At 41.1% G+C, this 121,001-nt stretch overlaps 31 protein-coding genes across 46 annotated transcripts in view; 22 read left to right on the plus strand and 9 right to left on the minus strand.

Moving 5' to 3' along the window:
* The window catches only part of RB195_005843 (uncharacterized protein), a gene marked incomplete at both ends in the record, with an annotated part of 13,821 nt that extends 12,830 nt beyond the window's left edge, over positions 1 to 991 (plus strand). For 2 of the 3 annotated variants that reach the window (XM_064178618.1, XM_064178619.1), the window contains 5 exons: positions 41 to 163; positions 682 to 736; positions 803 to 806; positions 869 to 885; positions 957 to 991. In XM_064178618.1, the coding sequence (XP_064035646.1) occupies positions 41 to 163; positions 682 to 736; positions 803 to 806; positions 869 to 885; positions 957 to 991 (234 nt within the window). Of the gene's footprint in view, positions 1 to 40; positions 164 to 681; positions 737 to 797; positions 842 to 868; positions 886 to 956 lie in introns of those variants that run through there. The other variant, XM_064178617.1, reaches the window with a different exon arrangement.
* A 182-nt stretch (positions 992 to 1,173) lies between these two features.
* Positions 1,174 to 4,759, minus strand: RB195_005844 (uncharacterized protein; the record flags this gene model as incomplete). Of its 2 annotated transcripts, XM_064178622.1 has the most annotated exons (5): positions 1,174 to 1,250; positions 2,672 to 2,846; positions 2,908 to 2,948; positions 4,077 to 4,236; positions 4,700 to 4,759. In XM_064178622.1, the coding sequence occupies 5 exons, from the start codon at positions 4,757 to 4,759 to the stop codon at positions 1,174 to 1,176; spliced, it is 513 nt and encodes a 170-aa protein (XP_064035649.1). The 2 variants fall into 2 exon arrangements, with proteins under 2 accessions (XP_064035649.1, XP_064035650.1); XM_064178621.1 differs by lacking the exons at positions 4,077 to 4,236; positions 4,700 to 4,759 and having other exon boundaries at positions 2,908 to 2,961.
* A 1,040-nt stretch (positions 4,760 to 5,799) lies between these two features.
* RB195_005845 (uncharacterized protein) lies at positions 5,800 to 7,024 on the plus strand (the record flags this gene model as incomplete). Of its 2 annotated transcripts, XM_064178624.1 has the most annotated exons (2): positions 5,800 to 6,449; positions 6,556 to 7,024. In XM_064178624.1, 2 exons carry the CDS (start codon positions 5,800 to 5,802, stop codon positions 7,022 to 7,024), a joined length of 1,119 nt encoding a protein of 372 aa, XP_064035651.1. The 2 variants fall into 2 exon arrangements, with proteins under 2 accessions (XP_064035651.1, XP_064035652.1); XM_064178623.1 differs by having other exon boundaries at positions 5,800 to 6,654.
* Positions 7,025 to 9,424: 2,400 nt separating this feature from the next.
* On the plus strand, positions 9,425 to 9,739 carry RB195_005846 (uncharacterized protein; the record flags this gene model as incomplete). The annotated part of the gene is made up of 1 exon (XM_064178625.1): positions 9,425 to 9,739. One exon carries the CDS (start codon positions 9,425 to 9,427, stop codon positions 9,737 to 9,739), a length of 315 nt encoding a protein of 104 aa, XP_064035653.1.
* A 3,779-nt stretch (positions 9,740 to 13,518) lies between these two features.
* RB195_005847 (uncharacterized protein) lies at positions 13,519 to 17,109 on the plus strand (the record flags this gene model as incomplete). 2 transcript variants are annotated; one of them, XM_064178626.1, is made up of 7 exons in its annotated part: positions 13,519 to 13,605; positions 14,927 to 15,062; positions 15,397 to 15,504; positions 16,051 to 16,133; positions 16,407 to 16,493; positions 16,561 to 16,692; positions 16,960 to 17,109. In XM_064178626.1, the coding sequence occupies 7 exons, from the start codon at positions 13,519 to 13,521 to the stop codon at positions 17,107 to 17,109; spliced, it is 783 nt and encodes a 260-aa protein (XP_064035654.1). The 2 variants fall into 2 exon arrangements, with proteins under 2 accessions (XP_064035654.1, XP_013295953.1); XM_013440499.2 differs by lacking the exons at positions 13,519 to 13,605; positions 14,927 to 15,062 and having other exon boundaries at positions 15,411 to 15,504.
* A 297-nt stretch (positions 17,110 to 17,406) lies between these two features.
* On the minus strand, positions 17,407 to 18,033 carry RB195_005848 (uncharacterized protein; the record flags this gene model as incomplete). Its single annotated transcript, XM_013440498.1, has 4 exons — positions 17,407 to 17,505; positions 17,559 to 17,687; positions 17,748 to 17,813; positions 17,866 to 18,033. 4 exons carry the CDS (start codon positions 18,031 to 18,033, stop codon positions 17,407 to 17,409), a joined length of 462 nt encoding a protein of 153 aa, XP_013295952.1.
* A 468-nt stretch (positions 18,034 to 18,501) lies between these two features.
* RB195_005849 (uncharacterized protein) lies at positions 18,502 to 22,254 on the minus strand (the record flags this gene model as incomplete). Its single annotated transcript, XM_013440497.2, has 13 exons — positions 18,502 to 18,594; positions 18,645 to 18,734; positions 19,070 to 19,192; positions 19,263 to 19,372; positions 19,438 to 19,578; positions 19,649 to 19,772; positions 20,500 to 20,577; positions 21,120 to 21,251; positions 21,307 to 21,455; positions 21,532 to 21,592; positions 21,668 to 21,799; positions 21,853 to 21,965; positions 22,206 to 22,254. 13 exons carry the CDS (start codon positions 22,252 to 22,254, stop codon positions 18,502 to 18,504), a joined length of 1,395 nt encoding a protein of 464 aa, XP_013295951.2.
* A 1,627-nt stretch (positions 22,255 to 23,881) lies between these two features.
* Positions 23,882 to 26,672, minus strand: RB195_005850 (uncharacterized protein; the record flags this gene model as incomplete). 2 transcript variants are annotated; one of them, XM_013440496.2, is made up of 5 exons in its annotated part: positions 23,882 to 24,106; positions 24,580 to 24,657; positions 25,030 to 25,138; positions 25,197 to 25,319; positions 26,596 to 26,672. In XM_013440496.2, the coding sequence occupies 5 exons, from the start codon at positions 26,670 to 26,672 to the stop codon at positions 23,882 to 23,884; spliced, it is 612 nt and encodes a 203-aa protein (XP_013295950.2). The 2 variants fall into 2 exon arrangements, with proteins under 2 accessions (XP_013295950.2, XP_064035655.1); XM_064178627.1 differs by lacking the exon at positions 26,596 to 26,672 and adding an exon at positions 26,081 to 26,148.
* Positions 26,673 to 29,198: 2,526 nt separating this feature from the next.
* Positions 29,199 to 35,152, plus strand: RB195_005851 (uncharacterized protein; the record flags this gene model as incomplete). Of its 2 annotated transcripts, XM_064178628.1 has the most annotated exons (4): positions 29,199 to 29,370; positions 29,663 to 29,772; positions 29,839 to 30,006; positions 34,598 to 35,152. In XM_064178628.1, the coding sequence occupies 4 exons, from the start codon at positions 29,199 to 29,201 to the stop codon at positions 35,150 to 35,152; spliced, it is 1,005 nt and encodes a 334-aa protein (XP_064035656.1). The 2 variants fall into 2 exon arrangements, with proteins under 2 accessions (XP_064035656.1, XP_064035657.1); XM_064178629.1 differs by lacking the exons at positions 29,199 to 29,370; positions 29,663 to 29,772; positions 29,839 to 30,006 and having other exon boundaries at positions 34,739 to 35,152.
* Positions 35,153 to 35,575: 423 nt separating this feature from the next.
* RB195_005852 (uncharacterized protein) lies at positions 35,576 to 37,168 on the plus strand (the record flags this gene model as incomplete). 2 transcript variants are annotated; one of them, XM_064178631.1, is made up of 2 exons in its annotated part: positions 35,576 to 35,844; positions 36,280 to 37,168. In XM_064178631.1, the coding sequence occupies 2 exons, from the start codon at positions 35,576 to 35,578 to the stop codon at positions 37,166 to 37,168; spliced, it is 1,158 nt and encodes a 385-aa protein (XP_064035658.1). The 2 variants fall into 2 exon arrangements, with proteins under 2 accessions (XP_064035658.1, XP_064035659.1); XM_064178630.1 differs by lacking the exon at positions 36,280 to 37,168 and having other exon boundaries at positions 35,576 to 35,977.
* On the plus strand, positions 36,515 to 37,168 carry RB195_005853 (uncharacterized protein; the record flags this gene model as incomplete). Its single annotated transcript, XM_064178632.1, has 1 exon — positions 36,515 to 37,168. The coding sequence occupies one exon, from the start codon at positions 36,515 to 36,517 to the stop codon at positions 37,166 to 37,168; it is 654 nt and encodes a 217-aa protein (XP_064035660.1).
* Positions 37,169 to 39,680: 2,512 nt separating this feature from the next.
* Positions 39,681 to 39,947, minus strand: RB195_005854 (uncharacterized protein; the record flags this gene model as incomplete). The annotated part of the gene is made up of 1 exon (XM_064178635.1): positions 39,681 to 39,947. The coding sequence occupies one exon, from the start codon at positions 39,945 to 39,947 to the stop codon at positions 39,681 to 39,683; it is 267 nt and encodes an 88-aa protein (XP_064035661.1).
* A 2,545-nt stretch (positions 39,948 to 42,492) lies between these two features.
* On the plus strand, positions 42,493 to 46,795 carry RB195_005855 (uncharacterized protein; the record flags this gene model as incomplete). The annotated part of the gene is made up of 2 exons (XM_064178636.1): positions 42,493 to 42,614; positions 46,255 to 46,795. 2 exons carry the CDS (start codon positions 42,493 to 42,495, stop codon positions 46,793 to 46,795), a joined length of 663 nt encoding a protein of 220 aa, XP_064035662.1.
* RB195_005856 (uncharacterized protein) lies at positions 46,373 to 46,795 on the plus strand (the record flags this gene model as incomplete). Its single annotated transcript, XM_064178637.1, has 1 exon — positions 46,373 to 46,795. One exon carries the CDS (start codon positions 46,373 to 46,375, stop codon positions 46,793 to 46,795), a length of 423 nt encoding a protein of 140 aa, XP_064035663.1.
* Positions 46,796 to 49,846: 3,051 nt separating this feature from the next.
* Positions 49,847 to 55,875, plus strand: RB195_005857 (uncharacterized protein; the record flags this gene model as incomplete). 2 transcript variants are annotated; one of them, XM_064178639.1, is made up of 11 exons in its annotated part: positions 51,872 to 51,881; positions 52,201 to 52,248; positions 52,310 to 52,400; positions 53,095 to 53,284; positions 53,342 to 53,407; positions 54,047 to 54,115; positions 54,406 to 54,474; positions 54,576 to 54,710; positions 54,798 to 54,850; positions 54,883 to 54,886; positions 55,825 to 55,875. In XM_064178639.1, 11 exons carry the CDS (start codon positions 51,872 to 51,874, stop codon positions 55,873 to 55,875), a joined length of 786 nt encoding a protein of 261 aa, XP_064035665.1. The 2 variants fall into 2 exon arrangements, with proteins under 2 accessions (XP_064035664.1, XP_064035665.1); XM_064178638.1 differs by lacking the exons at positions 51,872 to 51,881; positions 54,883 to 54,886; positions 55,825 to 55,875 and adding an exon at positions 49,847 to 49,970 and having other exon boundaries at positions 54,798 to 54,878.
* Positions 55,876 to 56,627: 752 nt separating this feature from the next.
* Positions 56,628 to 57,050, plus strand: RB195_005858 (uncharacterized protein; the record flags this gene model as incomplete). The annotated part of the gene is made up of 1 exon (XM_064178640.1): positions 56,628 to 57,050. The coding sequence occupies one exon, from the start codon at positions 56,628 to 56,630 to the stop codon at positions 57,048 to 57,050; it is 423 nt and encodes a 140-aa protein (XP_064035666.1).
* Positions 57,051 to 59,776: 2,726 nt separating this feature from the next.
* Positions 59,777 to 62,190, plus strand: RB195_005859 (uncharacterized protein; the record flags this gene model as incomplete). Its single annotated transcript, XM_013440493.2, has 12 exons — positions 59,777 to 59,926; positions 60,003 to 60,147; positions 60,380 to 60,486; positions 60,677 to 60,795; positions 60,860 to 60,935; positions 61,017 to 61,130; positions 61,191 to 61,319; positions 61,406 to 61,513; positions 61,571 to 61,636; positions 61,705 to 61,788; positions 61,838 to 61,950; positions 62,016 to 62,190. The coding sequence occupies 12 exons, from the start codon at positions 59,777 to 59,779 to the stop codon at positions 62,188 to 62,190; spliced, it is 1,386 nt and encodes a 461-aa protein (XP_013295947.2).
* A 772-nt stretch (positions 62,191 to 62,962) lies between these two features.
* On the minus strand, positions 62,963 to 68,764 carry RB195_005860 (uncharacterized protein; the record flags this gene model as incomplete). The annotated part of the gene is made up of 15 exons (XM_064178641.1): positions 62,963 to 63,025; positions 63,356 to 63,499; positions 63,557 to 63,788; positions 63,856 to 63,981; positions 65,516 to 65,618; positions 65,749 to 65,850; positions 66,001 to 66,082; positions 66,223 to 66,336; positions 66,399 to 66,476; positions 66,707 to 66,766; positions 66,867 to 67,040; positions 67,163 to 67,292; positions 67,357 to 67,508; positions 67,910 to 67,993; positions 68,723 to 68,764. The coding sequence occupies 15 exons, from the start codon at positions 68,762 to 68,764 to the stop codon at positions 62,963 to 62,965; spliced, it is 1,686 nt and encodes a 561-aa protein (XP_064035667.1).
* A 290-nt stretch (positions 68,765 to 69,054) lies between these two features.
* RB195_005861 (uncharacterized protein) lies at positions 69,055 to 72,052 on the plus strand (the record flags this gene model as incomplete). Its single annotated transcript, XM_013440491.2, has 10 exons — positions 69,055 to 69,210; positions 69,574 to 69,718; positions 69,807 to 69,940; positions 70,024 to 70,179; positions 70,271 to 70,351; positions 70,601 to 70,795; positions 71,348 to 71,478; positions 71,573 to 71,633; positions 71,701 to 71,820; positions 71,981 to 72,052. The coding sequence occupies 10 exons, from the start codon at positions 69,055 to 69,057 to the stop codon at positions 72,050 to 72,052; spliced, it is 1,251 nt and encodes a 416-aa protein (XP_013295945.1).
* A 245-nt stretch (positions 72,053 to 72,297) lies between these two features.
* On the plus strand, positions 72,298 to 73,399 carry RB195_005862 (uncharacterized protein; the record flags this gene model as incomplete). Its single annotated transcript, XM_064178642.1, has 2 exons — positions 72,298 to 72,312; positions 73,169 to 73,399. 2 exons carry the CDS (start codon positions 72,298 to 72,300, stop codon positions 73,397 to 73,399), a joined length of 246 nt encoding a protein of 81 aa, XP_064035668.1.
* A 1,096-nt stretch (positions 73,400 to 74,495) lies between these two features.
* On the plus strand, positions 74,496 to 75,002 carry RB195_005863 (uncharacterized protein; the record flags this gene model as incomplete). The annotated part of the gene is made up of 1 exon (XM_064178643.1): positions 74,496 to 75,002. One exon carries the CDS (start codon positions 74,496 to 74,498, stop codon positions 75,000 to 75,002), a length of 507 nt encoding a protein of 168 aa, XP_064035669.1.
* Positions 75,003 to 77,697: 2,695 nt separating this feature from the next.
* RB195_005864 (uncharacterized protein) lies at positions 77,698 to 78,513 on the plus strand (the record flags this gene model as incomplete). The annotated part of the gene is made up of 2 exons (XM_064178646.1): positions 77,698 to 77,745; positions 77,827 to 78,513. The coding sequence occupies 2 exons, from the start codon at positions 77,698 to 77,700 to the stop codon at positions 78,511 to 78,513; spliced, it is 735 nt and encodes a 244-aa protein (XP_064035670.1).
* Positions 78,514 to 80,758: 2,245 nt separating this feature from the next.
* On the plus strand, positions 80,759 to 81,968 carry RB195_005865 (uncharacterized protein; the record flags this gene model as incomplete). The annotated part of the gene is made up of 5 exons (XM_013440489.2): positions 80,759 to 80,898; positions 81,001 to 81,151; positions 81,215 to 81,441; positions 81,500 to 81,590; positions 81,909 to 81,968. 5 exons carry the CDS (start codon positions 80,759 to 80,761, stop codon positions 81,966 to 81,968), a joined length of 669 nt encoding a protein of 222 aa, XP_013295943.2.
* A 251-nt stretch (positions 81,969 to 82,219) lies between these two features.
* Positions 82,220 to 87,992, plus strand: RB195_005866 (uncharacterized protein; the record flags this gene model as incomplete). 2 transcript variants are annotated; one of them, XM_064178648.1, is made up of 9 exons in its annotated part: positions 82,220 to 82,387; positions 83,666 to 83,806; positions 83,915 to 84,066; positions 84,134 to 84,272; positions 85,547 to 85,711; positions 87,295 to 87,426; positions 87,504 to 87,595; positions 87,645 to 87,684; positions 87,852 to 87,992. In XM_064178648.1, the coding sequence occupies 9 exons, from the start codon at positions 82,220 to 82,222 to the stop codon at positions 87,990 to 87,992; spliced, it is 1,170 nt and encodes a 389-aa protein (XP_064035671.1). The 2 variants fall into 2 exon arrangements, with proteins under 2 accessions (XP_064035671.1, XP_064035672.1); XM_064178647.1 differs by lacking the exon at positions 87,852 to 87,992 and having other exon boundaries at positions 87,504 to 87,680.
* Positions 87,993 to 89,328: 1,336 nt separating this feature from the next.
* RB195_005867 (uncharacterized protein) lies at positions 89,329 to 93,546 on the plus strand (the record flags this gene model as incomplete). 5 transcript variants are annotated; one of them, XM_064178653.1, is made up of 15 exons in its annotated part: positions 89,329 to 89,470; positions 89,574 to 89,637; positions 89,693 to 89,738; positions 90,125 to 90,204; positions 90,315 to 90,377; positions 90,452 to 90,578; positions 90,642 to 90,824; positions 90,882 to 90,953; positions 91,930 to 92,013; positions 92,080 to 92,162; positions 92,232 to 92,305; positions 92,363 to 92,402; positions 92,455 to 92,602; positions 92,704 to 92,829; positions 93,379 to 93,546. In XM_064178653.1, 15 exons carry the CDS (start codon positions 89,329 to 89,331, stop codon positions 93,544 to 93,546), a joined length of 1,500 nt encoding a protein of 499 aa, XP_064035673.1. The 5 variants fall into 5 exon arrangements, with proteins under 5 accessions (XP_064035673.1, XP_064035674.1, XP_064035676.1 ...); XM_064178652.1 differs by lacking the exons at positions 89,693 to 89,738; positions 90,125 to 90,204; XM_064178651.1 differs by lacking the exons at positions 89,574 to 89,637; positions 89,693 to 89,738 and having other exon boundaries at positions 90,141 to 90,204.
* A 1,256-nt stretch (positions 93,547 to 94,802) lies between these two features.
* On the minus strand, positions 94,803 to 99,945 carry RB195_005868 (uncharacterized protein; the record flags this gene model as incomplete). The annotated part of the gene is made up of 14 exons (XM_013440488.2): positions 94,803 to 94,833; positions 94,925 to 95,031; positions 96,106 to 96,213; positions 96,266 to 96,414; positions 96,484 to 96,559; positions 97,247 to 97,370; positions 97,445 to 97,592; positions 97,667 to 97,734; positions 97,787 to 97,913; positions 98,058 to 98,180; positions 98,620 to 98,684; positions 98,769 to 98,830; positions 99,434 to 99,547; positions 99,805 to 99,945. The coding sequence occupies 14 exons, from the start codon at positions 99,943 to 99,945 to the stop codon at positions 94,803 to 94,805; spliced, it is 1,443 nt and encodes a 480-aa protein (XP_013295942.2).
* Positions 99,946 to 104,666: 4,721 nt separating this feature from the next.
* On the plus strand, positions 104,667 to 105,203 carry RB195_005869 (uncharacterized protein; the record flags this gene model as incomplete). Its single annotated transcript, XM_013440487.2, has 1 exon — positions 104,667 to 105,203. The coding sequence occupies one exon, from the start codon at positions 104,667 to 104,669 to the stop codon at positions 105,201 to 105,203; it is 537 nt and encodes a 178-aa protein (XP_013295941.2).
* Positions 105,204 to 105,463: 260 nt separating this feature from the next.
* RB195_005870 (uncharacterized protein) lies at positions 105,464 to 107,728 on the minus strand (the record flags this gene model as incomplete). Its single annotated transcript, XM_064178654.1, has 10 exons — positions 105,464 to 105,559; positions 105,620 to 105,730; positions 105,781 to 105,918; positions 106,289 to 106,433; positions 106,502 to 106,578; positions 106,682 to 106,736; positions 106,990 to 107,057; positions 107,178 to 107,258; positions 107,390 to 107,524; positions 107,585 to 107,728. 10 exons carry the CDS (start codon positions 107,726 to 107,728, stop codon positions 105,464 to 105,466), a joined length of 1,050 nt encoding a protein of 349 aa, XP_064035678.1.
* Positions 107,729 to 109,172: 1,444 nt separating this feature from the next.
* On the minus strand, positions 109,173 to 111,927 carry RB195_005871 (uncharacterized protein; the record flags this gene model as incomplete). The annotated part of the gene is made up of 10 exons (XM_064178655.1): positions 109,173 to 109,322; positions 109,496 to 109,582; positions 109,743 to 109,832; positions 109,984 to 110,145; positions 110,234 to 110,344; positions 110,503 to 110,617; positions 110,730 to 110,866; positions 110,948 to 111,029; positions 111,151 to 111,304; positions 111,657 to 111,927. The coding sequence occupies 10 exons, from the start codon at positions 111,925 to 111,927 to the stop codon at positions 109,173 to 109,175; spliced, it is 1,359 nt and encodes a 452-aa protein (XP_064035679.1).
* Positions 111,928 to 114,961: 3,034 nt separating this feature from the next.
* On the plus strand, positions 114,962 to 115,742 carry RB195_005872 (uncharacterized protein; the record flags this gene model as incomplete). 2 transcript variants are annotated; one of them, XM_064178656.1, is made up of 3 exons in its annotated part: positions 114,962 to 115,010; positions 115,462 to 115,540; positions 115,592 to 115,742. In XM_064178656.1, 3 exons carry the CDS (start codon positions 114,962 to 114,964, stop codon positions 115,740 to 115,742), a joined length of 279 nt encoding a protein of 92 aa, XP_064035680.1. The 2 variants fall into 2 exon arrangements, with proteins under 2 accessions (XP_064035680.1, XP_013295938.1); XM_013440484.2 differs by lacking the exon at positions 114,962 to 115,010 and adding an exon at positions 115,239 to 115,284.
* A 3,008-nt stretch (positions 115,743 to 118,750) lies between these two features.
* RB195_005873 (uncharacterized protein) lies at positions 118,751 to 119,546 on the plus strand (the record flags this gene model as incomplete). Its single annotated transcript, XM_064178657.1, has 3 exons — positions 118,751 to 118,799; positions 119,248 to 119,326; positions 119,396 to 119,546. The coding sequence occupies 3 exons, from the start codon at positions 118,751 to 118,753 to the stop codon at positions 119,544 to 119,546; spliced, it is 279 nt and encodes a 92-aa protein (XP_064035681.1).
* Positions 119,547 to 121,001: the final 1,455 nt, after the last annotated feature.

Consider the following 121,001-nt stretch of genomic DNA (forward strand, 5'->3'; position numbering starts at 1 on the left):
TATAGCGCCTATTCACGATAAACTGATTTCATTTTGGTAGTTCCCCACTGGCACTGTACAGCATACGTGCCAGCGCCACCTCACTGACGGAGGAGTTGCGGCTTCTCGATCGGATAGCTCGGCTACTATCCCAGCGTACTCTAACACCAATCACGATAATGCAGTAAGTTGGAATGACCCTTGTTAGACTTTCAATCAGTTAATATGTGATTGAGACATCCGAGACTTACTTCTGAGACCCAACCCTTCTCGATAATGGATAACTATTGTCATCACAAGTTGATAAGGTGCAGGTGCAGGTGCATAATCTCTCAGAAATTCCACTGAAACTATTGCCAACTACCTAGTCACACGGAAGGGTGCGGCACATCAAGGAATATACTATAATAGGCACACCTATTGAGAGTTTGTCTATGATGCGTAAGATTTACCACATTTTGTCGAAGCTTTAATTTGAGGGAAGTTTGAGGGGACTACTATGGTTAGACAGGGATTTGCCAACTGTTGAGGTCGTAATTTCAAATCAGTGATGTCGTTTAGCAGCAAACATTTTGACCCTTGAATTCCTGTAAGGCTACAGATAGATTTCACATTTCCTTTCTTAGGAAGTTCACTAAAAAGTACTCACAAGCCTTCTTTTCTTTTCTTTTTTTTTCTTTTGTTGACACAGAGTACATTCAGAATACAACTGCAGTGCCGAATAATATTCCGAAGCCTAAGGCTCAGCCAGCTTTCAGTGAGTTTTTAGAGACTGGCTGGAACAGTTTTTTTCCTCGTATATGCGATTAATTTTTAAGTTAAGGACCGTACATTTAATGCGACCTCACAGCACTTCTCCTGAGTTTGAGTGCCAGTTGTTCCTTTGCAGGACTTATCTTGTTTTTGGTACATTACCATATTTTCCAAACTTTTTCTTGGTTTGCAATGCCATTATTTAATTCACTTGTTATGTTTAGCTAAGCACCACATAGATTATATCAGAGAATACTGAAGGATCAAGAAATGAAGATATTATACTCTCGTTCCGTTTTTAAGTCCTTATTTTTTTGCCTTCAGTATATTATTAGATGCTGTTTAATGAATTATGTAGATTTCCCGCCTCTTTTATGTTTACAACACTTCAAATAAAATTGAGCATAAAGATTTATCGGGGATGGATGAATCTAATTGAAATTAAGCCAAACCGATGGCTGCGATGAGTTTCTCGACGAGTTCAACGTAGGCTTTTTTGGCGGCATCTTGACTCATCCCTGTAATCAAAGCTGCGAATTGTTGGTATCTACAATATAGCAAATATTGTATTTGTAATGATAGAGTATTGATGGAAGTACAAAAAACCAAAGATCATTCAAAAAACTTTGTTCAAGAGATATTATTTCATAAATTAAGAGTTAATGGAGCTCTATTGTTTCGGAAATTCAATTCTCTTTACTCTTGTTAAAATATAGTTAAAACTATTCGCAAAAGGATGCAAAATCAATATAACTCATACCGAGATGCGACGGGCGAAGAAAAATGACAAAATAGGTGACGTTTCGCTACCCTTTTTATCAAAACCACAGCCGTTCGTTCTATCACATTTTTCATGAATAAAAATTTAGAATTAATTGATGGAAAATGAAGAAGAATGAAGAGAAACACTAGGTAACACTAGGAATTCCCAGTAAAGATTCAAAAATGCACGTCAGACGTGAAGGAGATAGCAAAACGCAAAGTTCACTGTAAAGATTTTCCGCTTAATCATACAGTGCTCCCGAGATTCACACTATGCCAGACTTTTCGTTTGCTCTTATTCTAGCTTCACATTAAATCAGAGCCACATTGGTACACAGATAAGCCATTAAATATTTCATGCAGGGATAGAAATCAAGCAAAATATTCTCTGCAAAAGATCAATTACTGGTAAATAAATAAGAAAAGAAAAACTCCGTGTACTAAGTGATATACAAGTCTTCTGGAGGAAAACGATTAAGAGATGAAAGTGCATTTTTATGCGGAAGTGAAAAACTTCAGTTTATCCCTTCAGTTATTATACTTGGACGTCGGAAAACACATGGATGAATATTTTCAATGCATTTTTTTTTTAGCGAAGTAACTATTAGAATTTTGTACACTGCAATATTTCATGTGAAATTATGGTTGACCAACTCAATAAAGATAAATCAAATAATAACACAAACTAGTGGAACACTACTTTAATCAAAATTTGACTATTGTGATATTTGTAAATAGTACCCCGAAAATTCGCTGGGATTAGGACAAAAAATACCGTTACCAGAGTACGGAAAGATGCGGAGTTTGAAGATAAAAATTGTATATTGGGAAAAATGTTTATTATTAACTTGCTGCTTCAGCGATTTTTTCACGATAACATCTGCAGTTTTTGCACCAACGTCCATTTTAATCTATCGTTACCATGGAACGATAGGTTCGTAGATAGATCTGACGGGACAACAGAATTGAATTCTATTGAATACTGACTATTTCGCTACCGCTTACACTTCGCTTACAGTTTCGGTCCACAAGTGAGAACAATCCTACATGGGAGGATGAAAAAGGTGAAATTCTCGAAAGAACTTCAGATTCGCAACAGAAATTTCAATGAGTTATGTCATCCCCAACTCTCAGCAATCATGTTCGCACTACCAAGCGATTAGAAACACCAGCTCACCTTTTTTGCTGTCCCATGCGCTCCACTTCGCCTTTCCCTTCATGTCAAGCATTCCTGGCTTGTCAGTTGTGTTATCACCAACAGTTCCTTGTTTGAACAATGCATACAGTTCCAGTAACTGATCGTTGCTTGGCGATGATTTCAGCGTTTTCACCTTGGTGGCAGCATCATCGAACTAAAATTACTTCGGTAATGGATATCAGGTCTGAAAGAAGCCCAGAAAAAAAAAGGCCCACTGTAAGAGTCATTTTCTTTCGATTCCTATATAGAACAGATCCTGTAAAGGGCATAGAAATCGGATGAGTTATATATGGATACAAATTATACGGAGAAAAACAACGAACACTCCAGAAATAAGTTGCAATTAGGTATCTCTTGAGAGGTATAAAAATTAGAATGATCTCGTAAAGTGTTCTGAGTGGATCTTATTCTGATAGAATTCTGATCAGAGACATCAACAATTGAAGCAGCACCCGTTTAATACTTTGTGTTGAAAATGCTCTGCGTCTCACAAGATATTAAATACCCTGATGTAAGGTTATGCAGTTGATATTTTGTTAATTATTAATATCAATTCTAATACGAAGAAACGCCAAGAATCAATCAAGGTCCAGTAATTTGTTCAATGAGTGAAAATCTTGCTACGCTACCTTACTAGTATAATCGCAAGCCGCGAATGTTTTTGTAGTCTTCAGCGCGAAGTTCACAGAAGGAACCCAACAGATTAGACTTTTGCAGATAAATTACCCAAGCAAAACAACTTTAATTTTTTAATGCACCTCATCCTAATGAAGCTCCTTCAGTATTATTTACAACCACTTTGCTTGACCATTCTCTAAAAATTCTGTTTTTAATAGAAGCAGAGGAGATAGGCACTTGAAAACCAATGTTTTGATGATAACTATAAAAGAGCTTGTAACAGCGGAGGAAGAGGAAGACGACGGACGCAAAACAACGACAACTATATTAACTGCTATCAGTTCTCGATAAGACTAAGACTGATTTATCAGCAATTCCATAGCTCAGTAAAAGCAAATGGATTAAAAAATGCGCTTCAAAAAAAGAAGTGGTTATAATAAATAGTTCCATAGTACATCGAACAAAGCCAAGGCATTTTTGCAAACGAGATATCACAACAAAAAAGGTCTTTGACATATAAGTAATGTTCTGAATGCACAAAGAACAAAGTTTCCTCAATTTTTAACTGAAGTGTTAATTATTTGCGTTAGCCCTAATGGTGAACTAGGTCCGCTAAGTTGACATGGACAAAATCGTTCAACATTAGAAACAACTGAATTACAGCGAAAGAAAGTGAAGTCTCAATGCATCACATAATATTTCCTCTCTAGAGACACAAAATCAACGCCATTAATGGTCCTCATTTGCTGTATGAAAGAACACGCACCAAAACACTCGTTGACGATGTCCAATTGGTTTGACGCAACGCGCCAAGCGCGACGAGTGTGCCGCAAATCCTTGCTCTGCTTGACACATACAATTTTTCCTCTGCCTTGCACAAAAGGAGCACTGCGCTCATCCACAGGAGAGAACACATTCGAGACTGACTACAGACGCATCAGAGTGTCGAGAGGTAAAACGTGACGAAAATTTTTGGATGGAAAGTGAAATCGACGACCAAATCTAATGAGAATATGGAAGATATGTGAGACAGCAAGAAGAAAATATTTCAAAAAATGTGTTCTTTAAAGAAAGGAAGTTCGAATATTTGGTAACCAAAACTTTAGGGTCAGTGTGCGTGTGTTACAGATAATGCTGCAAAAAAAAACCCAGAAAGGAATCCTACAGATCTGCTTACTAAACCTATCGTTCTCAAGGCCACTAAGGCACCTAATTGAATTTCTTCTATCACGATTCCGCGATGGGGGTGGTGAGACGGAGAGGATCTCAAAAACTACCAAAAGTGATGGCTTACCCGAGCACGAACACGAGATTGTAGGAGCCCTTAGACAAACCACTCAACGCCATGTCCACCCCACTTATTGATATGATCCGGATTGCGACACTGACCTGATTTTTTCTTGACTGCGTTTTAGCAAATGTTTGTTTCGCTATATTTTTTCGCAGCATGAACAATTCGCAAAATTACAAAGGAATAGAATAGGGATGAGGTATGAAGTGAATTGTAAAGCTTATATCTTGTGTTGAAGAGTTAATAATTTATCATTGATGCAGAAAGGATTCCTTAGGGTCTACACAATTCGAGGCACAAGCAACAAATCATAAAACAGTTTCATTGCGCATTCTCATGTTAGGCTCCTTGTCCATGAATTCAATTTTTTCTTATTAACTGACCTTCAGTGAATACGGTTTTTTATCGATGAAAACTGAATATTTCGTCTGCATGATAACCAAAGCCTCTTATCGATAACTGAATGTGAAAGGTTTATGGGAAAAACTAGGACGATGCTTCTTATCACCGCAACTGATTCCATATGCCTCGAAACTCATCGCCCTAATTTCTACACAGAGAAGTAAAGTATTTCAAAAGCCTGAGAAATGACCTGTAACGAAAGGTTAATACAAGCTATTAATATATATATATATATATATATATATATATATATATATATATTTTAATAGCTAGGGAGATCCGTGGCTATTAGCTATATTAATAGCTAATAGCCACGGATCTCCCTCACTAGAGGGATTACAGCCGGTTAGTCGCGAGGCTACGTGGCGCATCCCCGGGTGGCGGATAGGGGGTTAATCGCGGACCAAAAGCGACCTTGCGCTTGTCCAGAGACGCAGGTGGATTCAGGGTATGGACTACCTGTTTCTGCTGAGCCAGGACTGACTCATGACATCCTTGTATCCCGCGCGTCGGTCCGGCCAAAAGCCTGCAATCAAGTGACTGGGAGGTGCAAGGGAGGCGGTTTGGAGTCGCCTCCAACAAATAAGCTCCACATGTCCACTCCGGGAGAACGAAAGTTCTCCCAGAAACTCATGGGACTAGAGGCTTGCAACCTGCTCATGGGTTTTAAAATTTTTACGCAAAACAGAGTAATAGAAAAGAGTCTCCTGATTCCGGAGGAAAGCCTGGTACGGTAGCGCCAGGTAGGACGGGGTTGCAGGAGCCATGTAGGCTATCAAAACGGAAAAGGACTAGGATGGCGATCTGTACTTATAACGCATGTACGCTTGCATCGGAAGCGGCCATCGAAGATCTGCTGATGCAAGCCAAGAAGATCAAGTACGACGTCATCGGACTGACCGAGACGAGACGACGTCACCCTCTCAACGCCGTATATGAAACTGGAGAAGAACTATTCTTAGGAACATGCGACAGTAGAGGTGTTGGTGGAGTTGAGGTCCTCGTCAACACGAGTATGGCAAAGAGCATCGACTCTTTTGAACAACTTAAGACCCGAATCGGACGTCTGCGGATGAGAAGATGTGGCCCAACACCAGCTTTGACTATTTTCGTCGCTTGCGCTCCAACATCAAGCTACGAAGAAGAAGTGGAAGCTTTCTATATGGACCTGGAGAAGATCTACCGAGAAGACCATGCTTTTTACAAGGTCATAATTGGCGATTTCAACGCCAAGTTTGGCCCAAGAAGAACGCCGGAGGAACTTCACATCGGGACCCACAGCCTACAATGGAATGACCAGGGGGAGAGGCTCTCCGAGTTCATCATGATGATTAAGACCATCCATGGGAACTCGCAATTCCAGAAGCCCTCCTCTCTACGCTGGACGTGGGAGTCACCCGGTGGAGGGTACCGTAATGAAATAGACCACATCATCGTCAATAAAAGGTTCTGCCTGACGGACGTCGGTGTTGTAGCAAAGTTCTATACGGGATCGGACCATCCGAGGAAGATTTTCCTTCACAAGGAGAGCAGAAAAAGCCGCCAAGTTCAGAGAGAGAAATCCCAGGACTACCATCAACTGGGATCTCTTCGCTACGCTAGCCGGCTTTTGGGAAGATTCCGCATTGGACAACATCGACGAGGAATATGACCGGCTTGTTGAACACCTTCACGACTGCGCGAAGAAGGCTGAGAGTTTTAAAACCACCAAGAGGCGCCTGTCTCTTCAAACTCTTGAGCTGATACGCCAGCGTGGAGCAGCACGAGCCGCAGGGAACCAAGAACTCACGTTCGAGCTCGCAAGGCTTTGCAGAGAGGCGATAAAGGAAGACCTTAAAGAGAGAAGAGCAGAAGTGCTGGCTGAAGCTGCAGAGGCGGGGAAAAGCATCCGCTATGCCCGTCGAGACTTCGCCAGTCGCAAGACGAGGATGACTGCTCTCTGGAACCCAAAGGGAACAGCCATTGCATCGAGAAGGGGGATGGAGAAAATCATCTACGACTTCTACGTACGGTGGTGTTGAAGATTCTATCCGGTTTAAGGCTAACTCTGCTCTACAGAAAAAGTCCGAAAGTTTGCTTAGTAGGTCGCGTAGTGATGGTGCACAAAAGTGCCTGAAAGCAGACTGCTCCTGCTTTAGCAATTGCGGGAATACAGCTGACGAGCAATTTCTGTCTGCCATCTCCCGAGTTACCGTACTTGGAGGCACTTCTATTTCAAAGAATATGCAATAAGCGCAAGAATTAGGATCCAGTTTTTAACCAGATCAACCTATTTCTACCGCGGTTCTCCGCAAAATCACAAGCAACTTACAAGAACTTCAAGATCGTCTCCATCAGAAAGCGAAATCAAATACCGCTGAGACTGTAGCAGCAGTCTGAAGCGCTTCCGCTTATTCCCTTCCCACCTACTTTTTTTAGACAACAGGAACCTAACCATTTAGATATTAGTTCCCGTCTTTTTGTAGATAAACTATTGGACGTTTTAGATCGCTAATAACGGAGAAAGTGTCACCCCAACATCACACTACAACAGAGCTTAGGCATTAGGAACGTTCGTGAGCTTGTTAAGTCTAAAACTATCAGATTATCTACTAGTGACAAGGGTGGGGAATTTGTAGTCATTCCTCGTTACCTAGACAAAGCCCTCACATCGTGCCAGGTTCAAGACAGCTTCCTCTACCGCACTTTCACTATCGAAGAATTTCTGGCGCAACAACGAAGACCCAACAGGGTGTGGGCGAGTTCTAGTAAATCAGCACCGATCTTGACTACTGCTCGGCTTAAAACCGAGCTACCTGCGTGTTCTGTCTTGTACCTTCTAATAAAAACTCACAAGCTAACCTCTTACAGTGAGCTTGTCTCTGAAGATCCTTCAACGTTCAAGGTAAAACCTATCATAAGCGATCGGACCCGGCCCACAGGCAGGATCGCTTGATTCTTAAACATAGTGTGGTCCAGCTGCTGAAATTCGTACCAACCCACCTTACTTATGTTTTTGGACCACTTAAACAACACATATTTTGATAACTCATATGTAATGGAGTCTTTCGACGTTACTGCATTGTACACGAACGCCTCTAACGACTTCGCTATGCAGGGTTTCTGAACTTTTAACTGAACACCAAATTTCAATCAACCTGTATGGCTTTTTCGTGGAACACTTGATGGTTTTTCTGAGAGGATGTCTCAAATGCACTGTCTTCAGATGGTCGAGCAACTATTTTGCACAAATTAGGAGTCTGCCCTGGGACAATACTTACCATTGCTTTTATGGCTAAAACTGAGGTACAACAATAAAACGATTTGGGAACACGACCTTTGTTTTATTGCCGATGTATCGACGACTGTTTCCTTACGGGCAATTGTTTCAAGATACTGAATAAACAGTCGGAGTGTACAAAGCTCACTCGGGAAAAACCCAAAGGAGAATTGTTACCCTTCCTCAACGTCCAAGTGCGTATTTCAAACAGGGCGCATAGGACAAAATAGTACCGCAAACCCAGTAACAAGAATATCCTAGTTCACTATCTTTCTGCTCATTCCACACAAGTTAAAAGGTAGGTAGTATGAAACATGTTTCGCACAGCCATTTTCGTTTGCTCTGGAAGAGAGGAAAGACAAGACTCTATAACTTGCTACGAAAAGTCACTCTATAACTTGCTAGAAAAAGTTCCAGTCAATAACGGCTACATACCAATACGTTCTATGAGTAAAAGAACACAAACCCGAAACAAATCTGGCATGGAGAAAGTGCCCTTTCTCCATGCCAGATTTGTTTCCATGCCTTTCGTGTAGCGTTTATTTCCGATAAGGTTAGTCATCCCCTACTAATCTTAAGCAAAGACTCACACGAAATCGCCTATATGATCGCAACAGATTGCAAAATATGTACGGATAACAGCTAACGTTATTGTATGAGATTATGATATTACAGCGCGCAAAGCTCTGTAGGCTTTTTAGATCTACTTCAAGGGTCCAAAGATGAATAGCAAAGAGGAATGCCTCTGCATTACGCAGGAACGCCCTATTTAAAGCTGATATTTGATTGTGCTAGTCACCTAACAACAGGTATCTAGCATTGAGACGATACTCATCTGATCCTAAGGTGATTTTCTAATTCTATTTGTAGCTGTGAGACCCAACAGTAAACTTAGCAGTTCCTTTGTTGGGCGAATAGAGCGCTTGTTCGAGTAAATCACGTACGATTTCACCCTTCCAGTTCTGAAGAAGGCGATATTGGCGAAACATTATCCACGAAAATAGGAAGATAAAAACCTCGTGTCCGGCTCAATTTAAAAAAGTAAGTACTGAAATATCACCTAAATATTTACCTCACTCTTGAGAATGCAGTGCAAAAGTTGGAACGGGATAACAAGGGAAGAAAGTTGACAGCCGTCGATCACGGCATCTCTATTTCACCAATGACGTCGAAATATAATACAAAACCTCAGTTAGGCCTAGCGAATCCTGACTCCGACGAAGGTGGAGAAAGATGGGAAGAGTACATTAAAAAACCGATGGCTAATGTACCTTATTCGCTCAAAGAAATGAATATATGCGAAGACATCATCTATTGTACTTGGTCGGGAGATGAATATGATGAACAACTTGACAACACCTTTTTCCCTCCTTCTCTGTTTCAGAAACCTGGATGTTCGCAGCGCATCAACCAAGCAATCTACGATCGAAGACCAGAGAAATCTTTGCCAAGGAAGTTAAATTGGAAGGGAACGTGATGGGTTTAACGACAGCCGTTGTACCAGAGTTGTTCGTTCCACGAGAGAAAAGATGAACAACAAAGAAACTCTGAGCTTGATTTCCTCTTACAGTCCTTTAAAAAAGAAAATAATGCTCTTCGAGTTTCTTTGACGGAGAACAGGCCGCGGGCAATCATCGTCAATATTCTGCACGTATTATTATCTATTCAGCGGAATTTCAAAAAAAAAAAACTGGCGGAAAACTGTACATGAAATTCTAAATTGGGCAAAATTGAGTACAAAGATGTGGCAGCAAAAAATCCTTGAACTCACCCAATGTAATCATGTTTATATCAAAAAAAAGATGAAAAACACAATCACAGACTTCTATGAAATCAGAATTGTTCATGTTCTCAGCTGTCAACTGGTTTCAGTGGGTACGCATCAGGAAGTACCCAAAGCGGCTGTCAGAATATCTCCTTATGAGTTGTGTGCGTCGATAATTGGGCTGCACTGCGGTCGGCAGCGACAGCAGACCTTTCGCTACGCATGCAGGATGCCCCGCCCATCTACTTTCTGCAAATGAGCCTAGGCAAATTGATCAAATGTATATGAACTCCAGAATGCGATAATGACCATTGCAATCCGCGTAGATGGAGAAAGTGTGCATGGGGTGATGTGAGATAGCTTATTTCTTGTCGGATTCGGAATTTGAAGAGTTTAAAGCTTGGTTTTATTTGTTTTCGAAATCCCATTCGTACTCGCTTTATTTTTCAAGTGCTATGTAATATTTGTAATATATAATAAGTAATATTAGTTCATGTTAGATTGTTTTATTGGTGTTCGAGTTATATTGATGCTATCAATCGTCCTGGCAAGTGCAGAAACTGTCTTGCAGGCACACAATATTCCTGAAAGCATATCTTGCGAACAGGACGCCGTATGATCGCGGGTCGAAGAGTGTTTCCAGAAAAAAAAAACTTTTTCTTCCAAACATGAGAAAATATGGAGTGAAATAACGGGAAAACTTACTTTCAAAAATATATTCTAATAGTTACGATTTCTAGCTTCTTGTGCGAGTAAAGATTTGTATTCAAGTTCTGCTCTAGTTATTCGCTGATATATATATATATATATATATATATATATATATATATATATATATATATATATCACATCTTTACCGAACAATCTTCATTTACAAACGGATTTCTCATTGTGGAGCCCATTTCTTATTTCATTTGCTTATAAGCTCGTTTTGTCAGGATATCCAGGTAGGAATATCATGCGCGGCTTAGGTGGAAGGGGCGGGCGGAGCCTAAGGATGGACAGTATGCCTGGACAGGCGTCAGCGGCGATCGCTGCTACTGGCACACACATCGGCTGCACCCAATTCGCTTGGGTACCTCCTGAGTGCCCCCGGTTTCAGTACAAAGATATAATCGATCTGCTAGCAAATAAAAGCATTTCCAAATAAAGATAGATGAAATAGAAAAAGTTTCCAAAATAGCGTTCTTAGAGTCTTGGAGGGAGCAGATTACTAAGAAATTGGAAAAAAAAACTACAACTTTTTAATTTAATTTTAAATAACAAAGGGTTTGCTTGTGATAAATAAACTAACCTGAACGTCCGGCTAAAGCCGGACTTCAGGCTTTTTTTATAGCTTTTCATGTTCGCTTCGCTCGCCTTCATCGATCAATGAGAAAAGAGTAGCGACTTTTTTTGAAAAATTAGAGTTGTTTTTTTCTATCAACTCTTCCTTCAGCTTTTTTAACTCGAAAATTTAAGCATAGATGAAAGATTTCCCCTAAACGCTCAGTCTTATATTTGGAGAATATGTTTCTCTCAAAACATCACAATTTGGAAACATCATTTGAAGTATTTCGAGTTTTCTCCGTTCTCAGCTATTAGCAAAGAATGATGTGCTAACATGAAGACGTGAATACCACTATCGTAGTGATATAAATAACGTTCTACGTCAGATCGCGTAAACTGTTGGCTACTATGTATTGCATTTAAGCAGTCGTTCGTACGTGGATTTCCTCTTTTTGAAGAAGGGATGTTAGCAGCAAGAGATATGCTGGGAAGTAGATATCGGAAGGAACCTTAGAAACGCATTCTACCGCGTTGGGACTCCCGCGCGCCAATCGGACGCAGTGGACCCCATTTTTTCCCACTCCATAGCTTCCTGGCACCATTCCGACCCTGTGGGACCCGTCCCACCCAATTCTACTGCGTTGGGACTCCAGCGCACCAAACTGACGCCATGGTATCCGTCTCCCTCTCTTTTTGGGATTTTTTCACTGAGAAACACACATACACAGACACACACACACGTGGCAGAATACGCCCGTTATTATACAGGATGATAGTTTGCAAATTTGGGAGTATACATTCATATAAAAGTTTATTTACCTTCACTATGAACATATGAGAAAAACTAATTTGCTTTATCAAAGACAACATACATATTTGCATAGACTTGGACAATGGTGAAGAGGTAGAGTGATCACATATCAGGTGCATGGCGATGGTTCCGCACCTCACTGGTGCAGAGTTTTGCATCATTATGGAGTATTTTCGTGACAAACAAACAAACAAAAAAACACACACACTCTCTAAGCGCGTTATTATATAACATGATGATTGCAATGTAGATGAAGTAGGGATAAAGCTCGAAATTTCAAAATGGAATTTGCCGTGGATGTCATGAGGGAAGGACAGACAAGAGGAGACTCGCTGAAACAGAACAACCATCTTCTTCCTGAGGGGAACGGTCAAGAGGTACCCGTATGATGTGCCGCCACATATACAGGAAGCTAATGAGCGTCGTTAATTGCACCGCGCGTCTCCTGACAGCGTCGTTATCGCTACAGTAGCCTGGCTGCTCCGTTTGTGCTACGTCTCGCTGACGCCCCTCCCACACCACCCTCCCTGCCCATTTCGCCTGCTGCTCTTAAGAGGAGTTTTCTCCGCCGCGCCCGCAACTCTTGCGATGCTCTTTTAGAATCGGAAGGAAAAAAAAGTACCTGGTATTAGATGTTGTTTGAAACTCTATATAAAGTATACTTGTAAGTTAATATAAATGAAAGAGGTTTGTATATATGTCATTTAAAAATGCGAGTGAAAATGAAAATATCCTGTTTTGACTTGTTACATAGAAATTAATCATCTATCTCTGGGCTGAGTAAAACTGCCATCGAACGCCTAACGAGGCGCGGATAATGCTCGCAGACAGACATTGTACCTGAAGGTAGGTCTCGAAGATACAAAGGTCCCTGTTCGCCAATAATACAACTAACCCGTCATATTGATTTTATGTAGAGAATAGATACAAATGAAGCGATAAAACGCTGTTGAAAGAAGTATGAAGAACCATATAAAGTTTTATTCTATAAAACGTACAAGGTAGTACTAAAATATTTAAGTTGCTTTCCATGTAAACATTATATATAAAATTTTCCCATATAAAATTTTGAAAAGGTATAATGTAGAAAGGAATTCAAAGAATGCATACAAAGTAATAAGCAAATAAAGTTGCTGGGCGTATAGTTGCTGCAGTCGAAAGTTGAACATGAATTCGTTGAGTGACATCGTGACAAACACAGACTTATGCATTGCGGGTTTATATAGAACAGTTTGGACGCGAAATATATGAAATTATGGGGCGTATGAAAATATATTCATTTCTTTTCCTTTATTCTTCTTATTCTTTTGCTTGCAGCATCTTTTCGAGATAATCTTTATTTGTGTGAAGTTGCTCAAGTGAAGTCAATGTAGAACACGCATATCACTCTTATGAAGGGGGCGGGGTCTAGATGATCTCAGGCGGTCGTGGAGGATGTCCAGCCGGTGGAGTGGCAGCTGTGGTTACACGGAGGCGCGCGGCGCTGAAGGGAGGCGCGGTGAGCCGGTTTTCACGGGTGCCTCTTGTCCGGCACCCTCTTCCTGAGGATAATTTTTTTCAAAATGTCGTCGAAAAGTAAAGGTGCAAATGTGTCTAGTTCAGAGTTCCAGTTCAAAGAAAGAATCCATTATCATAATTTTCCGAAAAAGCGAAGGTTGTGAGAAATGGATAATTCTATGAGGATATACTTTCCTGGAACGAGTTGTTGACTAGTCGCAAGACGTAGTTAAAGGCATCACCCAGGAATCTGGGATGGTACGAGTTTTAGGTGGATTATACCTCTATGGGGTCGTAGATTATAGAGAAGAAAGTGATTCCGTCCATTTCTTAGTAATCGCCGTAAAGAACGGACCGGAAGTCGTGACGCGTGCACAAGGCTGGCACACTCCAATAGAACTCGTTGTAGAAAATAACGCCCCGGAACGCTCGAAACCGCATCTTCCGGGCCGTTTTTTACGGCAATTAAGAGAAATGGACGGAATCGCCCTCCTCTCCGTAGTCTCCCATCCTTTATACGAATACTCCACCTGAAATCTGCACCACCTCAGATTCGTGGGGTGATGCCTTTAAACGCGTATCACCCAAATTCGTGAGGTGATACCTTTAGGGATAAAAAAAAATGTAGTGAACTTCTGACAGCGAATATGAGCAAAATGAGCAACTCAACAAGCTGTCTAGTAATTAATAGCACTAATTAATTTCGCGCGAAAACAACTCCCATCTCCATTAATACGACACCAAATGTCAGCAAGATCAAAGGGTATGTGAGAATACGTACGGCAAAATAGTTGTCGTAAGGAAGTTTGTTTTCAGCAGCAATATCTAAAAAAAGAATGGGAAATTTATGAAGAATGAATATTGAGTAGGATTCAACTGAAAAAAGAAGCACAAGAAAAAAAAACAGTAATTGCCGTGGCGGAGACTCTATATATACCCACATTACCAAGATAAATACTGAAATAGAACAGACAAGCTGGACAAGCTGTTAGCAATGATTTAACAACCAGATAAGTTGGAAAAAATGAAGACAAACACAATAACAAATAAAGCTGAAAATAGTCGTTCAAATACTTTGTGAAAAGCGAGGAGACACTGACATTACGTCAATATAACACCTCCCAAAACAGCACTTGAGAAAAAGTTGATACATTCTGACCGCCTAACCACTGTTTAAGTATATGAATATATGATATGAATAGTTCTTAAGTCCGAGCTCCTCAGAAATACAACAGAAAAATTGCATCAAACAAAACCTAAAACCTAAATAGTCTATTTCCCTAACAATTTGCCAAGACACAAAGCGAACGTCTGAATTGCAGTTTTCGTGTAATGGCGCAGCGGCTGCGTGGTCTGGCCCCGCCCCTCCACGGTGCCGGTTGCCGGTCGCCGGGGCGGGGAGGTGCCGTTGTAGCTGCTATTCCATCAAGATTTGGTTTCCACTATGTTTTTCTGGAAGTGGGACCTTTTTCCATGTCTTTTGGTTTCAACTATTAAAACCAGTCGGGGTTTCAGTGTATTTCGGTGGTTCTCTCATACACGGGGATTTATAAGATCTGATTAGAATTCAAAAAGAAAGGGAGGGATTTTTGGACGATTAGATTTCAATTCATAGTTTCGAAGGTGATGCCGTTGCGTTCTAATTGTCAGCTCTGAATTGCTGCTCATCACTTGTTGATCACCAAGTCATAGTAAGAAAATTCAGTCCATCATGGGATTTCCATTGATGCTAAGAAGAGAGGCGTATTATTGATAGAATACTAATGAGAATACGTGACGATAGCATTTTCAGAGAAATCGGTCGAAATGCTAAACCTTCAGAAGCGAATTAATGGGATCGACGACAATAAAAAGTACATGGAAACGAGAATTGCTATTCGAGAAAAGCTACTTTCCCAAGGTAACTGGTGCAGATTAACGAAGTATCTGATAATATCTGATGAGCTCAGGAGTGGTAGAAGTACACGCAACACCCTGAAACCAAGTTTCTAATCATGTGCTGGCTTTTTTTAATTAGCTGCTGTTCCTGTCCGATGATGTGTAGATGAAATGATGTGTAAATGAGTAGTTGTGGGGAAAAATGTATTTGAGGGAGAGGGAGGGGCACTCAGTGGCACCTTTATTTCCGATGCCCTAACTTACTTTTTTCTCCCAGTAACTTTAGTTTACATGTGATAGATCCTCTATGACTAATGCTTAGGCCTTAGGGCCGCGGCTTATTTGATTATTTAATTCGAGAAATAAAAGCAGCACTGAGTGCCCCCCTCCAACTACATTTTACCCCAGTCGTGTGTGTGTGTGTGTGTGGTCCTTTCACACAACTGTTTTGTGTCTTCACAAACGAAAAACAATTCAGTTTGCGTGTTTGCTTGATATTCTGCCATGTCCTTCTCTGTGAACTGCAAGCGACGGCAAAAATCGATGGTCTTTTCCTTTTTTCTTTCAGAAATCAAAGATTTGGAGATGAATTTGAAGAATCAGAACATGTGCAAACTGTCGTTCCCATCGACTTCTCAGCTTCATGAAATGGTCGGCGTATTTACTTGTTATAATTCTTGTCGAAGATTATGATTTTCATGGTTTTTGTGCAAAAAGCAATAGAGACCTTCTAATATCTTTCCATCTTTATGAATTGTTAATTTCCTGAACATCAACTCCTTTTTACAAGTGAGGTACTACTTATCGATTTGTTTCCGCACGTACAGACTGGTTGTGATTGTTCACGAGTTTGAAAGGAAGTGATATAAGTGTGAATGTCTCGTGAATCAGTTCCTCCTCAAATTCGCTGAATATTTACTACAGGTGCTTACCGTTTGCCCACAAGAAGGTATTTACAGAGGAGGAGTATTTAAGTTTTCGATATCTGTGCCGCCCGAGTACAACAATGTGGTAGGCAGGAGCAATTTTTTTTCCCTAATTGACAATCTGGTGATTGAAAAGACTCTCTGATTTTTAGCCTCCAACAGTGAAATGCTTGACACGGGTATTTCATCCAAATATTAATGAGGATGGCAGCATTTGCCTTTCGATACTTCGAGAAAACTCTCTTGATGCATTTGGATGGCGACCGACCAGGAACCTTACCGAGGTTTCACGGCATTTGTCGTATTGTTGTTTATTTGATGCATTTTCTCAGCGACTTCGTCTCAACTTCCTCATCTTAAATACACTTCTTTGTGTTGCTAAATCACCTCTGAATAAGTGCATTGTTGAGCAGGGTAATATCGCGTTAGTTTAATTTAACACGTAGCTCTCCTCCTCCTCTCTCTCTCTTTCTCATCATTTCCCCTCAGTCTTTATAGAAAAAGGAGCTTCTTCATGGTATTGCTTATCACATAGAAATGCTTAATTTCAGGTAATTCACGGTCTCTCCTCACTTTTCACCGATCTAATTGACTTCGATGATGCTCTAAACATGCAAGCCGCGCAGCTTTGGTCGACAAATCGCGAACAATTCACGCATCGTGCACGTGAATACATCGCTAAGTACTGCGAACGTCGCTGAACTCGACTGGAACGCTATCCCGCTACGTTCATCCTAAGAGATATTTGAAAAATCACCCAGTGTTGTAAAAACTGTCCCACCTTGTCTTTTCTTCACGGTAGAGTATATTTAATTTCACAAATAAATGTGTCATCTGGTGACTTCTTTACACAAAAACGTTTATTTGTTATTAAACACCTGTTCAGTTTAAAGTAAATCCACGATCAACACGAATAGTAAACAATATCAATTCAAGTCAAAATTTGTATGGGATTGATGGGGTAAATATTATCTGTAATAAGGAAGACAAATGGGCAATTAGATAGGTTTGATCTTGAAATGTAGACCAATAAGCGAAAAGACGAGACACTTCAAATCCTGGACAAGATAGTAGAACGACCGCAAACCATCGGGATCCTGTAAGAGCGAATGTTCTTTCAATAATCCAAAAACCGTGGAATTGGACTTACCTTGCTATTGTTCACATCAGCCAATGATCCAATTTTTCCTGTAGTGAATGAAATATGTTCGTTGTTCATGAGAATCTCTAACTCCTGTCGTCCGACTTTGTCTGGTTCTGGCCAGTTCGCGTCGTCTTCCTGGCACAAGCGTTCGTAACACAACGTAACAACAACAAACTCAGCACCGTAAGACTATACCTGCATAATTTCTGAATCTTCAACAATCCTCTTGAGTTCTTGTAAAACAGCAGGTGAGATGAAAGCCTAAACGTCTGCATCAGTTGCGATCCACCAAGTAAGACAAAAATCCATTCACCTCTTTTCGGATAATCGTGTCATTCTTGTAGTTCGAGTTGTTCGCATACCGCAGCTGTCCATTCGGCCGGAATTCGAACTCCAAAAATTCGTGTCCGAATTTTCCCTTGTGCCCTACGTAATACCTTACGTAGAAGTCATTGGCGCTAATAGCATCACCATCCGACATTTCCTAGAAAAAGTTGGAAAAGTGGACCTAAAATTGCATGTCAGACAGATATCTTGGGCACTTCGACCCATGGTTACAAAAACCAATAGACAGAACTCTCCATTGTAAGAATACTTGACTTCAAAAAAAGGAGAAAAGAAAAACTCAAAAGAAGAGAAGCCATTAGCAGTTTGTACTGAGTAAATATGAAGGAGCAAAATTCATACAATCGCACAAGAATTACAATTAAACCGTACACTTGAAGATCAGATCATATATAGTAAATAAGAAAAATAATATTCACATCCACTCGGCGGAAAGAAGACGAACAAAATTAACAACGTTTATAACTCAGAAATGCAGTAAACAAAAAATTGCAGCATCATCTTTAGAGATTCAGCTGGAGTCACAGAAATCAAACGCCGATCTAAGATTTTCTAATGAACGAGCTCCAATATGGGCATGGTTCTCCTGCTTCATCAGAATAACTTAGATAGGTGGTGCACCGGCATCATCTTCAGTCTTTGGCTTTTTGTCCTCGGCGGCATTTGCTAGTGGACTACCAGCTCTTCGTTTGAAACTCTGAAGTAGCTTTCAAGTATTAAAAAACATGGGAAATTAAACAGTCTTACCTGAGCGTCTTTGACTCCCTCCTTGCCACCATCGTAGAACTCACCATCGTGTTCAATTGCACGGTCGTAAATAGCAGAAGGGTTGCGAACCTATGAGAAAAGATTTTTTTTTTGAAAGTTTTTCATCATTGAGGAAGGCAGACAACAAGTTCCAAGCGTTCTTTTCGTGTTTTACACTGGAGAAATATACGGAAGAGTTGGTTGTGTAAGAACTGAGTTCCTCTGTAAACCTCGTAGAAGTTCAAAAGAAACTGATTCTTTCTATTTCAAATTTTCATTTATTTCAATATCCCATGGCATTTTTAAAGCTATTGAAATTATTACAGTTGCCCCAATTTTCTTAATTTCTGCGAAAAGAGCCCTGTATTCTTCTGAAGTCCTGAATTTTGCGAGATGTCGTTGAAAGAAAACAACCGTACACTTACGTCAGAGCTGGAGTGATCCTCAAGTAGCGCTTTGTCCGGTACGTAAATAGCATCCGATTGAATAGGTTGCATTTGTACAGAGGGCGCATAAGGCAGCTCTCGAAGATTCTCGAACAATCGCGTCTAAACAAACAGATATTAAGTAAAATGCTGTAGTTCAAAAACATAGCACCAATTAAAAAAAACAACTAACCATAGTCTTCTCGAGATAATCTTGCGTATTTTGATTTGTCATATTTGACTTCTCAATATGTAGCTTAAAGTCGGGGCCGAAGTACTCGAAGTAGTCGTTATAAGGCAGCTCTGTAAAACAATGAAAGGGAAGCTTGAAAGAGGTTTCAAACGAAGATTAATTGAATCATACATACCATTAGCGATTTCAGTATCTACAGCTACAGAAGTTTCGTACGTCCAACACCTCGATACATTTCGAATAGTATATCCACCACCACCAACAAGCATAAGGGGGACACCAAACTTCTTCAAGAAGGCAACACACTTACCATGTCCTACAGAAAACTTACAAATCTGATACAATCTATTACGAATAAGCATAACCTCATCAGCAGGTATTCTCACCTTTCAAAGTAAGGTTAAAACAGCCCAAACGATCTCCTGTGAGGGAATCCGCACCGCATTGAAGAACTATGGCGCACGGCTGGAAGCTCTCCATCACTTTTTGTATGACCGGTCGGAAAATCCGCTGAAAACAAATCATTTCTGAATAGTATCGAAAACCGCAAAAGTTCGACCTTCCTTGAAGCTTGGCATAATGACTGAGAGTATTCGATTGATATTGTCAAGCAATAGCCAAGATTGTTAACAGTCTTTTATTACGGCTAACGTTTCAGCGTTATCGCCTTCGTCATAGCCTGGAAAGTAATAAGATTTGCAATATATCCTCTCAAATGCCTCATCCAGAACAAATTATCATCCCCTAAGATATTACACCCGAAACAAAACAAAAAAAAAGCCCAAATCGTTGGGCCTACCTCAGCAGCTGCGTTGCCGTGATGTTAGCGGACATCCGCGGTGTGGAATCGCTCTGCTAATACTAATTAGGTTGCATCCCGCATATTACCCCGTAGATCAAAAAGTCCGCAAAGGTCTTGATACAGAGCCAACTAGTTGTTCACTGCTATGCACTCTTCCTTTCTATTCATTTTTGGACCTTTTCCATTTATCCAAAACGCTTCTAGAGTTCTGAGCAAAAGCAAAAGGCGCATTTTCTTGGCATTGTCTGGGGTGAGCTCCGAGGGGGTTGCTGCATTCCACTGTTTCATCTCTTTAGATGTTCTTTAATGCGAATACGGCTTTGTTTCGCCGATGTGTTCCATGTTTTGCATGAAACTAGATAGCCAACACCAACAATCTTGGCTATTGCTTGACATTATCAATAGAATATCGAAAGCGTTTCTAATTTTACATACCTCATAAGCTTCATCGTCGATTCCATCTCGAAGTGGGAAGTTAAGGGCATAGTATTTCCCCTTTTCTGCTCCAATATCCTAGAGAAAAGATAAGCATTTGATGATGTATTAGAGGTAAAACGGCGTGTAAGATGCAAATCTCATTCAATGATGGGATGTCAGAAACTTCCTCTAGTTTCGTAAAAGTATTTTATGACATTTGCTCTTAGCACTACAAAACCCACCAAACTGAAAAACCTCTAAAGAAGCTAGATTTCAAGGATGAAAAGAAAATTTTCAACTACGATATACAAGCCTGCACTGTATCAAAAACCTTCATCTGCCAAACACATAAAATTGGATGCAATCGAAAGCTTTGCTTACTGGAGTATTTATCATTTAACATAAATGTTAGTCCCTTGCTGTGACCAACTTAAGAGCGCATAAGAAGCACTCAAACCCTGAAAAGGTTCTAGGGCGCTTTCTCTTGCATTTTGTACTCATCAGTATCGAGTTTAACGTTAAGATCTCACCGTGCTGCCAAGCTGCAAACTGCTGATCATTCAGAGACATGATCAACTCGTGATGATTAAGTAGCCGTAAATAAAGATCTGAAGCGACGAATGTGAAGTTGCACTTACCTTCAAATCACCTGTACCAGGGAAATACTCTCCATATTTGTGGAAGGAAACAGTCATAACACGGTCGGTAGTATAAAATGCCTCTTCAACACCATCACCATGATGAATATCAATATCCACATAAAGAACACGCTGAAACGAACCACCACATGCATAAACTCATCAGCTGCGAATAGCAAGGGCATACTTGGTGGTGTTTGAGGAGCTCCAGAATCGCCAACACAATATCATTGCTGTAGCAAAATCCGCTTGCCTCACTCTTCTTTGCATGATGCAAACCACCCATCCAGTTTATTGCAATATCGGCATGTTTACGATTGAGTTTAGTAGCGGCAGCTGAACTAGGGAGAAATATAAATCCCGAGAAATCTAACAAACAGCTAAATGTATACAAAAAGAAGATAAAATTAACCGAGAGATCCTCCACAAGACAGTTGACAGAACTCGAAGACACCATCGAACACTGGACAATCCTATAAGATCCTTTGCTTCACAGAGTAGGTCTTAATTTTGATAAGAGGGTCTACATTTCATCGAAGTATGCTTACCTCACCAACATTAAAACGCTGCATTTGTTTCGTATAATCAGATATGTTATCAGGTCGAATATTCTTCAGAAACATCATATAATCATCTGAGTGATATTTGGTCATCTCTTCAAATGTTGCAGGTGTTGGTCGCTTCAAAATTTAAATACGAAGGGGAAATAGGCTCAAAACTTCTGAAAACTTACATAAACTTCCAGCTTTCTATAAAGACCATAATTTAGAAGTAAGTTATGAGTCATGCGAATTCGGTGAGGCTTCATAGGGTGTCCTTGGCCATAGTAATAATTCCCCACGTCTCCTAAAAGGAGAAGAGGAACATTCATTTAAAACACTTCAACTCGCACAATCGCATTTCGGATTTTGGGAAGTAGATTTTATGACTGAACTCAACAACCATTACCAAATTGGTTAATACGATCGAATAGATTTTACGAATAAAACAATACGAATCCATGAAAAATGTCCGTAAAAGATTAGTTTCAGAGACTGAATATTTTCTATTCGAGACAATTTTTGCACTGGAAAAAAGAGAACTCACCATCGTAATAATACGCAATCCTTGTCTTCCCATGCTGCTGAACTGCCATACTTGATCCTGCTTCAAATGTAAGAACATTTAACAAAATTATAGTTTATACAAGTGAAGTAATATTCTGATCACGATTCAAATGAACACGAAAAGTGCTTTTGTCTCGGAACGATGGGAAAAGAAAAGCGTGGGCGGGTCAGATTCCAAGGGATGCATCATTTCTTTAGCGAGATGAGTAAAAGTAGAGTAAATCCCTGAAGACACGAAGACTACCACATTCTCGAAAGCCACCAAAGAAAAACAACAATGGATTTTAAAAAAAACCACCACCCAAGCAAACAAACACAAACAATGCCCGCCACCCAGAAATCCGCATCAAAATGCGGGAACGACGCCAAAAATCGGAATCAAATTTAGAAAGACGTGCCGCGTCAGCACGCGTCCGTGGTCGCACCGCTACAGCGTACACCGTAAACCAAAAGCAACTGTCCGCCGATGAATATCCGGACGAATGACCTTCCCTTTCGTCTTCACCTACAGGCTATCGTCGGGCAACTACATTGCGAAGTTCATAAACAGCTCAGCGAAAGCCTTCAAGTGGGAAAGATGCGAAAACTAGCACTTGTTCGGACTACCAGAAATTGAGTACAGTACAGGAACATGAGAGAACAGGCTTTTGTTCTTCAAAGTACTGAGCAATAGAGATCCCAGGGCACAATATGTGAACATTTCGATTGTGTGAGATACGTGCTCTGGGTCAGATTGCATAGAAGAACGGATCCGGACACGATTTCAAGAGCTACGAGTTTAACGTTTCGATGACTTTGTGCTTCTCAATTCTAACCGGATAGGGACCACTGCGCCATTTTTGATCTCTCGTAATCTCACGACCACCTGTGTGCTTCATTCCTTCCAAAAAATACAGTATTTGTAACAACTCTTTTCTCTTGCTCTTGATAGTTTTCATTCTTTTTTGGTGTAATGATGGACATGATGTAATTAAGTATTGTACCATAGTCCTAAACGGATGTGAACTATCCAGGGGTCATATTATCGTCTGTAGGTTAGGTATGCCGTCTGCTTACCAATTCATAAAACACGGTCCATTATGTGCTCGCGAAGGGGTCCTTGAATTCAACGTGCTGCTTTTCTTTTTTTTTCGAATTAACAAGCATTCGAATCTCCGTAGCAGATTCTGCTATTTAATCCCATCGCTCTGCTTAATTTACATAACTCCGTATACAATCTTTTGTTTATTTACAACTAGTTCAGTAGTGGACATTGTTGCGCAATTGTCATGCTACATGGTTTACGAGTGCACGCTGTTATGTATACTTATAACCGGTGCCACCCGACCTCTATGGCTGTCCTTCGATCGCTTACAGCTCGATTAATCCTATTGTTTATCAGATGCACCAGTCGTTTCAACTTTCTTTGTTTACACTTGAGTTTCTTGGACAATGAATTACTGACGAATGCGTTGGAATACTGTCTTCCTTAAGATTTTTTCAAAGGTAATATTTTACAACATGGCAAGACTAAGGCACTCCTTGGCACAACACAATCAAGTGAAATTGAGATCAAACTAGTCTTCTCTTTCCACGCAAAGGCACTAATTGATGAGGCACTGTGAGGAAAGTTCTCGAATACAAATCGATGCAAAAGTCGACAATGTTTGTGGAGCGTTATGGATGGGAGAACCAATTGTAACTTTGATGTGGGTATGGCGAGTAAGAGGATGATTGAAGATACACGGATGGCAGAGGTCCCGTAGATTGTGTGAGGAACGGAGGTGACTCGGAAGTCGAAAGATCCTGGACCGGCGACGACGATGATGTCATACGGGCGCTTCCAAAGCTGTTGCTTGCAGCTTCTTCTTCTCGAGCTCGATCTGTGTAGCTGTTTCGGATCTGAATTAAGAAGTCATTAAAATGTTACAGAATAAAAATATAATATAAAACAAATAATTGCTTTACACTTTGAAGAAATACACACGGAACGAGCAAATTGCTGCGGAACACCTATACAAATGGAATATCAATGGGTCGTTTTGGCCTACTGACAGTCACTCACTGGAACCTTCCGACTGATCACTCGAACAGGTTGCCCCGAAAAAAGATGAGGTCAAGACACACTGGCAGCGAAATTGTTGCATACGAATCTTTCAGACATGTGGAGCTCGCTATCACACAGAACGTGTACAAATTATTGTTTCAAAAGTTTGCAAAAAGACAGATCTTACAACTACTTCAGTGATCTATGCAGATATCGCTCTAAAAAAAACATTTGAGAAATGCTTTGTTATTAGCGTTGTTCAATCGTCAGAAAGCCACTCGACAGCGCTTCCCCTGGTTTCATAAGAAATCTTTGTTGGAGAACTCACCTGGATCTCCTGCATAGCCACCGCGGCAAAATCTTCTATACATAGAGGTCGAGGAGCGGTCATGTAGTCTGACATGACCTGAAATCGCAAAAAATGACTGAATTTTAACTCTTTCCTTCTTCATGATCCGTTCTGGATACAAGCTAGTCTGCCCACTTTCTCAGCTTGGAAAAAATATCTTGTTGGTCCCGCTTAGCAACATTCAAAAACAAAACTCTTTAGACCAAAGGAATGGACTGTTGTCAGTGTTGTGAGATACTACCTGATTTTTCTTCCACTTGCTAACGCTCAGTCCCAATGATCAATGTGTAATACAGTAAAATTTGCGTTACGCACTGAGACAACTGTTGCTGGTGAAAAGGTTGCATTTCCCCATCTATCCCTCACTCTCTCCATCGAGCATAACACAACGCAAAAAATTACATAGATAGAGTGGAACCAAGCACTTACTTGTTTATCTCCGCTTAAAATCGTATTGAGATGTTCGATATATTTCAGAGCCAATCGTAGCGTTTTAATCTTTGGCAAACGAGTAGAGGCTGGGACATGTGGAAGCTGTCTGGAAGAATAACTACGAAGTAGAAGTTACCACATGTATAGAGAACAGTGTCACAGACCTCTGTAACTTCTCAAAAGCGTCATTAATTTCAATATTTCGCCTCTTCTCTTTGAGAGTAGACCGCAGCCGACGATTTTCGTCCGGAGACGACGAGGAGGAGGATTGACGCGGCATATCAGCGCTGGAAACAAAAGTATCCTAGAAAGAGCAAAGTGCCAGCAAACAGCCATTGATGGGAGTTTGAGTTTCTAGCTGCAAGTCAGAGACATCTAACTGGGACTCAAGAGTAAGAGTTCGAGTTGTGTAAAGAAAAGTTCAGTGGACAACTGTGCACAGGTTGTGCGCTGTTGCCACGCCCCGAACGCTTCGCCATACTGTGGGCCACGCCCACTGCGCGCAAGATTCGGCAATAGACTCGGTTGCCATCTAAACAACCCGTTTTTGAAGAATGATATAAGTTCAAAGAGTGCTCAGATGGGATAAAGGGAGTGAAGGTGAAGCGTAAAGAAATGGAAGTAGAGTTTTTTTTTTGTGAATTTGTCTTGTTTTGAGCAAAATTTCACATACGAAAGAAAAAGAACAAGAAAATCAAACTTCGAGATAGGAGCCTTGAGCACATATTTTCGGCAGACTACCCTAGCAGGCAGAGCCGCTGTCCATGTTGAAACATTGAACATTGTCATCAAACATTCCACGCAGAAATTGAATCCAAGTTTTATGATCCCACATTTAATGATGAAACTCAAAAGGTTGAACGACGTTAAAGGCTGAAAGAAGACAATTATTACGTTCATTGGTAATAGTTGTATGACAGTGAGGATCCGATGAAAGAACTCTACAAAACACAACACAGCAGTGCTCAGCTGCAGGCGAAATTGCAAGGGTCATAAATGGCGGCTCGGCTCAAAGAGAAAGGAAACAAGCCTGTTGTATTTTACTTACTCGAGGCAGAATTTGTGCCTGTGAGAGTCCGAAATGAGTGCCTTATCGAGTTGACGGTCAATTGACATGCCCTATGAAGCCCGCCGTAAAGAGAATACTTGCTGATGATCATATGTGTATTTTCGCTATATCCTAAGGGTAGCTACCTCGCTGAACGTGCGCACTCACTCACTTGACGGAATTGTGAGTAAACTGCTGACAAGAGGTTATTCTAGTTATCGCGCTCACACGATATTCATGCCTAATGCCAAAATCTTATTGTTATATCAACTACAGAAAAGGAACATAACTGCACCATTCAAAGGATCGCAAATCTTTCTTTAAAAAATCACATGTGATTTACTCTTAGATCTAACTTGACTGGGGGAAGATAGGTGTTGTAGAATATAACGTTGGACATTGACATTGTGCGTTCAGGTGAGGTTGACAATGGGCCCATCTTTGAAAGAAGTAGTTGTCAACCTGTGGTCTTCTTTGAATTAAATTTTGAATTTGAACTCTTACTGATAACTCACCCACGATAATTGTCGAACAAAGTCTGAACATACTTCAAAACCCATTTGAGTATGAGAAGCGCAGCTAGTAGTTGCATGGTTTAGAGAATGTATTGCTAGAAAATAATGCTCGGAAGAGAACGGGCACTCGAGACTAAAATTTGATCCACCTCTGAAACGCGAACGCTAAATCCTAACTTAAAGGCATCACCCCACGAATCTGAGGTGGTACGGATTTCAGGTGGAGTATTCGTATACGGCATAGTAGATTGTGGGGAATAGGATGATTCTGTTCATTTCTTTCTAATTGCCGTGAAGGGGAAAGATGCGGCTTCGAGCGTTCCGGGCGCTGTTGTCTACGAAGAGTTGCATTGGAGCGCGGCAACCTTGTGCTCGCGCCGCATCTTCCGCGCTGTTTTTACGGCGATTAGGAAGAGACGAACGGAATCATCCTCTTACCTACAATCTACGATCCCGTACAGGCATAACCCAGCTGAAACCCCTACCAGCCCAGAACAAAGTGTTGTTCAAGCGAAAAGATCCGATAGGAACTTTACATTCTATATCTTCAATTTTTACATTTCTTTAGGTTAGGTTAAGATCCTAGAAATTTCATTTAAGCCAACTTACTTTAACAGAGAATGTTCTGATAATTGTCCTATAACTCGAATTTCATCCTCGCGCTCAGGGTGATCTACATTTACGGCATAACGGTGTGAGAAACTGTTCCTTTCACATCCTTTCGTATCACAAAATTGACGAGGTTGAGGTGGACCACTACAGAGTTCAGAGTGTAGAATACGAATAATGGTGCAGCATCGCTCAGTTCCGCTAATCTTCCTGAAAAACGGCGTTTGTTGCCACGTGATACGTGAAAATGTACCACTCTTGGGAACGCGAATAGAGTGGACAACCCTCACATCCGTAATCCACGCTTCGAACGCTGTATTTGTTCAGAGAGACCATGACATAGTCAGTTTCGTGATACGCTGCCTTTAATTAACGATCTCACTTCGCAGGAGTGAAAGAGACGTTGCTATCAGTTAAAACTATAAAGAGTCGACCTTCATACTGTGTTATAAAGGCCTTGGAATAACTGCAGGAGAACGGGAAATTGTTTTGGAGGTCCATAAAATTCCAATTTCCGGACGTCAAAGAACCTAATAGTTTGCTTATAATTTTCGATGACGTAGATACGTACCTACTCTGATAGCGAAGCCGCATTGAGAACGTAAACGCACCGCAAACCATTCGCAGCTGTTCATCGCGTGACGGCTTGCTTCTCAGAAGCTGAGCTCAGCTTACTCTGAAGTTACATAACGTGCTGAGGACAGGCTATTCGGATCGCTGTGTGCGTTGCGCAACTGTCACTGGCCGAGCCGACACCTCGACAGCGTCACGGTGAAGACAAGCCGACATCGCCTAAGCAAATACAGATCAGAAACACATCGCGCACCACGCAACATAAACCTAAATTGGATTGACGAGATTATTGTGTTGGGAAAACACAGGCAATAATTGCGGTTGACGCGCATGTTGTGTAGCCAAACAACACAAGGAAAAGGGCTCGATCGAAACTCAGGTTACAACAAATCTAATGACACAGTCCCTTCACGACATTTGACTCAATCCTGCTGTTTCCTTTCGGAGGAAACCTAAAGTAGTTGGTTCTTCACATCTCAATCACTGATGATATCTCTATTACTAGTAAATTAATAAATCATTAAATGAGTAAATCAATTAATAAATTTCCATAGTCAACAGTGTCCGGGAAACAACGTGTCACTCCGAATAGTTTGGTAATGCGTCCCAGACCGAGGAAAACAGAAACAACTGCTAAATGTTAAGTTATTGTAACGATTAGAAGGTGTGATCATGGCCCACCTAACGTTCAGAATAAAGTCGTACTCTCATCTTTATTGCCTAATCGTATACCTCTCAAGTGCGGATTTAGGATGGGAAGTCTGTTGCGCGGATGGTGCGGGCGGCTTTCTGCGCTAAAGCTATACATTCTCTCAAGAACAAAAATAATGGGATATTAAAAGTACTAGGATGGCCCCTAGTGTTTCTTAAAATACTAATGGAACGCAACTACCTTAGTAGATTGTCCTAGTTCTTGATCCGAAAATCTTTCTCCATCAACTGTTAAATAATCGTTCAAGAACTTTGATTTTGTCTCAGCCCAGCTCTATATTGCAAACGTGGTTTTAATTTGCGATTTCTGGGGAAACGTAGTGTGTTAATTGAAACTCACTTCAGAACAGGTGGTTTATGCAATAACAAATAGTGATTCTTTGCTCTTACTACGCTGTTCTACGCAAATTCAAAGCAGTCGTTACTCGGGGAGTTCTAGCACATTCACTAAAACGAAGTGTAAGACTCCACAAACATGATCACTTGTGACGACTTCGATCTCAACCCTTCCCTCTACAGACATTTCATGACCTCCTTATCTTTTATCACTACACCAATAAATGCTTTTGCTTTGTACTGTATTATAAAAAAAGTCAACCAAGCACATGAAGAGCTACAAATGGTATCTTCTTGCTTATCAAATGTCGGCGACTACCTTTGATTTCGTTTTTACTGTTCTCATAGTCCCTGTGGTATTTTTTCCAATACCTATGGGATATCCTGACTCAACGGTTGCGAGATGGATCTCGCTTGATGCACACACCTCTCTTATTGTCTTCGTATCACTTGTTGCTTTGATAACGGTCGCCATCGTCAGCTTATTTGTGTATAGATGTCACGTGCTCATTCCTCAACATCATTTTTTGAAAATCAACGAAAAAGGTATGGACTAAGTGTGAGTTTAGCTTCTTTGTTCTCCTTAAAAAAAAGCATTTCTATAAGATAACCCAGATAGCACATGGATTACCTAGTGTTAATGCTAGGATCTGATGGTCTGATAACTTTTTACATAAGGTCTTGAAAACGTCTGAAAGTTTCAAATTAAAAAAGACCTCCCGTTATGAATTTAATCCGAAAATTTCACTGATGGAAATACCATGAAAGAGGAAACAATCGACATTCGTGCTAACACTTAAAAATCCCTAAACATTAAACCAAAGTAGAAAACATTCAGGTCATATCTACTTCAGCATTGCACTTCTCTTTATTTATTATTTCCCAGTTGGTGCGGGACTAGAGAATATTTCACCTGATCAGGCAGAAGCAAGACAGTGGGTTTTAGAAGTAAGTCGTGGTTTCATTCGTATTCAGAAAGCTACTTCATACATACGATGATAACATCTTATTAAGAAGTATTCATGTGCTAAGTCCGTCATTGATGCTCCAAATCTTCAAGTTTATACTCCATATACTATACGTCGACTTGTTGTAACAGCAGTAGTACTCGGTTCGCTCGCAGCAGCAGTTCTTTTGCAAGCAATTTCGCTATCGCATCATTTCCTGACCAAACCAAACAAGGTACAGCTGACGGTAGTTGTGGGTGACTGGATGATTGCGACACGCGTTCTACGAGAGCACGGGAGATGGCAGACTCAATTTAATCGAGAGAGATGAGCTGCGTCGGAAGCGTCGCGGTCACTCATGCAATGTTATCCATAATTACCAGGAACTATACATTATAATGGCACACAACAATGATGCACCATTTCGAAGTTATTGATACATGAACTTCTCCGAAACTACTTCAGGTTTCGATTCCACTCTTTACGTTACTAATACCTGTGTTGTTTCTCATGTATATGTTTCACACTTCACACTCGCTTTTCCAAGGTAAACACTTCACCTTCCCTGAAAAGTGGTTTAATTATGAATAACGATCTAGATATTAGGGTTTACTGTATTCTTCTCACTAAACAGTAGGGATTTGTCACAGCGGCTGGCCTTATGTTGCTCCAGGCAGCCGCAACGCATCTCCCTAGCCAAGAATTGCTGCACTTTATTGGGCAAAGTTGCCGTGTTGATTCAGTGAAATTCCCCTTGCGCACTGCGGTGGCGGGAAAGATCAGAAACAGAGGTCGCTTTTCATCAATCAATCAAATTCTCAAAGTATGTAGTATTTCTGACCTCTAGACGGTCCCATCTTACTTCAGTTTAGGTGAAGGAAACCTTGCGTTGTGTACTATGGGTCTTCACGGGTTTACCTCTCCTATAACACTAATATTGTGCAATGATGCGTATAGAGATTTTCTTCTTAAAAAATTGAGATGTCGTTAGTTCTTCTATTCTATTTCTGAATTAAGTTTTGAAGAATTAACTTCAGAAGATTATCATGTAAAATCTGTGTAAAATTTTAAATTTTTATTTCAGGGTGTGATCGAATAAGGCGGAAGATTAACGTTAGTGCGACAACAGAACGACATATTCCAGTCACTCTTCACTAAACAATTGTCCTCGATTTTGTCTGAGCTCGTTCGAGGCATGAATGCATGAATGATATGCTGCCTTCGCAATTGCAACCATGAGAAAGATTTGTCAATTTTGAACAGCCTATGCATTGTTTTGTACAGTCTTTGGGAGCTCAGGGTGTACGAGTCTAACTGCTACTCGCTCGCGGTGGCCCTACTTGGGCTAAACGCAACCAGGCACTCGAGTGAATGCTTTGGGAACGTATGAGCTATAAACTTCTAGATTCCAAATCCTAGCTCCAGCGTCGCCCACTTCGAGCGCAGATGCCTACGCAACTGCACCGAGGTTCAGGTGGTTTTGTCTCGACTACAGTCGTAGGTATTATAACGTTTATACACGAAATCCGCGCTACTCCTCCATTTTAAAGGCAGCATACCACGAATCTGAGGTGGTACGGATTTCAGGTGGAGTATCCGTATACGGGGTCGTAGATTATGGAGACCGAGGTGGTTCCGCCCATCTCTCCCTAAGTCACTGCAAGCAGCCGGCTCCCGAATACTGTTTTGTACGATCCCTTCTATTGCAGCGCGCCACCCTTGCACGCGTCGCGTCCCTTGCTGCCGGGGCAGTGCGGATTGATTTTCGACGAATCGCAGGGCGTAGGCGGTGCAAGGGGTGGAGCGTTGCAATAGATGGCGTCGTACAAAACAGCATTCTGGGAGCGACTGTTTGCAGTGATGCAGGGAGAGATGAGCGGAACTACCCCGCCTCCATAATCTACGACCCCGTATACAGACACTCCACCTGAAATCCGCATCACCTCAGATTCGTGGTATGCTGCCTTTAAGAAATCTTGAACACATGTTTCATCCTGTATGTAAGAGAAACTCGTCATCGAGTGTACTTTTCGTAAGATACTATGCAGTCCTGAAATAGTTCATGTCTTGCCAACGTCATAGTTTATTTTAAAAAATTACATTTAAAGGCATCACCCACGAATCTGAGGTGGTGCAGATTCCAGGTGGAGTATTCGTATACTGGATGGGAGACTACGGAGAGGAGGGTGATTCCGTCCATTTCTTGCTAATTGCCGTAAAAAAAACGGCCAGGAAGACAGGGCTTCATTCGTTTTGGCGCACCATTTTGTACAAGAGGTTCTATTGGAGCGCGTCAGTCTTGTGCGGCGCCGCATCTTCCGGGCCGTTTTTTTTTACGGCAATAAGCAAGAAATGGACGGAATCACCTTCCTCTCCGTAGTCTCCCATCCCGTATACGAGTACTCCACCTGAAATCTGCACCACCCCAGATTCGTGGGGTGATGCCTTCAAAGAGGAATCACTCTAGTTGGAATCACTGGATGAACTGACCGCTGTCAGAACCTACAATATTTGCTACATTAGCGATGCGTTAAAATTAGAATCCGAATTCCAATCTCAGCATCGTCCTTGGTGTTCGTTCGAATTTACATTTCGAGAAGTGCCTCTGGGCCAGAAATAGTAGTACTCTACCCCAAAGCTGGATGATCCTCCCTCTACAACCATTATGTTGCTCATTTTATTGTAGTGAAGTCGAGAAGTGTAATGTCAATGCTTGGTCACTGTGTTTGTGGCTATACTGCCAGGTTCACATTCATAGAATTGTTTCGCTGTTTTATTCAATATCTATTCATTCAATTGTGAATATTAAAAGATTTTCTGGTATGAGATTCACCTTTCTCTTTGCCTTTATTCTGCATTCAAATCTGTTAATAGGCCATAAGATTTATCTGTTCAAAATCAGGATCAGCAACATTATTGGTGGATAAATGAACGAGAAATAATTAAGTAAATGCTGTACTAGTCGTCTTTTCACTATAGCTGCCATTTGTTAAATCCGATGATCAAACTAAACAGTGATAAGATAGAAGACAATAAGGCGGAGCATTTGCGTCAGAATAAATCCATAATTCTTTCTTCCATAATTTTCTCTGTGAGACATTCGTCAAGAGATTCCTCGAAGAAGATTTCTTTCAATGGAGCGACTAACAGAAATCTGTTGTTTCTTGCGAGCCCATAATGGACGCAACAAATAATGCTAAATATCAACGTTTATACATACATGAAGTTCTAGAAAGGTACATTTCTATAATTGTAGCAAACAAGGAAGAAAATTACCTTTTTTTGAGAGGCCTAGTCCTAAAAAGTATAAACTGTTGCCCCTGGTTCTGTTTTCATAGATCCCACCCATTTGTCAAAGAATGCCTATCAGTCGATCTCGACTTTTTCAATCACCGTTGACGTTCTCTAGTGAAGCCACTGTGTACTTACGGATTTTGAAGAGCTCCAACGTGAATTTTCGATACGGATCGTTGAGGAATATTACAGACGTCGATAGTGCTATTCCATGTAAGCCAAATGCAGCCAGTGAGACATTTCCAATTCCTTAAATTTGTGATGCCTCATAGAGGTAGAAGCACACTGATCCTTCAAAGCTAGATATTTAATTTACAGAATGCGCTGAACATATTGGTTGGTTTGAATATGTTTATTATCACATGATGGCTGCTATGACTGCTCTTTGGAAAGCATTGTAGTAGAACAAATGTTTATCGATTACTGGCTTGGATAGGGCAAATTGCCTTGGACATGCATATTCATCGTCCCCAAAACATACACGAAACGGGGAAGTGGTGCAGTGAGGGAAAGATACAGAATGGAAACCTGTATAAAAAATATGATTTTCTTTTCTTTTGAGAATTCAGAGCATATTGCAGTAAAAGTACGACAACGTTAATGCAAAAATGAAAATAGAAGATAAATAAATACGCACACAGGCAAAAAAAACTAATGTAGTATGTAAGTTCTCAATATCGCATGGTATACACTCGCTCACATGCAAAGAGAAGCAAAATTTTGGAAAAAAAAACCTTGGGGTGGATTTACAGAAAATGATGACGAAGAGGAAAAGGAATACGAAGAAACGTTTCTGCATCTTTCTGGTCCTCTCAGATAGGTTGCTTGCTTTATTCAAGAAGTGGTGAGAAGCTCATACAGCGAGGAGAACAATAATTATAGCAATTACGAGTATTGATGCAACTATTACTAAGCGTGGAATACTATTAGGTGCATAAATATGAAGACGAGCTACCTTCATGATTGACTTTCCGCATGAGTAGTCCTGGAGAAACAGCGAATAAGTTCGCATCTACGATTCGCTGGCTGCCAAATATGGAGGCAAGGAAAAACGTGCCAAAAAGTAGCATTCCTACCACACTCGGAGATCTCGCCGTTCTGAACTGTATAATTATTTCCATCCATAACCGCTTCTTTATCTACGTATTATGTCTTTTTATTGGACAAATGTGAATGATATGTTCTACTTCACAAAACCGCTACTTCGCAAGAACAATGATCACTTACAGTCAGAATCTACGCTTTCGCAGCAATCTAATCTGGTGAAATATCGATTAAACCGAATATAGTTGGTATTGAATACACTCCCTCCACAACGGTTTACCGCCTCAAAGTGGCGTGGAGGTGACTCTGGGCCACGAACTGCGAAGCACAGCCAAGGTTCCTCCAGCAGTGTCTCCCAAGCTGAGAAGGAGTTCGACACATCCGACATTTCGACTTCTCGGAATCGGAAGCCTAGCTAAGTGTAAACTACTGCTACGATTCATCACCGTCTTGGCAAAATGTCGCAAGGTGGCTCCCTGATCACGTAGGTTGGACGACGACCTGTGGTGAAAGCTGAGCTCGCCGCGGCAGGGCTGCTTAGTTTGGGTAAAAGTCTTTTTGCCACTCCAGCATATTCACTGCCTCAGTACCCTGTACACTGGGCCCTACCGTCTCAGACGTTGGACGGTATGGCGAGCGGTGAGAGGCGATCAAATCTCAGGTTGCTCACGATGTCATTGATTCTGGACCAATACGACACACGCACGACTTGCCATGGAGACTGTATCAGACTCTGTACTTACAACGCGAGAACAGTGTCCACAGACGCTGACCTGCATGCCCTTCTCGGAGCTGCAGAGCGTATCAAATTTCACCTGATTGCTCTGCAAACCAAGTGCAGAAGGAACGACCTACGATTGATGAATGACGGTACACTCGTCATTCGTGAAGAGAAAGTTTCGTCGCGAAATGTAGGCGGTGTTGGTTTTTTTGTGCACCCATCTGTCGTCCATCTTGTCGATTCTCACGAGATCCTGCCACCTCGTCTGGCCATTCTTCGCCTCCGCTCTCTGCGCCAGAAATCCATCAGTATCATCAACTGATACTCACCAACATCAGCAGCTGATGATTCCGAATTGGACGCGTTTTATGAGGAGCTGGAGGGAGTAATTCGCAACGAGAAGTTCTTCTACAAATTCGTTGTCGGAGACTTCAACGCAAAGCTAGGAAAGGCCACAGAAGAGGAATACAGGATTGGAAGATTTGGACTAGGGGACCGGAGTGAAAATGGCAATCGTCTCGCTGGGCTGTTGTCAACCGCTCGCCTTTTTCATGGGAACTCTCTTTCCATGAAAAAAGGTCATCGTCGGTGGACATGAGAATCGCCCAACGGCGCGACTCGTGCGGAGATCTACCACATACTCACCAACCTGAGGTGGTGTCTACTTGAAGTCTCAGTAGTACCATTCTTTTGTAGTGGTTCTGATCACCGTCTCTTTCGTGCGAAAATACGACTTAGCCACACAATGGAAAAGAACATCTACTATCGGCAACGAAGGAGAAAAGAAGTCTACGACAATTGCGTACTCGAGAACTCCTTGCCCCAAGATAACTGGCACATCGAGGAGGACCCAAAAGTGGACTACGAGATACTGCTCAGAGAATTACGAGCCTGTGCTGAGCGTGCCTCGAAGCCGCACACGACAAACTTGAATCGAATTTCGAAGACCACCAAGGAATTGTTGGAAAGAAGAAAGGCTTTGAAGTTTGATCCGAATGCATCGCAAATTGAGCGGTTAGTAGCAAACACTAGCTGCAGAAAAGCATTGCAGGAGGATCTTTTGAAATACAGGCAGAAGAGGATTCTGGAAGCAGCACAAAGAAGAACGAGTCTAAAGAAGTGTCGCAGAGATCTCCGCAGAATATAATATTCCGCTAACAGCCTTGTTGAGCGAAGACGGGACTCGCACGTCTTCTCGTCGTGAGATGGTAATCATTACGGACAGTTTCTACTTGAACCTTTTCCGCTCATCAACTCCTGTGTCAAGCCCGATCATCCCCACTGGTGAAGCTCCACCACAGATTCTCCATTCGGAAGTACGAGTCGCTATCAAGAGCATGAAAAACCTGGCACAGCCCCCAGACCTGATCTTATATCAGCAGACTTTTTTCGGGCTAGTGACCATCCACTTCATGTAATCTTAGCAGCGCAATGACATCCTACCTTCAGAAAGAAAGGATCCCAGACCAGTGGAAGACCTCGCGAGCCGTTCTTATCCATAAGAAAGGTGACCGAAAGGACTTTCCGGAACTACCGTCCGATATGCTTGCTGAGCGTATTATACAAGGTATTTACCAAGATCATCCTCACGCGCACATCTAGGACGCTGGATGAAGCCCAGCCTCAAGAACAAGCTGGATTCCGTAAGGGGTTCAGCTGCCTGGACCACATCCAGACCGTGTCGATGGTCATAGAGGTTGCAATACTGTCAGCGCTGGTCGATCAAGGTGTGGACGCGTCGTATGTGAGGACATTAACCAATTGCTACGATCGATGCACGACTAGGATACAGCTTTTCCACTGCCCTCTCACAATACCCATTGCAAAGGGGGTACGAAAAGGCGATACTATATCGCCGAAGCTGTTCACTGCTGCATTGCAGTTGATAATGAAATCACTTTCCTGGGAAGAAAGGGGCATACGTGTTGATGGAAGATTTCCCTCGAACCTTCGGACGACATCGTTCTCTTTTCGAGCAGTATCAATGAAGCAGAAACGATTGAACGAAGCAGGGAAGAGAATAGGACTGCGAATAAACAGAAAGAGGACACAGTTCATGAAGAACGCCTACTGCGAGGACGGAGGAGTACAACTTGAAGGCTCCCAAATCGTGGAAACTTCGTCATATGTATACCTCGGACGTTCTACGAACATGGAAAACTACTTGAAGGAAGAACTGAATAGAAGAATGAGAGCAGCATGGACAGCATTCGCAGCCGTCAAGGAAGCTACGGATCAACTGACGGACCAAGATCTTCGTGCCCATCAGTTCGACTCGACAGTCCTGCCAGCTCTGTTACGCAGCGGAGACGAGGACAGACACCGCGGTCACGTCTAGGAAGCTGCTTACTACCCACAGAGCCCTTGAGAGATGCCTTCTGAAGTTTAACCGGCGCACACAACACCTAGCCGGGTGACGTGTTCGCTACACGGATGGACCAGCCGAGAGCTCAGCTGGATACGGCTCAAGGACCTCGTCAACGTCACTAACGAAACTTGAGAACATCTTTGATGACAATGGCGAGGGAACGGAACGAGTGGAAGAGATGCTGGGGCCTGCACGTCCAGTGAAGAAGGGCCATCTATTTACCTAAATATCTAAGAATACACTCCAAAAAGTGCAACACTTAGATATAGATGACCTAGGAGGAGGGTTTAGTTCCAGCAAGTAATGATCCCGGTTCTATCATTTTCTTGATGTGTATTTTTGTTCCGATTGATCTCTGACAGTGATCGTCTGCTATAAGCTTCCACAAAGCTATAGCCCAACAACGTCCGAAGCCTCCATCGACGGTGTAAAGGGGGCACCACTCCCATCATAGTTTGTCAATGGTCAACGCTTCCGCTCACGTGAAATACCGTTCGAAGATAAATTTCATTCTGAACGCCTCACTGCTTTGGACAGCGAGATTGCGCGATGCTTTGACGGCGAGTCTCAGTGCCAGTGGTTGCGAACTTTCGATGACACCTGGTTGCATCAGAGAACAATCATCAACCACCTTCACCATCTTGGCTAACGCAAAATTGTCTCGACACACCAAACGAACTAAGTGATGTCAAGGACCGTTAGTGAATTGTTGCTTCTCCACCCACACCGCGGTAACGTTCACAAGGATATAGTTACTGGGAACAGAATATAGTTCCGTATGTCAATTACACACGACACTACCAGTGGTTGCCCTACTGCCAACGACTACATAAAGAGCCCCAAAGTGACCTACACCAGAAATAGATTTTGCTTTTGTTGGAGTTGTATGAAGCATTTGAATGAAGTACAAAGATTGCTTTGTTTACATATGGTACGCAGCTATTTGTTGTTGTGTTATGCGACTGTAAGTCGCGTCACCAATCGACAACTAGTGACTCACATATAGCCAAGTATTATATGTCATTCCTCAGCAGTCTCAAGCGTGTATTCGAACTTCTTGCTTTTTTCACCTTAGGATTTATCAGAACTTTCTCAAAGGTAATCTCACAAGTTATCCTGATCTTGTTGCAATTGGTCATTAAGATAAAGGAATATTAATGGGCTACGTTGGCCTTGAGGAACAACGGTTTAAGTCTTCACTACCACTACTGCACCATTACTTCGTATCACAACAGATGCACAACAGCGGACCGACAATCTACTTTGAGCCTGCAAGTAGGTGAGGCCACGTCGTGAAGAGCGACGTAGTGTTGACTTGGGAGCTATTGGTCTGGAAATCCAAGGAATTGCTACTGGGTCCTGAGAGGGAAAGTCTCTCCGATCAGTTCGTTCTTCATACTGAACTGGTAACTGTCATACTCCAGTTTACCATTTGGACTTATCAATCTTGGAGTTCCCTTTGTACATTTATTCCCCAATTTAGACTTACACCTTGCTGTTGGCGTTATTCTCAAAAGACACTCTTTTTTGAACTATTTGTTTTTCCCTTTATCCTAGTTAAAATGAGCGCTACTTATTACAGAAATTGTTCAACTTTATTCGAGCCCAAATGATGCGACAGTGTCTGTCTATTTCGGTATAACTTCCGTCAACGTGTTGCGAAGCAGACCCACTAGAAGATTTCCTCAGACAGGTAGTGCTACCCTATGCTACTCATTCCTCCGACCTATCCCATATATTTCGTGCCGTGAAGCATCACTTCTGCTAAAAGAAATTCAAAGATTAGTCGGAACTCGGAACTGAGGTTGTTCATTTCTTCAATTTGCACCTCACGAAGTTCCGGACCATGGGGGTAGGGAAAGTTACCGGGTCATTAGGCAAATGTTGTAGACGATGATGGAAACTGCGACATTGATCGAGATTTCATTGTAGTAAAAATATGAGTGCTTGAATTTAAGGAACATTTTTCATTGAGGAATTGTCTTCATCCCAATGTGTATTCTGATAAAAGGATAAAGTTTTTGGCGTTAATCAATCCGCTTGGGATGCGCTCCCACGTTCACATCAATTCAGAATCGTTTGAGGTTTGCGAACGTGTATCTGGCCTATACAATGACTTGCGGTTGCTAGCGATGTGTCAAGTCAGTGTTTTTATCTTTCCAGACAAGTCTGGTACCAATCTATCGACCCCGGAGGGATGAAGGATTCCAACCTCCGGTTGATCGTGCAGGAAGTGGAACCTCTAACCGCTACACTACACCCGCACTTATGTATTCTGATATGGAAGAGAGAAATCAAAATCTGGTCACTAAGTAACGCTTCGAAATTACCAACTCACCACTATCGCTTGTTCTAAGGAAACGACTACGAGGAATAATCAGAGGAGAATTCTGTATGCAAATAAACTAAATATACAACATGCAACACATGGAATAGAAGGAACGACCAAGAGGAGAAATGTTATGTGAGCTCCTATGGAAAGTCATGCAGCGATCCAGGATCCAGTGTAGCCCATTGGAATTGGGAAAAATATCACAGGAAGTGTTACGGTCAAATATATGAAGTCAATTGTGGTGTTGGCAGTTTGATAGAGCAGTAGGTACCATTTGAATGCGCCCATTTGTTTTGTGGACTTGCGGATAATACAGAAAATAGCGGAAAGGTTCACTGGTGGAGCAAGCACAGACAACGCATGCATGAATGTGATGTGTAGTTCAGAGTGAGGGTCGAAATCATCACATCCAATCATTTAATTTGTATCTGAGGAGCTTGGATTAGAAAAATAACGAACGGGAGAATTTGAGTTTGAAGAGGACTGCAGTGCAAGTAAGAAGTTTTTTCATTGTATGTCGCTAGAACCACTGTTAATTTCACTTGCTTCACAGCACCTATCGAGTTCATGTGAGCAAATCAATTAGTGCAACCACCTGACATAAATATTCGATGCCTGATGGCTGAAGGAGTTGCACACAAGAAAAACTGGTTTGAAGAGTAAACAATTCATTTATATAAGACTATAAGGCTATACTTGGTTGTTATTGCACTAGTAGACTGTTCTTGTGAATGCTTAACGGTTACCTTTTACTGAATTCTTGACTAGGAGGTAACCGTTAAGCATGTGTCATCTGCGGAAGATAAGTTGAGGCAGCTTTCAGCAAGGGAGGTGACCGAGTACAATATCCCATATTCATTTCTGATTGTTGAAGTGTCATTGCTGGGAAAAGGATTCTGAATTAGAGCCGTAGCAACAACTTTGCCATGTGAGCTCACAGATCATCTCACATGGTGGTCTCAAGCAACGATGTAGATGGATGAATTGATTCTGGATGAGGAACTGGTTGTTTGCTTATTTACTGTCGATTGGTGGAAGTCAGTAGATCAGTTGTTCGTAAACATCAAATTGAATCATGCAACAAGTGAGTTCTCACATCATGGACATCATGATTACTAAGCAAGCACTGATGTTCCGTTCTTCACCGTGAGCCTCTACGAAGAAGAAAATCTTAGACTTCAGTGCAATTACAAAAATTAATGCAATTATGTAGGCGGGTCTTCCAAAATCTAATTTTCCATATCTGAGCGTTTTTTGAGCGTTTCTAGTCTCTTCGAATTCCAAATATGGAAGATTTCGTATGGAAAAGACTACAACGACTAATCGCTGTCTTCTGACTAACGATTCCAGTGTTCTCAATGTTTGACTGAAGTCTTAGCGGCTGCTCTAATAACAGCTGGTACAACTACTTGTGGCGCATTTTCTTTGCGATTTCATTCTGCTTCACGTTCGAGTCCCGCCCGTACTCAACAATGAACGACAGGTTAAAGCTAAAGGAAAGCGCTGCCGAACTGGGACTAGAAATCTAGGCTAAAATGAAAATGACATTTCCCAGTTCCCAGTCAGATTAGCAGCAGCGTTCAAGGAAATCTTCGACACTAAGTCCTCTACAATAGTTGTAGACCGGCATATAGTTCCCTGACTTCGAGCTTTGCATGAGATGTCCTGAGTTAGTTCCGGTATAAAACTTGTAAACTACGTCTCAAACTCCATCTACTCCTGGAGGCCGAACTCTGCAACTCGTCCAATTGAAAAGCGTACGAAAATAGTAGGCTAGTAGTGGAGTTAAAGGCATCACCCCACGAATCTGGAGTGGTACGGATTTCCAGTAGAGTATTCGTTTCGTATATTATTCGTGTATTGATCGTAGATTATTGAGAGAAGGGTGATTCTGTCCATTTCTTCCTAATTGCCGTAGAAAAAGGCCCGGAAGATACGGTTCGAGCGTTGCGGCGCACTATTTTCCACAAGGAGTTCGATTGGAGCGCGCCAACCTTGTGCACGCGCGCATCTTCCGGGCCGTTTTTTTACGGCAATTAGGAAGAAATGGACGGAATCACTACCTCTCCATAATCTGTTATGCCGTATACGAATACTCCACCTGAAATCGGTACCACCTCAGATTCGTCTTATGGTGCTTTTAAAATGACATGAAGCACGGTGTAGTTGCGCAAGCGGTTGGGCTCGCAGTGGTGGGGCGAAGCGTAGCAGTCGTGATCGAGGGAGGACCCCTGCTAGCACCACTCTTCGAGTAGTTCGCGATGGTCCAACATCGGTTACAAATGCCGTCATTTATTTCAGCAATTCAGCAACAGTTCAATCCATTCATTTTTCCGCTTCGTCACAGTGTTTATATATGTAGTATATCATTCCAGAGTAAGGCCTGCGTACTTTATAGAATACTGTTGTGAAACGTTATCGCTATTCCAGCAAGATTATTTTAGATTGCATTATTATTCATGTTTATGTGAAGGTGTACAATTAGTTCTAAACGATGCTAACACTTTTATTTCAAAGTGTGGAAGGAGGAAATGTAATTTCATAAGAAAAGCATCATAACACGACTTTTGCTAAATCTACGAATGATCTTAAATCTCAAATATTGCAAATTCTGTCTTATCGTTGCCTCCGACCGTTGCTGATGCATTAAAGCCGAGCTAGAGTACGAATAATATCAAGGTTTGGGCGGAGTCTGTAAAGTAAGAGTTACACTATTTTAAGTGTTCTTGTCTCCCAACTGCTGAAGTCGAACTTGCTGCAGGATATGGCTCCGTAGAACTGCTACTGACACTCAGCAATACTTGCTGCTCCTTGCACTTGCATCCTGTAAACAGCGAAGCATCAACATTCACTGATAAGAAGTGACTAATCATTTTACTGGTGAGGAAAGAACAGGTTGGAAGAGCATCCACCTATTCTTTCGTTGAGTGTAAATGTATAACTATTCTCAAAGAAGCTTAGTATGAATCGTCCATGTGGTTACGTGACCGATATTGATGAGACTGAACCATGCAGTCCTATTCCAGCAAGTGTGACATTGGCAGCTGCAGAGATGAACGAGGCTGTCATCTCCCCAGTTGTTCGGTATTCTTGAACATTACATCAATTTAATAAATAGAAGTGGATTAAAGGCGTGACCCCACGAATCTGAGGTGGTACGGATTTCAGGTGGAGTATTCGTATACGGGATAGCAGATTATGGAAAGGGTGGTGATTTCGTCTATTTCTTTCTAATTGCCTTAAAAAACGGCCCGGAAGATGCGGCGCGTGCACAAGGCTGCAATCGAACTTCTTGTAGAAAATGCTGCGCCGGAACGCTCGAAGACGTATCTTCCGGCCGGTTTTTTTACGGCAATTAGCAAGAAATGGACGGAATCACCCTCCTCTCCGTAGTCTCCCATCCTGTATACGAATGCTCCACCTGGAATCTGCACCACCTCAGATTCGTGGGTGATGCCTTTAAATGTAATTTTTTAAAATAAACTATGACGTTGGCAAGACATGAACTATTTCAGGACTGCATAGTATCTTACGAAAAGTACACTCGATGACGAGTTTCTCTTACATACAGGATGAAACATGTGTTCAAGATTTCTTAAAGGCAGCATACCACGAATCTGAGGTGATGCGGATTTCAGGTGGAGTATCTGTATACGGGGTCGTAGATTATGGAGGCGGGGGTAGTTCCGCTCATCTCTCCCTGCATCACTGCAAACAGTCGCTCCCAGAATGCTGTTTTGTACGACGCCATCTATTGCAACGCTCCACCCCTTGCACCGCCTACGCCCTGCGATTCGTCGAAAATCAATCCGCACTGCCCCGGCAGCAAGGGACGCGACGCGTGCAAGGGTGGCGCGCTGCAATAGAAGGGATCGTACAAAACAGCATTCGGGAGCCAGCTGCTTGCAGTGACTTAGGGAGAGATGGGCGGGACCACCTCGGTCTCCATAATCTACGACCCCGTATACGGATACTCCACCTGAAATCCGTATCACCCCAGTTTCGTGGTATGCTGCCTGTGGATCCTAAGACTGGTAAGGTAGGTCGGAGCAGGAGGTGGTGGTAAGGATTGTCAGAAGAGGGGAAAAATGAAAGGGCAAGAGGAGAAAAAGACGAGGGGTAGTCGATTTTATATGAACACATAATAAATAGTGCAAATGTTAAAAAAATAGATGGCGTAAAGTACTTTGCTAATATTTTGCTAATATAATAATATTTTGCTGATATGGTTCTACACCTTTTGGTCTGGAACTAGTTTGGTAAAATAGTAAGCCAAAGAAGAACACCGATGTTAGGAAAAGCGAAGGGTCATGAGTACGAACGTAAGAGTAAAGGTTTAAATTATACAAAGCCTTCTGAACTGAGTTTTACACCTTGCTCTAAAGCGAGCTGTTTTAAAGAAAGAAATCACCATGAAAATTTCAAATATTGAGATGTAAAGGATAAAGGAAAGTTTTTGGCCTCAATCAATCCGCTTGGGATGCGCCCCCACGTTCACTTCAATTCAGAATCGTTCGAGGTTTACGAGCGTGTAACTGGCCTATACTTGCGGTGGCTAGCCAATGTGTCAAATCACTGTTTTTATCCTCTCAGAGAAGTCTGGTATCAATTTGTCGACCCCGGAGGGATGAAAGACTTGGTGAGCACTAGGGCGGATTCGAACCTCCGATCGATCGTGCAGGAAGCGGAACCTCTTACCGCTACACTACACCCGCCCAAATATTGAGATATGAGAGAAGAAATCAAGACGAGTAAATATGTGGTATCCACAGTCAGCTCTTTATTTGAGGACAAATCATCAAATAACGAAGTAAATATAGCACGTTATAAATAATACCAGCATGAACGTCCGGCTAAACCCGGACTACAGGCTTTTTTTGGTGTTCGCTTCGCCCGCCTTCAGCGATCAATGAAAAATAACAGTAGCGACTTTTTTGTGAAATTAGAATTGTCTTTCTCTAATAACGCCTTCTTCAATTTCTAACCCGAAAATTTGACATAGATGAGAGATTTAATAAATTTCTTCTCAAATGCGCCAGTACTACATTTGGAGAGCAATCAAACTTAATTTTACGTCTATGTTTCTCTGAAACCTTCACAATTTGGTAACATTATTCGAAGTATGAGTTTCCTCCACTCTCAACTATTAGCAACACACTCATGGGTTTTAAAATTTTACGCCTGTGACAGTAATAGAAAAGAGTCTCCTGATTTCGGAGGAAAGCCTGTATGGTAGCCCCAGGAAAGACGGGGTTGCAGGAGTCATATAGGCTACCGAAACGGAAAAGGACTAGGATGACGATCTGTACTTATAACACACGTACGCTTGCATCGGAAGCGGCCATCGAAAATCTGAGGGTGCAAGCCAAGAAGATTAAGTACGACGTCACCCTCTCAACGCCGTATATGAAACTGGTGAAGAACTGTTCTTAGGAAGGTCATAATAGGCGATTTCAACGCCAAAGTTGCCCCAAGAAGAACGCCCGAGGAACTTCACATCGGGAACCACGGCCTACAACGAAATGAACAGGGGGAGAAGCTCTCCGCGTTCATCATGACGACTAAGACTATCCATGGGAACTCGCAATTCCAGAAGCCCTCCCCCCTACGCTGGACGAGGGTGTCACCCGATGGAGAGTTTCGTAATGAAATCGACCACATCATCGTCAGTAAAAGGTTTTGACTGACGAATGTCGCTGTTGTGCCAAAGTTTTATACGGTATCGGACCATCGCCTCCTCCGGGAAAGATTTTCGTTTACCAGCAGAGAAAAGAAAGCAGCGAAGTTCAGAGAGCGAAGTCCCAGAACTATCATTAACTGATCTCTTCGGCCGGCTTTTGGAAAGATTTCGCAATGGGCAACATCGACGAGAAATACGACCGGCTCGTTGAACACCTTAACGACTGCACGAAGGAGGCTGGGAGTTTTAAAACCACCAAGAGACCCCTGTGGTCTTGAAACTCTTGAGCTAATACGCCAGCGTGGAGAAGCACGAGCTGCAGACAACCAAACACTCACGTCCGAGCTCGCAAGGCTTTGCAGAGAGGCGATAAAGGAAGACCTTAAAGAGAGAAGAGCATAAGTATAAGCATAAGCATAAACATAAGCTGGCTGAAGCTGCAGAGGCGGGGAAAAGCATCCGCTATGCCCGTCGAGACTTCGCCAGTCACAAGATGAGGATGAACCTCATTTTCGGAACCCGAAGGGAACAACCATTGCATCTAGAAGGAGAATGGAGAAAATCATCTACGACTTCTACTCTGATCTCTTCGATAGCCATGTTCACTTGCCTCTCACCATCTGAGGGAAGATGGACATGTCATTACAGAGGTTTTCCCGTCCGAAACACGGCATGCTATCATGTCGGTAAGAAAAGCACCCGGTCCCGACAGAATAAGACCAGAACACCTGAAGAACCCTCCGCCAGTACTCATCAACACCCTGGCGAGGTTCTTTACACGTTACCTGTTGGAATGCAAGGTTCCTAACCAGTGGAAGACCAGCAAGTCCATGTTGCTGTATAAAAAGATCCACATGACATCGGCAACTATAGTACAGTCTGCTTACTGTCCGCCATCTACAAGCTTCTTACAAGAGTGATCCTTAATAGGATAAAAAAAAGTCTTGGATGAAGGCCAGCCATGGAAGCACCTAGGGTTTCGAAAAGGATTCAGCACGATTGACCACATTCACACTGTTTCGAAACTCATCGAGATATCACGAGAGTACAAGATCCGGTGCCGGTCTGTCCCACTTTCGTCGATTTCAAGAAAGCCTTTGATACAGTTGAGACCGAAGCGGTCACGGAGGCCTTGGACAACCAGGGCGTCCCTACTCCATACATGAAAGTACTTCGTGAGTTGTATAGTAACTTCACGACTGGAATTTTGCCATTCTACAAGAACATCATCATTGACGTGAAGAGGGGGGTCCGACAGGATGATACAACCTCACCCAAAATATTCGCAGCTACCCTCGAGAACGCAATACGAAACTTGGAATGGGGCGACATGGAAGTGAAGGTTGGTGGTCGACAGCTACACCATTTGCGCTTTGCTGATGACATCGTACTGATAACACCTAGCATCGGTCAAGCGGAACGAATGCTGACCGAATTCAACGAAACATGTGGATGCATCGGTCTTCAGCTGAATCTCCAAAGACGATGTTTATGCGGAACGGATGGGTCTCGGATGCCCCATTCACGCTCAGCGGAACGAACATATCCGAATGCACCAGCTACGTTTATCCGGGTCGGGAATTGAACATGATAAACTGGGCAGGGGGAGACGAGCGGCTTGGGGAGCATATAAGAGAATCGAGGATGTAGTGAAGAAGACCAGGAACACCCGGCTCCGTGCTCACCTCTTCAACACCACAGTACTTTCTGCTTTAAACTATGCTTCGAAGACCTAGACATTTCGCAAGCAGGAAGAAAACGCGGTGAGCGCCATTGAACGCGCAATTGAGGGAGTGTCCCGTTTCACGTAAGTGAGGGATTCGAAGTTCTCTCCTACGTCAGCGATCGAAGGTTAGAGACGCCGCCGCGTTTGTCAAGGAAAGTAAAATAAGGTAGGCTGGACACGTGATGCGCTTTAACGACAACCGTTGGACCAGAGCCATGAGTGACTGGGTTCCCCGCGATATTAAGGGCACTGCAGGAAGACCGCCCACCCGATGGTTACATTTCTTCACGAAGTCCTTCGAAGAAAATTCCTTCAAAGAAAGTTCATTCAAAGAATCGGGACGAATGGAAGAATTTCTGGTGCCCGCTCGACCAGTTCGAAGATCAACGGGAGTCAAGGTGATCAGGGTGAATATAAGACAGAAACAAACTTTCCTTATCAGGGCCAACATCCATAAATGCTGGGTGGTCCAGTGGTATAGTGCTCGCCCATCAGCTGGATGGCTATGTTTAAGCACTTCACCGATACAGAGTTTTGCATCATTATGAGGTATTTTCGTGACACAGAGAAGAAAGAAATGGAACTAGCCAGGGGTAACTTCGTATTGAGCATTAAGATTCCGCAGGAGACAAGCTTCATTCCTTTCATGGCTCGAGCACTGCTTCGGCACTCCTTCATTACAACCAACTAAACATATTGGGTACTCTATTGAAAAGAACATTGATGCACTGGACCAACGCTAGTCGATTCCGCGGGACGATGCATACTGCCGTTTGTATTGCGGCGGTTAGTGATCCCATACAACTGTGTGATTTTTGAATTCAGCGCTTAGAAGCTTGAAGAGCACATTTCTTCTCTGACAATGACGAATTTTGTTATTATCACCCAGAAGTTAACTCTCATGCTGTTACTTAACGAAAAAGAAGACATCTTAAGCCGGTGTTAGCGGTAAAATTGGTACAAAGTAAGCTCAACGAGTTTCTGAACAACACTCAAAGTGAACTTCATAAAAGAAAGCTGTAGCAGTTTTGTAGAGAGAGATTTTTTCTATATTCCTACAGAGCTTTCCTAGTGTTTTTGAAACCTAGTTGAGAATGATTCTGGATATTTCCTCAATTTTCCGAGTTTTCTCAACTAGCTTTAGAGAGAGCCAGAAAACCTACAGATATTAGACCTTATTTTTGTTTATGCTTCATCGAAATATGGTGCTAAGTTTTGTAACCGCACTATCGTAATCTCGCAACGGGATAAAGTGAGAAATCTCAGATTTTTAGCTGCGCGCCGAAATCTGTGTGAATTCGAACAAAGTCCAATTCCAATAACTCGTGTTTCTCAATAATGAAATCGGTTTAAAGCAGCTTGTAGAGGAGGATTTCTGCTATCAGAACTTATTATCGCTTTTTTTCCACTTAGTTTTCGTCCTCTCAAAAGCTAGTTTTGGAAAAAGCTAAATTTCTTAACATTTTCTCAGTTAACTTTCAACAGAAAAAACCAAAAGATCTCTAGAAAAGCCTAGTTGCTAAAATGACAACTAAATAACACCTATATGCGGCGAACAGTGGTCTGAATACAATGTCAGAAAAACCGCTGGTGGAATGCTCTCCTCAGTATTTTTTTTCACTTCTGCAAAAATCTAGATTCCAGCTATGATCGAATTATTCATTGTCTACAATCACTGTCAATGAGTAAAATTGTGTGTAAGAAGTAGGAAGTAGTGAAAGAAATCCTTCAGATTACGTTCTGCTTCTTAGTTGTTTTTTCCACTTTGTGAAAACAGAAAAATTCCGACTGGAATTGAACTATTGTTCGTTCGTTTCTTTTTTTTAAGGAAATAGTGTAAGAAAGGTTTAAAAATGTCTCACTTTCTGCTTTCTCTGTCGTTCTCAGCTGCTTTTTCCATTTTGCAGAATTAATAATTTCTGTGGGCATCGAACTGTCTACCGTCTCTTATCACTGTCAAAAGAAGAATTGTGTTGTCGGATACACGCTGAGAGCTTCCTCATCTTCCCAGGTTATATGTGCACATATGTACTGACACACTTCTGCCCTCGTAATGAGCTTTCAGTGACGTAATATCTATTATAACACTATTTATTAATATTTACTATGTCATATTCATTTATCATTATTTCGATTTTTATCAGGCGTCCAATTTGTTCCTTTAATTCTGTTTATTATAACTAATTTTTGATTCCTTTATGAGCGGCTATACTGGAAAAAATGAGATGAGAGGGTCGTTTTCTGGAAGGTCCTCTATGGGACGGAGTTGTTTTCAGAAGGGGTTTCCCTACACGCTTAATCCTGCTAATAGGACCGGTTTAGCAAAGTAGGAGGTAGATGTTCACGATGGAAACTGTAAAGAGGCGCCGCTTCGAGCGCTGCCGTCTACGCAACTGCACCACGCTTCAGATCGTTCCCACCCGACTACAGAACACAGCGATCACATTCTGAGTTGCAAAGAAATCGGAATTTTCTGGCACGATTCCTGCACGTACACAGAAAAGACATCTGTGAGAAAAGCTGACCTTCTCTTTGTTGCGTCTCAAAAATTACCCCTATTTAAACATTCGTACAAAATCACAGCAAAACCTTGATAAAGGAAAGTAGATCCATCGTCATAAACCTAATTTATAAACTCTTGAGTTGAACAACTGCTGGGCGATACCTCATTACCGTAAGCCGAGTGTAATGAATTTGACGCGAAAATTCTAGTTGTCTAAAAACAACAACGAGACGTTTGTCGAAGTTGTCCCTCTATTTTTGCTTTGAACCACTCTGAAAAGGTTAGTTCGTCATGTCATTTACATGGAAATTGATTTTTTTCCTGTCGAGGCCAGAGCACATTTTGTGTTCGTCACGCGTGTACCCTTGGATGGTAATACATGAATTTATAAGTTCAGCTAGGACCGGATGAAGAAGTGCTGTAGGTGCAAAGCGACCGCTCTGGCTATTGCCACTCCTATGCGAATTGATGAGAGAACCGTCGAGATGTATCGGCGACATTACGAGGAATCGAGGTCCAGCCACCAACCAGGTGGGTTACATTTCTTTCACTGGAAACAGATCGAGGGCACATCATTCATAGAGCAGTACATCTAAGCGAAGTGGAAGTGTTACTTGGTATTCTTCCGTAAGGAACTACCATCGTGTCCTGCAAATGGCGAGAGATCAGATAAATTCGGTAGCACTTACAAAATGCACTCTTTAACGAAAATTCTGGGCTTCTATTATAAACTTTGAAGAATTTCAGAGTTACGCAGTGGCTTTGCATTGTGCTAGAATAAAATAGGTAGACTACGATTTTATAATACGACCGGCACTAGTGTGCTTCAGTTCCACCGGTCTGCTTTCCATTATTGTTGTGCACAAGAGTGTAAACAAAATCTTCTTGCTTTTTTATTCTTAGTTAGCAAAAATCTGTTGGTTGGGTTTAAAAAGATGACATTATCCTGGACCTGGAAGTGTTAAATTCCATTATGACATCGGAAACAAAAATTATGCTCGTTATGAATGGGATAAAAGGGAACGAAGTGAGGGAGTATTCAAAATGGGCAGAACACACTTAGAATGTTGAATTCTACTAGATCCGTTATGTTGTTCCGGATCACCCATCACCTCTCTTCTAGGTCGAGAGATTTGTTTTGATTTATTTAGTCAGTTGATTTCGCTACTGAGTGTTTTAAGGACTGTTCTAACTAGACAATAATACGGTTTTTTTTTTCGACAAGCGGCATGACCATTCTGTCGAGCATTCGTGTGGATTGGGCAATGAATTTTCCTTTTGCGCCTGAAGGGGAAGGCGCCCTTTGCGACCGCTTCCATAAATACACACTGCACTTCTCGGTAAATCCGCGAATAAGTGGGAGGAAGAGGTACTATGCTTCTCTTCTCTATAGCCGCTTCCTAACGAGAAGCTTTCTATTTATTAGAATTCTAAGTAAATACTGTATTTATGGGCGTACAGGTAGGTGGACGTCAACGAAATGTTCGAAGTTGAAAGGGTTCCTAGCCTACCGAAGGGATTACAACGTTTAGGATACTGGATAGCTGTTTTGTGAAGTTGCAGTATAACTCACTATAACCTATGAATATATTGTGCACTCTTAAATCTAATCACTTTTTAATTAGTTCAACATGGATAGATTTATTTCTCGTGAATATTCCTTCACACAATGAATATAGACCTTTCACTAAGTTCAGCTCTGCTCAAAACGTAGTCTTGAACCTCTTCAATAAGTACAAGCCTAAGTAGATTGCAAATACCACCTTTCCATTGTCACCACTAAAGGTTTGCACATTCTGAGGGCCATAATTCATTATAGTAGCTGCTCTGCACCCAAATAAATCTTCCAAATTCTCTAAGTCGAATGCTTCGAGACTATTGGTGAAAAACATCCTCATTCAAAGCAAATCTGGAGCACATCAAACGCGGTTTCTCAACGCCAACCTTTTTGAAACGAATCTTTTTAGGTTAATAAGTTAACCGTTCAAATAGTTGGCCCCTATTGATATCTTGGTGTTCCCTTTTAAACTCGCACGATGACAATATCTAATCCATTTTAGTTCGGCTTCCCTAGTTCTCAGCCTGGGGACGTCTTGCTACTATTATCACTCCTAAGCAATACGTAACTGACAATGTTGTTGAGAAAATGACTTAAAAAAGTCCTGCTAACATGCTTTTAGCAAGCAAGCAGCCTTTTTTATGCATTGCAAAGGAACGTTTTCAACTGACCAATGCTGTTTCACCAAAGTGTCTACTTTAAAGGTAGTACTGGTTTCCAAATGTCGCAGCAAAACCACAACTATTTCATCACTGCTATGAGTCTTCCAATTTTCGCGCTCCCTTGTAAAAGTGTCGAAGTCCAGCGCTTTCATTGCACTGCTTCCCTGCTTTCCACAATAGTGAGTTGTCCATAAGAAAGCACGGAGAAATCCATGGAATCAGGTACATTTCTTAGAAATCGTTCTCTTTTCATTCCCATTCATTTCCGGTGGAGAATAAATTCAGATCTAAAATGAAGCTGCTCAACTCTGTAAAGTCCGCACTCCCCATTACCTAATTAAGTTCAGTTAGTCCCACAAATAATCTTTTTTCTGCAAATACCAGCTAACAACTAAGTCCTGCTCGTCGCCTGAGTGTTGACCTGAGCGTGACCTTCAACAAAAGTGTATGTGTTACCCCCGCAATTTCACGTCGTTTCATTTTGTCCGTACCAATTCCATTTTCTAACTTGCCCATTTATTGCAACATATTGACTTTTAAGAACACAACGACGACATGGTAGAAACAGGACTAAGGGGAGCTCTGAGCGGTGAGTTTTTTTTTGCTACAATACGGATTTCTGCCCTCGAAAACAGAAATGTTTCGTTGAGGAGTCAATGAGTTGGTTAGTTTCTTGGAGTCGGCATCATCAGCTGATAGATCTGCGTTTTCGAAGAGAGCGAATGTGATTCTCGAGTGCAGGTATGCTTATTATGTTTATTAAAGAATTATTATTGTTTTAATTGTTCGAAAATCTGGAAATCAAAGATTATCCTTGAAAGTAGCTATATGGAAGAAATACTACTCAAAAATTGAATCAACAACTGAACCTTACGACAGGGGTTTTACTCAATTCTGTTTCTTCAACCTTTCACCATTCCAGTTTCTAGGACATAATCTGTTAGAGCAGTTGCGTTCGTCCGCTGTATTATTTTGGTCGTTTCAAATCTTTTCGTGTCCCTGGTAGTCGGAAATTCCCCTGATACACTGTGATGTGCACGTGAAAGGTTTGATTCTAAAACATTCGATTCTAAAAATTGGTTGATTACTCCAAGAAAGGAGGGGTGCTACCATTGAAATTATGAATTCATGCAAAACAGTGATGACACTTTGTATCTACATCCAGTATTTCTTCATATCAGGTACTGGATTACAACTTCTTGTTAACAACATGCCAGTATTTACTGTTCCTTGGCCATCGTTTTGAAGTGCAATGTTTTTTAACATTCCTTGGAGCACGGGTTTCGTTTTGAATTTGCAAAAATCATGGAACTTCACTGTCTCATTGACGAAACCATTCATTTTCGCTGTGGCCTGTTACCTCCCTGTAAAAGATAACTTGATTTGACAGTACCTTTTTGTAAGAGCTTGGTTTACTTTTGCGCCATGTTTTCAGGACATGCGCAACTTTGTTCCGTAAAGCTGATGGTTTCATGAGACACGTAATGCGTTGTGACAGCAGTCGTGCTGCTGACATTGATTCCGAAGCAGACCGACGTTCTCAACTCACCACCTCCGCCACAGTCGCTAATGCACCTAAAGTAACGCGTGTGGTGCCTCTGAAAAAACCTTTGACCAATGGAATTGTGGGCTCTTTTGGTAGTTAGTAGCACGAGTAGATCGCTCCAAATGTTCATCTTCAGGTGCCTGCACCAATTAATGTTGAATCAACGGATAGCCAGGAGCAGAAGAAAATTACTGTTGTCAGGGTACGATCATTTATTAGTATTATTTAACCAAAATAGAAGATTTGCTTTAATTTACTGCCAAGGTTACAGTGCACACCAGGCAAAAATAATATTTTAACTGCGTCCGATTTTTTAAATGATATTATCTGTTTGAGCATCTTTAGTCTATTCTTTAACTTTGTAAAGGATTAGGCCAAGTTTCTGATTCGGCGAAATTTTAGCGGTCCAACAAATTCAGAGCGTTGAATCACGAGTCAAGAATAGCATGTCACTTCCTTCTGTTCTCGTCCAGGAGCCTAACATCGCCCATGGTGACCTCCTGAAAAGGCAGCACTTGTAGGATGTAGAATTTCTTTCATGGTTGACATATTTGACGAGTTTGCTATTAGTGCTTTCTAATTAAATGCTTCTCTCATAGAGTTCAGGATGACCCAAAGGCAGGTTTCTTGCATGTTAGGTTATGAAAATTCTTCTTGACTACAATATGAATACTTCTTCGATATGAATATTTGTAGGACAAGTACTTGTCCTACAAATATTCATATCGAAGAAGTACTTGTCCTACAAATATTCATATCGAGTATCTTCCCACAACTTTCACTGGAATTTCAAACTCTAGAAGGACAACATTACATCATTGATTGTCTTTTTTGGTTGCAGAGAGTTGGTAGACCACCTAATTCTGAAAAGGCAAATTTAACCAAGCTTCCTGTGAAGAACGAACTAACTGTAAGTTTACTTGTAATAATAGAACAGAATTCATATGTATAGTCGGATCAAAATGACATGAAGCATGTGCAGTTGCGTAAGAAGTTGCGCTCGAAGCGGCGCGGTGGAGATGGGGATTTGAATCGATGTGAGACCATCGCGAGCTGCAGCGACGGTTGGTGCTAGTAGGAGTCCTCCCGCGATCCTAACCGCTGCTTTCCACCGTATAGCTTCAGACGCAGCCGCTTGCAGAACTGCGCCGTGCCTCATGTCGTTTTACCTTACTGTTGCAGATGTTGCCTTTGTTACAGGAACCTATTTCAACACCACCAGTTGTGGCTGCTGCAGGGGACGGCGAGTCCAAGTTTTCTCCTGCTCTGGTAAATCGCGATTTTTTTTTCTTCGAATACATGTTAATGTTGATTAAGATATGTGGAATAAAGTGAAAAAACGTTAAGACTTGCACTTGTCTTCTTTACAGCAGCGAGCTCAGAAAAGGCCTTATATCAAATCATCGAAAACAACAACTCCACAAAAAGTACTCAAAGTTGAGAATATTGTGGAGAACTCAAAGAGTGCATTCATTGAATCGTCCAAGTCAGTGACATCTGATGATGTAAGTTCTATGGTGTCCACTTATTTTCCTAAAATACAATGATGATGATGATGATGATGATGATGATGTAATGACCGATTCATTTAGGTCGATCTCAGCGGGGAAGTTCGCCCTTCACGAGTGCGTAAAACGCCAAAATGGTTGGAGGACAACACCTTCTCTTATTGACCAGCACGGTTAGTCCCTTTTTAGTGTTTTGTACTCATCTCTTCAACGAACTTAATCTCACCATTTCGTAGATTTGTTAATAGTTGCATGAAATAGAGCAAGAATCACTATATTTCATAGTTTAGCCAGTCTCATTGGTTTAAATACAGCAGTCATGAAAAATGTGGGTTTCCTTTGTGATTTTGTTTTCATTATCAATTGAAACAAGTGTTAGAAGTCAATTCAAAGTTCACTACTCGATTGATATTCTTCAAAAAAAAAGTTCTCCATCATTGTTCGTTTCGTTCATTTTCGTCCATCAAGTATGAATTGCTGCAGCAGTGAGTTGTTTAGATCCGAATATTAGAATAACCGTTATTTCTTTAACATTAGTAATCTGCTCAGACAGTAACGATTTTCTTCTTTCTCTTCCGTCGATTCATCAGCTAACACCTAATAGTGGTGCTCGTGGCATTTCTTTCGATACTGTTCCATCTACTCTCTTTAAATCGTGATGTCTGCATAAATGATGATGCATAAATGCATGATGTGATGCATACTCTATGTGTTTTTTTGGTTTACTCCATATGTCATTTCCTTTTTTTGTTACGGCTCGATAGTCCTGGAAATTAGTGTGAGACAAGAGATAGCAGCATTATCAGCTGATTACCATTGGGTCCGACCAATCGGTACTTGGCGATCTCTTCTTGAACAACTGTTTTGTACTCATTTGTCGTATAAGAAGTTGGAGCTACAGGAGAAGTAAACTGGTAAACTGTTTCCATTTGTACACTGCGCACTAGTCCCCAGTGTCTTTTGTATCAATCAATAGTCCCACACTATGACTATCCTGAAATCTCAAATCTTTTATGGAGTAAATGTTACCTCTAGCTTAATCAACTTTACTACTGTCCTGAGTTTACGCTCACAAAATTTTGGTACTCTCTAGAAAAATGTTATTTTATAGAAGCAATCACCGTTGAATGCTCTCGTGGAACAACGTTCGTGTCAATATTAAAGCAGGAATTTATTCCTTGGAACATTTGTTCACTATTTTTCCTAAAACAGATTCTCCCTTCTAAGGAGGTTTTGCTCTTTTTCAATCATTCGATCACTGTCTTCTTCCATTCTATATATGTATTTATAAACTTGACTTGTTTTTGTTTTGCATAGATTTTGAAGTTGGTAAAATTCATTGCAGGTATGTTAACGTTTAACATTCTCTTAGTTTTGAGCTAGCGTTACTTTGATGTATCTCATAAGGTATCTCAGTCATTATTTCTTCATTATTCATCCATGTTGAAAATGTGGGTCATTATTTGAAGGAGATAAACTTTGAAGTTATGTGTTAATTCAAAAGAAAAACAAATAAGGAGTATCGCGGACGGTTCGAATTTGCCTTAGTGAAAAGATGTATGAATCGGTGCTGCCATGTGCATTTTTTTGCAAATTATCATCACTATATTAATATATTTATTATTGTTAAGCTATTATATTTATTTGAATAACTTTGAGCTAATAGCGCTTCAGTTAGAGATTAATGTTGCAGAAATGTTCTAGGTTCAAAAACGCCGTACATTTTGTAACTCGCACAAAATTCATAGTTGCACGGCTCACAACTTCTTGGTCACAAAGGAATTGTTACGGTTGCCTTGTCATTCACGAATGACTCAGCACTCAGAATGCATCATTCAATAAGGTTAATAGAAGTAAACGTCCAAAAAATATGAATGATTAGACGTGGGCCAAACGACCTAAAGCTCAGCGCAGATGCTTAAGCGGCTGCGCACGAGCTCGGCTGCTTGGTTGCAAGCGACTGAGACTGGAGCGATGAGTGAAGCTAGCGAGGGCCCCAACTCAATTGGAACTTCTATCTCCGCAGCGCCGCATCGAGCGCAGCCGCTTACACAACTGCACCGTGCTTCATGTCCTGACCGTACTATGTCTTCACCATTAGTGGATGATGAGCACCAAGAAGAGAGCAGTACTTTTAAGGGAGTAGACAGCAAAAGAAAAAGCCGAACTCGACAAGCTATGCTTCCGTTGGCTGACTTACTGTCAGAAATTTTCTTTTGTTGGCAAGCTGGCTTCATGATCCTGCTTGAAATTGATAGCGTGAACAACACAGTTATGCCCTCAATAGACGTCCATGCCCATACTACAATGATTAACGGTGCGCAGAATTTTAGCTGACACATAATTTCGCCAACGCTGTATACGTAGTGTTATGGAGCGAGTCAAGGCCAAAATTACACCTTTTCGGTCTTGTTTCACATTTTTTTAGTTGCTGCCTGATTACGCGTTGACAGGTTGCGCTTCACGACACATACAGACTTACGAAAATGGAAGGTTGGACGTGCCATTTCGGGAGGAGATGTGCGCTTGTTTTGTGTTGAAGCACTTCGAGAAGAAAGTGACAGAAATCGGGAATAAAAACACTTACGCATAACAATACATACAAATACATACATAAGACAATATATCAAAAACATCAAATTTATTTATCGGTTTCTAGATTCCTAAGGAAAATGCGCAGGTCCAAAAGTAATTCCCCAATCTGAAACTACTTTTCTGACTCCGCAAATTCGTATTTCAACAAAACATTGTTTTTTATGTCGGCATAATGGTTGCGAGTTCGTCAAACACTCCCGCCATGGCGGTCATGGGGCGAGAATCGGCCGCAACGTGAAGATAAATAAGTTGAAATGACGTGAGACAACTGGCAGGTAACATTGATTAACTGCTGCTACTAATTCCCTCAAGTATACAGTACTCTTGAGATAAAGCCCAGCAGAAGCGGATTGCTTTACACCTACCACAGTTTTTCTTTCCATAATTTTCATGCGTGTTACTCACGTGTTTGCAGCCTTTTCGCGGACATGCTGCTGAGGAAAAAAGCAGCACTTGTCACATGTGGTGACATCTTTCTTCAATCACCTAAAGAATAGGAGCGCGGTGAAATACTGAAGCCCCGCCCACCTGCCACCAAATTCATGTCCACTTTAAATACGCCATCTTACAACACGCACGTCGATCTCATCGAGTTTTTGTTGTTCTGATTTACTTTTATATAATGACTTTGTATCTTCCGGGAATAAAGTCTGTAAGTGATTGTGGTGATATTCGAAGAACGCCGTCATTAACTCAGAGACTCGAATAGAAGGAGTACGGCTAAATATGCACGGCCTCCCGAGTTTTACATGAGTATACAGTTACAGAAGATTTTGGAATTTCTGATGATCTGACGTAACACAACAATGTTTTCGTCTAACATCAATGGAAACTGGTTTAACCACAAAGCAAATACGTCAAGTCGTCAAAAAGAAAAGTAAAAATCCAAACGGACTTAATTTTTCGTTCCGTAAACAATTTGTACTCGTAATTATAATTTATTATTATTATTATTATTAATTATTAAAAATAACTGTAATGTGATGAAAACGTTCGATCACAATTTTTAACTCTACACGAACAATGCGCACTGCTGTGTCTGTACTTTGAATTGAACCCACCATCTACGTCTCTCCCATAGTCATTATCATGTTTATTTGGTTTGTGCTAACGAGGGTAGGTCAAAATCAACTAGTAATCTTGATTCTCTTCTCTTGCAGCCATATATCAGATAGCTAAGACTAATGAGTTGGCGTAAACAAGGAAATAGCTGACATGACACACAAAACAATAAGGATCTAAGGGAATCAATTGTTACTCAAAGGGTAACCCAGATTTGGCCTACCACTGCGCTTGCGCTTCCGCCAAAAACAATTTCGAATTCTTTTTCTCTAATCATAATGAGCTCATAGTGTGTGACGTAGAAAATTCATTAAGACTATAGTCCCTATAGTCGGCGTGACGTATTATGCTCTTAGAGGTAGCAGACACTGGCCAGCCTCTTTGGTCAATGAGACCACTGATCGATAGAACAATGACGCTGATAAACTCCTCAACGCTTTTATTTCTCTTGGTTTTTTTTTTTGATAGTTTTTCACACTTTTTGTGAGAGATCGTCACGCGCCCTTAGCAAATTCTTCTTTTCGTCAGTTCTGCCATGTATTTTGCTGCTAGGGTGCTGCTAAGATTTTAGTTTATGGAAATCAGATTTCTGTCCTTTTTTGCATGACTGTTTACGACTAGAATTTTTCGTAGTCGTAGGCCCGGGGGCCACGTTTTACAAGCCTTCTACAACCATACCTTTAGTAGCGAAATAAGCTGCAACTTTATCGAAAATAAACATCTAGCTAGGAACAGAAAATCTCATCCGTGCCCTATTGCATTCCCTAAATTAGGAAACTAAAAACGACTTAAAAAAAGGAGTTTTGAGGAAATCATGAGTACCAGTCCTCTCGGTAAGTCGTCTCATTGACTATAGGATGAACCAATGCTCGCCTCCATCGAAGAGGTATAGTCCAGTCATAGCAAAATGAAACTCGGTGCACTTACGCAAGCGATTGCGCTCGAAGTGATGCGGTGAAGCTAGCAGCTAGTTAGAATCCAGCTGGGATCATCACTAACTACAGCGATGAGTGGTCCTGTTCGACTATCCCGCTCGATGCTAACCACTATGCCTCTCCTCCCGCACTGCTACGAGCACAATTGCTTACGTAACTGCACTTCATCTCGTTCTGACCATACTATAACGCAACACCCACACAACACATCCCCAGAAGTGATTTCTTTATGTTTCCAGTATTAGTTTAGTAATCGTTCAGCATAATAAATGCTAATTTTTCCATCTACTGCTTATTCAGTAGGAGTGGAATAGCGTTCCACTGGCAGAGGTACCACCGCTTGGCTTTCTATATAAATACGCACGAATGTCGTAACATCGGATTCCTCATGGATTAAACGTTTCCATCGCACGCCAGCTGAACCGAACATACTTCGTAAAACACCGGCACTTAGTTTCAGGTACAGTAACCATGTACTTCGCTGCACTATTCGTTCTATGCATTTTTATCGTTGGAAGTTCACCCTACAAGTCAACTAGAGTCTTAATTTATAATGGACGGGTTTACAAAGAAAGCATAGAACAGCCATGGTTCCGTTACCCACATGAACCTCATCCTCCTGTGAGTTTCTAATGGGAGAGTTGCTTGTTTGTCAGTTCTTGTAGAATTAATTGCCTTTCTCCTACTATGTTTCCAGATCCCGCTCAGACTTGCGAACGAGACGGGCTTTGGCAAACATGAACTTCCAGATGATGACGTGTTCGTGGAACATGAGTGGACGGAAGAAGAGAAGAAATATTTGCCGTGTTTGGATCTGATCTGCGCGTGTCCGTACTACGGAGGTGAGGGGTGGTGTTAGAGTGTAGGGGAGCTGCACCTTCAACAATAGTATGAAGGAGAAGAGCGTAGTGGGACGTCTCAGAGGACTTAGGTTTTCTGGGGTGATGATAAGGCAACACCCATTCACAAAATTCCAATACATAGCACCTGGTTTCCTAGAAATTACGAAACAGAAATTCTTCGTTTGCTCCTGGCCTTATTAGTCAATGCATATCATAGAGCATCAAATTCCAGGGAAAGTTTCCGGATCTAAATGTATCCTGTCAAACGGCAAACTATTACAAAAAGCTATACGGAAAGAGGCTCGTCAGCTCAGCGATAGTGAACGATTCCAAATCGCGGTAAGTCTTCGATTTGAAGATCTTGTTAGAGACGCGGACTACGCAAGTAAAAACAACAGGCACAAAACAAAAAATACGGTGACCACTTCTTACCCTTCATTGCGATCTGCACTTGGAACGTATTTGAATTGTTTGAATTGTTTCAAACAGCATTTGAAGGCATTTCGGACATTTATCCACTGATTTCCAGATAGCTTTCAATAAGATGAAAACGGCAGGCATCTATGATCGTATCGGCTTCGTACATAAATACAGCGGACTACATGAAGGTCCGGGATTTTTCACTTGGCATAGGGAGTACCTTAAAAGGTGAGGGAAATCACAAAAACGAACGCTTCATTCGGTTTTCTCGATCAATATCGAACAATGGTAGGTTTGAACTCGCATTCCGTCGCTTTCTTCCACTTGGCAGCCGGCTTGGACTTCCATATTGGGACAGTTCGCTTGAGGTTGTTTTTCATTCCCGTAGATTTTCACTCTTAAAAAGTTTGCATAGACCAATTAATACTTTTCACGTTTGCATATTTAAGTCTGAACTTCCCAATCCTCGAGAGTCAGTGTTCTTTTCGTCATTGTTTGTTGGCGCGACAAATTCAACAGGCCATATTATAGATGGTCCTTTCTCGGACTGGAATATCATGGAGGTGAGACGTCCGGCCAAATCTCGTACATTCACTTATTCGCAATCATATAGCATTATTAAGGGAACTCGTCGAGTAGTACGTTTCGTTCCTGACGTGGAAAACGGCGAGGTTTTGAACAACGCACGAATTGATGTCATTCTGGAGCAGAAGAAAATCGAAAACGTGTTAGCTGCAGCTCTACCATTAGAAGTACGTGTAGCGCTTTGAAGAAGATATCAGTGTATGAGAGTAAGTTCTGTCACATTGACTGTTACTGATAGTGAAATATTTTTAAGACGTGCAAAATTATTGTTCGTGACGACCGGTTACTGTCGTATTCACACGATTATGTCCATTATTTCATCAATGGTGACATGCGAGAGACTTTCTCATCGACTAGTGAGGTGAAGACAACAATATTCGATTGATCCCTTATATAAATACCAGCCGAACAATTGCAGCCTATTTTCTATTTCCACCACCCCATGATAGATAACATATGGGAAATGTGGCGACAATTACGACAGGTATTAACTCATACCACACCAACACCTCTTACATTATCGATTGGTCCACGACATTTGGGACACTGCAGACCCGTGAGCAGCGAGAACAACAGTGGTTACCTCCGTATCCCGACTGCTACCCGCCGAAGCACTTTGCCAATGCTTCTCTCAAGGTATTATACAGCCAGTCGCTTGAGTAGATATACCAGTGGATTTATTAAGGAACTCGAACCATATACAAACGAGGATGTTCTTACGAACAAATACACGGACAACATGTACGAGTATACAAAACGGCCGAGCTGTTCCAAAACGAACAAAAACTGTAGATCAAAGTAAGAGTACCAATCGGAACGAAACGTCCTTGCTGCTTTTACATCTCTATCCATTTCATTTTCAGATTCCTCTTTTGCCATAAAATCGAAGGCAATCCACAATGTATAGCGAAACTTCGAGAAGGCGCCGATTGTAGAGGATTCGAAAAGACTCCAATCTGTTACGGAGGTCGCTGCATTGAAGGCCGCTGCGTCCGAAGTAAGGCAAATGTTGGACCGGATCCAAAAGAATTCATGTAAATTCCATCATATGTCGTAACCCTAGCGCATTTCGAACGGTCTCCGAGTAGTAATGATTTGTTTCAAATCAGTTTAGTAGCAATTTGCGGTGGCTGGAGAGGTTCAATGCAATTGTGGATTAAAAATAAAAGGTGTGAATTTCGAGAGAATATCTTGCATTATCGATAAATTGGTACCAGATTTGTCTGGAATTATAAAAAAAAGGCTGGCTTGACGCATCGGCTAGCCCAGGCAAAACAGTGTGTAGGCCAACACGCGTTCCAAAACCTCAACGATCAAGAACTGCAGTAAAACGCGTTGGCGCATCCCAAGTGGATTGTTACGCCACTGACTTTATCCGTTATCCTTTTAGGCTCTTTTCTATGTTTCCTTTATTTTTTGTAGAAGTTTTTTTAAAATGAATTCATGTAGGTAATCTCTGAAAACGTTCAAGTCTATATTTAATTTATTCATGAGTAAATTAATTCGATCGTAACAAAGCTCAACAATGTTGGCGAAGATGATTTAAAATAATCTTTGAACAGTATTCAACAAACAACCTCAAAGCACGATACATTATTACTTTACCACGTATATTTCACGCTAGCGTAGTATAAGTGTCCTATTTCAGGTACAAAAACCTGAACGAGCGACAAAGAATCAACAAAATTACTGGTTTTGATTATTCTCATTGATAAACTTTAGGCCGAATCTACGATGAGTAGAAGGGAAAGAGAGAATGAAATAATGGAGACCTGATGTGATGTCGTGATAATAGCAAATCGTACATGATTTATACTCGTTTTCTTAACTTGAGCATAGCACCTTCGAGCACATGCTGAGCTCTGCTGACCAACTGAAAGCATAAGAATTTGCAAACAGAAAAACGATAACTGACTATATTTGGGCTGATATCTGTTTTAAGATAGTGTTAATTAGTATTTCATTGGATAAAAAGGGAGAAGTGACCTATTAACGCTACTTAATGTTCATGCAATATGTAGCAGACTCCCAACAACCAAGGAAACGGCAACTAGAAAACAGGTAACTTAAAAGCAGACACTTCTCTGATGTCGTTAGGAAATATCAGGGAACAGTATGTTGCCAAGCTGCTAGCCTTTAATTTGATAAACAACATATCTTTCTTGCAGCAAACCTATCCAAACTTTACTAAAATGCAACTCACGTGATAGAATGCAGCTAAGTACGCGAAGACGCCGCCGGCAATGACGAGATCAAACACTGCCGGTTTCACCCGTTCAGCCATCAGCCGATCTGATATTCCAGGCCAGATTTGAACTTCGTGCATAGAAACAGGTGACACAGTAACCTGCCAACAACCAAAAATTAAGACTTTTCTCCGAGGCTTGAAATGGAAAATCTTTACTTTTGCGTGGTTCCCTACAGCAACGGCCAGATTCGCTGCACACGCCATGGTAGCCGCTTCATCTGCGACTGGTCGTGGACGACCTGCGAACAGCCGAATCGCATGCGCTAGACGTTGCCGATCGACTGCATCGCGCGATAGCACCGACGTGTCAGCAGATATCCGCGGATCTGCGGAGTATCCGCCTTCAGGGAGCGAAAGCATATGGCCAAGCACAGCTTCGGCGATAGTCCTAAAGCAGGTTTGAGCTCTCACTTCAGTTTAGTTCAAAATTAGATTTAGCGGAAAACATCACTCGCCGTATGTTCTGTTCGAGAACTTCCAAACTCAGCTGACTTGGAGTATCGAGCATAGACTTTCTAATAGGATCGTCATGTGTCGACAGTCGAGAAAGGGTGACTGCAGGAAGACGTTTGATATTGAATCTTAATAAGAAAAATGACAGACAAAAAAAATGACAGTAAAAGACTGCATTTTCACAGAAAAAAGGTCTCATTTTTAAAGTTAGCCTGTGATGACCCCCTTCCACTCAAGATTTGCAATGTAACACGAAGCGTCAAAACCTTAGAAACGTAAAGGCAGCATACCACGAAGCTGAAGTGGTACGGATTTCAGGTGGAGTATTCGTATACGGCATAGTAGATTATGGAGAGGCGGAGATTCCGTCAATTTCTTCCTAATTGCCGTGAAAAACGGCCCGGAAGATGAGGCACGTGCACAAGGCTGGCGCGCTCCAATTGGATTCCTTGCAGAAATCGTCCGGGCCGTTTTTTACGGCAATTAGGAAGAGATGGACGGAATCATCCCCCTCTCCATAATCTACTATCCCGTATATGAATACTCCACCTAAAATCCGTACCACCCCAGGTTCGTGGGGTGATGCCTTTAAACGCCAAACGACTTCGTATGATAAGAAGTGAAAATTAGCACATGAATAGAGAAATGTTTGCAATAAGTTTAATTAGAGAGAAAAGAATGAATGACCATTCCATTACCTTGATTAACTTGACTCTCGTTGTTCTTCGAACTGATCGAGCGGGCGCCAGTAATTTTTCTACTTGTCCCTATCGGGTGCCAGAGTCACGTGGGAGAGAACTTCAAATCCCGTCTCTCACTCGTATTAGGCGGGATACTACATCACTACATCTTCGACACTTATGAGCTCCCCAAGCCGCTCGTTTCCTCCTGCTCAGCTCGGGAGTCAATTCGTTCATTGTGTTGATTTCCCGACCTAGATATAGACAGCTGGAGCATTCGGATATGCTCGTTCCGTTGAGCGTGAATGAGGCATCAGAAATCCATCCGTTACGCATAAACATCGTAACAAACAACATAGCATATATATATATATATATGTATATATATATATATATATATGTATATATATATGTATATATATAGTCTTGTTCAAGCTCAGCCGGAGACCGATCTTCTTCTTCTTCTCTTTCTTAACCGTCTCATCAAATTCAGCCAGATGTTATCAAAACCATTTCATCAGCAGGGCGCAGATGGTGTGGCTGCCGACCATCAACCTTCACCCCCATATCATCCCATTCCAACTTTCGCATTGCGTTCTCGAGAGTGGCCGAAAATATTTTAGGTGAAATTGCGTCGCCCTGTCAGACCCGTCTCTTTATGTCGATGATGATATTCTTGTAGAATAGCTAAATTCCGGTCATGAAATTACTGTACAACTCTCGAATCTATCTTTATGTACTGAGTAAGGACACCTTAGTTGTCCAAGGCCTCCATGACCGCTTCCGTCGAAACTGAGTCGAAGGCCTTATTCAAGTCGATGAAGGTGGAACAGCAAGGGATGTTGTACTCCCGGATATCTCGATGAGTTTTGAAACACTGTGTATTTGGTCAACGGCGCTGAGCATTCCATTAGAACGATCAAATTTAAATCTTTTTATTTCAGATGTTTAAATTTTTATTTATATGAAAACAAAAACTCACTTCTCATGCTCCCATGCAGACGGCTGATTCATGCTAATTTTTTTCGTTACTAATTCCACACTTTGGTTTGGTGCTGCCAATCGAAGTCGACGAAGAAGTCGATCTAAAGATGGACTTAAAAACACATTCGATGTAAAAAGCTACTTTGTCAGCAACCAAATTAAATGCTGTTCATATCCAAGGTCTTTGAGATCTCATTAAATTGAACAGCACCGCTAGGCTCTCCTACAAACCTGCAGCAGATCCATCAGCGGGCTGCTTAGATGCATGCATTCGAAGCGGTCCAGCGCCGCCCACAGCCTCAACACAAATCGCTAGCTCAAGGCGGTGGTCATCTAGAAGACCACTTCAATTAGCAAATCCAGTCACTTCATCAATGGCTCCTTTAGTGCCTGTATTTCAAATAATACACAGCTCATCTTGCACGAATATAAACTGTTTTTTGAGATACACAGTGCAAATTATTCGGAAGAATTCAATCTTACCCGAACTGTCGCTTTGAAAATCTTCTACAAACTGCCTGGCTCCTTGATAATTATATTTCCCCGCTGCAGTCCATACGAATACCTGGAAGAAAGAAGGAAGAAGATTAGCACACAAAATTGTGATTTCGATGTAAATACGATGGAATCAACAAAGTTACACTGCCCAATATCAAGTACTGCCAACTGCTAACCATGAGAATATAAATAGACACTTGCACAGACCAGGTTAAAAGGTGGCCTTGTTGTAGGTTTCTCGTATAGCTTTCTGAAGATTGCTAACAGCTCCAGTAGCACTACTACTCCACTACCATTCGAGTCTGCACCTACAGCAGCACCCTGAAAAATAGTAGATTTCAGAGAACTAGTACTAAAAAGGACAATATATTCGAAGTACTTACAGGAAAAGTTGCGTGTGAGTCATAGTGAGCAACAAAAGCTATAGTCGGAGCAGAACGGTCGATGCTGCTCAGGCGGCCCTAAGAATGGTGAATTCAAAATATTCTATCAAATTTGAATAGAGTTAGAGCGAAAAATGAAACTCCTTACAAAATGAACAAAAACAAAATATTTCGTAAGATTCTTGTTTGAAGAAGTGCAAATATCAAGATAAAGGATACTGGTGTAGAAACCAATCTTCCAGCCTTACGGGAAGAAAAAAAAAACGCAAAAATTAGGTTATGACAAGGGTAGGTACGTCCGAACTCACAATAATATTATTTGGCTTATATGTGAGGGCATTCGATGAATGTGAACCAGTTGAGGTGAACTAAATAGTAGAAAGCAATGAATTAGGAAACACTGAAAGTTGGAATGAAAAATTGCGCGGAATTCAACCCCAAACCAGCTAATTTCAACAGAAAACAGACCTGGAATGTGTTAGCAGCAACTGAATTGATGAGCTGTTGAGTTGCCGACTTTGTAACTCCAGATGATGACTGGACGTCGCTGAGGATAGCACTAGCCTCGGGTGATGAATAGATGACGTAGACAGCTAGCTCTGTGCGGGCTGCGGCTAGTCTGCGTTCCAGTTCCGAGAACAACTAGATATTTTAAGATTAAAAAAGTGAAAGAGTAATAAGGAAACAGGAAGACCCGATAAGCAGTATTTACGACAGGAAAAACAGATTATAAGAATTGGTAACGCAGTACAAATAGCACAAACCGTCTTGTCAGCTGGCGACAAAGCATCTAGATCAGATGGTATAATAATCAGCAACGCTCCAACACTATTGACTAACAAATCGTCCAAGTTAGTATGACCAGTCAACTCACGCCAAGATGTAACCACACATCTTTATAGAAAAAGACAATGAAAGAAATTGAGGAAGAGAATGTGAAAAGTTTCTTTTTTTTTACCTTCTAAGCGCCTTAGAATTCAATGACACCGCTTCGTACTGAACTCGAAATGTCTTGCTGCCAATAATATTTCCATTTAATTCGTACTGTTGCAGACGAAATGCTTGGAATTCGAGTTCCACTTTATCACCGAGCTGCTGGCTTCCATTTACCTGAAGACAAGTCATAAAGTGGTAGCGGTTTGCCACAGTATACGCTGGATTATTAGTTCAAACATTCAATGTCAATCAAGGTCGGATAGATTCCCAATATGTTCCGCCACAGTAAAGAAAAGCCCACACAAAGAAAGAAGAGACAGAGCGGATTCCAAACTCTCTATTTGACAAGTTCGGGCTACTTTCAGTACGGCGCAGTGAGTCTGAGTGAACTTGATGTTTCGTTGACAGTGTTAACACACATTAAAATCACAATGATAAAAAACTACTTTTCGTAAGATTGCGCAAGATTCTAGGAACTACATGAGGTGGATAAAGCTCCTTGGAAATCCCAATGAAGCTGACTAACTTAGCCAAATGACATCATAAGTACGAAAGTACTAAAGTCATGAACTCACCACACAAAATGTCAGCAATACTGAAATGTACGCTATGAAAAAAGGATTGCGAATAGCTTCTAGTAGCTCTTCCATAATTATTACCTGAAAAAGAAAAGAGTATTGTTAATCAAATGGATGACTGAGGAAGGACAACGCTCCCAGACGAAGCAAATTAAAAATGGCGAAAATCTCATTGAAACCAGGGACTTTCCATCGAAAATGTGATTTTTCCATAGAATTCCTTCTCGCGATCTTTTGTACTGGCTCGCTGCCAATTTTATCGCTACTGGACCTATCTCCGGAGAAGGAGGGCGGCAAATCGAACGTTGTTCGAAATTCTGCCGCACTTTGCTGTGTAGGCGTTGCGGAGAGCGCTGTCCTCAGCCAGTTGATTCTGCATTGATGATTGGCTTAGTAGGTCTTGCTTGTTTCTAATTTCCTCTAGCATTTCATGGACTGAGGTGGTTGTTGTCGCTGAATTTAGCACAGTCAATGGTGTGGATGTGTCTCCTGGGCATTCCAGGGTTTTACAGACGAATTTGAAGTTTCGTTCTTCTACGCTTCATTCCTTCGAAAAGAGTGGAATACGTGGGGAATCCCACATTTGCAGTGGAGGGCATTGACAGCGTCGGAACAAGTTGCGCATATGGTCAGAAGTTGCTGCTGTACTAATTTTGCCACATGTTCTCAGTGTTAGTTCATGTATGTGGTGGGTCAAAACAACATGAAGCATGGACAGTTGTGTAAGTGGATGCGCAACCAGCAACGCGGTGGAGATGACGGTTGGAATCGATTTGGGACCATGGGTCCTCACTCGATCCTAGAGCCTACGTTCCGCTGCTCCACTTCGAGTCGCTTGCGCAACTCTGCCATTCTTCTAATCTAATTCTAATTAATTTTTGCAGGTACATGGGAATGAGATGTGGATAACATTCCTTGAGAAATGTTTCATTCTTTCCTCTGAAGAGCTTTCTGGTCAAATTTCTTCTTCATGACTGTTCTTTGAACATATTTTCTCTAGATTCTCTTGCTTCTAGATTTCACTTCTAAGCTCTTCGTTTAAACGAACACCGCATTCCATTGCAGTTTTCCTAAACATACGTTGTTGTGTCTTGAGGAAACCTTTTCCAAAAAAAAAGTGTTTTTATGATTGCTGTTCAGCCATGGTGGAAGGCAGTGACGGCAGTATGGAAGAGAAGGTTATAAATGAGGAATATAAGATCTGGAAGAAAAATACGCCTTTCCTGTATGACATGGTAATGACGCATGCCCTGGAGTGGCCTAGTCTTACTGTACAATGGTTGCCAGACATACAGAAGGTGAGATTCTACTTAGCCGCCTAAAATAGCAATCTGTAAGCGATGCAAAGAAACTGGGAGAAAACTGGCATATTTGAAGTTTGGCATTTCTATCTACAGGAAGAAAAATAGAATTTTCCTCGTATTTCTACATGTAATGTAACAAATTGCGTCTTTTTTCATTCTTTAAAAAACCTTTTGTTTGTCAAAAAACAAGTGTTTTTGCCTTCCTTCCTTTCCTTTCCTTAGTTCATATGAATGGTGGATGGAGGATGAAGTCACTCATCTCTGCTAACGTCTGACATTTGGCATAACCCGTCATGACTCCTGACTGGTTCTACGGATGCACATAAGCTGCTTTGAGTCGAAGTAAAGTTACTTCAGGCCGAGAATGGCGACTACACCACACAACGTCTTATTCTGGGAACGCATACATCAGATGAACAGAATCATCTGTTAATTAGCAAGATACAGTTGCCAACCGATGACGCTCAGTTTGATGCTTCACGATATGATACGGAAAAGGGTGGTCAGTGAGTTGGACACAAAGCGCTTGCTTTCATGCATATTATTTGTATAACTCTGTAACTATAAAAGTTTCACCATTTTAATTGCAGAGTTCGGTGGTTTTGGAGCTATTACCGGAAAAGTGGAGACTGAAATTAAAATTAACCATGATGGAGAAGTTAACCGAGCTCGTTATATGCCTCAGAACCCTGTGATCATTGCAACGAAGTCACCCAGTGCTGAGGTATCCTGATATCTTGATTGATTTACTTTAGTGTTTTTTTTTTATGTTTCTGTGCTGGGATCTCATAACAGCGGTATTTTTAGGTCTTTGTATTCGACTACACTAAGCATTCCTCTGTACCTAAGGACAATCAGTGCAAACCTCAACTACGTCTTCGAGGTCACACGAAGGAGGGTTACGGTCTTTCGTGGAACCCAAACAAACAGGGTCACATCTTATCGGCTTCTGACGACATGACGGTTAGTTTCTGTTCAGTTTACTTGTAAGTAAACACGAACATTTATATGAATAATCTTCGGCTTTTTTCCTCATTTTGTTGTCTTCTTCCAGGTCTGCTTATGGGATGTGCAGGCGAATGAGATTAGCGCCGGATATTTGGATGCAAAAACCATTTTCAAAGGCCACTCTGCTGTAAGTTAAATGAAGTTAAATTTGCTCCATTACTCTGAATGATGCAGTGAAGCTGGTGCTCAAGTGTACCACCTGCTACTTTTATAGCTGGTACTTAATCTATGTTAAGTGGGAGATATTGACACAGAATCCATGAACAGCCTGATTTTCTCCAGGTGTAGTTCAAAACTATTCGAAAAGCCCTCTGCATTTCCTGAACTTGTGGTTCAACATTTGCTAGTCCTTCCATTGAAACAAATCTATTTCCAGGTCGTTGAAGATGTTGCTTGGCACGTGCTCCACGAAGCTGTTTTTGGATCTGTCGGCGATGACCACAAGCTTATGATTTGGGACATTCGAGGAAGCCAACCAGCGCATACCGTCGATGCACATTCTGCTGAAGTTAACTGCCTGTCATTTAATCCTTACTCTGAATTCATCTTGGCTACTGGTAGTGCTGATAAGGTGTGTATTACTTTTTTCTCCACAAACTCCGGTCCTTTTGTTTTACAATGAGAAGAAAGGAAGAAACGTGGCTAAGCAAGAACAACTGTATTGCGAAAGTGTCTTTGGAGGCTACGGTGTGGTATGGAAGCCCCAGCGAAAACGTAGAGTTCGAGTTGTAGATCACAGAAATTAGAGTGAGTCCGCTCGCCTTTCTCTATTGGTTCCAAAAAGGCCTTGAAGACGACGTTCTTTCCTACGAAACCAGTTCCAACGCGCCGCGTCCAATAGCGAGCGATCGGAGATTGATGAGGACTCCTCATCAGCCTACTCGAAGACCTTTTCACTTCAAGTAAAACTAATGAGTATGATGCTGAGGAGACCGGAGCGTGTGCAAGGGTGCGTCTTCTAACATACCTCTAGGAACTAACTTCTCATGCCGTTTTGAGACGGATAGGAAAAAATGAACGCGGTTACGCTCGCTTCCGTAATCTAGCAGTCGAACTATACGATTTTCATGGAGTTTTCGCGTAACGTCAACTTCGTTTCTGCCTATAAATCGTCGTCGTTTAGACCGTTGCGCTGTGGGACCTGCGAAACATGAAACTCAAATTGCATTCGTTCGAGTCACACAAGGACGAGATCTTCCAAGTCCAGTGGAGTCCACATAATGAGACTATTTTGGCCAGCAGTGGAACTGATAGGTGTGTTGATTTGTTTGTGGTTTAATAGTATGCAGGCATTGCTCCATGAGAAATAGAAAACAATAGAATAGTGGGTTTTTATTTGACACTTTAGGAGACTTCATGTTTGGGATCTCTCGAAGATCGGTGAGGAACAAACTCCTGAAGATGCGGAGGTGACTTACTCATGCCTTTTTCTGGCGTATTATGTCCTTTGGGTTATATTTCGTAAATTTGTTTCAGGATGGTCCTCCAGAGCTTCTCTTCATCCATGGTGGCCATACTGCGAAAATTAGTGACTTCTCGTGGAATCCCAATGAACCATGGGTTGTATGTAGTGTCTCCGAAGATAATATTATGCAGGTGTGCGATTTTTTTCCTTCTGTTGGATCATGTCCTAAAAAGTAGGCTACTGGCTTGATTTCTTTCGGCTTGTTAGGAAGTATTCTTCATTCCTCTATATTTTTGTTAATTTCGCATCGAAGTAAGGCTAAATTTGCGGCTAATTTGATCGCGATTGCAGGTGTGGCAAATGGCAGACAATATTTATAACGAAGGAGAGGAGGAAACACCTGCTGAGCAGTTGGAGCGATAATTTCTTCTCTTTAATCTATCATTTCTTTCTTCAGTTGTTTCTTTGATTTGATACACGCTCTCATGTTCTCAACATTGTTCCGGTTCAACTATCTATGAAAATAATGTAACAAAATTGCAATTTCTTGTAAGGGTTACAGATACAGTAGCAAGCATCTCATAACTTCTACAAATTTTAATCGTTAATAATATCTAACACGCACAAACATTGAAAATTCATTTGTGGGTAGCCTTCGCGACATAAACATGTTACTTCTTAATGTAGTTTTCACCTTTTTATCTACACTCAGGTTCAACAACCTTCTGTCATATTGTGCGGACGGATTTATTGGTTATCAGTTTATTGAGCGAAACAGTAACATCAGTTAGATAATGTAATATACACATCAAATCGAATACAGAAGTTGAGCTAGGTCAGTGTTGTCAGAAAACTTACCAGGTATATTCGCGCAAGAAGTTGTTTTAAGTGACATAAATGTTGCATCCGAAGCACGCCTTTGATAGTAAGGTTTCAACTTTTCTGGAATCGTGAGAAACCAAGCAAGTGATTAATGAAAATAGCTGAGTTTGCGTACTGTTAGGAGTAAATGGCAGTTGAGAAAGCGAAGTATTCGTGTGAACTTGGATTTTTGGCGTCATCAGGATATCCCCTTTGTAGTGAAGCTTTGAAATAATGGTTTCCCATCAATATACGAGTGAGAACCATTTTCGTATTCACGTGACATGATGAGCATTTATAGTTGTAGTAGGGTCAAAACGAGATGAAACACGATGTAGTTGCGTAAGCAGTGCGGTGGAGCACAGCGGTTAGGATCGAGTGAGGACCCTTGCTATCACCGATCATTGCTGCACTTTGCGGTGGTCCCACTTCGATTCCAACCGTTCTTTTCACCGCGCCGCTTACGCAACTGTCCGTGCTTCATATCCTTTTGACCCGACTACTCATGGGGTAAACTGGTGAACAGAGTAGGTCATCTACTTTTCCCGTACTTAATTGCTGCACTTTGTTCTATTCTTATATGTTATGTCTTACTCGTATAGTACTTCTCCGACTAGCATTTGATCTATAAATAGATCATGCTATCAAAGTTAGTTTAATATGAAGAAGAGTTATTAGGTAGGTGCTGTTTTAACGTCTACGACCAGCGAATTGCAAGAGTTGGCAGGATGTTTCATAGTTTTGAGAGGACTGGCTAACACGTCGATTCGGAGAACCGTCAAGATGGTCCCGGCGGATTCTCCGCGATTGTCACCGAGTCATTACGTGCCGAATGGACATGCCATGGGATACACGAACATATCTCGACGAAGCTACAATCGTCAATCGTTCCTGGAGAAGCCGTCTTAGATATTCTTCTGGCCACAGAGACGCAAAGAACTATACAATTATAAGGAAATATGTAAAGAAGAATGGTGTGAGTTGTCGGAATTAACGAATAAATTAAATAACAATGATTCTGTCGCGTCAGAGTGCGTCCCCCACTCCAACTACATTTTATCCATATTATTTTGTGTGGTGTTCTAATGAGAGGACGGGAGCGAGTTTTGTCTAGATATTACCTTCAGGAAGTCTTACCAAACGAACTCTTTTTTTGAAGAAGTCAGAGATACAGAAGGTCCTTCTATCTGGAAATAAATTGGTTACAAAAAAGCTCTTGACTTACAGGATAACGATAATCTTCATTCCCGTTACTTGGAAAAGCTATAGTGTTCCCTGTTTTCAACGAAAAACTTCGCTTACGTAATCTGAAGCTACCAGACGCATCTTTCTTTCGTATTTCACGGGGGGATTTCTCCTCTTCTGGTAGCTTACAAATTTGAAATCACCGCACATCACAACATTCCAGTGGAAGTGTCTGATTCCCCAAAATTGAACTAATCATGCTTCTGGATCCACGGATCTCCCTCATTAGCGGGATTACAGCCGGTTAGTCACGAGGATACGTGGCGAGTTCCCAGGTGGTGTGTGATAGGTGGTTAATCGCGAATCAAAAGCGACGTTGTACGAGACGCAGGTGGATTCACAGGATGGTTTCTGCTGTGCTAGGATAGGCTCATAGTACTATTGTATCCCGGACGTTGGTCCGGCCAAATGCCTGCAATCAAGTGACTTGAAGGTGCAAGGAGGCGGTTTGGAATCGCCGCCAACTAATAAGCTTCACTCGTGCACTCCAAGACAACGCAGCTTTCTCCCGAAAACTCATGGGACTAGAGGCTTGTAACCTGCCCTGATCCAAGCTAGGAAGAGCTGTGTTCTAAATTTGTATGCAAAACACAGTGATAGAAAAGAGTCTCCTGATTCCGGGGGAAAGCTCGGTACGGTAGCACCAGGAAAGACGGATCTGTGGGAGTCATGCAGGCTTCCGAAACGGAAAAGGACTAGAATTTCGAACTGCACTTATAACGCCCGGACGCTTGCATCGGATGCGGCCATTGAATATCTGATGATCCAGGCTAGGAAGATTAAGTACGACGTCATCGGACTGACCGAGACGAGACAACGCCATCCACTTAGCGCTGTGTATGACACTGGAGAGGAACTGTTCTTAGGAACATGCGACGGTAGAGTTGGTGGAGTTGACGTCCTCGTCAACACGAGTATGGCAAAGAGCATCGACTCTTTTGAACAACTTGCGACCCGAATCGGACGTCTGCGGATGAGAAGATGTGGCCCAACACCAGCTTTGACTATCTTCGTCGCTTGCGCTCCAACATCAAGCTACGAAGAAGAAGTCGAAGCTTTCTATATGGACCTGGAGAAGATCTACCGAGAAGACCATGCCTTTTACAAGTTCATAATTGGTGATTTCAACGCCAAAGTTGGCCCAAGAAGAACGCCTGAGAGACTTTACATCGCGACTCACGGCCTACGATGGAACGAACAGAAGGGGAATCTTCCCGAGTTTATCATGACGATTAGGACCATCATCCATGGAAACTCGCGATTCTAGAAGACCTCCTCCGCACACTGGACGTGGAAGTCACCCGATGGAGGGTACCATAGTGAAATTGACCACATCATCTTCGGTAAAGGTGTTGCCTGACGGATTTCGCCGTTATAGCAAAGTTTTATACGGGATTGGACCATCACCTTCTTCGAAGAAGATTTTCTTTCACACGGAGAGGAGAAAAAGCAGCGACGTTCACTAAGCGAACTCCCAGAACCATCATCGACTGGGAACTCTTCGATTCATTTGTCAGTTTTTACCGTCATGGACAACGAATATTAATGGCCTGTAGAACATCTTCACGAGTGTGCAAGGAAAGCGAAGAAGTTTCAAAACCACCAAAAGACGCCTGTTTCTCGAAACTCTTGAGTTGATAGGTCAGCGTGGAGCTGGACGAGCTGCAGGCAACCAAAACCTCACGTCCGAGTTCGCAAGGCTTTGCAGAGAGGAAGACCTCAAAAAGAGAAGAGCAGGAATGATGGTTGAAGCTGCAGATGTGGGAAAGAGCATTTGCTATGCCCGTAAAAACTTCTTCAATCGTAAAACAAAGATAACTGGTTTCAGGACCCCAGATGGAACAACTGCAGCATCGAGAAAGGGAATGGAGAAAGTTGTTCACGACTTTTACTCAGATCTCTCCGACAGCCACGTTCACTGTGCTTCCCCACCATCTGAGTGCACATGTCATTCCAGAGGTTCTTCCTTCCGAAGTCCGACATGCAATCATGTCGATGAAGAATCGTACTTCACCCGGTCCCGACAGAATTAAGCCTGAACATCTGAAGTACCCATCGCCAGTACTCACCGGCACACTGGGGAGGCTCTTCACTCGTTACCTGCAATGCTAGGTTTCTAAGCAATGGAAAACCAACAACACCGTGCTGTTAGTGTTAGGAAGGATGACCCGTAACACATCGGCAACTATCACCCAATCTGCCTACTGTCTGTCATCTACAAGCTCTTCACAAGAGTGATTCTGAACAAGATAGAAAGAACAATAATTGAAAGACAGCCCATCGCCAGTACTCACCGGCACGCGCCACGCCAGTGCTCATGGGAGCAGGCGGGGTTTCGAAAAGCGTTCAGTGCCATTGACCACATACACACCGTTTCAAAACTCATAGAAGTATCGTGAGAGTACAAGGCGCCCTGATATCCCACCTTCATGGGTTTGAAGAAACCCATGAAGGTTTCTTCAAACCCATGAAGGTGGGAGCCAAAGCCCAAAGCCTTCGATACAGTTGAGACCGAAGCGGTCATGGTGAGCAGCTTCACGACCAAAATTTCCCCATTCTACAATGACGTCGTAATCGACGTGAAGAGAGGGTTTCGTCTTTTGACACAATTTCACCCAAAATATTCAGTGCCACTCTCGAGAACGTGATGCGAGGGTTGGAGTGGGATAACATGGAAGTGAAAGTTGACGGCCGGCATCTACACCATCTTCGTTTCGCTGGTGGCGTTGTTCTAATAACATCAAGCATCAACCGGGCGGAACGGATGCTAGCCGAATTTGATGGAACCATGTAAAAAGATCGGTCTTCAACTGAGCCTAGATATATATATATATATATATATATGTGTATATATGTACGTGCATATACATGCATATATATATGTGTATATATATATATATATATATATCCTCCACAACGTTTTACGCCTCACAGTGGAGTGGAGGTGACTCTGGGCGTCCAACTGCGATGCACAGCGGAGGTTCGTACTCCGGCAGGGTTTCCCAAGCTGAGGAGTTCGACACATCCGACATTCCTATTTCTCAGAATAGGAAGCCTAGCTAAGAGTAAACCACTGCTAAGATTCCCTACCGTGTTGGCAAAATGTGGCTGCAAGGTGGCTCACTGATCCATATAGGTTGAGCGACGATCTGTGGTGAAAGCTAAGCTCGCCGTGGCAAAGGTGCTTAGTTTTGGAACAAGTCTTTTTGCCACTCCAGCGTATTCACTGCTCGAGTTCCCTGCACACTGGGCTCTGCCGTCTCAGATGTTGGGCAGTATACCGAGCGGCGAAAGACGATCAAATCTCAAGTTGCTCAGGACGTCTTTGATACTGTGCAAGGGACACACGCACGACTCGCCATGGAGACTGTCTCAGACTGTTTACATACAACGCGAGAACAGTGTCCACAGACGCTGATCTGCATGCCCTTCTCGGAACTGCAGAGCGTATCAAATTTCACCTAATTGCTCTGCAAACCAAGTGCAGAAGGAGCGACCTACAATTGATTAATGACGGCATACTCGTCATTCGTGGAGAGAAAGCTTCGTCGCGAAATGTAGGCGGTGTTGGTTTTGTTGTGCACCCATCTGTCGCCCATCTTATTGATTCTCACGAGATCCTGTAACCTCGTTTGGCCATTCTTCTCCTCAAAAATCCATAAGTATCATCAACTGCTACTCACCAACATCAGCAGCTGATGAATCCGAATTAGACGCTTTTTACGAGGAGCTGTAGGAAGTGTTCCGCAACGAGAAGTTCTTCGACAAATTCGTTGTCGGAGACTTCGACGCAAAACTAGGAAAGGCTTCAGAAGAAAAACACAGGATCGGAAGATTTGGACGAGGGGATTGGAATGAAAATGGCAGTCGTCTCTCCGGGCTGTTGTTCGCCGCTCGCCTCTTTCATGGGAACTCTTTTTTCATGAAGAAGGATCATCGCCTGTGGACATAGAAATCACCCAATGGGCGACTCGTGCAGAGATCGACCACATACTCATCAACCGGAGGTGGTATGTACTTGACGTCTCAGTAATACCATTCTTTTGTAGTGGTTCTGATCACCATCTCCTTCGTGCGAAAATACGACTTAGCCACACTATGGAAAAGAACATCTACTATCGGCAACGAAGAAGAAAAGAAGTTGTATATACGACAATTGCGTACTCGAGGACTCCTTGCCCCAAGGTGACTGGCACATCGAGGAGGACCCAAAAGTGGACTTTGAGATACTGCTCAGAGAATTACGAGCCTGTGCTGAGCGTGCCTCGAAGCCGCGCACGGCAAGCTTGGATCGAATTTCGGAGACCACCAAGGAATTGTTGGAAAGAAAAATGGCTTTGAGGCTTGATCCGAATGTATCGCAAATTGATCGGTTATTAGCCAGTACTAGCTGCAGAAAAGCGTTGCAGGGAGATCTTTTGAAATGCAGGCAGAAGAAGATTCTGGAAGCAGCACAAAGAAGAACGAGTCTAACGAAGTGCCGCAGGAATCTCCGCGAATATAATATTCCGCTAGCAGCCTTGCTGAGCGAAGACGGGACTCGCACGTCTTCTCGTCGTGAGATGGAAATCATTGCAGATAGGTTCTACTCGAACCTTTTCCCTTCATCAACTCCTGTATCAAGCCCGATCATCCCCACTGGTGAAGCTCCACCACAGATTCTCCATTCGGAAGTACGAGTCGCTATCAAGAGCATGAAACCTCGCACATGGAATCCTACCTTCGGAAAGAGGGATTCCAGACAAGTGGAAGACCTGGTGAACCGTTCTCGTCCATAAGAAATGTGACCGAGAGGACTTTCGGAACTACCGTCCGATATGCTTGCTGAGCGTGTTATACAAAATCTTCACCAAGATCATCCTCACGCTCATATCAAGGACGCTGGATGAAGTCCACCCTCAAGAACAAACTGGATTCCGTCAGGGGTTCAGCTGCTTGGACCGTGTCGAGGGTCATAGAAGTTTGCCAGGAATACCGCCTGCCCCTTGTTCTAACCATCATCGACTATGAGAAAGCCTTAGACAGCTTAGAAGCGAATGCAGTACTGTCAGAATGATATCATAATCGACGTGAAGAGGGGGGTTCGTCAGGGTGACACAAATTTCACCCAAAATATTCAGTGCCACTTTCGAAAACGCGTTGCAAAGATTGGAATGGGATGACATGCAAGTGAAAGTTGACGAGTTATTCACACCATCTTCGTTTCGCTTTCCCGAAATTGATGAAACGTGTAGAAAGATCGGTCTTCAGCTGAACCTAGACAAGACGATGTTTATGAGGAACGAGTATATCTGATTGCTCCAGTTATGTATGTCTAAGTCGGGAAATCATTATGATGAACGTCCTAACCTCCGGGCTGGCCAGAAGGAAACGAGCGGGTTGGGGAACATACAAGAGCATCAAAATGTAGTGAAGAGGGCCAGGAACATCCGGCTCCGTGCTCACCTATTCGTCGCCATCGTTCTTCCTGCTTAGACCTACGCTTCAGAAAGGCGTTTCGCAAGCAGGAGGAAGATGCGATCAGCGACATAGAACGCGGAATTGAAAGGCTGATGCTAGGATTAACCCGCTTTGGTGAAAAAAGGGATTCGAAGTTCACTTCTACCGATCGAAGATTAGAGAAGCCGCCGCGCTTGCCAAGGAAAGCAAAATAAGGTGGGCCGGACACGTGATGCGCTTCAACGACAATCGTTGGACCAGAGTCGTAAGCGACTGAATACCACGCGACATCAAACGCACCGCAGGAATACCGCCGACCCGATGGTGAAACCTCTTTACGAGGTCCTTCAAAGAAAAATTTCACGCTCTTTGAGTCCCTCGCGAGAAGAGATGCCACTAGGCAACATTTTCATCATTCCGCACAATCGGAAGAAATGGAAGTAATGCTAGTGCTCGCTCGAGCAAATCGATGAAAAACGGGGGCACAGATGATGCAGGTGATACAGTTCTGGATATATTGATATGCATGACCGGTCTTCAATTTCTATTGCTACATAATCGAATCGTTCCATGTCTAGAACGAAATTTTGAAATGGCTTCTAATTTCTCTTAGACTCGCACAATAGTTCTTTTCATTTTCACCTTGAAAAAAAGTTGATGCTATCTGGAGAGAGAAGAACATTTTGAGGCGATATGTGCAGGAATGACAGTTACTGAAAAAGCGCGTGAATCTATCAGTTCGTTTTGATAATTCGAGCAATTTGATTCATCGAATGAAGTGATCAGGAACAAGGGAGTTTCCGAAAAGATTTTTTCTATGTCACTGCTACCTCTGGTCACTGGTACTGTGTTCCCGAATTCAGTCATAAGTCTTTGCATGTCTGGCGCACTCACTTTTGGACACACTATTTCGTTGTTAGAGATAGTGTCAGATGTCAGAGATTTGATAATCTTCACTCTCTACTGACTCAGCTTGTGCTACCTTTTCTTTGTAAGTACATGTGATTAGTAAAAGAAAATTGGTTGAATTTTTCTCATCTTGATTACAGGTAGATAGAGGAATGAAAAAAACTTGGCTATCTGCACCTTTGTTTGCAATTGTGCATTTGTGTGGAGATATAATAACATTTCCTAACATAGTCTTATCATTATAGAATATTTAGGGGGCCTGGAATTTATTTGACCACTTCGGTTTTTATGTTCTTCGAGGAGCATTTATCTCCACTTCTGGAAATCCTATGGTTTACTGAAATTTGAACGATAGGTTTAGCTTCTTTGCATACCTCCTCCAAATAGGTGCACATACTTTATCTAACGCAACAAGAGTTATTGACTACTTAGTTTTCTTCCTTCATTGCAATTTCACTGTAACGTCCTTGTCGGCAGTTGTTTCTTTTTCCGTATAAGCCACTATTTAAGTCCAAAATAATGTTGTTCCTTTTTAGTTTAGGCAAACGTTTTTGAATTACTAGAGAAAGTCATTACTTTTAACTATGATTTCCACGAGTCGATTTCATCAGCAAAAAACGAATTCCGTTGTGAGCTATTTTTCCCTTAATTCATTGATATTTTTTATTCTGTCAGATGTTGGGCCGGGTCTTCTTACCAGCGTGTTCCTCGATTGTGTCTCGGGCAGTGAAAAAACTTTCATCTGTCGCAGAGAAAACGATAGAAGCAGTTGCAGTTAGTGTTGATCGAGACGTGCCACGAGCAGATATATCGGCGTATGAATGAATTCTTTATTCTTTCTGATATGCTAATAAATTCCTCGATCAGTGTTGTGGGTCGGATGTTACTTTTGTCACAAAGCATTCCATTCTGTTTAGACTTAAACCGCGACACAGAGTAATTGCCTCTGGTGGTATGCCTCCATTAGAATTTGAATGGGAAAGGCAACGGAATTCACAAAGGGAGCGATTTGGTACGTATGGACTTAAAAGCGGAGTGGAACCTAGCATATGTTGGCCCACAGTGGAGGTATGAAAACCATTTTCCTATTCACTTTTCTCACTTTAAAATTCTGAGTATTTTTTGCTTTAGGAAATCGAGGAGGAACAGGCTATTGGCCTCTATCGTGAATATGAAACTTGTTTGAGAGAAATGAAAACTCTGAAGCAAAGAAATGAAGCCAAGGATGCAGCGAGAATAGCAGAACTAGAAAGGAACCTACAGAAATATCCTAAAGTTCTCGCCAAATATGAAGCATCGCAAGTGAAAGCTGAAAAGGAGCGGGATGCCAAGGAAATTGCTCTGGAAAATCGAATACGGTAAGTATTCGATAAATAACTGTTTTTTCTCTTTCCAGCTGATACAGTCTGCTTTCAGAGAAATTCAAGAGTATTTCGGTTATTGGATGGATCCAAAGGACCCTCGCTTCGAAGTTATGTTACAACAAAAGGAACAGGAAGAGAAGAAGGTATGTTTAACATTTCTTTTACTGAGGCTTACCGCTAGTTTTATTTGGATATTTTCTTGCTCTCTAGTATGCTGTTTCTGTTTTCTGAATTGCTTCTTCATTTTTGTTCGACTTAATGTGGAGTCTAAGTAGGATAGCTTTATAAATATTTAGAAGTCGAAGTAATGAGTGAAAGTTCTGTGCTGACATCCACTCATGGTTGCTAGGTTTTTCAGTGTTTCATTAGTTTTGTATTTTATGTTTCTTATTACATATTATGTGTTCATAATTCACTTAGCCTAAATTCTAGTTGGGAAAAACGTAGTAGTGCATCTTTAGGCAGCAAAAATGGCGAAACGAGCGGAAATACAGAAGAAGAAGATTGCTGATGTTTTATGAGTTAAACTGATTCTTTTGGTACTTTTGACTCTTAGATGTTGATTGGAGTATATTATTGTTATTGATTTATTATGCGACCTTTGTATTTTTGAGATTAAAAATTTCCGTTCTAGTGTGCAATCTTTTCTTGACCGGTTTTTTTGCCGATTACTTCTCGAACATTCTCTGGACCTTCTTGGCCTTCCATCACCAAATTTTGCTTATGCTAATTTTGTTTGTTGTTTGTGATCAGTGATGTCTATAACTGCAGAATGACGGACGTAATGATGCACGTGGAGCCAACATCGGTTCATCCATGTTCCACGAAGAAGTCTTCCGTTCCTCAAGTGGAATGCAGTTTACATCCATTAGTCATTATCAACATTTCGGAGCACTGGACACGTGTTCGAGCTCAAACTAAGGACAAGACTGCCCAAAAGGTTCGTTTTGAAAATTTAATTATGTCATTGCGTCATATTTCTACATGTGTACTCATACAGCATGACTTAACACCTGAACCTATTTGTCTATGCGCAACGAATTGAAGGTGAATGGTGCTTAGCAAGTTTTATCGTCTTTACATTAACTATTCTATATGTTGTCTTTACTCTCACCTGATCTGTTCAGAAATACAAATAGTGACTCAAATTCTTTCCCTTGAATTCGTTTTTTCACTAGGCTTTGCCGGGACAAATGGGAGGAAGGCATTCAGTGGTGCCCTTATTTCTCGAAGTAAATAATCAAATCGGGGTCCTGAGGCCTAAGCATTAGTCTTAGAGGATCTATGACATGTAAACTAAAGTTACTAAGGAGAAAAAAGTAGGTTAGAGCCTAGGGAAATAAGGGCACCACTAAGTGCCGCCTTCCCCCGCCCCACCCATACTTTTCCCGGCTTTGCCTTTGTTACGAGTGGACTTGTCACGAATTGGTCAGTGCTAATTGACATTTTTTCTCCTTTTCTAGCCCCTCTGGTGACATCCAGGAGTTGATTGCTCAGGATGTTTGTATCAGAGCCTAAAGTATTGGCCATTTTTTCATATTGCCATCCAGGAATTCGTGTTCCGTAGGATGGTTTCATGGAATGGCACATTAAAATACAAGTTGGTGCTTAGTTTTGTTCCGTGATCAGTTCTGTTTCTTGCAGCAATTTTGAAACTTAGTCTTTTCTATGCATTTTTGTTCTTTTCACAGTCTAGAGGTTATATGTGAATGATTCGTGCATAAATGAGTCAAATGTTGGTTTTTTATACTTATATTTTAAAATGTCGGCGCACCATGATGCAAAATTTGTCCTCATATCATGTGGAGATCTACTCGGAATTCCGAGAAGTTTCATATATACAGCTTTAAGCAATCTTAGCTTCTCTTTAAGCTTATAAATCTTTTAAGGAGACAACTTTCTCCTTTTTCAACAAACATTTGTTCGTTAACAGCTGGTTTATTGTTGCATGAACCCGGGTACTTATCTAGTTTAATCGCATCTAACCAACTAGGTAATCGTTTTATGTAGAAGGGCTCGAATATCTGTCATTGTCAGTCTGTATGATGTAATGGGGTGTGATAAGAGCATACCGACTCGACTGCTTCCAATCCTGCAGTTTTCGACGGGTACTTAGTCTTTAATCGTGATAGAACAAGATGAAGAAATAATAAAAGACAACATGTATGCATCGGTGAAGTTGTATGAGGCTCAACAGATAGAAGAACAACTCATCTAGGTGTTTGGTGCTGTCCTCGGAAAGATCGATGAAGGACATGTGGAGATGGTTAACTCGTTTGAGTTGCGTATGTTCACCTTAGATGGTCACACTAGGTTTAATGAGGAATTTTTACGGCAACGGCTTGGACAATATAAGGAGGTAATCTTCTAGAATTAAAAAAAGAAAAGAATTAAAAGAAAAACCTTCTTCTTTTTATTACTGACCTTATACCTTCTCTTTTGTCTATTTTCTCCTATCTTTTTTAAGGTTTTTCCGGAGCTAGACCTAGTTGGTTGGTATTGCACAGGCCAAGGATTCATAGAGCAAGACGAAATACTACTACAATCGCTCTTCGCGGTAGCTATAGATTCTCCTTTAATGGTAAAATTGAACCCTTCTATAGATCCACAAGGAAAAAGGTGAACATTACACCTGTTCTTTCCTCTTCTTTTTTTTCTTTTCCTCATTTCTCCTCTATGTTTTCAGAAATGTCCCTGTGAAAGTTTTCTACAGTAAGGAAACTCCGCTAGTTTCTACTGGCCATGAACTCACCGAAGTAGACTGGACCTTAGTGTCTGAGCAAAGCGAACGCATCGGAATTGATCACATCACACGGTTATCGCAGGTATGTAGCTATCATTTCACCTATGCTGTCGTTTCTTTGGTGCTCGTTTCCGTTGTATGCTTTGCTCTCCTCCTCTTTACTGCTTGTTTCAAAAGATAGCAATTTTTTATTGTTGCTGGGGAGTTTTTGTGCTTTATGACAAATAGTTATTAGATTTAATTGATTTCTTTGAGCTGTAGCCAAGCCCACTTTTTTTTCGGTACCACTTAGTCTTACATATACATACATATGTAAAACCCAGTAGCAAAAACATCTTAATCCACTATCTTTCAGCGCATCCCAGCAAAATGAAAAAATCTGTTATAGGTAACATGTACAGAACGGCGGCGAGAGTCTCATCGAGTAGCCAGGAAAAAGCATGGTCTATAAATGTGGCCCATAAAGTAGCAATGTCCAATGGGTACCCAACTGGAGATGGTGCTACCCGTCAAGCACGACATCCCTCTCGAAGATCCAACGTAGTGGATGGCCCAGAAAAGATCCCTTTCTGTTTGCCTTATATATCTGATGATATGAGCGGTACGGAGTTGTCTACGAAAAGCGGGTTTACAGAATGACGTGAGGGTTGTGGAAATACCTCCAGCGAACCTCAACGGTCACTTGGTACGTAATCGTGCGTATGATCGAGTCTGCACAACTCCCAGCTGCGTAGTTTGCTCGTATGGCAGAGAGGGTGATTGCATGATATAAGGAGTAGTGTATCGTATCACGTGCAAGTTGTGCGGTGACGATTATATAGGGGGAACGTTCGTCTACTGTGTATTAGGGTCAAGGAGCATCTAGATAGACTCGCAAAATCTAAAACCTTCACCTCACTTGGAGCACACCGTAGAATATGTCATCCAAACTCCGAAGTGGAGGTAAAAGTTCGTATATTATCCTACGAGTCCGAGATCACAGCACGAAGAACACTAGTGGCCTTTTGGATAACCGCCAAAAGTCCAAAAGTGAACAAGAAAGATAAGGCATTGCTATCACAAACGAGTTATCCCCATGTCAAGACCTATGCGGGTTTTGATCTACGGGGCGGGCCGTGAGGTCCCTATATAAAACCCTTGTGACTCGTAGTTTTGGTACGTGGTGGTCTGCTGTGTTAGCAAGTCTAGCTAATGAGGTAAGTACTAGCCTATGTGTTGCTGTTGAGTTTGCTTACCGTTTGAGTGCTTTCTGTAGGGTGATGAGGCGTTTGAGGGGATAACTCTCTGATGGCTTTGAGTTTTCCAGGCTCTGACGAAGGCGATAACGGCGAAGATATTAGATTGATCATAATTTAGGTTGGAGATGATGGTGCAGTATCCATCGAAGCCAAGCAGATGCGTGCAGCTGGCTCCGCTGTTTCCATGCTCCTTGACAAAATAGGCATTATTTGCGAATACCTCATAGGGGTTCAGGAGGGAAAGTTCCCATCGAACGACGAGATCATCAGAGAAGCGAACAAGGTTTTTTTTTTTTTGTTGCCAAAGAAAATTAGTATAGATTAACCTTTCCCCTTTATAACTTGCATCTCTTGGGGCACACAAACGCTACATTTGTTTAGAAATTTTTCAAGATTCACTTTGTTCTTTGATTTGTTTTGATAAGAGCCAGGTTACCAAAGTGTGTGAAAATGGGTGATTAGCAGATATTCTGCAGAATGTCTGTCTGAGCAGTCTCCTGTGTCTGCGCTGATTGAGTTTTCGACTTGGTTTTTAAATTTGCCGTGTCTGTTCAGTTACTGTTTTCTTCAAAATATCCAGAATCGAGTAACAAAAATCGAGCCACCTTCTTCGTATTCTTCGCAAAAACTTAATCTCTATGAGGCTGATGGGGTAGGACCTAACTTTCCGATAGACACTAAAGCGATCATTTAATTGCTAAGTAAATATGTCAAATTAGGAAAAGTTCCGACTCTTCACTGCTTTAAAAAAATGTAGAAAATGAGCTGCTTTGGAACATTACCGATTGAACAAACACTGACATTCTTCACCCCTTATCTGGTGGAACTTTGAACTCACGTGTTCTTTATGACTTCCATTTTCTGTAGAATTATATAAGTCGTTGGTATTTGAATTATGAAATAATTTGTATGAAGGAAAGGGAGTTGCTTTATTCACTCTCTTATTTTAAATGTCAAACATCATATAGAGTATCATGAACAAAGAGTTCATGTGGCCATCACGTGGTGTTGAGAAGGATGAAACTTTTGTTGTAAAGCGTTGGTGTTTGCGTGTGGTTCAGCTGAAATAGCTTCACCTATGGTCATCGTCAGTAATCCAAAATTGGTTTACGTTGTATATTACCGCCGCACTTAGTTATCTAACTGTGTTTTCCGTCTATTCGACTTTTTGTCGCATGATATGGTTCAAAAATAATAATTAAAGATGTTTTTTGTATATGAATGTTGTTTACCAGGATTTCATACAAGTGTTCTTATAATATTTTACTATTTATTTTTTGGTTTTTTTTTGCTCAAACAGCATTTCATGGTTCTACAACAACCGCTACATTAACTCTGGATTTGCTTCTTTCTGTAGTTTTTTTTTTTCACTTCCTGGTCAATTCGGTTTTATTTATTGTTGGCTGGTGATTAACTCCTTAATTTTTCGCACGCCTGTAGCAAAAGTGCATTTCATGAAGTACACGTACGCCATAAGAGCTGAAGGGGTTAAATCATTTATATTTTATCCTCAAAGTTCACCTCTTCACTTTCATTAAACAAGGTAAGCAGCTTTGTCTCAACGCTATACTATGACTATTTAAAGGTTAAAAGATTACACTTTTCAAGTGCAACATAAGTTTTAACAGTTACGACAGATTTCTCTCACAGTTTTTAGTCGTTTAATGTTTAAAAAGGTTCTGAAATATCATTTGACATCAACCAAAATCACGTTCTTTGTTCCCAACTTTTGAACCAATTCCTCACATAACAGGTAGAAAATCGCGTTTTTATCAACGAGCAATTAAATTTTCTTTTTGAGAACAGATAGTGTTTTTGACATCTTAGTGATATGAAATAGATGACTTTGCTGTTGTTTATTTAAAGATTTGTCAACGTCTTCCACTGCTGAAACCAGCTGAGTTCGACGAAGGATTCAAGGCACAGGAGAGGGATGCACGAGCAGCGATGTTGTTGGCGAAGATGACAGAGATCTGTGGAACATTGAGCAGTCTTCAGGTGATTCATTTATTTTTCTTGTTTTTACTACTTTCATCTTAATTTTTTGAAATCTCTTGTCAGCTTATTTTCCCTAGGCAAAAACAAATATTCTGGGAACAATCACTGCCTGGCGAACTATCGCGACAATCCCCCAACAACAGTCAAAGAAGAAGACATCGCAAAGAGTGTCCGCTATATCTACTCCTGCTGCTCCTATAACAGCTGATGTAGGACAGAATAACGCTCCCGCACATTCGCCAGACGTGGATTAACGGAGTTGAGTAGAATAGATAATTACGGCATACTTGTATTATTATTATTATTATTATTATTATTATTGTTATTATTATTATTATTATTATTATTATTATTATTATTATTATTATTATTATTATTATTATTATTATTATTTTAAAATTAAACCTCCACATGAACCTTTTCAGGTCGCTGTCGGCCTTCACACGTTAATTCTGGTTTACAGCGACCTCACTACCGCTAACAGCTGTTGCAGAATTTTCCAAGACTACAATGATACTATTATTATATGTACCTTATTCATAAGCCTTCCACTATTTTTACCATGAAAAGCTTAATGACAACTCACTGATGTGTTTATGTTTGAAAGGAAAGCCGTTGGTGTCGTAATTGATCAAAAGTTACTGGTGTTTTTCTGTTTTATAAATTAAGTTGAAAAAGTTGATGAAGGATTTACTTTTTTTTGGTTTTTCTAATCTTCCTTTAAATATTATTGAAAAGGCTTTCGTTGCCTTTGTTTGTCGAAACTTTATTTTGCTGAATAAAAATACATAAGGTAACATGATATTGATTATTTGGATGGCTTTTCGATCCACCTTGTGCTTTGATGCTATTATTGTATGTAGAATTCATTCATTATAGGAAAATGCTCTTTTGAATGCATCCACTTCTTCTCGCTCACAAATATAGTTTTCTTAAATAGTGTTCCTGTTCCTAATTCCTGGATAGACTCTCTTTTCCTTTTTTCTTGAACCTCTGTGCGATATGGAAGTTAGTGGTTGTTTGTTAGTTACATGTTTCATCTTAGTTTTTGAGCTTGTAATGTCACCACCAAACAATAGCTACAAACAATTAGCTGCAAAGAAACTGCAACACCCTTCTTCCCCAATTATTACAGTGAATGCTCATATTACATTACATTATTAATGTATTACAGTGTCGTGTGCGATCTGAAAGGGAATTATCGTCATTTCGATACTCGAAGTTGCTGTAATTTGGAATACTTGAGTAGTTTGAAGAAGATTCTTTCATTTTTGTTCTGGTCTCATTTTCTTTCATGAAAAATGCCTTCTCACTTTACGGAAAACACTAGCTTTTCATAGCCGGGTCAAAACGATCTGACGGTCGGTGCAGTTCCGCGCGGTGGGGCGTACTTGTTGGGAACGAAGAGCGATCCCTGCTAGCACCAACCGTCGCTGTAGCCCAATCAACACATGAAGCTAGCGATAGTCTCACTTCGAACTCTAGTGCTCACTCAACTGCCCAGCTTCAGGAGTAGCTGGTCGCGCAACTGCACCGATGTTAGGGTCATTTTGACCTGATCTACACTCCTTCGATGTGATTTTGCAACTGTGACTATGACGAACCGAAACATAATAAGCGTGGTTAAATAAGCGATTCTAAATAGATGAAGTCGGAGGAAGAGTTGAGCTGTTAAAGTCTCTTGAAAAGTAGTGATCGAAAGCTATATAGATTGAGCTTGTTTTTTTTTAAAGAGTTTCGAAGGATCTTTCAGTTCTTCTCAGTCCCTCCTTTCTCTTTGTTATCAGTTCGTTTTCTTTTTTTCTTTTTTATTCTACACCTACATACGATACGAAATTATATGAAATGTGATGTTACCGTTGTTAAAGGAATCCGTATGTGAATCAAGTATTTACGACAGAGATGGTGAAGTGGTCCATCATCGAGTACTGCGGTTTAACCGAGAAGTCATCATGTGGCTACTGCAAAAATGCTGGACATAAAGCGTCCTTAGGTACGGAGAATGGAGTAGACGACCCGGATGAGGGTGACTCGGTTTCGTTTGGTATGTGTTGTTGAGTGAAATGGGCGACGTTGGCCATAAAAACTCTTTAGTTTATTGAATGTCCCACAAAATGCTGTACTTGGGAGATTATGGATTTTTGCAGGTTGTTTTGCTCATATAATGGATTCGGAGAATTTTATGCGGTTACTGGAATACGGGTGGAGCGGGTAGGTGGATTGCGGTTAGGTAACGTGCAACAGCGGACTTTCCTCTGTGTCAAAGGCAAAGTCTATGGTTGTGCTTCAGTCCTGACAGCAGTTTCGTACTGGTATTTTCTCGCGCAGAACTGTGAGCCCAGATAAGATCCTGAACTGACACATCATAGCCTGTGGTACTAGCATCTCCTACAGATATTGCAAGCTTTCACGTCCTTATTCACCGATTGGATATTAAGATTGTGTATTTTTGAATATAAACTTTAAATGTTTGACTTATGAAATTGTAGTTTGGCAGAATCTCCGAACTCCACCATTCGTACAGTGATTCAAAAATATGCTCGCTGTTACTGAGTTATTTCCCATTTTGTAGCCTGCATCCGCTCCTCTAAAACATCCCCTCCACTCGTGTTCTTTGATCGGTTTTCTAGACAGAAGCTCTAGTATAGAATTGCGGCAATCCTACCCGTTTATGTACATCAACCATCTATGATTCTAGACTGCTACTATTGCAGGGATCTGGGCTCACTGTCTCAGCTGCGACAACTACCAGAAATTGCTTGACAGAGGATGGCGAAGGTTCATTGTGTTGTGCTTCTATGTAGTCTCTATTGCAACATGACGCCATTGACGTCATCATCATTACTCAATCAGTGGGAAATGGTGCTATTTAATTTACTTTGTTTCAGGTCAGGAAAGTATATTTATAAGCCAACAATGGAGCGGACATGTTGCCCACAGTATACAATTAGGTGAACAACTATAAATTTTAACTGGATTTTCCAGATTTTTCGAGCTTAATTTAATTTTAATCCTGAATGCTTAGGTTGGATTCTACAAAGTTTAATCTCTCTCGAAGCCAACGAAGGGTCCTTCGTCAAATGAATGACTTTTTAAAAAATGATATCAAACCCAGAAGAGGTGTTCGGGAAGAGGTGCCCATGGAAACGACGGTGGGACGTCTACAACACAGTAGGGGTGACTTCCTTTGCTAGCTTAATGCGCACGCATTGCAGGCTCCTTCATCCAGTGGAGCTCCAGAGAAGAACATTGGCAGTAATAGTGATACTACAAAGAAAATCAATAGAAGTGACAACCCTGTTCAAAAGAAAAAGGAAGTTCGAAGGCAGCGGTGTTTTGCCAGATGGAAAGAGAGAGGGCTGGATGTGGAGGAGATGCAAAAAATCAGAGCTGCCAAGGTCGTTATACTAAAGCTCGCATCCGAGTTAGTTTGACTGGCTCGGTAACGTTTTTAGGAGAAAGCACGGAGAAGGACAGTTGAATCATATGTTTTAAACCCAAATGATTCATGGAAGCACAGATTAGAGGTAACAACAGGACGAAATTTAGCTTCTAGTTCCTTTTGTATTTTACGGTTCATTGAAGGATATTGTCAGGATTTCTATAAAATGTCTTCCGCTTCCTTTCTATGAGTTAAAAAAATGGCTTTATTTTAGCACTGACATTACATTTTGAGTTTTACTCTCCACTAAGAAAGTCTGATTATCTTCTATTTATTACTTATTTATCATAACCTATTATGAATTTATTTATCACGGGATTGGTAACTACTTTTGAAAACTTGACCCTTATATTTGAAAAAACTCCTTCATCTGTTGACACTTCTTTCCCTGACTACTTTTTTGAGGTTTATACAGCTCAGAAGGTGGGGATAGTAAACGGTTCTTAAAAAACATTGTGTGATATCTTTGGAGTAATCCCTCTGTTTACAAAGATGTGTCAACGTGTTCTTGATATGGCTTCTGCGATAGCACTCTGGCTTTTGTCAGTTGGCTAAGCGAGAGCCTAAAACAGTTCGGTCTTTTCTCCCATCCAGGACTCAACTGTTCCGACGGAAGGCATGCAGGATTGGAACATTTATCAAATGCGATTAGATATTCTCATATAAAATTGACCAGAGTTCAGTGCTTTCGCATCTAGTGACCATCCTTTCGTATTCTTTATTGTAGGTTTTCAATCGTTTAAAATGAAAAGGTGGAGGGTTACTCTCGTTGGTGTATGTCGAACAAGAGTGAAAGCCATGTTCTCTGATTTCATATCTGGATCTCGGTGATAGCGTGTTGCAAAACGACATCGAAGATAATTTCTTGACCAAACCAAACATTAAAAAACGAAAGAATCTGACAAAACCGACTAGTGTCCAAATACCCATTTTGCTGTCTTCTGGGTAATACCCATTTTTTGATTTCTCACTTTGAATTTCTTATGATTTCTGCCGTATTGAGCAAAGAAATTTAGGTTGCTTGGAATTTCATATGTTCAGTTTTCTACCCAACATTTTAGGTGAAGCTTGTTCGAACTAACAGCCCTGAATTTAATGAGCGGTATGATGAGTCTTTCTTGCTATTTGAAAAGTACCAGAAAGTAGTAAGTCTCGTTCTTTTTTCTTTGCACTTTTCTTCAACTCCTTTAATGAGAAATGCTACTTCTCAGATACACAAAGATGACGACCCGTGTAAGGCGGGTTTCAAACGGTTTCTCGTCGACACACCGTTGTTTGATGACGAAATTTTGCGGTAACTGCTTATTTTCGTTACGATTAACATCGTTAGCGCTGAACGTCGACGTCAGACTCCACTATTTAGGCCTCAACATGGACCTTATGCCTCTGGATCATATCACCAATGGTATATCCTAGACGGACGACTCCTGGCAGTTGGTGTGATAGATATTTTGCCCAGATGTGTTTCGTCCAAATACATGTATTATGATCCAGATTATGCTTTTCTTAGCCTAGGCACCTACACAGCATTAAGGTGAGCAAAATAAAATAAACTGTGTTATTTGTTTCCTATTAATTTAACTCAGGGAAATTGCCTTTACTCGTGAACTGATGAAGCATCGTCCAGATACCAAATATTACTACATGGGTTATTATATTATTACATGTCCAAAAATGAGATATAAAGGGAAATTTCGACCAAGTGAACTATTATGCGACCGGAGTTTTCAGTGGGTAGGTGTTTTTTTTTACGGCAAACAAACACTGGAAGCCTATTTTCAGTCCAGCCTAGTCTAGTTTCTAATCTGTTTTGATTAACGGTAGTCTTGATTAAGGTTCCTTTGGACGAATGCGATCGCATGTTAGAGAACAATAACTACAAATTCACGGTTTTTCGACCAAACGAAACTCCAGTCGAAATGCAAACACGCGATCAACTACTGTTGTTAGTGGATGGAAAAGTGGGTTCTCTAATTTGAAAACCATACCTGTTGTTTCCCATCGTAGTGCTTGGCTCATGTGACATATCTACATAGATGTGATAGTCGGAGCCGGTGCTCTGACCCCCTTCACTTTTGAACGGTTGGGGAAAGGGCCTCTTCTCTTTTAAACGGTTGGTGAAAAAAACTCCTTCACTTTTGGACGGTTGGCGAAAGGACCCCTTCACTTGAGGAGGATCTGGCTCGATCCTATAGCACCCATGAATATCTAAATTTGGATAACTTTCTGAGACGATGACGCGTTCTTTTCGATCACTTTAGGGGTGATTTTAGAAGCGAATCGATAGAGTAGTTAAGCTTTACTGAAATACTGGGAAAGGGAACTATTTTAGACTTGTATTACTATATTAAATCAGAAGTTAAACGTTTCCTATTTAGTCTTCAAACCCTTGACATCTGAAGCATCCTGCACTCATGTTTTCTTAGTTTTCAACCTTTTCTCTACACGTACACAAAAAATAAAAGTTGCCACTCAATGTACTGCTCTTGTGCAATGGTTTTTTCTCCCAGATTCTGCCCTATGCCGATATATGCGATTTGGTACCGTCATTAAGAGAGGTTGCTGATTCTGAAGAGGTAAAAGAGAAACTTGACACGTTTGCAAGTCGCGTTGGTAGTGATATGAACGGTTTGATACTGTATTTATCGGATTTTCAAGATCTTGACGAATCAGAGTAGTAATATCTTCGTGGCTTAACTTTTCATGTATTCTGTAGTAGTTTTTTTTTTCCTCAGATTTCTATTAGTAGTTATGTTCATACACAAAAGGTGCATCAAAATTTTCTTCCCTTTTACTCACGATCCGCCAAGATGTCAACGTTCATTTTAAACAGTAATTTTCGCTGTTGTATTCGTAGAAATAAAAAAAAAAGCTGAGCTGTTTTTTTTATAGCAACAGATGTCTAAGCAAACTGTCTTAGTTTGCCAAATATGAAGTGTTTCATTCGTTCATTTGGTCATGTTCATGGAAGATTATTTAAAATGTCTTTCATCTGAGCGTTTTCATTAGTGGATTTAGCAAATTGTGGCTTGTTTGAAACTAAATCTTAACGGTTGAAAAATCTATAACATGAACAGTAAGAATGTAGACTGTTTTCTTTTTCGAATATTCAAACGTCTCAAACAGAATTACTACGAATCCTGCTTAACTCCATGCAAACATACGTGAGGGGTGTCGCTCTGTCGCCAGTGCCAACATTACTCTCAGCACACTTTTTGGAACTGAGCTCAGAATTTTATTATCAAAGAGTTCACGAGTCTGGAAGCACTTTTTTCTCCGATTCGCGTTTGGTCGAGTTTGTGTACTTCCTCCAATGCACTTATCTCGCATTGTATCTGGCGAGATTATGCAACTTCATCAAAAGTAACGCACGAAGAGTCTATAGTAATTTTTAAGAAACCGAACATAGATCTCTTGTATTTTTTTAGTATCTCAAAAACCCAAGTTAAACTATGAAGGAAGATATGTTTCACCTTATAGCTCTAAAATAGAGTTTTATCACGGTAATTCAGACTAAAATAACAATCACAACAGTTATGCACCCAGTTAATCAACAACGAAACGACAATGAAAGAAACCCACGGCGTATGAGAAAAAAAAAGAATGCGATAGAAGAACATCAGGAAAAAATTGCAGCTTTGGCTATAAAATATGAACGTGCTCGAATTTAGAGTACTGAGGTTGGGAAAATCAGCGATCCCAACAGTTTTCATCAGTGATTATCAGAACCGGCACCGTGCCAATAGATCCATGTCACAAAGCCGCAAATAAATAACTTTTAAAAATCACAGTTATACGTCAACTTAACGTAATCACTGACTCTAACTCCATCTCGCACTCACTTTAACCTCATCCATAAAATGAGCAAATCCAGCGAAGTGATTCGCAAAAATCATATATTAGTGTAGTCTTACATGAATGCTGACGATCACTCTCAGTAGAACTTGGCTTTGTCGGGTTTGCTTCTGAAAAAAAAGAAAGTTGTAACAGTAGTACAACTCTGCGAAATCCATAGCCTACAATTAAATATTTGAACTGAGCGACATTCAAACAAACCTGATAAAGACTATAACAACAATGACAAGTCCTTGGATGAAAATTACAGCAAGGAACAAGCTTGATGACAGGCACGAGATATTCGGGCAGTTAACGGCAGTGCCACCCTAAACGAACAATACAATAATTAATGAATGTGAGCTAATATGGCTGCAGCTGCTGATCTACTACGACTATAAATGAATTATAACGGAAGCATTTGTCTGGGATAATATGAAGTTTGAAAGGAACAACACATTTCGTCTATGAATAATTCTATTAGATTGGTGTATATGTCTTTTTACGCAACTGATTGTTTTTGGGATATTAGAAAATGCCCAACAACTTAATCGGAAGTACATGAGAACGTACTGTGTCGGATTATATTTGATAAGCTAAGAGCAGCAAATTCGAGAAAAAAAAAACTAACCCACACATCAAAAATAAGCAATACATCTACCAAAAAATTGAAGCACCGCCTTTAAAAGATTGGATCAAATAAGGTAATCATAATGAGGAGAACTTAGCCGTGGTAGTTACGATCTACGGATTTCTTTTGTCGTTTTCTTCATGAAAGTGAGAACTCCATATTCTAATCCTTTCCTACACTTACTTTTTCGATTTGGAGTTTGCTTGAACGCAGGGAACTGCACTATCTTGGGCTGACGCCTCTTCATTTGCCGTTTTTGAACCTGTAGTACTTTAAAGACTCAAAAGAGGATACTAGAGAAAAGAGGTTATATGATAGAGTTATAACGGAAGAGGCATCACCTCTTATCAAAAACCAGTACGACGAATAAAGTCATCTAAGTTGATTCATGTATTTCGGGACAAACTGGACATATATCAGTATTTGAACATTTGTCCCTAACAAAGCCATGAAAGGTCTTTTGAAAACTGTTTCCTGAAAACTTGTTTGCTGCACGGTTTACTCAGTTATGCTCTTGTAACGTTAAAAATCTTCAATTTCACATATAATTACAAACATATGTACTACGTTTCACAGTTCACAATCCCCAAGTTGGAACTGGGAAACGTCAACTACGTTATCCTTCGATACTGACCATCAGTTGCTGTTATATTTGCATTTCCTCAGGTGTTGTGGATAATGACTGGCGTCAAACGGCACCACCAAGGCTGGCAAAACAATTCAAGCTCTCAGTGACCCTAGACTAAAGTCTAAAGCACAATGTCCTGCCCACCTGTTGTAGCTGATTTGCTCGTACAGTTCGGATCTCATTTAATAAACTGTCTACCTTCTGATGCATGTTGTGGTCTACGCCTCCACCACCACCACCTTGCGGTGGACCCTGAAAAATTCGTATACAATGTATAGAAGGGAACTGTAACTGAAACCTTCACCTGTCCCCATTTCTGCTCCAAGTTATATGTTTTTGTGAAAATCTCATTCACATACTGTTTCTGATCACGTAGTGATTGAGAGAGATCGCGTAGTGTTTGAAGCACCTCATTCTTTTCGTGTTGTAACAAACCAGCACCAGCAGTGACACCTGAAGATAAAAAATATTCACTCGCATCATAGACAAAACATGGATCTTCGAAATGAAATTTCGTCTCACCTACTTGTCCTGGCATTGCCGTTCCAACAGCACCACCTTGAATTTGATTCAATTTGCCTTCCATTCGTTGCAGTAACTGAATTTCTAAATTCAGGTGAAGCAAGCATATTAAGAAGAGGTAAAATTTTACTGAAGTTTGAATCTGAGCCAAGAAAAATACCAAAGAGGAAAACCAGATTTAAAAATTCCCCAAAAGCATAACCACGCCAGGTTTATAGTTTTGACGGCATTTCAGTTATTAGTGAACTCGAGACTATTTCGCTTAGTGTAATTATATCTGAAATTCATAATTCCACCAAAAATAACAACCGATGTGATTCATATGCTATGATAAACGCACGAGATAGACACCGATCATAATTGTAGAATTGTTTACACTATATTTCTTTATAATGATCCATGTAAAACTGAATACAAAGATAGAATTTGTTCTTATCTTCTTAATAAGTTAAATGGCTTGATGAAAAATAACTGTGGAAAAAGCGAAAGAGGTGGAAAAAAAAATGAATTTTGATTTCCAAAAATTTTGAACTATATAACTGCGGTGTTTTTGAGTCATCCAGTTTAAACTCAACTCTTTTCATTAGAGTATTGATTCCTTTTCTCATTTACTAGACAACTCTAGAATATTTGCTAGACAAGGTTTATGAAGAAAAACGTTTGGAACCGATTGCGATGGATGTTCTGATATGAACTAGCAAGTCTCGAAAAAAAACTAATAAATTTCTAACTAAAGAGCAAACTATAAAGCCACAACTCTTACCTGGAACATACTATTATGACCCTCGAGAAGTTGCCTAAGCTCGCGAGAGGTGGCATCTTCGAAGTACTTTGGATCATCATAATAGTCGTCCTCCTTTGCTTTCTCTGGATGCTGCTCTTTGAATCTATAGCATAGAATGCAATCAGAATTAATTAACAAGTTATCATACAACCTCATACGATTGATGGTTATCCTCACTTGGCACGCTCAGCTTCGTACTCCTTCATTTGTCGTTCGAACTCCTCATCATACTTTGTTTTCTCTTCCTGTGGAATGTGCGTAGCTGTAGGTGGACGAGTATCGGTATGTATCGAGAACACAGAGAAATCGAGGACATCATGATCATCTGAGAAAAGAACGAATCTTGCATTACTTTTGCTGACATTGAAGAACAATCAAATTTGCACTTTCAAAAGTTACCAGCAAGGCCTCCGGTTGCTGCTGACATACCGAAATGACCATTGCGGGGCAAGAAAATATTTTCTGCTCTAAAATACCACATGATCACAACAAAAATAGAAATAACCATTAAGCAATCACCTTATACAAAGTTCGTATCTGGGAATCTGCGTCATGCCATCGTCAACATAAATAGTCAAGACATTTTTCAGATATTCAATCCGTAGACGAACAGGATATGGCTTGTTACGGAAGTCTCTCTGGCAACCTGGGAGATCAGAAAAACTTGGATTATTGATGAAAAAACATGGACATCAAGAAGGTTTTTGTGTCTAGACAATAAAAATTTGGAATTAAAGAATAATCAATGGATAATGGAGCGGAAAAAATAATGTACATTAAAAAGACTAACTGCTGAGAATCTGTTGACTGCCATCTGTCTGGTGATCGTACGAGCGGGTCCCATCGTTGATCATCAGTGCAATGATTGGGTTGTTTTTCTGGCCATCGTTGTCAAACGAATCGAGGAATATTCCTGAAGTCAAGTGAAACATGTAACTTTCTCATCAAAAACTTGCAAGACCACAAGGAATTTTTATGAAATCTTGAAATAGAATACTCCTTCAACTCACTGCTCAAATAATACAGTAAAAGTAAAGTCAAAAAGTCACTAGCGTATCAATCCACTTGGGATGCGCCAACGCGTTTTACTGGAATTCGTAATCGTTGAGGTCTTGGAGCGCCTGCTGGCCTGCACAATGACCTGCGATTGCCAGCGGATGATCAGCTTAGTGTTTTTATCCTTCTAGACAAGTCTGGTCCCAATTTATCGACCTCTGAGGGGCTTTCGAACCCTCGACCGTGTGGCTACAACGGACCTCTAACCGACTGCGCCACACCCGCCCCAGTAAGGCAATGACATAATCAAGTTTGTAATTTAAAAATATTTACAACTAATCGGGAAAACATCCCACCCATTCCAGTCCAGAAATCGTTGGCACCGAAAACAGGGCCGATGCTTCCCATTTGAGCGGTATACCTGAACATTTCCGGCTTAAGTCAGGTATCACGTATTATATAGTTCAAAAACTATATATTATTGTTCCACTTCTCAACTACTCACCAAATTGCCATTCCGTCAGCACCAACTCGCCCCTGACCGGTAACTTTTAAACTTACGTCGATCTAAATGTGGAACTGGATTAGAGGATGAAAGAAAAATAAAAAAAGGATGTGCACCGAGCAGTGTGGTGATGCGAAGGTGGGACCCTCGCTGGATCCACTCATGTTTGAGTATGAGTTGCTCGCAACCGCCTGCTCAACCGCCACCTCGGGCACAGCTGTTTATGCAACTGCGCCGAGCTGCACATTGTTTTGACTCCGCTACACAGTCACAAAAAAAAAACATCAGAAAAGTAGAGAAAAAGTGGAGTCGTAATTGAAGTGTTTCAACTGCCGTGAAAACCACGTAACCTATATGACATTTAGGGCTCCATCGGCTCTAATTCATTAACTACATGAAACTACAGAAAAAAGGGTGAGTTCAACAACCCTTGACCTCTGCCACGTATACTACAAGAAAGTGCACTTTAAAATACTTCATAACTCTTCTAGAATTTTGGGAAGTCCCCAACACATTCGCTATAATTAGATATTTTTGTACCAACTTACATAGTAAGATATGATCCTATGATGAGTGCTCTGTTGTTTTTATTCTAGGTTTTTTTTTTAAATGAAACTTTGGTTATATTATTCATAAGTTATATTTTACCATGAAATACAGTTCACCTGGAAGTTCTCGCTCTCTTGCATTGGTCGCTTGTTCCATACGATACCTTTCCGACTGCGCATGGACGGTGCGAGGCGTAGCTGCTCTCCAGAGGCGATGGCATCACCAGATACCTAGTATTTCATATTTGAATTAAACCATGAAACTTGAAAATTGAACTTCTGAAACCATGAACAGCGTGAAACCTCAGACGAACAACTAATAAAAAATACACAGGTAAATCCGCATATACCATCTTTTTATCACTCTTCTAGTCTATACGTTATTCCCACTGTTGGAAATTAAATATCTACAGCTGAATATGTAATATATAACTGAGTGTACTGTGATAAACGCCGTGGTATGAATTCGATAGACTGTTAGCACGTACAATCCAGAACGGTATCGATCCATCACGTTGAGCGAGGTTAGGCGCCCGGAACGAATGTTTGTACTCGAATTTCCGAAAAATTGGCATTTGGCTATTGGCCAAGTTGGCGGCGACGATGAGCAACCCCCATACCCAGTGCATCCCTGAAATGGAGAGAAGATCTACATGTATCTTAAGGAATGCTATTGCAGCACATTACGCTAAGGTCTGCATTATATCACAGTTGCAGGCTTACTACCGTTGGAAAGTGTAACAAAAACAATAATATCACCCTTAAAGCGTAATTTGTTTGGGAAACAATGACAAATCATAACAAGTAGCAATTCCAACAAAAATGATGAATAATACAAATGAATTGTCTGGAAAAGCTAATGAATGGTGAGAAAACATAGAAAAAGCATGCAGAAAATGACAGAGAAAAGTGTCTGAAACGTTGAAGTAGAATTTGAGTAGGAGGTTCTCCCCAAGCTTCTTTTCTTTGATTTCTTCCAAAAACAGTGCTTTATTCTCGTTTAAGAAAGTAATACTCTCTTTATGAAATACTTATCATTAAGAGTATTCCAAGTTGTAAGCATCAACCAAGACACTCAAGACACTCACTCAGTATATTAGTAAACATGAAAAAGAACACAAAAAATCTCAAAACAACTAATCCAAAAATATCAATAAATGAACAACGATAAAAGACAATTCATTTTCGAAACGACGAAGAAGGAAATCAGTGAAGCATTTCTATATAACTCCAGCACATCGCTACAATCCTCCCAATATCTGTAGGTTTTTAGAAAGATCATATTACATTGTTTACACAACGTATTACAGACCGACCACTGGGAAGACAAGAAGACTTAAGATTTATTTAAGTAGAACCTGGAACACACAAGGGAGTACACACTTGGAGTTCCAACGGAACTGATAGAAAATAATGATTTTCTTTGCATACACCAACAGCAGAGCACTACAATAGGCATGTTAAAGTGCCAAAGAACGACTGAGCTGATGTTAAAATCCGAGGAAAATCCGCCTTTTTTTACTATTAAAGCAAAGTTTCAGCACAAAACAAAAGCACGAAAAAAGAGTGGACTTAAAACGAATGTTCCATGTAATAACCTACTTCTATATAATTTGAGTACCAATCTCTAAATATAGATAGCAATTATCTTAGATAGTAATTCACTTCAGCGAAAGAAAAATAGAAGCAGAATTCGACCGAAGATTTTACAAAACATGTCACTTATTTTTTTCCTAGTAATATTCGACGTCGAAAGTGATTCAACATGCTAATGTCAGCAAGATGATCCTTGAAAAATCGACGAATAGAACTACTATGGAGACTAACCTTATGGTAATCGGAAACAACCGTTGAACGCGAGCAAATCAACCTGTTCTCATGTTCTGCTACGTCAAACTGCAACCGCAGAGAGACACGTCAGCGCCGATCAGGCGCGTCCCGATATCTTCGAGGCGAGTAGGGTGACAACTAGTTGGTCACCTCTTACTTGCAGAACTTTCTAGGATCTACATGTTTATTAAGTTTAGCTTGGCATTGGAACACATCCAAAATGAACTTATTAATTTCTTAAAGCTTTGCCGTAGAGCACGACTGTGTTGTTCTGGTCAGATCTGGGCAGGTAAAACTCAGTTTCCTTGGAAACTTGAAAAACTGAAATTGCTATTTTCTTGGCTAATATTAATGAAACCACATGTTGGAGAAATGATTGTGATGCGACATGATTCAGATGGAACAAAAAGGGCAGTGTTGAACTTGGAAGAAATTCTCCCTAGAGGTAAATTGTGTAATCAACGCACAACTAGATGGATTAGCCACAGTTAAAGAAAAACCTTTCGTATACGTTTAAAAAAAAGCTGTAAAGATGAGGTGAGATGCGAGTCGAGGTTTTTTTTTTTTTTTTTAAGAATAACAAAGAACCAAAAGACTTTCTCGATTAACTCTGATCAATTTTTTTGTCAATAGCTAACAATACACTGTAAAAAGCGAAATTAACTACGAACGGAATGAATCTGAGATCCCTCCGTATGCCTCGGATGAATATAACGAATCGATGCGAGCGTCGCATTTAATCATCGGTTTACGATTAGACCCAGCTATGATTGCTCGCTCATTCCGTAACGTGAATATCCCACGCACCATTTGGGACAAAAAGAAAGACTTGGAAGATTTCATTTAAGAAACAGTTTTTCTTTTCATTGATTTATTCTTCATTCATTGCTCAAACCACTACCCTACAACAATAGATGTTTGAAATGAAGAGGAGTCATTAAAGAATTAGTGTCATATAGTCGCTATAGACACTTCACACACACCTTAGTAATCCCCATAATCTCATCCTGAATATCGCTCTCAAGAGTTCCCGTTAAATGTTATTTTTTAAGTCGTAACACATAGAACATAGAGCATAGGAAATCTCTGTGATTAAGCTAAACTGAGTGTATGTCTCAGAAGTATGTAGGTGGATCAGTTCTCCACGAATTCTTCACTGAAAGAATTTTTTTATAGAATTAGCAAAGATAAATGGAAAGTTCCCTCGGAAACACATATTGAAATCTATTGCAATCGTACTGAAACAAGCATAGGGCAGCGAAACATTACATTGCAATAATTGACTGCGCACGTTCTTTCGTCTAGAAGACTAGGCACAAGAACTCTAGTGTAACCACAGAACCTTAAAAAAAGCAAGGCAACTGTATGCTGTGCACGACAGAGAATAAGGTAGTGCAGTCAAAATTCGCGAGAAAAAACACTTGCAGTGAAACTGACTTGTTATATAGATAATTATATTGAAAGAAATCTTCGGGGGAAATAGTATTTGTGCAAACATCCATGAAGAACCGACATGAAAATATGAGGCAAAACAGAGGACAAATATGAAATAAGCGCATCACGTAAAGGTCCAGGCTGTCCACCTGCACTTTCTACAGTGACCTGCCAGTATCCTCTGCCCTCTGCTCTCTCAGCGGAACGAACAAAAATGAGAGAATTGCAAAGATCGAAGTGTAAATCGCATGCACTATTCACTACGCAATGCCGTAGCTTTTGATGCCACATATGTCCTCCAGCAATGATTCTCTACAATTTTCCAAGCGAAGAAGGCCGGATAGGCGTCGAAATGCATCATTCCTACGATACGCAATTAGAGATCGCCGTTGCCTGTCGTTTTCCCTAATGATCGGCTGTCGCGATGGCTGCGGGTACCTAACGACGCCCCTCCTTCTGAATTGAAAATCACATATCAGGTCTGCTCCAGCCGTAATGCAGTTTACACTACTGTACTGTGCAATTCACACTGCTGCTGTACTACTATTACCTTCTGCCGTCTATCAGCACAAATTTAGAGGATTCATCCCACCTAATTATGAGTGAACGAAATGTTAATTTTAATAATCCTCCAAGAAAGTGACTGTTACTGATGAGGTGTAGTGAATTCGTTAGATTTATGGTGGTATGCAACAGAAAACCGAAGGTATTTTACTATTACCAAGGACACAGAAGTATAGAATATGCGCAACTGCACAATAGCGCAAGGAAATACAATCAGACATTTGGGCTTTTTTTTTGCAAAGAATTGCCCATAACAAGTTTTGATTACTAGTAAAGAAGTCTACAGGAAACAGAAACAATACTACCTTCACCGTTGGATGAAAAGGTTAGAACTCTTGTTCGGTATATTCGTCAGGAGCATGATAAAACCTTCTTCCGGAAAGGTTAGAAATTCTGCAGCTATTTTAGATACACTAGAAGTTTCCATTAGTGTGAGTGAGAGTCGGTATCAAAAATTAAATAAATAAGGAAATAAACCAATATCCAAAATGAAATGCAGCTTCAGCAATGGTTTTCTCTGATATTTCATAATAAGGGATCTAATATGTTGCCACTAAGCCACACACATTTTTCTGATTTCTGCTCGACCAAAAGCGTCAGCGTTTATCAACTGCATGTTCGCAAACAACAATACTACAAAATTACCTCCATATTCTTGCAACATTAGAGAACGGGGTTATTACAGTGAGTCTTAGTACAATTAACAGAAAATCTTCTCCTTGACAAATGGCAACAAAAAAGAACGAGTAGCATGCAAATACTACACATAGAACAAGCGAAAGGCTAACAACAACGCCTGAAACCACTGATCACTGCCCGTAACGGTACCATGAACTGATAAGATTTTGCTATTTCGGCAACAGTAATCTCGATCGATAGTTGTGCGATAGCTGATCGTCGGATTCGCGACGGTCAAATAGACTGCAGTCCCCGCACCGAATCGGCTAGCCGTATTGTGTGTGGGAAACGAGAACAAATAGCGTGGAGCCATTTGTGCGTACTACATCTATGAAAGATCTATAATAACTCCTTCATGTACATGTGCTATCGTATTCCGCATGAAGTTGATTCTTTCAAAAACAACTTAAAATGCAATTTTCAGTCCTAAGGTAATAATTTGTGTCGTTCAGAAACATAAAAGACAACAAGTACATATAGTTCCTAAATCCCTTCTAAAAACTTTAAATAATACAGTTTGAAGTAGTTGAAATTGACACGAGTACCGTCCTCCGTATCTAAATAACTGCGCCAACAAAGGGATTGGTGGGATTTTCCTGGACACGCTTATGTAAGCAAGATGTTTTCTCGAACTCGATCACTTTCTCCAATTTTCCAGCAACATTTCTACTTTGATAAACCACCAATATTCATATTTATACAACTGCTCTACATGCGACTATGTTCTTAACTATTACGAAAAAGTGTGTTGTTGTTTTGAAGTTACAGATCGATGAGATCAGATGTTATAAAAGGAGGACGTTATGAACTATTCTTCTAGTTTACTGGCTCACACATCAAGGTAATGGTTGCCCACGACGATCGAAGAAGGTCTTCAACTAGGAGATCATCGGAACAAAGTCGATATTTGTTGAGGAGCAAAATGAGCAAGGATTCGAAGACAACACCGCGATCTTTGCGTGCAAGTGGCAAGAACCGAGTTCCTGCTGGAAGTACTCCGCGACGGACGACTACCGTCACCTTTCAAGGTACAATTACGCCATGGCTCGCCGCTCCGCCATTGTTCACATCCACACCACGAAGGCCTCCCACGCCATATCCTCGAAAAAAGTCGAGGAAAAAGCCCACTGTACAACCTCGTGGAATAACTAAAGCCGATATTCGCCGTGTTTGTCGTAAAGCAGGTGTGCCCCGCATTGGAAGAGGCGTTCATGAGGAAGTCCAACAATTGCTGGAGAATTTCCTGCAAAAAGTTATTGCTGATGTAGCAATCCTCTGTGACTACTATAAGCGTAAAACTGTTCTTGTAGAAGATATACATCAAGCGCTTCAGCGCCAAGGACGCCGTTTATACGGAGTGGGCGAGTTCGATGGGTATTGAAATAATGAGGACAAGTTCTCATCCCAAGGTTCGTCGACAAACGCAAGTATCTTGTAATAAAATTTGCAAATGTTCATGTATGTGGACTGTAGCCAGTGAAGTCACAGTGTTGTACCGATTTCATTGATCAACATTTAATTTTAACAAATTGTGAACATAAAAATAAACAGAAAATCCTGCATTCTATCCACCTAAATACAAGTACTACACAGGAGCATATTAAAAGAAATTAGTAGCCTTTTCAAAATCTCTACACATCTCTACTTTTTCCTATCTATCAGATTGTCAACAGCTTCATGCAAAACCGGTCTCATGGTCGATAAACGCTCTGGTAATCGGTCAATATCTGCTTTCACCTAAACGTGAGCTTAACAAATGATGGATTGTCGATAGGAATCAGGTGATAATACACCCGCCTTATCTGAGTATCTTTTCTCGAAATTTGCGAATTCTTCCCGGAGTTTCAACTGGTGCATAAGCTTCTTGATTCGACTAACGCTTTCTGGATCAGCCTCGCCGTAGTGACTCTAGAACAGTACTCTATGCCCACAGGCTCAAAAATATCGGGACCTCCTGCCTTGAAATCGTCCAATTCTGGCGTTCCGTGTAATTTCTGCACACTCCGAACACTAGGCCATGTGCATTTCCCGTCTTGAATATCGGTGCCAACTTTTCCCGTAACCTTAGGGTCTCCAAAAACATCAAGCACATCGTCCTAAAAGCAATGTTAAACTACGTGGAATCAGATCCAGTGAGATTAACGGCATCTACAGGAACACACGGTGCGAAAAAACTGGATATGTTATTATGTGGGGACCAATCTCCACACGAAAGTTCGATCTCATCCAATATCTACCATGCATATCTTACAGTTATGCAAATCAAGTCAAGAAATTGTGGTTTGACATACATGCAAAATGGCTTTGCTCGCAAAGGAGAAAGATGATACAATAATAAACAATATATGAATAATTATTTATTTGCTAACTGGCAATGCATTTGATACTCACAGATTATGCTGAAAGGGTCACCCACAAATACGAATAGATTGACAAATGTTGGGTCCATAAGCAGTTTCATTTTACCTGGGATTGGAACAAAAATCCTATTTGATACGCGATATGTCGTAAAATTGAATGGTTGTCTAGGCGATCACTGACGAGCATAGCCATCTCCATAGGATGAAAATAAGTGTAGTGTGATGTCTTCATAGCAACTAGTTGTTCATACCTGCGTCGTTAGAATATCTTAAGACTACTTTATACAATTGTGGGCTTTCTCGAGTGTAATATGTTCACCTGTCCCATGTAAATGCGTTCACATCTCCGACAGACGCTGTGTCGAGGAGTTGTCCCAAAAGAGTCACCCGTTTGGACTGAACCGAAGTGTGAATCACAAATCTTTTTAGGAACTCAAAATATTGCAGGAGACGAGAAATAGTCCCCGCTCGAATGTTCGGAGCATATGAAACAGCACACCTTTCTGTAGGCTTCACAAAGACGATCAGCTTGTGGATGGCCTGCATATAGATCTCTGCAAAATGTAACTTAAAACTTAAAGTAACTAAAAGTTTCTAAAACTAAGGAAAAATGTGCCTGTTCTTGAACTCCGACTTTTCAGGGGTACACTACTCATTTTATAATAATTGCGAATTTAGGAATTCTGTTCTGAAAGCAAAATGGAGCCTTTTTTTTCGTCCAAACAACAGTTGTATTTTTATATGCATTTCAGCCTTTCCTTTGAAACTGAGGGTAATAAAACTCTAAAGTTTAGTGACACAGACGACCTGATTATGTCCTCGACGAATACATCCAGCAGAAGTGCGTCATTCACAGCGCTCATCCCGATATCTGGCTGAAAATAGTTCCGTTCACTTTTTTGTGTACTTATCACTAATGCAGCATTCGCAATAAAACGGGTTTCTTTTCCTCAATCGAAAAAGTCTTGTTCTAATGTTATCGAGAAACCACGCACATTTTTATACCAACATGGTTTGCCTCGTCGTGTTTCGGCCGCATCCATAATGTCATCAAGAATTAGATAGAAGCTTTGAATCTAAAACTGTGCAAAGGAGAAGTCTTCACGCTATGTTATATAATTGAAAACTCAAATAAAGCTACTGCAGCTATGAAATCAACAACGAAATGATGTCTGTATATGCAAAAAATTGTATTAGAACTAGTCACCATCTCCAACAGAGAAGCGCACTCCGCCATCCTATGCACGTCAGCGCTGTCAGCTCCAGGATTGAGGGTCTGAAACGACTCGAGCGCAAGAAGTGCTCGCGCATTCTTACCTCCAGTTATTGTGCCGTCGAAAATCTGGAAATGATTTCGAAAAAATTGACCAGCCATTGTTTTGTTTGGTTTGCGTGAACTTACTCGCTTTGATCTGTACTTCACAAGATCATGTTCCAATGAATCTGGAGCAAATTGACGTGATGTATGATCTAGAAATCTGCTGCGGACGTTCAGCAAAGCTACTTCGACTAGATTTCGACTTGCAAACTTCTTTGCAGCTTGCATTAGACACCAAGAATCGCCATAAAATCAGTCGTAAAGAAAGATGTACTGTTAGTCACTAGCAGCAGAACTTCATTCTAGCCAGTAATATCTTCGAAAAAGGGAGTGGAACATCAAACTTTCCCTTCACTCCACCTTACTGAACTTCAGAAACGCCTGAAGTTGCCACGAACTTTGTGTAGCGCATTTGCTAAGTTGCAACAACACAACACCTTACTTCGAACTTTTTTTTTTTGTTTTCTTTGCTTGGACTGTACAACATCATTGCAAACTTGCATTACCAGGACTGTCAATGGATTTCTATGCCAGCATTCAAACTCTAGATTTCATTATCTAACAATAGGAATTAGGCAGACATCAGAGCGTCACTGAAGCAAGCGGAACAAGAGCCACAATGGTCGGAGCAACTCCCAACAATCAATAGTGCACACCTATAGTAAATCAAGAAAACTTCATCGAACAAACTGATAAATTGCTACAAGTAAGTTATTGCAAACAATGATCACTCGGGAAATTTTAACATCTTATTAATTAAAATGTCACTGCTCACATTCATCAGCCACAAATCTCATTTCGGTGCATGGTTGTGAGCGGAAACCTCGTTTTGTTTCGGCTCGTGCGAGAAGATTTCGCCCAATATGGAGTGGACTCCGTATTAAAATTGACTAACAACTTCGACATTTGATTAAAGGCAACATTAGGGCAAGCAAGTTTAACAATCTAGCGAATACTATGCAAAGAAATAAAAGACAGTAACTTTGCTCATAAGACTGCCATCAGAACACTCTCATTTCAAGTGTCAAAGGCAAAATACGATTGATATCCAACAAGACCACTCATCTTGACTAAAATCGGAATATACACGTACACAAAATGCATGAAAACTCATACGCATTACCTGCTAGATCATTCACAATTATTATTATGATTAAAGTGAGCAACGAAAACGAACACTAGTGGTTAAATAAATTGATCTTTGCACCAACTATTGTCATATAACAGAGCAGGGCATTAAAACCTAGAGTGAGAGCAAGAAAATCTCGATAGTTTGCGACAATTCTGACAGCGAGCGATTTCTATCAACTGAATTACTCTGAAATCTCTATTGAATTACTTGTTTTAGCACAATGAAAATGCATTAACTCGGCTAACTACTTAAAGTAGAGGTTTGCTAAAATGCGCCTCTAGATTAACGTAACAACTTGTCAACATCCTGCAATGTTCCCTTGGCTTTGCAACACCTTTCTTCTAAGTAGGCTATCAGCATGAGTTATTTCCATTCAACACTTCATTAAACTCTGCATCCCACTATTGTTTGGCAATGTAAAACTATGTTCATACGCCTATTTCTGGAAGAACACCGCCCACCAAACTAACCGATTGAAATCAGGAAAGTAAGCCGCAAAGCAAAAGAAGAGTTGTACGCTGGCATCACAGTATTACGTGACTAGTCCTCCCATTCCCCGTCATCACCACTGCTCTGTGATTCTTCATCATCATTTCCCATCACATGTTCCATTCTTCGCTTTAAGATCGCTGCTACATCGTTTGTCTCAGCAGCAGCTTTATCTGCGGCCGCTTCTTCGGCAAGACGGACCTGTAAAGGACAGGGATCAAGAGCCAATTTTTCAAGTAAACATTTCAAAATTGTAGACCAGAACAAACAATGGCAAAATTTTAAAAAGACGTTCCTCAAAACCAATAAGCCATAGGCTAACAAGAAGAAACAGAAGTTGATGAAAAGTTATTTGGGACAAAGAACCCACAAACCTTCTTCAGTTTAATTCCACTCTGAATCTCAGCAAGAAGATTACTTCGTGTGTCCGGTTTCTTCTCCTCTTCAGCCTCCGTCGTCGCCTTAAAAGGAGCAGTTGGCACAAAAGCACGGATATTCACTGCTGTTTTGCATTGAAATTTTGTTTAGTTTTTTTTCTGCCTACGAGTCGCTTTTGCCCGTCGACTGCAAAGCATGTTTTGCGTAAGTGGCACAAACTCCTAAGTCACTCTGTAATCATACTTTAATGGCTCCGCCAAAGGTTGCAGCTGCAGGGGCTGGAGCAGACATAAGAGTCGGTGGTGGTGGTGGAGGAGCCGGTGGAGGTGGCACCTGGATAGAAAAAAGAACTGAATTGCTGAAAACCAGTAAATCTGAGAACCTCAGATCTTCTCAAATGTTGAATGATATCTCAAGTCCTCTAAACGATCAGCTTACCGTAGGAACAAAAGAAGCAAAACTAACAACAACAACAAAAACGTACGACAGCTTGAGCGTCGCTTGGGACGAGTTGAATTGCACTTGGAGGTGGTGATGGCAAATGATGCACTACACTAGTGTGCATCAAGGTAGGTGGAGGAGGTGGTAGTTCTTCATCTTCATCATCAATAGATAACAAAGCCAAGTCCGGAGGAGGAAGTTCACGCTAAACAACAGCTCAACTAACAATGAATTTCGCGAGTAGATGGGGACAAAAAATGAAAAACAAAATTATTCGAAATAGAGCTTCATACCTTTGGTTCTTTAGGTGGACTAATAGTGGCCCTTTGACGGTTCTCTACGGTAGGAGCTGGTCGCGTAGTCGTAGTTGTTTGTTGCAGTAAAGGAGTAGATGTTTGAGCAGGCTAAAATTGTTTTAAGAAAGTGATTAATCCTTTTCATTAGAGTCGTCTAGGAACTAAGCAAATCAATTTTCTTTGGCATCACGAACGTGTACCTTTCAATACTACCTAGAACTTCAACATATTCATTGTTAAAGTAATTTGAAAATAAAATATGTTACCTGAAAGTGTTGGATTTGGCTGGTCTTGTGCAGCTGCAGACCCAATGCTTGTGGCGCTTGATATTCGTCTGGGAATGATAAAGCAGCCGTAGGATTCCGTAACGAGGACATATACCTTAAATACCATACCAGAAACTCAAAACCACAAAATACAAGTAAGCAGCTTCCAAAATTCGAAAAAAATGTAAACTTTGGTCACCATTTTGATTAATGTATAAAATGCTAACCTAGCAGCTTGTTGCCTTGGAACTTCTTGCTGCTGTGGAGGTGCTTTTTGTTTTCGCTTTTTCGGACTTTTCACATTAGGTACACCGTCAGGAGGAGGTGACCTAATTCGTCTTCTGGCGCTGTTGTCTGCGCAGTCCTGTTTTTGCAATTATTACACTATTATTGTGGGAATACAAACAAGTGAAAAGTAGATTTAAGATGAAATGCAAATTTGAACCTTTAACATTTCTTGTCTCCACAAGTCGAAGAAGAACGATGGGTTGGTATAAAGGCTAAGAGCGCGAGGTGCACCAGGATCTCTCAAAAAAAAAAAAAAAAATAGAAAGAATAATTCCTGAGGATTTAGTAGATTCATTTGTGTCAATTTAAGACAGATTTCAGATGCTATGATTAACTACGTAAAATAAGAATCTAAATCACCTGAACGGATTAAGAGCATCTAAGTTGGGCGGAGGATCACAGCGAGAATAAACTTCAGCCAGTGCTACTGGCAGAGTGCTTCGATCGAGAGTATGCTGATCAACAAGCATAGAACTTTTGAACGGCTTTCTCATTTGCAGTTCGCCCAAACTGGCTGAAATATAGTCACCTTCATAATTAGACCTTCATAATTAAAGCTTTAAAAAAACTGATTAAAGCGTTCCCAAACCTTCGAAATTGGCTGTAAATAAAACGTATGAGGTACGCGTCATATTGGACATCAGTTAATAAAAGAAGGAAAAATACTTTTGTAACTAAAAGGTATAAACTGAGTATACAGATGCAGAACATTTTATTATCATAAAATCTTAATCAGGTTAACAGATTTGATAAGGCGGGGATGATAAAACCAAGTTGTACTTACTGCAGTGCAGTGTTACTTGCACTAACTTAGTGCAATAATATAAGTTTAAAAAAGTTGTTTAAGACAGTTATCTTCAAGGCACCTTGCTCATTGGTCGAGTCCAACTTCGCCACCTTTTCCGTGAGGTTTGCTATCCGCTTTTCAAGTGTATTCGATTTATGATCCAGTTTCATTGCTTCCAAGTAGATCTCGCCAAATATGTGCTCGGCATGTTTGCTGATGGAACTCAGCTGCCTAATGAGGTTCGCCAGTGAACTATTCGCGATGTACTGAAGTTCTCCATTTGTCACTTCTGGAGGTATTTTTACCCGACTGACATCTACTGGTGAGATTGACCGCTTAATCAGTGGCATCTAAAAACAACGAGTTGGACGCAGAAAAAGGGGACAAAAAACGAAAAGTGGGAGATTTCGATTGCCGGAAACGATAAAAGAAATAGGAGTTTGTACAACAAAACCAGTAGAGAAAAGGAGTTCATACAAATGAAATTAAAAGAGACCGCCCTGAAGAAAACCCTGAACCTGAAGAAACTTACACCATGAACAAGAGAAAACAGCCGGAAAACCAAACGAATGGTAATTTAGTGTACTTGTTCAATTAGCAGAGCTAACTTGTCTTTTTTTTGCTGTTTAGAACGAAAGATTTTCAATCCTAACGTAATCAATGCTCAGAAAATGACAGGTGAAATAAAAAAAGGCAAAAAGAAGTGAATGTGCAGGAGCTGACGGAAGGAACTGACTGAATACAAAACTCTGGAACATTTTGACATTGTCACATGAAGTCCCAAGATTCTCGACGTAGAAGTGATGTTAAATCTCACGAGCACTTTAATGGATTTCCTTCTCTGAAGCTTTTCTAAATCTAATAATGACACCGAATAGATAGCAGACATACCGATCGATTTCTCCTGCAAGGACATCACAGGATATCTCGAAGGATCGCAACCGCATATTTGTGAAGTTATGCATTAGCCAAATTGTGTGCGCTAAGTGGAGGAGATGAAAACGAGAAATAAAATGGGTTAGCGAATTACCGTATGGATTCGCGTGAAGATAGAGGTAAGTACTACTTAATTATTTATATAGTCTCCTTCCCTGTTCATAGATATAACAAAATTCACATATGCATTCACATAACAAAACTTGGCAAAGTCGTATGTTTGACTACGAAACCAAATGAAAGTAACTATTACTTTAAAGCAAGTGCCGCAGTACTGGAAAATTGTCAAATCTACGATACGATATCTGTGCCAAATTGTCAAATCAACCAAGCAGAAACTCAGTAAATTTGCTGCCCAGTTTGCACAAACTCAAAACGGACGTTTTAAACCCTGAACGCTAAAAGAGAGAAGTCAGAGAATTCTCCTGCTTTTCGCACACATACCCCATCTCATTTTATTATGAGGGAGGAGAATGAAATACAGCGATAACCGACAATTCTAATGTCTCTCGCAAGGAAACGCAATGATTAGGCACAAAAAAAAAACTTGTTTGGAGGAATTTTGCAACGACACCCACATCTCAACATTTACTGAGTTTCTTTCACCAATGAAAAATAATGGGCTTCGAAGACCGAGCAATAGGTATCCTCAGTGGGGTCTCTATGAATTTTCGTCTCATCTAATCGTCGCAACTCAGTACTGAACATGTAACTAGAAATTTACTGATGTTTGACAGACGACAAGACGAATGTGTCACTGATGCGAATGCTGCCATTAATCTCTACCAGAGCACGAGCTGGTGCTGGAGCACGAAAGACACCTCGCTCAAGCCCTATGTGAGATGAATCCGCATGATTCTGTAGACTTGGTCAACAATGAGCAACCAAGTGGAAAAAAATAAACAAGGGGAAAGTAGAAAACGCATTTAGAACTCCCAGGTCTGAGCATTCGAGGAGAAAAATACCCAATCCTCAGTCAATTCCATTGAGTCGACTGGTTGAGCAGCAAAGAATAGGCGGAACTGTAGAAGATGATCCCTTTTTTCTCCATAAATATACGACGCAAAAGTTGGAGCAAATCAAACAACACGCAAATGAGTCAAAAACGATGAGTGAAATGTTAATAAAGCAACACTGAATACTAAAGTGAGCATGCAAATATGACAACTAAGTTTCTCCTTTTTACAAATGCAAAGAACAATTTCCGAATTCAAGGATGATTTTACGTGAGAAGATATAAATGGGAAACATTGAGTGTGAGGTATTGGTGGGACTAAAAAGTCATTCATCTACCAGATATTTTGAAGTGAACAGTACTTCGCATTTGTACGAATTGCACAGAGCGGTGTTGGTCACAGTAATGAGGCCTCAAGAGGTCTTCTTTCAGTCAATTTATGGAAAAGGATGAATTAAGAGAAGAAAGAGTATGGCTTTCTCTGTCCGTTTGCAAACATTTATTTCCAATTTTAACAGTACAAAATGCGGTTAGGTGGAATTCGTCGTGTGTGTGTTCTTCCGCCGGCGGCTGCACTCTTTTCCAACGATTCTCTTCTCGTAATACCTAGTATTAGTCCAAAGTCACGGAACAAATACAAAGCAGAATTCATCGGCCTGTAGAACTAGTTTGGTAACGCGAAGTGAGTGTCAATAAAAAAGTTCGTTGCAGTAATAAGTAGGAATTCGATATGGAAACATCTAAAACATTGACGGAAATTGATTCAGAAACAAGAATGAACCTGCAGGAGCATTTGATTTAGACCGTAAATGATTACAGAAATAAATTGCAGGTTCCTCGAGTGAATCCCATGAACAGGGAGTAGTTTATGGCTGCAGCAGTATTAAATAACAAAAAATGGAGATTAAGAGTCAAATGAAAGATTAGGGATGGCTTACCACTACTGAGATATCGTGAGGTACTATTTCAACTTCAAGCTTTAGATATCGACAACACCCGAGCAGTTAAATTTGGACTAAAAAACTGTGCAGTACTCCTAAGCAGAGTATTGCTACATCGCACGTATCATCCTAATCGTGAGATGTAATTCAGACAGCGCAACTAAAGTTCTAAACTCACTTCACGACCAAATTTACCTCCCTAACCTAAATGAACTTCGGACATGTGACGCGGCCACTTCACAAGCCTTTCGGTTCTTACCGAACAGAATGATAGCAATCACTATCGCAACACTTCCCAACTCAGTGCTTGACTGTAAATTCTGCTCCACCTTTTAATTAAAGTGAGAGCTTCACTGCAAAGCAATCAACGAAGACAGAGAACGCGGCTGCTCACGACTCAAGTTTCCCGCAATCCACACCGTAACCACCCTGACTGAGGATCCACGCGGCGATGGGCGGTACCATTGACGACGCGGCCTGCGCCAGCGAGCGTAAGTTATTCCGATCACTTCGTGTCCGCTGTCGGGTTGCTTTTTCTTCAACAGTCAAAAAATGGCATCTATGGGAATGAACGCTCAACCTTCGCGATACTCTGTCTATGGTTAGTTCTTCAAAGTCCACCTATTAAGACTCTAATAACCTTTCAGTTAAGATAGACGAAGTAGATTACGCTTTATCGGTGTTCTCATTGGTTCCCAAGGCCTTCGAAAACATTCCGATATTGCAGGAAACCGCGTCTGCACGCCATCTATGGGCCAAAGTGCCGTAAACTGTAAAACTGTATAAATACCCCAAGAAGCGGCAACCATAGTCCGCTCTACGCGCCTGGATGATCGACATCCTCAATCAACGTCGTGGAAGCCGACAATGTGACGGTAGAGGGACTTGTGACTTAACTTAACTGATTGGCGTGCTTCTAGTAGTTCTAGGATTAGGTTAGGATAGTTTGGCTTCGTATTGTAACGGCCTTATGACACGGATTTTAACTGAGTGGTACAGGTTTTCCCTTCTTGCGCGGTTTCGTTATATCATAGTAATTGTCTTTTCTTTAGTCGGAAACCTTCCCTACCAGACTACAGAGGATGCCATTGGAAACTATTTCAACCAAGCTGGACGTGTTACCAATGTTAAGTAAGTATACTGCAATACTTCATGTGATGAGAGTTATCTTGCTTTTTCCAGGATTGTATATGACCGTGAGACAGGTCGTCCAAAAGGATTCGGATTCTGCGAGTTTTCCGATGAGGCTGGAGCGCAAAATGCTGTTAATACACTAAACGGAGCTGATTTCAATGGCCGAGCATTGCGTGTGAACTGGGCCAACAAAAACTAACCCTTGATCTCATCCAAATATCGTATTTACTACTGTGTTGTGTTTTAACTACAAATAAATATTTACATACACGTGGTAACTGAAGACAAGCTGAGGAGGCATCTCAAGATGCTACGAGAAATAATGTAGGAAATTGATGTGGATAAGTTGCTATGGAACAGGACAATTTTTTTTTCCAAGGGTACTGAAGGGTTTCCAGGCATTCAATGATGTTGGAGTGAGCCGTATGATCGTTGTTACAGTTCTGGAAGAAAGGGCAAAGGTCTAATATGTTTCAGTAGAGATTGTCTTAAAATGAATAAATTTTGATGAACAAAGTTTCTGTTTGATATGATACGGCTAGTATTGAAGGGGAAACTATGTACATAGAAGTGAGTCTCTTCCATTAATGTGTTAACCCATAGTTATTACAATCCTTACCCGATAATGGTTCCACTGAAAACTTGAGCTGTTCGAGGTCTTCCGAGGAATAATTTTATATTGAAATCTGCTAAGAAATGCTTAGATGCAGTCTCAAAATCTCCTCTTCTTGAAACCATCGGCATTGAGAGGTGTATTTATGTTTTTTGCTATGCCAACGAAGTGTTTGTGAAACGGCGTGTGCTGATTCATAATTCCAAAGCATTCAGCATGTAACGTCTGTTCATATGAAGCTGAGCCTGTGTTTTGAAGAGCGTTTGGCTGGTAAAGGTGTTGAAACCGGATAACACCATCAGAGCGCCAGCAGAACGAGAAACATGATGGAAATTACCTTGAAATAGAGTGCACGATATTAGTTCACGAGAAGGAAATATCTGCTAAGAAAGCATTGGAAGCATTTTGGTTTCCGTCAGGAATCCATCCATGAGTAGCAAAAATGAGTGCTTATCAACAACCAATGACTTCATGCCGTTTCTAATACTATGTGAGCTAGAAATCTGCCCCACATACAATTCCCTAACACCATCCAGACATCAGTACATAAGGATATTGGACAGTGCGTAGATCTCCATCGCCTTGGGTAAGATCTGTAAGAATGCGGTGGTTCACCAGCCCGCTAGTCGGTGAGAATGGTCAGTTGGTTTTTCTTTTCGAGTTCTTGCGAGGTGTACTTAGAACGATATCGAGGCTTCCCAAGGTGAGAGGGGATATGCATAGCATCAAAGACCTCTAACCATTTTCAGGCTTTTGATAAAAACGAAGTTGTCGAAACGTCAGACCAACAGTGAGGTTCCACCAAAACCTCGTTGGCATAACAGAAACATTAATACATTATTAGTTAATACTAATACATTACATACGGTTTTTGTGTGTTTTTGTTGTTTATTTATTTGTGTGATTACTACGCCACTTTTTTAATGCTTAATTTTAATATCTCCTTCACTAGATAACCCGCAAATACAAACTTTTTTACACCCCATTTCAGTCAGAATTTACTTCTCTTGAACCCTTTATACGACGTTCATGAGGGAACATTGTCGGCGTCTCCTTCGTACGATCCAATTCTGAATACAAAAGTGCACGGTGGAGCTGACCTTCTGTCTGGGAACAAGAAAAAAGAAAAAAAATTCTGGTGTTATCATCTAAAACTTTATAGTAGCGTATCACGAAATTGGCATAGTGTAGAAATCCCATAGAAAGTGCAGAGTTCGAGTCGTAGATTACGACTATGAACGTGACCTCACTCATTTTCCCTAATTGTTCTGAAAAAAACGGTGTGGGAAATGGCTTGGTTTCTACGAGGTAGGTTAGAACGCGCCGGTCCCCTCAGCAGCCTACTCATTACTCTTACTATTACTCGTGAATAAGGTGCTGGGGAGACTCCACTGCTCCTCGACTGCACGTGGATACAGCGCGGATGCGTTCCAACTTACTTCGTAGGAGTGAACGCCGTTTTCCACTCCTTTTTTAGGACGATTAGGAGAAAATGAGCAGGGTCACGCTCATATTCGTGATCAACAACCTGAACTTCGCGTTCTCCATCAGGTTCCCACACTACGCCAATTTTGTGATACGCTGCTTTTCATATTCCCGCATTACTTTAGAGCAAGCATTCCTCCGTAAATGATTGAATCTTGCCTTTGAATCGACCCTAAGATATAGTAAAAGAGAGATAAGAGAGATATAACAAGAGAGAGAGAGAGAGAGAGAGAGAGAGAGAGAGAGAAAGAGAGAGAGAGAGAGAGAGAGAGAGAGAGAAAAAAAAAAAAAAAAAAAAAAAAAAAAAAGAGAGAGAGAGAGAGAGAGAGAGATTTGAAAATGAAGGGGTAACCGTATCCTTGAGTAAATAAGTAGTGAAAGTTGAAAGTGAGTGGTTCCGCTCCTTCGATTTTCGTTACGTTATTCAAAGTTACGTTCTGCGATTACACAGCACTTCTTATTTCTTTTTAAAGAGTTTGTTTGGAGGCATTGAAATCTATTTCAACGTTTTCAGACTTTCCGTGTCGCATGTTTGGGCATAATTGGGCTTTTATTAGGTCCGCACCGTAACAACGCAACTCTGAAGCTTGTGGAATTTTAACAAACAGGAGCTGTTCAAACTTTCAGAGAAGTTCATGAGAACTTGAGTCTATACTACCACCGACCGTCTATACTACCGCGCAGACGACCAACAACAACGTGTAGAAGTTGGATGAGCCTGTGATAGTTATGGGAAGTTGACGTGAACTCGGATCACAGGAGAATGCAATATAACTGCGTAGGGAGACATAATGCAAATCTTCACGATAACTTCTCCAGGACTTCTATTTCTAGCTGCTATAAAAAAGGTCCCACCAGACGGCAACTTCCTCGACACGCATTTTTCAGAAGCTAAATTATAAATCTGATTAGCAATCTCTCCTACTCCCGAGAGTGAGTCAGCGACATCCCTCCACTCTTGGTCGCACTGCCGCACATTTTGGAGCTATTAGATGGGCGTTACCATCAGGACACGACTTGGCAGCGGACGTTGATCTCATTCCAGTCATTATCTGTGAAGTCCTGTGTCCTCCAAGCTCAATTTTTTCTCTCAAAAGTACGTAAGTCAAATGGCCACAATGCGAACGCTCGCTCAGCCTTCGCGATTCTCCGTCTACGGTTAGTTTTTTAACGCTCACCTGTTACTACTCTAATGCTCCTTCAGTGGAAGTAGAAGAGGTAGATTACGCTTTATCGGTGTTCTCATTGGTTCTTAAGGCCTTTGAAAACATTCCGATATCGCAGGAAACCGCCTCTGCACTCCATTCATAGGGCAGAGTTCCGTAAAGTGTAAAACCGTATGAAATATCAAGAAGTGGCCTCCAAAGTCCTCTCTACGTGCTTGGACGACTGCATCCTCGACGACGTCGTGGAGGCCGACAATGTGGCGGTAGAGGGACTTGTGACTTAACTTAACTGATTGGCGTGCTTCTAGTAGTTCTAGGATTAGGTTAGGATAGTTTGGCTTCGTATTGTAACGGCCTTATGACACGGATTTTAACTGAGTGGTACAGGTTTTCCCTTCTTGCGCGGTTTCGTTATATCATAGTAATTGTCTTTTCTTTAGTCGGAAACCTTCCCTACCAGACTACAGAGGATGCCATTGGAAACTATTTCAACCAAGCTGGACGTGTTACCAATGTCAAGTAAGTATGCTTGAATATTTCATGCTTGATCATTAATGTCATTAATGGGAAGAATAGTGGTTTTTCCAGAATACTATGTGACCGTGAGACGGGACGCCCAAAGGGATTCGGATTCTGCGAGTTTTCCGATGAGGCTGGAGCCCAAAATGCTGTTAATACACTGAACGGAGCTGATTTCAATGGACGAGCATTGCGTGTGAACTGGACCAACAAAAACTAACTCTTGATCTCATTCCAAAGATCTTTGCTGTTGTACAAATATGGCTTCATTTTCCAAATGTATTACTATTATTGTGTTATCGACAATTAAATGTATGTAATATGTATTTCGTCCAATAATCAAAGATATCTCATTCTAGGGAAGAAAGAGAAAGACTGAGCTCTCGAGTTCATAGAGAAATGTCAAATGAGCAGAATGGCTCGTATATTTTCCCGTGTGGAGTGCTAATCTAATCTGCTAAGAGCTGGCACCCGTTCGCTCCCATTTGATATGTCCCGACGGAGAAGAGTCGTTGGTAGGGGATCATTGTTCTGCAGCTAGTCATAAGGTTTCAATGATGTTATGGTGAGCAGTAGATTAGTTTCTGCAATAGGGAAGAAGTCGAAGAGTTTAATGAATCTCAGCAAAGGGTGACTTAGAATGAACACATTTTTAGTGAACAACGCTGTTATCAACAGTGTTCCTGCATTTCTGTGATGCTCACCTTCTTCATACATCGTTTTACACCACTTCACAATCAATCGCACATACAAATCCCTATTCCACTCCGGTATTTTGATTTGTAGGAAGATCATTAATGGGAGAATTTAATCGCTTTCGATTCCTTTCGTGGAATAGGGTCTACGAATGTCTGGGTTGATCTATCTGTGATATACTCCGATCTACCTGGGAGGACTTGACTTTCTTTCCAGAACCTATTTGTTCCATCCTATTTCTTCGTTTTTTTCTCACCTTTCTGTTATTCAGACCTTAGAAAAGATCTAGTTAGTTTAGGTTCCATGCGCAGGGCTATCATAATCTAATTAGAATTAGCGGGAGCAACCGAAGTGTCGCTTCACTAGAGGTGAGACTTTAGAAGAGGTAATCGCCTGTAAGTGATCACAAGTCGCCTTGTTGGCGCCTCTAGGGCGTAACGCATGAGATTATGTCAACGGGTCATGTCCCTGGCTATGCTTCGATTGTCACACTTGAAAGTCACTTTCGATGATGATGACGCTACACATCCTTCTGATCAAAGAGTCTTATCGAGGTTAATAAAGACTAGTTGCCATACTTTCCATCCAAAATTCTTAGATTATGGTCTTTCCTTTCCTACGAGAGAACAAAGATCCCCACAGATAACATTTTTCTCACCACGTATTTCTTTGAAATTGTGGCTTGCCTCGGAAATATATGTTTTTTTTTCTAATCCGAAGTTAGTCGATGAGCCTTCGTCCAGTTATGGGTGCACTACCAATCACTTTGCATAGCTCACCGATGTTGGTACGATCGGAGCAGACGAATGCTTCATTCTAACTTAAAGGCATCACCCCACGAATCTAAGGTGGCACGGATTTCAGGTGGAGTATTCTTATACGGGATAGTAGAATATGGAGAGGGGGGTGATTCTGTCTATTTCTTCCTAATTGCCGCAAAAAAAAACGGTCCGGAAGATGCTGCGCATGCACAAGGCTG

The sequence above is a fragment of the Necator americanus genome, chromosome I (assembly GCF_031761385.1).
Source record: "Necator americanus strain Aroian chromosome I, whole genome shotgun sequence".
Taxonomy (NCBI): domain Eukaryota; kingdom Metazoa; phylum Nematoda; class Chromadorea; order Rhabditida; family Ancylostomatidae; genus Necator; species Necator americanus.